At 38.8% G+C, this 123,328-nt stretch overlaps 1 protein-coding gene across 1 annotated transcript; it reads left to right on the top strand.

The window, feature by feature from the left end:
• Positions 1 to 44,456: 44,456 nt before the first annotated feature.
• On the top strand, positions 44,457 to 107,971 carry LOC120780112 (carnitine O-palmitoyltransferase 2, mitochondrial). The gene is made up of 4 exons (XM_040112395.1): positions 44,457 to 44,847; positions 106,169 to 106,903; positions 106,969 to 107,760; positions 107,825 to 107,971. Exons 1-4 carry the CDS (start codon positions 44,465 to 44,467, stop codon positions 107,958 to 107,960), a joined length of 2,046 nt encoding a protein of 681 aa, XP_039968329.1. The 5' UTR covers positions 44,457 to 44,464; the 3' UTR covers positions 107,961 to 107,971.
• The last annotated feature ends 15,357 nt before the right edge of the window (positions 107,972 to 123,328 follow it).

Genomic DNA, 123,328 nt, shown 5'->3' with positions numbered 1-123,328 from the left:
ATTATTTCGCAACTAACCTGCTACGACAGGCCGTCCGGCGCATGTTTTGAGCTCTTGCACTCCTTAAATCTTTTATGTGGAAAACAAAAAGGATAAAGATCCTTTTGTTTACAAATGTATTTCTGGGAAAAATAAAATAATAACAAAGCATAAAGATCCTCTTTTTACAAATGTATTTCTGGGAGAAATAAAATAATAACAAAGGCTAAAGATCCTTTTTTTTACAAATGTATTTCTGGGAAAAATAAGAAATCATATTTTCGGACTACTATATAATAATTGTGGAATGCATTTTATATACCAATTAAAAAAATAAATAGAAAACGAGCAATGATATTTTGATTTTTGCTATTATAAGTATATTAAATTTAAGATTTCGCTTATTCCCAACCCAATTTGCATAATTTTTCTGTAAATTAACAATATTAAACTAAATATTAATTTTTTTGGAAAAATGATATTTTGAAAATGTACTTTATTTTTATTACCGTCAGTAATTTGAATTTGTGTAGAAGAACATTGTCTGACCAAAGTCGTTATCAGTTTCTTGGCACAATTCCGATTTCTTTGGCGCCGCGATTTGAAGGTACCGTTGGAAAGAGGAAGTCCTCCTGATTAAAAAATATACAGAGTTATAGGTACCGCAATCGCTTAGTTTACGAGATATTCGACCTTAAAGTTCAAAAATTCCCACAATTCGAACATTTCAACAAGCTATTTTACCACATTAAACACACTTTACTCACATTTTTCATTTCAAATTAATTAAATTAAACTCTAAACTTTTAAATAAATCCACATTTTACACTTTTAACAGTCTTTTTACCGAAGAAATCTGTATTTTAAAAATTACATTTTACACTCGTAGTGAACATCATGTGTGAGCGCTGCCATGTGATAATAAGGAAATTCGCTGAAATGCCTTTTTTCCTAAAAATTCCTCTATTCATTCATGTGGATATGTTCTTTATTTAATTCAATAAACAAATAAGTAATATTATACAGTAATATTATATAATAATCTATATATATAAAAAGAAGTTACATTTCCTTGGTAATCTTATAACTCAAGAACCGCCAAATCGATTGACACAAAAATTTTAGAGTTCGTTCCTACTTATAAGGAGGTGGTTTGTGTAAAGTTTGTGTTTGGAATCAGTGTAAAGCCGTTCCTGAGTTTGACATTTGTGAGTAAATACACTGTACCAAAATCAAATTATTTTGCAATACGATTTATCAATTTTACATCGTGCTCTCATTGCGAACAGAATATTAATTTGCTGTCATTGGAATTCCAGTTGACAGTTTTCTTATGTGCTTTGAGTTCTTTTATATCTTGCTCTCATTTTGAACAAGCATACTTTTGGTGAGTGTTAACCATGTGTTTCTTTTTTAATTGTATTTTAATTGCTTCATTTTTATATATATAGTTCAATTACCAAGCCTTACTTAATTTCACAATTTTAATTTGATCTAATTTTCCGGTGAGTGTTTTCTTTATTTGCACAATTGAGGTTATGTCCAGTGTGAGTGTATGTGAATTCATATTTCCACGCACACACATTGAAGTTCGAATTAAATGTATAATTTTTTCTAGAAATAATTTTCAATGTATTGATTTTACATTCAATTAGTCATACACTGTACTGAAAGAATGTCACGTTCAAGACGTTGGCAGACGTTCACGTCAATCAAATGCTACAGCGTTAAATCGAAGATCACAAAGTGAAGAAGATCGTGTTCGACGAAATGAAATGGAAACACAACGACACAGACGGAGAACTCACTTTGGATAATGGTGAAGCACCAAAAACCGTCGTGAGCGTACGTCCGTTTTATGATATACGTCAAATGCGAACAAGCGGCTTTCAATTACGATGCCACCATTGATTACAGCATGTATGCCTACATTGGCCAGATGAATATAGAATGTATACATTGCAAAGCATTTAAATTTATAAACGAAACGCCTGGCATGTGTTGTGCTGGTGGGAAAGTCAAATTACCGGTGCTAGAACTTCCGCCAGAACCTTTGCATTCATTGGTTTTTGGTAATTCGCCAACGTCAAAGCATTTCCTCTTAAATATTCAAAAATACAATTCATGCTTTCAAATGACATCTTTTGGAGCTACAAATATTATAAAAGATGGATTTATGCCGACGTTTAAGGTGATTTCTTCGTGTGAATTAGCAATATCATTTTTAATTTATGTGCCGTCCCTGTGTTCGATGTTTTTAGAAATTAAGATCCGTTATCATCTATATATATTTTTCGACCGTTACAGATTCAAGGTCAAATATACCATAGAGCTGGGTCTTTGCTACCATTCCCCAGATGGTGATCATAAATTTTTGCAAATATATTTCATTGATGGTGAGAATCGAGAATTAAATAAGCGCTGTGCAATTTCGACGAATACGAGAAGATCAATCGTGAATGAATTACAACATTTTTTTCATCAACACAATGAATTGGTGAAATTGTTTTAAAAGTGGCCGCTCGAACGGATGCCCTCCGATGGCCACAAAATCATAATAAAAGCCGATAAAACACCAATTGGAAGCACACCAGACGATTCAATGCACCAACGATTGATGAAGTAGCCATTGTTGTGGTTGGCGAACAGTTTCAGTCACGAGACATTGTTTTGTATCGTAGAAATGAGAATTTACAACGTATTTCAGAACTCCATCGCTGTTATGATGCATTGCAATACCCCATTTTTTTTTGGAGAGGGGACGATGGCTATCACATCGACATACCAATGATAAATCCAACAACTGGTACATATACATTTTATTTTGTTTAACACGTTCGCGTTCATTTGAATTTAGCGGGTGGCTGCCAAATAATCACTTAATTTTTCCATACAAAATTGAAGAGCGGGAATTCTCGCTTTTTTTCTGCAGGTTAATTTTTTTAAATAGTCTGAACAAATTAGGGAATTCCCGCCATTACCACATGTATTTCCTATGCACTTTTGTCGGGATTTCCCGCATTTCGTTTTATTGAAACTTCCCCTCAACAAACCATAAATGACTGGCACGTTAACTTTGAACGGGGATTCCCCAAATTAAATTTGTTTGAATTGCGGTTGGCCTGTCAGGGATGGTAGTTCACGACTTTACCAACACTAAAAATGTGCAGCGGTAGAAAAAGCCTATTCAAATAGCGCGGGAATTCCCGCAATTGTTTTATTGAAGGAAACATGAATGACGGGAATTCCGCAATTTACGCGAATGTGGTAAATATGATTTATAAATCATTTCATTCGCTAATTAATTTTTGCAATACAGGTCAATAATCAACAAAAAAGTCAGTGCGATGAATTTTTTTAATCGTACCGATTTTCCAAAGCAATTGATTGCTGAAACAATTACAGGAGGTGATGGATATCCACAGTATCGTCGACGATCAACTGAAGACAACGGTAAATCAACTGTAATTAAAATTAAAAATCAAGATGTTGAAATCGATAACCGGTGGATAGTTCCGTACTCACCGATGCTGTCAAAAATGTTCAACGCTCACATCAATGTAGAATATTGCAGTTCTGTAAAATCAACAAGGCACACCTGTTGATGGTTATCCAGGTATTTTTCGAACAGATGCTTTGGGACGCATTTATACAGTTAGTCAGCTAATGTTGAATGTTTTTACTTGCGACTTTTGTTGGTGAATGTACATGGACCTCAAATCATTCCAACATTTACGAACTGTTAATGATTCAATTGTGCGCAACATACCGTGAAGCATGTCAACACTTGCATTTGCTGTAAGATGATACGCATTGGGATGCTACGCTTCGTGATGCATCAATTGTTTCTCCACCAATTCAAATTCGTATGTTATTTGCGATCATAATATCAACATGTTTTCCATCAAATCCACTGGAATTGTGGAATAGATACAAAGAAGTTCATGGCTGAAGACATTTTGATTCGACTTCGACATCGTTCCAATGATCCTGCATTGCTGCTGACATTGGAAATGTATAATGAAGCCTTGATAATGATCGAAGATTTGTGCCTTACGATTGCAAATAAGGCATTAGGGCAATTAGGGCAATCCACCAAGTCGTTTGATGCATGATTTATTTGAACGATTCGATCGTAATGAATTGCGTGCGTTCGTACAAACGTATACTCCACAATTAAATGATCAACAAAAGTATGTATATGACACAGTGATGCAAGCTGACAATGACAACACTGGTGGATTGTATTTTTTGGATGCACCTGGCGGCACTGGAAAAGCATTTTTGATTTCATTAATACTGGCAACGATTCGGTCGGAACAAAAAATCGCATTGGCACTTGCTTCTTCCGGAATTGCAGCTACATTACTTGATGGCGGCCGGCTGCACATTCCGCCTTGAAATTGCCATTGAACATGCAAGCAATTGAAACACCAGCATGCAATATTTCAAGGAGTTCTGGAATGGCTAAAGTCTTGCAACAAACATCCATTATTTTATGGGACGAATGTCCAATGGCCCATAAAAAATCTTTGGAAGCCTTAAATTGAACATTACAAGATTTGAGACAGAGTTTACAGCTGTTTGGCGGTGCATCAATATTGTTATCTGGTGATTTTCGTCAAACGTTGCTTGTTATTTCGAGATCAATACCAGCTGATGAAATTAATGCATGTTTGAAAAGTTCATTTTTGTGGGCACACGTACAAATGTCTTTCGTTGACGACCAATATGCGTGTGCGTCTTCAAATGATTCTTCAGCGTGAGTTTTCAAAGCAATTGCTGAAGATTGGCGATGGAAAAATGGCAAGTGATCAAAATGGGTTTATCACGTTACCGAATAATTTTTCAATAATTGTATCATCAAAAGAAGAACTCATTGATCGCGTTTTTCCAAATATTGCTCAAAATTATAAGAACCATGATTGGTTGCGAGAACGTGCAATTTTAGCACCAAAAATGTCAATGTCAATGAATTCAATTTCCACATCCAGGAAAAATTGCCAGGTAATTCGGAAACGTATAAATCCATTGATACTGCTATGAATGATGAAGACGCAGTCAATTATCCGGTTGAATTTTAAATTCTTTGGAACCACCAGGCATGCCACCGCATAATTTGAATTTGAAAGTTGGTTCATCGATTATACTTCTTTACTTCTTCGAAATCTTAATGCACCGAAACTTTGTAATGGGACGAGACTTTCAGTGAAGAAATTGATGCCAAATTTAATTCAAGCAACAATTCTCACTGGCAAAGCAAAAGGTGAAATTGTACTAATACCGCGCATCCCATTAATACCAACGGACATGCCATTCGAATTTAAACGTCTTCAATTTCCTGTTCGGCTATCTTTTGCTATGACCGTCAACAAAGCCCAAGGGCAAACGCTTCAGGTGTGTGGAGTTAATTTAGAGGAAGCTTGCTTTTCTCACGGTCAACTGTACGTTGCATGTTCGAGAGTTGGAGCCACGAAAAATTTGTTTATTTATGCACCACAAAATAAAACAAAAAATTGTGTATACAGTTGTATTAAATTGAACATTGCTTTTCTTTTTCATTATTGAAATCAAATCTTTTAAGCAATCAATTTTTTGCGTAGAGAAACGCGCCGGGTAACGCTAGTATTTTATAATAATATTATATACATATGTATATTGTCACCTAATATACAAAAAAAACGTATTATCAAAAATAAATGGAAAGCGCTGACAGATATAATAACCAAAATTTAACCATTTTATAACGAAACTCAATATATATTTTTTTATTTTAACGCAGAAAGGAGAACTATGCCAAAGTAAAGGCTTGTTTTCCTCATAATTGTAAACAATCTAACCTTTTCAACGATGAGTGCGCTAAGTGATTTTGAAATTAATAAATTTAGGTAAAATATACCAAAATAAATGTGAACTCATTTCAATGTTTAGAGTGTATATTTAAATATAAAAAGTGAAAAACGTGAAAAAATTTAGTGAAACATAGAGAAATACCATGTGTTATTAGTGCAAATTTTTGAACTTTTAATCGTGAATATTTTAAAAAATAAAAGTTATTTTTATATTATTTTTGGATATTTCTTCTCTGGAGAAGCTCCCCTATCCGCACATACCCCATTTATACGAAAATTCGGTTTTTTACCCCTCCGCCAAAGTAATCGGAATCGTGCCAGTTTCTTCAACATTCAGAAATTACCTTCTTATTACTTCCAAATATCGTTACCTCGTTTACCGATTCCAAAATTAAAGTTAACAGCTTCTCGGTTTCTTTCTGCTGTGCAGCCTCTTTTGGATCAGAAAGAAAATGATCGCACCGTTCGAATTTTATCAGATTTTGTAATATGTGTTCTGCGTTCTCGTTATTGTTACCACAGAAACTGCAAGCTACTCCTTCCTCGTGGCCGTACTTATGTAAGTACTCCCTGAAGCATCCATTCCCTGTTAGGAACTGCGTCATGTAATGATCTACCTCCCCGTGTTTTCGTTCCATCCATGCTTGTATGTTACCGATTAAGCGGTATGTCCATCTCCCCTTGTTTGATGTATCCCAGCGTGTTTGCCATTCGTTTAAGCTGGCTTGTCTTTCTACTCTACAACAAATAGCTCGGTGTTTTTTCGAGCACTAATGCACGCATTATATGGGGCCAATGGGCCGAGTTAAACACGTTTCTCAAATCAAATGTGACGACCTCACAATATTCTTTGTTCCCGTACATCCAACTGTTTCCTTCAATAGCCTTTTCTGCTATACCTGCAACTTTCTTGATTGCATCAAAGTTGAACGCTTTCTACGAAAACCATATTGGTTATCATCCATCTTCTCTCCTTCTCCTTCTAAATGATTTTCTAGACGGGTACAGATTATTCGCTCCAGGATTTTGCCCATCGTATCGATCATACAGAGCGGTCGATAGGAACTTGGTTCTCCTGCCGGTTTGTTTGGCTTCTGTAGTAGTACCAGCCGTTGTACTTTCCAAACTTTTGGAACACTCCTTCACGAAGGCAACGTGTGTATAAATCCGAAAATGGCTGTGGATGATAGCTGATCGCAATTTTAAGAGCCTATTCGGAATACCATCTAATTCTGGTGCTTTGCTATTTTCAAAGCGCTCAGCAGCTTGAACAACTTCCTGCTCGGTGATTTCTGGCGCATCTGAGACTTCTTCGCGATAACAATTTCCTTCTTCTTGATTTTGTTGTGGGAATAGGGTCTCTACAACATTTTTCAGTAATGAAGGGCATGTAGGCGCTTGACATTTGCTACCTTTAATCCTTGACATTACAATCCTATACGCTGCTCCCCACGGATTTTCGTCCACTTTTTCACATAATTCATTAAAACATGTCATTTTGCTCTTTTTAATCGCCTTTTTTAGGTCGTTTCGTTTTTTTTTTTTTGAATGCTTCTCGCAGGCTGTAACAATCTAAGCTGCCTATGTTTCGTTGGCTGGTTACTGATTCAGATCGTGGCTGACACTTCGGCAGAGCTGATCACATCACCCTCTCCACACCACCAGTGTAAACAGCTGGTGATGCTCCTAGGGACTCCTATTGCGCCCCGGTATGGACCGGTCTTATTTACAGCCACACCTAACATGGTGAACAGACGCTGACCAGGAAGCCGCTCACTTTGAGTCCATCGCGCCTGGATTTTGGTCGGTCACCTATATTAGAGAGGCGGCAACTGTTCGCCTCTGTCGCAGGAGTTTCATCGGCTTGGCAGGCTTTTATACCGCATCCTCCACTCCTGCCGCTCATCGTAGGGGGTTGCTTATTCGTTTTAAATTATTTCGCAACTAACCTGCTACGACAGGCCGTCCGGCTATCCGCGACCTTCCGACCCCCCGGGTAGCTTAGAGGGATGCCTGATCCCGTAGGATCTGAGACCTACCAACGGGTTTGAGACCTACCAACACCGATTACCAAATCTGTATATGGGCATTTGTTATCATAACATAATCATTTGCGCAAAGGCGTAACGGCGCTTCTCGACGAGATAAAATCTATATCTTACTAACTCTCAAATCTATTGCTATTGCCATTGCCAAATCTGTATGTGGACATTTGTTATCATAACATAATCATTTGCGCAAAGGCGTTGGGTAGGTAGGTTCGAGCTGATGTAGCGCATGCTTTGAGCTCTTGAAAATTTTATTTTATCACATTGCGAAATGCCGTCGGGTGGGTAGCTGATGTAGCGCACGTTTTGAGCTCTTGCACTCCTTAAATCTTTTATGTGGAAAACAAAAAAGGATAAAGATCCTTTTGTTTACAAATGTATTTCTGGGAAAAATAAAATAATAACAAAGCATAAAGATCCTTTTTTTACAAATTTATTTCTGGGAGAAATAAAATAATAACAAAGAATAAAGATCCTTTTTTTTACAAATGTATTTCTGGGAAAAATAAGAAATCATATTTTCGGACTACTATATAATAATTGTGGAATGCATTTTATATACCAATTAAAAAAATAAATAGAAAACGAGCAATGATATTTTGATTTTTGCTATTATAAGTATATTAAATTTAAGATTTCGCTTATTCCCAACCCAATTTGCATAATTCTTCTGTAAATTAACAATATTAAACTAAATATTAATTTTTTAGAAAAATGATATTTTGAAAATGTACTTTATTTTTATTATATAACACAACCGTCTTGATAGTCGCTCTTCTAATTTTCATATTACCGAAATGAAAATGCCGTCGGCATATGTGCAAATGGGATATGTTGCCTCTTCGAAATTTTCATAGAAATGAAAACTGCGCTGTCAAACTGCTGAAGTGACAGCTTATAGCTTACGATGTACGGCATACTAATTAGTTTGCCAGATATTGTAAGCTCCACAGGCAATAGGCACGGCAATACAGTAAGTATGACATACATTTTATCCTGTCGAGATGCCCCGTAATGATTTGGCAATGGCAATAGCAATGGATTTGACAGTTAGTATGCCATAAATTTTTGACTGTCGAGATGCCCCGTTATGTTCAGTTTTATGTTGCTGCAAAGTATTTAACTATGATAGCATTAAATTTACCTCGGCACAGTCCATTGATCAGTAATTTGAATTTGTGTAGAAGAACATTGTCTGACCAAAGTCGTTATCAGTTTCTTGGCACAATTCCGATTTCTTTGGCGCCGCGATTTGAAGGTACCGTTGGAAAGAGGAAGTCCTCCTGATTAAAAAATAGGTACCGCAAACGCTTAGTTTACGAGATATTCGACCTTAAAGTTAAAAAATTCCCACAATTCGAACTATATAAAACTTACCACTTGGTTTTAATACCCACTGCTTTTGGGACGCAATATATATATAAGTATGAGGTTGTTCACTTCACGTTAACAATTTTATTAAAGAAACAGAAAGGTTATAATAAAAATCTCCTGGTCGGATACCAGTGAAGGTGGCAATGTATATAGAAAAATGGATTATGTATGATAGATGTATTGAATTAGTGGACTCCCTGGTCGGGTACCAGTGGAGGTGTATATGTTCTTATAAAACGATGTGGTGATGATGTGTTGGTTCAGCTGCTGCGCGTACATGATCTCCAGATGAATAACAAATGATATTTTAGATGCATCGAATAACGCCGGATGAAATAGAAAATGATGTTTTAAATGCGTGCGGAATATCGCCGGATGAATAGAAAATGATGTTTTAGATGCGTCGAATAACGCCAGATGAATAGAAACTGATGTTTTTGATGCGTCGAATAACGCCGGATGAAATAGAAAATGATGTTTTAAATGCGTGCGGAATATCGCTGGATGAATAGAAACTGATGTAAAAAAGTGTTTTTAACCGCGTGCCGAATATGCAACTAGTATAACGTCCGAAAACAAGTGATCGAAGAAACCACGCTGCTTTCAGGACGAGCCCTTTTTTGCTCGTTGGGCTGTGGAGAGTTATGGTGGGTTGATGTACGGCGTGTATTGGTGTGTGTGTGTGGGTGTAGACTGCGGCTTCCAACGATGTTGACGATGAGTGCGGTCTCCAGGTGTGGAGAGTGTGCCAGTGTTGCTTTTTGCGTGTGACAGAGTTGCTTTATGAGTGGTGTGTGGTGTGGTGTAGGGGGGTATGAGGGCGGAAAGCTAACTCATTTAGCCATCCCGGCCCCCCTAGGCGAATGTTCAGCCTAGCAGTCGCTGAAGCTGCTGCAACGTTGCCACAACGTTGCTGAGCCCGGATGTACTTCGATGGGGCGGCCTTTGATGGCGCCTTGTCGATGCTGCATTGCGCTGACGCCATAGACGGGACTCCTGAGGAGGTGCCGGTCTTCGCCGACGTGCCACACGACTAGTTTGCTGCGGTGTGGTTGTGCCGCGGCTATGCGGTGCAGGTGACCGACCAACCTCACGTTTCCGGGTGCGGTGGAGCAGCGTGTGATGCTGCCTGCCACAGATGTGGCACAAAGCCTCTGAGTCACAGTCGTGAGTTGCGTGCGTGGGTACCAGACAATTGTGGCAATGCCCATGCGCCTGTACTATCTGCTGGCGTTGAATTGGTGACAACCTCTTGAAGAGCTCACAGTATTGCAGTCGGTGGGGGCGGCGACAAAGGGGGCATCGTAAACGAAGGGGCTTCGCTGGTGATGACGGTGTTGTTGTTGGTGCTCGTACGATGCTACGAGCGGGAAGTGACGGTGTTGTTGCAGTGGTTGTCCGAGGCGCCGGTGTTGGGGCAACCCCCGGACGGGGCACACTGATGGCCGATCGCAATGTTGGCGTTGGAGCTGCCATGCTTTCTGCATCCATGCTTGCCTGTATGGAGACAAAGTTGTGGTTAGTTGCAACTCATTTCTATATATTATGCAATTGTGCGATTTGTAACCAATTTTATTTGGTTTGTCAGAATTTAGTAATCTACCCATTGTTTTGTAGCATCTTTATGACTTATCATATGTGCGATTGATTTTGGTTTTAGTTATTAGACGGATTTTTCAATTTCTGCGTGTCGGTATTATTGTACGGATTGTTTATTATGTGCGTTTTCGTTATTATCTGCGGTTGGTAAGAAGCATAGTTTAACGAGCGGTCTCGTTAGAGTTCCATTTTGGGTACGGAGATCAACTACTCGGATATGACCGTCGGAGCCGTGATGAAGCTTCTCTATGCGACCAAGCCGCCATTCTGTAGGGGGGAGACAATCATCGTGTATTAGGACAAAGTCTCCAAGCTTTGGCGCCTTTTCGGGAGTTTTCCAGCGGTACCTTTTGTGAAGGTCCTTTATATACTCCTCCTTCCATCGGCGGCTGAAATCATGATGGAGAATTTTAATTCTTTCCCATCTATTTAGTAAGGAAAGCGACTCCACGCCTGGCTCAGGTATGGCCAGAATGGGTGCTCCTTTGAGAAAGTGCCCTGGTGTAAGGGCTGTTAGATCTGAGGGATCTTGCGAGAGTGTCGTCAATGGCCGTGAATTGAGAACGGCTTCAATACGAATTAATAATGTTGTGAATTCTTCAAAGTTAAATTTGTAGTTTCCAGCTACTTTTTAAAGTGGGATTTAAAGCTTTTTACCGCTGATTCCCATAAACCACCCATATGAGGAGCGCTTGGAGGGATGAACTGCCAGTTAATGCCTTGGGGAGCGTACTTTTGTACAATCTCAGGTGACACTTGTTTGATAAAGTCCACGAACTGTTTTTCAATGGCTCTTGGAGCTCCTATAAATGTTTTGCCACTATCGCTCATGAGTTTTGAGGGAAAACCACGTCGTCCGACGAAGCGAGTAAATGCCGCGAGAAAAGCCTCTTTGGTCAGATTAGTACATAGCTCGAGGTGTACTGCTTTTGTCGTAAAACATACAAAAACAGCCACGTAGCCTTTCATTAGTGTGGGAGACCTTAGCATGGATGCCTTTACTTGAAAAGGCCCAGCAAAATCGACACCTGTGATTGTGAAGGGCAGAGCAAAGTTGCAGCGTTCCGGTGGAAGTGCTGCTATAATCTGTGTTCGCATCTTTTGTTTATGCATAGTGCAGATCTTGCACGAAAAAATGCATTTCTTTATCTGTGGCTTGAGTCTTGGGATATAAAACTCTTGGCGGACTATTTGTTGCATGAGGCGGTGGTCTGAATGTAATAATAGTACGTGGACATAATTGAGATATAATGTGGCAAATTGCGATCTCTCTGGTATAACAATGGGATGGCGTTCGTTATAAGTTAGGCTTGAATTGACAAGCCGCCCATTTGCACGAAGTAGACCCTTCGTATCTATGAATGGGTTTAGTACTAAGAGTGAGCTCTTTTTGTCAATTGGCTTCGATTCTCTTAGTAATCCCAGGTCGCGGCTGAAGTAGCGCGCTTGGGCTGATGCGATAAGAGCGACTTTTGCCTTTTGTAAGTGTTGGTGCGTCAATGTATCGCATTGGGGGCAAGTTGCTCCCTTTACCTTAAGTTTGAGTCACTCTGCGAATTTGAGAATATAGGCGACTACTCTGAGTGCTCGGGGGAACGATGAAAATCGTTCAAGGATATCATTATCATCCAATATTGTGTGGTAGGTGTCGATTTTTCGACCTTCGGGGGCAATTATGTTGCGCATTGGCGATTGTGGCCAAGAATCGGGAGATTCTGTCAACCATCGGGGGCCATTCCACCAGAGGGTGGTGGTGGCAAGGTGCAGAGGTTTGCACCCTCTTGTACCTAGATCAGCAGGATTGGCAGCACTGGCTACGTGTCGCCAAGTGGCTGATCCCACTAGGTCAAGAATTTGAGACGTTCGATTGGAGATGTACGTCTTCCATGCATGTGGTGGTTTTTCCAACCAAGCTAATACAATCTCGGAATCGGACCAGAGATATAATTTATTTTTCGCCATATTCAGTTGCGTTTGCACTATGGATGCTAGTTTGGCAAGCAGTAATGCACCACATAGTTCTAGTCGTGGTAGACTTATGGTTTTTAGAGGAGCCACTTTTGCTTTTGCAACTATTAAGTGGCTTGTAGTCACTTCGTCACTTTGTGTGCGAACATATATAGTGGCGCAATACGCCTTTTCAGAGGCGTCACAAAAGCCGTGTAGTTCGACTTTGTGCTCTGGGACATAATTTACCCATCGTGGGATTTGTATTTGTGTAATATCTTTGAGATTGCTCGCGAACAGAGACCACTTTTCTAAACGAAGTGGTTTTACTTGCTCGTCCCAGTCGGTACCATCTAGCCATAATTCTTGTATCAGGATTTTGGCTTGTATCATAATTGGCGATAGCCATCCTGTGAGGTCAAAAAGTTTTGCCACAGAGGGGAGAATTTGGCGTTTCATAATGGCGGACTCAGTCGTGTATGAAAACTGGTCCGATATCGCATTCCATTGGATGCCCAGAGTTTTTGTTGTACTTTCCTTTTCGAAAATAAGGAAATTAGTGTCCAACAAATTTTCTTTTGGTATATTTTTTAATATAGCTGGGTGATTTGCCGTAATCTTTTTTAATGGAAACCCTGCGGATTTGAGGGCTTGGATTACTTGTGATAGTGATTCGTATGCTTGTGGAAGACTGTGACTTCCAGACAGAATATCGTCTACATACGTTTGTGATTTTAACACCTGGGTCGCCAGTGGAAATTCTGACTTGGTGTTTTCAACCAATTCATGGAGTGTTCGAATGGCTAAGTATGGGGCACAGTTAACGCCAAAGGTCACTGTTTTTAGCTTGAAGTCGCGTAGTGGACTATTGAGTGATTTTCGGAAAATAATTCGCTGAAAATCTTAATCGTCTTTAAGTACGGCTATTTGTCTATACATTTTTTCGACGTCCCCGTTAAATACGTATTTGAATATACGCCAGTTTAGAATAAGCAGCATTAAATCAGGTTGGAGCGTGGGTCCCGTAAACAGGATATCGTTTAGGGAATTCCCCGAGCTAGTGGATCTTGAGGCGTTGAAGACAACTCTTACTTTAGTTGTTTTTTTATCTGGCTTTACTACTGCATGATGTGGCAAGTAAAATGAGTAGTATTTGCCATTGATGATTTTTTCGCATGGACTTATTTCCTCCATGTGATCTAAATGGAGGTATTCTTTCAACACACCATCATATTCTGGTTTCAGTGCACTTTTTTTAAGTAGGTTTCTTTCCATACTTTGAAACTGCTGTATTGCAGAGGTGCGAGAGTGACCTAAGGCAATTGTGTTGGGAAATTGCTGTTTTAGTGGTAGTCGTACGACATACCGACCATTATCTGATCTAGTAGTTGTGGCTTTGTAAAAGTCTTCACAAAACTGATCTTCTGGGGTTTTGATTGAAATGGGGGGGAGTTCTTCTATTTCCCAAAATTTTCTCAATTGTGAATTGAGGTACTCATTCGAGATTTCCTCAACTTGAGTTGTCATTGTTGTGACTGGTTCCGTGACTAGTCCACTAAGGATCCAACCGAAAATTGTCTTTTGTGCCAAAAGTGTGTTTGAAGTTTTCTCAAAGCCTTTGAGTATTATTTGTGGTATCAGATCGTTGCCTAATAGAAGGTCTATTGGAGTGGGGGTGTTGCAGTTGGAATCTGCTTACTTAAGGTGTGAAACCTTTTCCCAATGCTTGCTATTTATATGATAGCTTGGTAACATATTGGTTAGTTGCGGTAAGACTATAGCTTCTGCTTGTATTCTTATATCCGCTTGGGGGAAAATAGGGTAATGGGGCAGATTTTATTAGAGTTTTGAACTACTCTTCCGCCCATTCCCGTAATTTCAAAGTTGGCTTGTCTTGTTGGCAGATTTAGCCTATTTTGTGCCCTAGACGCTATGAAAGATCGTTGTGATCCTTGGTCTATTAGGGCTCTTAGCTTAAACAGTTCTCCTCGATGTTCGATGGAGACGACTGCTGTGGGTAGTAGTACCCTACTTTGATTTTCGCTGTGTAGCGTTTGAGTTGTTAATGCCTTTGAGCAGCATGGTGCTTCTTGGCAATTTTGAGAATTTGGCACTTCGGGACTTGTTGTTGCAACTAAACCCGCGGCTCTTTTGATATTTGCGCTGTTTGGGGGTAAGCTGGAAAAATTATTAATATGAAGCATCGAATGGAGTCGTTTATGACAATAGACGCAGTTAAATTTGCTTTCGCATTCTTTGAGTGTATGCGCATGTGACAGACAGTTTGTACAAAGTCTTTTAGTTTTTACGAAATTGTTGCGGTCGATAATATTCAATTTTTTAAATCTCTCGCAAGATTTGAGCTTATGCTCTCCTGTACATAGTTCGCATGATCAATATTTGTTCTGTTCAGATGAGAACGATTGCGTTTTGAAGAAGCTTCTATTTAAATTGTTGTTGCTATTGGCTTGGGGCTTGTGGAAGCTTCTATTTTTTTGTCTACCCTTTCTGCGATTTCGTACTGGGTAGTAAGAAAATCTTTCATTTGTTGCCACGTTGGGCATTTTTTACGTGATGAGAGCGATTGCTCCCACACTAATAAAGACTTTTCTGGTAATGCTGCTGTGCATATATTTACCAGTATAGGGTCCCAGTTGTCTGTGGGAATATTTTGGGTCGATAAAATCGACAAACAATTGGAAACAGTGGATTGAAGTTTGATAAATTCTTCACTGGTTTCCATTTGAATTTTTGGCAAGTTCATCAGAATTGTTATCTGCTTATCGACCAATATTCGTTCATTCTCGTATCTTGATTTTAAAGCTTCCCAAGCCATATTAAAATTGTCGTCAGTTAATGTGAACTGTTTTACTATGACGCCAGCTTGACCTTTCGTTTTGTATCGGAGGTGATACAATTTTTGTGCATTAGATAATTTTGGGTGGTTTATGTAAACGGCTGTGAACATGTCTCGGAAGGATGGCCATTGTTCATAACCCCCTTGAAAAATTGCTGTGTCACATGCGGGCACCTTGAGATGGATGCCTGAACTTGCCTCTTGACTTTGTACTTGTGGCATCTCTACTCGCGGAAGTGAAGTAGGTGCAATTGCTTTAATTAGTTTCAATTGATCTGTAATCATTGCTTTCGTTTCTTCAAATTGGTCTAAGCAATTTTCATATTTGGCGTAAGCCGAGGACTTGAAATTTTCTGGTAGATCTGAATCATCAGATTCTACTATTGCGTCATAAGAAGCTTGGAGACGTATCCAAAAATTGTCCAGATTTTCTTTTTTGATTTCTAATGCCGATTCAGAATTATCTTGAATCGGCGAAGATGAAAATCGAGTGCAGTATTTAATAAAACTGTCACTCTTAGCAATAAATTTACTGTATATAATGTCTTTCCCCCTTTTTTGTTTCGTAACACCTTGCTTTGAGCGTGTAGCTTCTGCAGGTGTACATGGACTTTTTTCGTCCGAAACCATTTTTGGAACTTTCAGTAGTTGTGAAGATTTAGATTCTTTGGAATCTGTGTCCATTTAGAACAAATAAATTAACGAAATAAATTTTATTTTCTTTCAGTGTAAACTGATTGAGTTCGAATGAAATTGCTGATTGCAAAGCGAATTTTTTGTAAATTGGTAAAATTGTAAAATTGTTTGTTTTATTTTATTTTATTGATCGGATTTAATTAAATAACGCGTTCGTTTTAATTAATTTGAAAAGCATAAAAGTATTAACGAATTTATTTATTATTATTTAATTGCTAAAAATGCAATATTTATTTTATTAATTTGTTTAGAGTTTGTATATCTTATAGGGTATACCTATAGACGAATCCGTTTGTATGTATGTACTTGCAACTGAGTGCTCGTATAAGAGATCAGTGTTTTTGTACATACATATACGCAATACTGCTTGTTTTTGCTTATAAAGCACAAGTGGTATTGCCGAAATGTGCCAATTTGGACTTTGAATATGTAAGTTAAGTTGTTCGTAATATTTAATTATTTGTTTATTTATGTAAATATATATTTTAATACTTTATGCTTTTTCTACCGAACCGTTTTATAAGCATATAATATTTTTATGTACCCTCGTATTGTACTATTGACGTTACGTATATACGTATGTGTGAGTGTATATGCAAACGTGCATACATTGTTTCCTAGAGGAACGAGCGGAATTGAGAAACGAAAAAAAGTATGTGCACTTCGGCTTGTAACTGTGCACTCTCTGTATATCCCGTAAATATGTACATGTACGAATTTATGTGAGTACAGTCTATTGACATTTACTCAAATGCTCTCAAACGGTTGAGTTTATAATATAAATGTACGTATGCTCAAATTGGTGCATATACATGTGTATGTAAATGAAATTTTTTTTCCTATTCGGTTTTCTTTAACTTTTTCTTGTTTTTCTGCATATATATATGTATATATAATTGTTTTTTGTTTTGCCTTTCGTTTTGCTTACTTATTTGAGGCAATCCTGCTTATGCTTTATCGAGCATAAGGGGTATCACCGGACATACTTATGTGCAAGTAAAAACTTGAATTTTTCCTTTTTTTTATGTTTGTGGATATTTTGTGTTTTGAAACACGAAGGTAAGCATTAGCGGCCAACAAACAATCTTTATATATTATATTTGGATATATATATACAGTATATAAATATATATGTGTATAGATACATATGTACATAAATATATATGTACATATATAAATATTTTCATATACATATATTATCTGTTATGCCAAACCGTTTTATTTTCCGTATTCCGTTTTAACCAAAGGTTACTTATAACAGCTTGGCAACCGCTGTTTTTGCAAAAACAGTAAAATGAAATGAGAATAACTTTATGAGTTATTCTATGCAAAGTAATTTTTCCCAAATTAAATAACCGAAATGAGAATAACTGGATGAGTTATTCTATGCAAATATATTAAATTTTACGCAAAGAATTTTTTCTTGTAATGATACATATGTATGTACATATACATATGTATGTATGTACATGTATGCAAAAATTGAAATAAAATATGCAATACTAAAGGGAATCGATATGACTCACCTTATTATCCGTCATGGGATTTTGGGGATTACTCTAGGCCAATGGATAACAGTTCCTATTCCAAATCCTGCTGCGATGGCTTCCTGGTGGTTGTTGTTTTTTGTTGGTTTTATTCGCGCCCGTTTTAAATTAATCTGTATTTGGTTTTATGTACATATAGTTTTATATTCGCGCCCGTTTTTTGTGTCTTTTTTTTGTAGTAGTAACTGCTTATTATTATTATTTTTTTTTCGCACTTGTATGTACATTTATGTATGTATGTGTGTTCTATTTGATTTTACTTAATTTTGTAATCTATTTTCCGTTTGGGGCACTGTATGTTTTTTTTTTTACTGCAATGTCACTGCATATATTTGCACTTTTGCACTCTTATTTTTCTAAAACACTTTTTTTTTAATTTTATTTTCTTCTTTTTATTTCTTCGTCACTATGTTTGTGTGTATGTAATTTCACTGTTTCACTGCACTTGTACTTGTACTTGTGCACTTTTTCATTTTATTTTGTCACCTTAACTTAATACTTTTAGCTTTTTTTTCCACTTTTGCCTGTATAATTTTGTTTCAAATTTTCGTTATTTTATTCTTATTATTATTATTTTTTTTCTTTGCTTCACAATAGTGCCATTCAGAATGGCTCGAAGGACCATATATAAAGCTTACCACTTGGTTTTAATACCCACTGCTTTTGGGACGCAATATATGTATATATAAGTATGAGGTTGTTCACTTCACGTTAACAATTTTATTAAAGAAACAGAAAGGTTATAATAAAAGTCTCCTGATCGGATACCAGTGAAGGTGGCAATGTATATAGAAAAATGGATTATATATGATAGATGTATTGAATTAGTGGACTCCCTGGTCGGGTACCAGTGGAGGTGTATATGTTCTTATAAAACGATGTGGTGATGATGTGTTGGTTCAGCTGCTGCGCGTACAGGATCTCCAGATGAATAACAAATGATGTTTTAGATGCGTCGAATAACGCCGGATGAAATAGAAAATGATGTTTTAAATGCGTGCGGAATATCGCCGGATGAATAGAAAATGATGTTTTAGATGCGTCGAATAACGCCGGATGAAATAGAAAATGATGTTTTAAATGCGTGCGGAATATCGCCGGATGAATAGAAAATGATGTTTTAGATGCGTCGAATAACGCCGGATGAATAGAAACTGATGTTTTTGATGCGTCGAATAACGCCGGATGAAATAGAAAATGATGTTTTAAATGCGTGCGGAATATATCCGGATGAATAGAAACTGATGTAAAAAAGTGTTTTTAACCGCGTGCCGAATATGCAACTAGTATAACGTCCGCCGATGTGTACGTCTCGAAAACAAGTGATCGAAAAAACCACGCTGCTTTCAGGACGAGCCCTTTTTTGCTCGTTGGGCTGTGGAGAGTTATGGTGGGTTGATGTACGGCGTGTATTGGTGTGTGTGTGTGGGTGTAGACTGCGGCATCCAACGATGTTGACGATGAGTGCGGTTTCCAAGTGTGGAGAGTGTGCCAGTGTTGCTTTTTGCGTGTGACAGAGTTGCTTTATGAGTGGTGTGTGGTGTGGTGTAGGGAGGTATGAGGGCGGAAAGCTAACTCATTTAGCCACGAACATTTCAACAAGCTATTTTCACATTAAACACACTTTACTCACATTTTTCATTTCAAATTAATTAAATTAAACTATAAACTTTTAAATAAATCCACATTTTACACTTTTACCAGTCTTTTTACCGAAGAAATCTTTATTTTAAAAATTACATTTTACACTCGTAGTGAACATCATGTGTGAGCGCTGCCATGTGATAATAAGGAAATTCGCTGAAATGCCTTTTTTCCTAAAAATTCCTCTATTCATTCATGTGGATATGTTCTTTATTTAATTCAATAAACAAATAAGTAATATTATACAGTAATATTATATAATAATCTATATATATAAAAGAAGTTACATTTCCTTGGTAATCTTATAACTCAAGAACCGCCAAATCGATTGACACAAAAATTTTAGAGTTCGTTCCTACTTATAAGGAGGTGGTTTGTGTAAAGTTTGTTTGGAATCGGTGCAGCCGTTCCTGAGTTTGACATTTTTTGTGAGTAAATACACTGTACCAAAATCAAGTATTTGCAATACGATTTATCAATTTTACATCGTGCTCTCATTGCGAACAGAATATTAATTTGCTGTCATTGGAATTCAGTTGACAGTTTTCTTATGTGCTTTGAGTTCTTTTATATCTTGCTCTCATTTTGAACAAGCATACTTTTGGTGAGTGTTAACCATGTGTTTCTTTTTTAATTGTATTTTAATTGCTTCATTTTTATATATATAGTTCAATTACCAAGCGTTACTTAATTTCACAATTTTAATTTGATCTAATTTTCCGGTGAGTGTTTTCTTTATTTGCACAATTGAGGTTATGTCCAGTGTGAGTGTATGTGAATTCATATTTCCACGCACACACATTGAAGTTCGAATTAAATGTATAATTTTTCTAGAAATAATTTTCAATGTATTGATTTTACATTCAATTAGTCATACACTGTACTGAAAGAATGTCACGTTCAAGACGTTGGCAGACGTTCACGTCAATCAAATGCTACAGCGTTAAATCGAAGATCACAAAGTGAAGAAGATCGTGTTCGACGAAATGAAATGGAAACACAACGACACAGACGGAGAACTCACTTGGATAATAGTGAAGCACCAAGAAACCGTCGTGGGCGTACGTCCGTTTATGATATACGTCAAATGGAACAAGCGGCTTTCAATTACGATGCCACCATTGATTACAGCATGTATGCCTACATTGGCCAGATGAATATAGAATGTATACATTGCAAAGCATTTAAATTTATAAACGAAACGCCTGGCATGTGTTGTGCTGGTGGGAAAGTCAAACTTCCGCCAGAACCTTTGCATTCATTGGTTTTTGGTAATTCGCCAACGTCAAAGCATTTCCTCTTAAATATTCAAAAATACAACTCATGCTTTCAAATGACATCTTTTGGAGCTACAAATATTATAAAAGATGGATTTATGCCGACGTTTAAGGTGATTTCTTCGTGTGAATTAGCAATATCATTTTTAATTTATGTGCCGTCCCTGTGTTCGATGTTTTTAGAAATTAAGATCCGTTATCATCTATATATATTTCTTGACCGTTACAGATTCAAGGTCAAATATACCATAGAGCTGGGTCTTTGCTACCATTCCCAGATGGTGATCATAAATTTTATATAATAAATATATTTCATTGATGGTGAGAATCGAGAATTAAATAAGCGCTGTGCAATTTCGACGAATACGAGAAATTCCATCGTGAATGAATTGCAAACATTTTTTCATCAACACAATGAATTGGTGAAATTGTTTAAAGTGGCACCCGAACGGATGCCCTCCGATGGCCACAAAATCATAATAAAAGCCGATAAAACACCAATTGGGGAGCACACCAGACGATTCAATGCACCAACGATTGATGAAGTAGCCATTGTTGTGGTTGGCGAACAGTTTCAGTCACGAGACATTGTTTTGTATCGTAGAAATGAGAATTTACAACGTATTTCAGAACTCCATCGCTGTTATGATGCATTGCAATACCCCCTATTTTGTTTTGAAGAGGGGACGATGGCTATCACATCAACATACCAATGATAAATCCAACAACTGGTACATATACATTTTATTTTGTTTAACACGTTCGCGTTCATTTGAATTTAGCGGGTGGCTGCCAAATAATCACTTAATTTTTCCATACAAAATTGAAGAGCGGGAATTCTCGCTTTTTTTCTACAGGTTAATTTTTTTAAATAGTCTGAACAAATTAGGGAATTCCCGCCATTACCACATGTATTTCCTATGCACTTTTGTCGGGATTTCCGCATTTCGTTTTATTGAAACTTCCTCAACAAACCATAAATGACTGGCACGTTAACTTTGAACGGGGATTCCCCAAATTAAATTTGTTTGAATTGCGGTTGGCCTGTCAGGGATGGTAGTTCACGACTTTACCAACACTAAAAATGTGCAGCGGTAGAAAAGCCCTATTCAAATAGCGCGGGAATTCCCGCAATTGTTTTATTGAAGGAAACATGAATGACGGGAATTCCCGCAATTTACGCGAATGTGGTAAATATGATTTATAAATCATTTTCATTCGCTAATTAATTTTTGCAATACAGGTCAATAATCAACAAAAAAAGTCAGTGCGATGAATTTTTAATTGATGAATTTTTAATCGTACCGATTTCCAAAGCAATTGATTGCTGAAACAATTACAGGAGGTGATGGATATCCACAGTATCGTCGACGATCAACTGAAGACAACGGTAAATCAACTGTAATTAAATTTAAAAATCAAGATGTTGAAATCGATAACCGGTGGATAGTTCCGTACTCACCGATGCTGTCAAAAATGTTCAACGCTCACATCAATGTAGAATATTGCAGTTCTGTAAAATCAACAAGGCACACCTGTTGATGGTTATCCAGGTATTTTTCGAACAGATGCTTTGGGACGCATTTATACAGTTAGTCCAGCTAATGTTGAATGTTTTTACTTGCGACTTTTGTTGGTGAACGTACATGGACCTCAATCATTCCAACATTTACGAACTGTTAATGGTCAATTGTGCGCAACATACCGTGAAGCATGTCAACACTTGCATTTGCTGTAAGATGATACGCATTGGGATGCTACGCTTCGTGATGCATCAATTGTTTCTCCACCAATTCAAATTCGTATGTTATTTGCGATCATAATATCAACATGTTTTCCATCAAATCCACTGGAATTGTGGAATAGATACAAAGAGTTCATGGCTGAAGACATTTTGATTCGACTTCGACATCGTTCCAATGATCCTGCATTGCTGCTGACATTGGAAATGTATAATGAAGCCTTGATAATGATCGAAGATTTGTGCCTTACGATTGCAAATAAGGCATTAGGGCAATTAGGGCAATCCACCAAGTCGTTTGATGCATGATTTATTTGAACGATTCGATCGTAATGAATTGCGTGCGTTCGTACAAACGTATACTCCACAATTAAATGATCAACAAAGTATGTATATGACACAGTGATGCAAGCTGTAAATGACAACACTGGTGGATTGTATTTTTTGGATACACCTGGCGGCACTGGAAAAACATTTTTGATTTCATTAATACTGGCAACGATTCGGTCGGAACAAAAAATCGCATTGGCACTTGCTTCTTCCGGAATTGCAGCTACATTACTTGATGGCGGCTGCACAGTACATTCTGCCTTGAAATTGCCATTGAACATGCAAGCAATTGAAACACCAACATGCAATATTTCAAGGAGTTCTGGAATGGCTAAAGTCTTGCAACAAACATCCATTATTTTATGGGACGAATGTCTAATGGCCCATAAAAAATATTTGGAAGCCGTAAATAAATTTGTTTGGCGGTGCATTAATATTGTTATCTGGTGATTTTCGTCAAACGTTGCCTTTTATTCCGAGATCAACACCAGCTGATGAAATTAATGCATGTTTGAAAAGTTCATTTTTGTGGGCACACGTACAAATGCTTTCGTTGACGACCAATATGCGTGTGCGTCTTCAAAATGATTCTTCAGCACGTGAGTTTTCAAAGCAATTGCTGAAGATTGGCGATGGAAAAATGGCAAGTGATCAAAATGGGTTTATCACGTTACCGAATAATTTTTCAATAATTGTATCATCAAAAGAAGAACTCATTGATCGCGTTTTTCCAAATATTGCTCCAAAAATTATAAGAACCATGATTGGTTACGAGAACGTGCAATTTTAGCACCAAAAAATGTCAATGTCAATGAATTCAATTTCCACATCCAGGAAAAAATTGCCAGGTAATTCGGAAACGTATAAATCCATTGATACTGCTATGAATGATGAAGACGCAGTCAATTATCCGGTTGAATTTTTAAATTCTTTGGAACCACCAGGCATGCCACCGCATAATTTGAATTTGAAAGTTGGTTCATCGATTATACTTCTTTACTTCTTCGAAATCTAATGCACCGAAACTTTGTAATGGGACGAGACTTTCAGTGAAGAAATTGATGCCAAATTTAATTCAAGCAACAATTCTCACTGGCAAAGCAAAAGGTGAAATTGTACTAATACCGCGCATCCCATTAATACCAACGGACATGCCATTCGAATTTAAACGTCTTCAATTTCCTGTTCGGCTATCTTTTGCTATGACCGTTAACAAAGCCCAAGGGCAAACGCTTCAGGTGTGTGGAGTTAATTTAGAGGAAGCTTGCTTTTCTCACGGTCAACTGTACGTTGCATGTTCGAGAGTTGGAGCCACGAAAAATTTGTTTATTTATGCACTACAAAATAAAACAAAAAATTGTGTATACAGTTGTATTAAATTGAACATTGCTTTTCTTTTTCATTATTGAAATCAAATCTTTTAAGCAATCAATTTTTTGCGTAGAGAAATGCGCCGGGTAACGCTAGTATTATATAATAATATTATATACATATGTATATTGTCACCTAATATACAAAAAAACGTATTATCAAAAATAAATGGAAAGCGCTGACATAATAACCAAAATTTAACCATTTTATAACGAAACTCAATATATATTTTTTTATTTTAACGCAGAAAGGAGAACTATGCCAAAGTAAAGGCTTGTTTTCCTCATAATTGTAAACAATCTAACCTTTTCAACGATGAGTGCGCTAAGTGATTTTGAAATTAATAAATTTAGGTAAAATATACCAAAATAAATGTGAACTCATTTCAATGTTTAGAGTGTATATTTAAACATAAAAAGTGAAAAAAGTGAAAAAATTTAGTGAAACATAGAGAAATACCATGTGTTATTAGTGCAAATTTTTGAACTTTTAATCGTGAATATTTTAAAAAATAAAAGCTATTTTTATATTATTTTTGGATATTTCTTCTCTGGAGAAGCTCCCCTATCCGCACATACCCCATTTATACGAAAATTCGGTTTTTTACCCCTCCGCCAAAGTAATCGGAATCGTGCCAGTTTCTTCAACATTCGAAATTACCTTCTTATTACTTCCAAATATCGTTACCTCGTTTACCGATTCCAAAATTAAAGTTAACAGCTTCTCGGTTTCTTTCTGCTGTGCAGCCTCTTTTGGATCAGAAAGAAAATGATCGCACCGTTCGAATTTTATCAGATTTTGTAATATGTGTTCTGCGTTCTCGTTATTGTTACCACAGAAACTGCAAGCTACTCCTTCCTCGTGGCCGTACTTATGTAAGTACTCCCTGAAGCATCCATGCCCTGTTAGGAACTGCGTCATGTAATGATCTACCTCCCCGTGTTTTCGTTCCATCCATGCTTGTATGTTACCGATTAAGCGGTATGTCCTCACCCTTGTTTGATGTATCCCAGCGTGTTTGCCACTCGTTTAAGCTGGCTTGTTTTTCTATTCTACAACAAATAGCTCGGTGTTTTTTCGAGCACTAATGCACGCATTATATGGGGCCAATGGGCCGAGTTAAACGCGTTTCTCAAATCAAATGTGACGACCTCACAATATTCTTTGTTCCCGTACATCCAACTGTTTCCTTCAATAGCCTTTTCTGCTATACCTGCAACTTTCTTGATTGCATCAAAGTTGAACGCTTTCTACGAAAACCATATTGGTTATCATCCATCTCCTCTCCTTCTCCTTCTAAATGATTTTCTAGACGGGTACAGATTATTCGCTCCAGGATTTTGCCCATCGTATCGATCATACAGAGCGGTCGATAGGAACTTGGTTCTCCTGCCGGTTTGTTTGGCTTCTGTAGTAGTACCAGCCGTTGTACTTTCCAAACTTTTGGAACACTCCTTCACGAAGGCAACGTGTGTATAAATCCGAAAATGGCTGTGGATGATAGCTGATCGCAATTTTAAGAGCCCTATTCGGAATACCATCTAATTCTGGTGCTTTGCTATTTTCAAAGCGCTCAGCAGCTTGAACAACTTCCTGCTCGGTGATTTCTGGGGCATCTGAGACTTCTTCGCGATAACAATTTCCTTCTTCTTGATTTTGTTGTGGGAATAGGGTCTCTACAACATTTTTCAGTAATGAAGGGCATGTAGGCGCTTGACATTTGCTACCTTTAATCCTTGACATTACAATCCTATACGCTGCTCCCCACGGATTTTCGTCCACTTTTTCACATAATTCATTAAAACATGTCATTTTGCTCTTTTTAATTGCCTTTTTTAGGTCGTTTCGTTTTTTTTTTTTTGAATGCTTCTCGCAGGCTGTAACAATCTAAGCTGCCTATGTTTCGTTGAAAACGGCGCCTCGCTTTGTGACTTTCATTTCTTAGAGATTCGATTTCTCGATTCCACCAATAAGCAGACTTTCTCTGTGCGTCTGTCCTCTTTTTATTCATAGCGGCATCACAGGCTTTGCTAATGAGTTGTACCAACAATTTAGTCTGTTGGTCTATGTCATCAGTTCCGTTTACGTTTTCATCTAGCATTAACTTATAAAGCTCCTCATCTAGGGTTTCAATTCTCCACCCCTTGGACTGCACCTTTTGGTGCCAAACATTTCGCTGTTGCATATTCTTGCTTATACTTAACATTATAGCTAAATGGTCACTTTGAGAATATATGTCACATATCCGCCAGTCTATATATCGATATAGCACCCTGCTGGCAAAAGATATATCTATAATAGAGCCACGCCCATTCTTCTCGAAGGTGTTTTGTATTCCTGTGTTAAGCAGTACTACGTCTAGAACACCAAATGCTTTAAGTAATGCGCTACCTCTCAGATTTGTATTTTTGCTGCCCCATTCTAGCGCCCAGGCATTAAAGTCACCTGCAATTATATTAGGTGTAGTTGTCATCGCATCCTTTACCAAGTCGTCAAGTATTTTTTCATATTCAGCATATGGTATACTTGGCGGTATATAGCAGCTGTAGAAATAAATCCCCCATATTTTGGATCTTGTATAATATGCCTTGCCAATTAGTGGTTTGTCTTGCATCGTCTTATCTCCGCATGCCCATATTGCAGCCTTTTTTGTGGTATCGGAAATCCACTTGTCAGACTCTTTATTTTTATACTGTTCACAGATTAATGCAACGTCTATTTTTGGCTAAATGAGCCTTAGTCGCCTGCCCCACACCACACCTACACCCATCATTAACACGCACACTCACCACACTCACCTCGACATCACCACACTTCACATCAACACCACGCACACGCGCGAGCGCAGGATCCACACACTAAAACACACACCACATCACTCCATGGAAAAAGGGACCGCTTTCACTCAAATCAGTTAAGATTCGATCGCCTTGGCATCAACTACGCTTTCCCGCCACCGCTACGCAGCGTCCCATTGTGAAATATTAAAATTTTATCCTACATTGTAAAAGAAAAAGAAACCCCCACTAATCGAGTGTTCAACTCATATTGTTAAAAATTATATTGCGTGAATTAATATTATAAAAGAAAAATAAACTCAACCAATCGAGTGTGCCCTTTATATTATAAAACCGAAATATACCAGTTTTATTTTCAAACACCTAAATCCCACAAGTGGTAAGTAAAGCGGGCAGTGAATCTAACATTGGTCCTTCGAGCCGCAAAGAACGGCACTATTGAAAAAAAAAAAACAAAGAAAATCAACTTCTGTGACATAAAACGTATTAAAAACTTGCAAATTTTGTGCACAAGTGAAAGGCGACATATACATACACATATACAAATATACAAAATTAAGTGCAATATACATATGTATATACAAAGTGTTTATTGCAAGTGAAATTAAAAAGAAGTGACAAACACATACATACATCCAAAAAAAAAGAAGTTGAAAACGGAAAACACAAAACGGTTTCCTACCGTTACAAAAAAAATCAAAAAATTTTTAATCAAAATCAAAAAAAAAAAAAAAAATTTATGCTAATACGAAAAATTTTAAAACGCGTTTGAGACATATAAATACATATTAATTTCCTACATACAACATTGTGCTGAACAACTAAACAAAAACAAGCCGGGCGCGTAAATTAATTTATTCTAAACGGGCGCGAAGTGTACAACCAAACAAGAAAGAAAAACAATAAACCCAAAGTGCAATAAATTTCAAACAAATAATAATAAAATTACTACTGGTGGAAATAAAATACATCTGTACATACCAAACAACCACAGGAAGAGCTCAAAAGGAAAGGGATATAGCGACCAACCCTAACAACATCAACATCAGCAGCAACAGGAAACAAATAGGATACAACTGGGACGGCGACAAATGCAAACAACCCAAAACCCTCAAATACCGCATACTAAAGCCCTCAAATACCCTTGAAGCGACTCAAAGTGAGTGTATCGACTCCATTTATTCATATAAAATTCTTATATAGTGGCATATATGTATGGTGAAAGTTACAGTTCATTTTTCTAACAACTGTACATATACTTTAATAAAACGGTTGCTACCAAACTGTTTGAACTTACGGTTGACATACGGGAAACCGAAAACAGTTTGGTGCATTACATATGTACATACAATATATGTATGAACAGTATATAGTATGATATATAATTATATATATACTGGCATATACATATCTGTTAAAAGCCTAGTTATGCTTACACTTGTGTTCACAAGCACACAAAGTTTATAAAAAAAAAAAAAAACATTTTCAAGTATTCACTTGACAACATTTTCCGGCAATACCCCTTATACTCAAAACAGTATAAGCAGGATTGCGCTAAGTAAGCTAAGGCAATTTCGAAAATTAAAATAAAAGGAATAATATCAACCATACATATATGCACAATATTAACAACGTATATACATTCATATACATTACATATACATTATACATATTACCACAATTGGCAACAAGATAAATTAGCATACACACATATGCTAGTAACAACAAAGTAAAAGTTATAACTTCCACAAATTTGCATTTGCGCTAAAAGAGCATACCTGCATTTTGCCATTTTCTCTTCCCGCGTTATTCGTACCGCAAAATAATATACACGGCATACAATTTGCTTATGCCGATATAGATATATAACGTATGTACATAGGGTACATAATTAAATAAAATCTTAATTTACAATTTAAATATTTCGGAAAAAAAAAAATCGGTGCGGTAAATGCAACCGTTTAGTAAGGATAAATTACATTCTGTCGATTAAAAAAAAAAAAATTTTACAAATATATACGGCATATTAACATTTCATTTTATATTATATATCCAAAGGCCAAATCGGCATATTTCAAGCAATACCTCTTGTTCTTGCTAAAGCATAAGCAAGCAGGATTGCAAACGGGAAAAATCTTTTATATACAAAGGTCATTAACCCTTTTCTCTTTCCTTATTATCGCCCGTATACGCAATTATAAACGAACGAGTGCGAAGCAATAAATAAAATCGAAAAAACAAGAACAAACAAGAACAAACTAATAGCACAACTATTAGGGATAACGAAAACGAAACACTCGCTCGTTAGTTCGGCCATTGCGTATACGGATACAACAAATATACAATTTTATAATAAGGAAAACGAAATACGCGTTCGTTATTAGATAGTTGTGTATACAACAACCATACAAACCGCGTATCTTAAAGATTCAAACGTATTTATTAACACCATAAATACACTGTGAGAAGTTTTTTCTGTCTCATATTTTCAATTTTTACCTATTATCTAAATGAACGGAGATTCTAAGGAATCTAAATCGATTCAATATCTAAAAGTACAAAAAATGATTTCTGAAGAAAAGAGCCCATGTACACCTGCTGAAGCTACACGCTCAAAGCAAGGTGCTACAAAGCAAAAAAAAATTAAAGACATTTCATATACTAAGTTTATCGCTGAGAGTGACAGTTTAATTCGATACTGCACTCGATCTTCATCTTTACCGATTCAGGACAATTCTGAATCGGTACTAGAAATCAAAAAAGAAAATCTAGGCAATTTCTGTACACGTCTCCAAGCTGCGTATGACGCAATTCTAGAATCTGACGAATCAGATCTTCCGGAAAATTTTAAATCCTCGGCTTGCTCCAAATACGAAAACGGTTTAGACCAGTACGAGGAAACGAGAGCTATGATCTCTGATCAATTGAGATTAATAAAAGCAATTGCACCTACTCCACAATCGAGAGTAGAGCTGCCTCCAATTCAAAGCCAAGAGGCGAGTTCCGGCATTCACCTTAAAGTGCCAGCATGCGATACAGAAATATTTCATGGAGGTTATGAACAATGGCCGTCCTTCCGGGACTTGTTTACGGCCGTGTACATAAACCATCCTAAATTATCTCAAGCGCAAAAATTGTATCACCTCCGATACAAAACAAAAGGCCAAGCAGGAGCAATAGTAAAGCAGTTCACTCTTAATGACGAAAATTTCAATTATGCTTGGGAAGCTTTAAAAGCTCGCTACGAGAACGAAAGAATATTAGTCGACAAACAAGTCACAATATTAATGAATTTACCAAAAATTCAGAAAGAAACAAGTGAAGAATTTATAAAACTTCAATCCACTGTTTCAAATTGCTTGTCGGTTCTAGCGACACAGAATATTCCCACAGACAATTGGGACCCCATACTGGTAAATATATGCTCCGCGGCATTACCGGAAAAATCTTTGCTTCTGTGGGAGAAATCGCTCTCATCACGAAGAAAATGCCCAACGTGGCAACAAATGAATGATTTCTTAACTACCCAGTATGAAATTGCGGAAAGGGTAGATAAAAAACGGTCAGAACTAAAAACGTTCAACACGACCTAAATCGAAGTTTTATTAGACCCCAAGCTAATAACAACCACAATTTAAACAGAAGCTTCTTTATAAACCAATCGTTCACATCCGAACAATATAAACAAACGTCATGCGAACTGTGTAAAGGAGGGCACAAGCTGAAAGCTTGCGAAAAGTTTAAAAAACTTAATATCAATGAAAGGAACAACTTTGTCAGAGCAAAAAGACTATGTACAAACTGCTTGTCCCACTCACATAATCTCAATAATTGCGAAAGCAAATTCAATTGCGTATATTGCCACAAGAGGCATCATTCAATGTTGTATTTCAATAATTTTCCTAGCACACCCCAAAGTAGCGCTATCTCCAAAAGAGCCACGGGTTTAGTTGCAACCGCAACTCCCGAAACACCTAAAATCCCAGAAATTTGCCAAGAAGACACCATGCTGCTCAAAGGCTTTAAAAACACAAACGCTTCACAGCGAGAATCAAGTAGAGATACTACTACCCACTGCAGTTATCTCCATCGAACACCGAGGAGAACTTTTCAAATTGAGAGCCTAATAGACCAAGGATCACAACGATCATTCATAGCGTCTAGGGCACAAAATAGGCTAAAACTACCAACAAAACAAGCCAATTATGAAATTACGGGAATGGGCGGAAGAGTAGTACAAAACTCAAATAAAATCTGCCCCATTACCCTGATTTCCCCCCAAGCGGATAAGCGCATTCAAGCAGAAGCTATAGTCTTACCGAAACTTACGAACATGCTTCCAAGCTATCATATAAATAGCAAGCATTGGCAAAAGGTTACACACCTAAAGCTAGCAGATCCTAACTGCAACACCCCCGCTCAAATAGATCTTCTATTAGGCAGCGACCTTATACCTCAAATGATTCTAGAAGGGGTTGAAAAAATTTCAAACGCCCTTCTAGCTCAAAATACTATATTCGGTTGGATACTAAGTGGACTAGTGACAGAATCAGTTACCACCATGACAACTCAAGTGGAAGAAATGAATTTCTTAATTCTCAATTAAGGAAATTTTGGGAGTTAGAAGAACTCCCCCCCATTTCAATTACAACGCCAGAAGATCAGTATTATGAAGACTTTTACAAAGCCACAACAACTAGATCAGGAAATGGTCGGTATATCGTACGACTACCATTTAAACAACAATTTCCAGATACACTCGCCATAGGTCACTCTCGCACCTCTGCAATACAGCAGTTTCTAAGTATGGAGAAAAACCTGCTTAGAAAAGGTGAATTCAAACAACATTATGATGGAGCCTTAGAAGAATACCTCCATTTAGATCACATGGAGGAAGTAAGCCCGTGCGAAAAAATCATAAAAGGCAAATATCACTCATTCTACTTGCCACATCATGCAGTAGTAAAGCTTGACAAAAAAACCACTAAGGTTAGAGTTGTCTTCAATGCCTCGAGATCCACTAGCTCGGGGAATTCCCTAAATGATATTCTATTTACGGGACCCACACTCCAACCAGACTTGATGCTCCTCATATTAAATTGGCGTATATACAAATACGTTTTCAATGGGGATGTCGAAAAAATGTATCGACAAATAATGGTACATAAGGATGATCAAGATTTTCAACGAACTATTTTTCGAAAATCTCCCAATAGTCCAATAAGCGACTTTAAATTAAAAACAGTTACCTTTGGCGTAAACTGTGCCCCATACCTCGCCATTCGTACACTCCACGAACTGGCAGAAGACACAAAGTCAGAGTTTCCTCTGGCAACACAAGTCTTAAAAACACATACGTATGTAGACGACATCCTGTCTGGAAGCCACAGCCTCTCACAAGCATACGAGTCCTTATCACAAGTGATAAAGGCCCTCAACACCGCAGGGTTTCCCCTAAAAAAGATCACAGCTAATCACCCAAGTATCTTAAAAAATATACCAAACGATAACAAGTTGGATACTGATTACCTTATATTCGAAAGGGAAAGTATAACAAAAACACTGGGCATCCAATGGGATGCGATATCGGACCAGTTCTCATACACGACAGAGTCCATAACCGCATTATCCGCCATAATAAAGAGGCAAATTTTATCCTCAATTGCAAAGCTTTTGACCCCGCAGGATGGCTTGCGCCAATTATGATACAAGCGAAAATCCTGATTCAAGAATTATGGCTAGACGGAACTGACTGGGACGAACAAGTGAAACCTCTTCGCTTAGAAAAATGGTCCCAGTTCGCTAATAATCTGACCGATATTTCGCAGATACAAATTCCACGGTGGGTAAACTATTCCCCCAAATACAAAGTGGAGCTACACGGCTTCTGCGACGCCTATGAAAAGGCATATTGTGCCACTATATATGTGCGCACACAAAGCGATATTGCAACTACAAGCCACCTACTAGTGGCAAAAGCAAAAGTTGCGCCTCTAAAAACCATAAGTCTACCACGACTTGAACTCTGTGGCGCTCTGCTATTAGCCAAGCTAGTCTCCATGGTGCAGACTCACTTGAACATGGCAAAATACAAGTTATATCTATGGTCCGATTCCGAAATAGTTCTAGCCTGGTTGGAAAAACCACCACACGCGTGGAAAACATATATTTCCAACAGAACTTCTCAAATACTTGACCTAGTAGGATCAGCCACTTGGCGACACGTAGCCAGTGCTGACAATCCTGCTGATCTAGGTACAGAGGATGCAAACCTCTGCATCGCGCCACCTCCACCTTCTGGTGGAATGGCCCCCGATGGTTAACAGAATCTCCCGATTCTTGGCCACAATCGCCGATGCGCAACATAATTGCCCCCGAAAGTCGAAAAATCGACACCTACCACACAATATTGGATGATAATGACATCCTTGAACGATTTTCATCGTTCCCCCGAGCACTCAGAGTAGGCGCCTATATTCTCAAATTCGCAGAGCGACTCAAACTTAAAGTAAAGGGAGCAACTTGCCCCCAATGCAATACATTGACGCACGAAGACTTACAAAAAGCAAAGGTCGCGCTTATCGCCTCAACGCAAACGCGCTACTTCAGTCGCGACATATCGTTACTAAGAGAATCGAAGCCAATTGACAAAAAGAGCTCACTCTTAGTACTAAACCCATTTCTTGACACGAAAGGTCTGCTTCGTGCCAATGGTCGGCTCGCTAATGCAAGCCTGACTTACAACGAACGCCACCCCATCATAATACCTGAGAAGTCTCCTTTTGCCACATTAACTCCTGAATTACATCCATATATTAATGTTGCACGCAGAGCAGCGCCTCATGCAACATATGGTACGCCAAGAGTATTATATTCCCCGTCTTAAGCCCCAGATCAAGAAATGCATTTTCATGTGCAAGATCTGCACTATGCATAAGCAGAAAATGCGAACTCAGATTATGGCAGCACTTCCACCTGAACGCTGCAATTTCGCTCCGCCTTTCACGACTACCGGTGTCGATTTTGCTGGGCCTTTTCAAATAAAGGCGTCCATGCTAAGATCTGCCACTCTCATGAAAGGCTATGTGGCTGTCTTTGTATGTTTCACGACAAAGGCAGTACACCTTGAGCTGTGTACTAATCTGACGACGGAGGCTTTTCTCGCGGCATTTGCTCGTTTCATCGCTCGACGTGGCTTCCCCTCCAAAATCATGAGCGATAATGGCAAAACATTCATAGGAGCCCAACGAGCCACAGAAAAACAGTTTGTGGATTTCTTAAAACAAGTGTCCCCTGATATCGTACAAAAGTACGCCCCTCAAGGTATCAATTGGCAATTTATACCTCCAAGCGCTTCTCATATGGGTGGTTTATGGGAATCAGCTGTAAAGAGCTTCAAATCTCATTTCAAGAAGCTAGCCGGCAGCTATAAATTTAACTATGAAGAATTCACGACGTTATTAGCTAAAATTGAAGCCGTTCTCAACTCACGGCCGCTCACAGCATTATCGCAAGATCCCTCCGACTTCACAGCCCTAACTCCAGGGCATTTCTTAAAAGGAGCACCCATTCTGGCCACACCTGAGCCGGGCGTGGAGTCGCTTTCCTTATTAAATAGATGGGAAAGAATTAAAATTCTCCATCATAATTTCAGTAGCCGATGGAAAGAAGACTATATAAAGGACCTCCACAAGAGGTACCGGTGGAAAAATACAGAAAATGCGCCAAAAGTTGGAGATTGTGTCCTGATTCACGACGATTGCCTGCCACCTACCGGATGGCGGCTGGGCCGCATAGAGAAGCTTTATCCAGGCTCCGACGGTCATATTCGCGTAGTCGATCTCCGTACGCAATCCGGAAAGCTAACAAGACCGCTCGTCAAATTATGCTTCTTGCCGATCGCCAATCACCGCGAAACAAAAACCGATAAACCGCTAAAATAAACCGAATATAAAAACAAATAAAATAAAAATTTATATAAATACGTATACATATATATATATTTAAGATACCACACAAATGTAGTCGATTAATCTAACGACCCACACATGCCGCATAACGTGGCAGCCATGCTCATATGTCTTATATGTAACCAAATCCTAATTGAAATTACACTCTTTCAAACAGGTCAATGTGGATGCAGACATGCCAGAAGCCCTGACACCAATCACTCGTTCGGCTGTCAATGTGCCATGCCAAGTGGATGCCCCAGTTGCGGCTCCCCAGTTGCAGCGCCTCGAACAACCACCCCAACGGCGCCTCGGAATGGAAGGGTAGCATTGCCGCCAACACCCGCGTTTGTCGTCGACCCACAACGCCGTAGATGTCCTCTATGTCGTCGACCCCACCGGCTGCCACAATGCGTCATCTTTAAGGGACTGCCACCTCCACAACGCCAGTTGGTCGTGCAGGCGCACGGCCATTGTCTGAATTGCCTGACTCCTGTCTACCAAACGCACTAGTGTACTTCGGGCAATCTGTGCCAAATTTGTATGCGGCCGCATCACACCATGTTGCACCGACTCACTCGGAATGACACCCGTCAACAACCTTCCGGCCGCAACCGCGGCGCAATACGACGACCTCCAGTAAGCCGGGATGCGCGGCCCCGTCGAACAAGTGGGCCATCATCACCCCGTGCCCGACGGCCACACAATGGGGCATCAACACGACGCCAGCAACCACGACCGCGTCCACGCCGCGCCTCAGGCCTTAGCAGCGTCGTAGCCACACTCCAGCAGCTTCAAAGCATTCTAGGCTGAAATATTCGCCTAGGGGGGCCGGGATGGCTAAATGAGCCTTAGTCGCCTGCCCCACACCACACCTACACCCATCATTAACACGCACACTCACCACACTCACCTCGACATCACCACACTTCACATCAACACCACCCACACGCGCGAGCGCAGGATCCACACACTAAAACACACACCACATCACTCCATGGAAAAAGGGTCCGCTTTCACTCAAATCAGTTAAGATTCGATCGCCTTGGCATCAACTACGCTTTCCCGGCACCGCTACGTAGCGTCCCATTGTGAAATATTAAAATTTTATCCTACATTGTAAAAGAAAAAGAAACCCCCACTAATCGAGTGTTCAACTCATATTGTTAAAAATTATATTGCGTGAATTAATATTATAAAAGAAATATAAACTCAACCAATCGAGTGTGCCCTTTATATTATAAAACCGAAATATACCAGTTTTATTTTCAAACACCTAAATCGCACAAGTGGTAAGTAAAGCGGGCAGTGAATCCAACAATTTTATTTTCGTATATGTTTTGCGTCAAGAGATCCTGGGCCGCTTCGCAGTGGTTCAGGTTTATTTGTAATATTTTCATTTTCTAGGTTTTTTGAGCGCTGCTGTATATATGGATCATTTCCGGCTTCCTATCTGATGGTCTATGTTTGTGCTTCCACTGTGTTTCCATGCCTTGCAGGAAGGACTGTTAACACAATCTTTGGCGAAATGACCCTCCCCTCCGCATTTAATACAGCACTTGCTCCTGTCTTCTGGGTTTCTGCATGCTTTCGCCACATGTCCATACTCTAAACATCTGAAACATTTCTTCAGTTGCGCTTTTTCCCTGATTCTGCAGATTGACCAGGTGATTTTTATCTTTTGTGCTGCCAGTAGGTGCTTTGCTTCCTGTGCATGAAGGCTTGTGATAGCTTTTTGCGTGTCTGCATATGCATATCTGATGCTTTTAAAGCTTTCTACGCTCTTTGAAGTTGGTCGCCTTGTCGTGGCGAAGGGGCTTAAGAAAGAGTAAAGTGTGCATCCCAAAGGAAACGCACTCTAATCTTACGAACTGAGAGGGACACCCCATAATTCCCACAATAGTGAAATGGATGAATAAACCCTAGGTTTTACGCCCATCTCCTATTGTATAAGTATGAGGATACCCGCACCAACACCACCCTAAGCCAAGGTGTCGAGCTACCCGTGCCGAGGGCTGAATGGTCAGCGGGGGTAATAAATAGCTGATCGCGAACGGTCCCCTCCGATGCCCGGGCAAGGTCGGAGGTATAAAAGCCTTCTCTCTGCATACCGGCTCTGCGGACGAGTGACCAACCCTTTCCGGCTTACTCGTGAGACCAACAAATGAACGGAAACAACAAAACAACAACAACTACAACAACCAATTTGACGACAACAGCGACGACTAAGGAAATGAATTACAGGATTCCCATTACGGAATCCGACGAAGACGAATTACTCGTCTCCAGCCAGGAGACGAGTAAAGGTACTGCCGGACATACCAACCTAAGTATACCGGCAGATACAGCAGTGATAACAGCGAACGTAAGGGAGGAAGCGTCCACCTCCAAAGCTGCCATGAGCACCAACCAAAGTGCACTGGCGGCCAACGGGGAAATCAAAAAGAAGCGCAAAAAATCCCAGAATCAGCTGAGGAAAAACCGGTACCAGAGGGCAGTCTTCATTCTAGGGAAGATAGTCAAAGACCAGGCAGCCGACACCCCAGTTTATGAGGCAGAAACAAAGCGCCTCAAAGCAATAGTGGAGGAATATGAAAGCTACCTGAAAAGGAAGCAATCAGAAATTCTAGTAGAGAACAAACAGGAGAGCACTTCACAAAAAAGGAATCGCTCTACGACAGAAACACCCGAAACTCTGCCTAAAAAACCGAGGCGGAGTGAAAGCGAACAGAGCAGCGGCAAGGCATTTCTGCGATGTAGCCAGAGATAGCCTGCAAGTGGCCATCATAGATGGGAATTCTTCCTCACCGAGCACGGTACAGGAAAGATGGGTGGAGATCGACGTCAGATTGTCGAGTATGGTGCTAAGCTATGTACTCGACAATCCAGCGGGTCCTCACCCGGAGTTTGACTCCTCTTAGACCCTCAGGGGCTACGGGGTCATCAAGTGCGCGGACCAGGCCTCCCTGGATTTCCTGACGGGTAGTGTTGCTAAAATCGGCAACGACTTTGTGGGCCTCCAATTGAGGCTTATACCCGCCAGGGACATTCCAAAGAGACCTCATGCTCGCATTTGGTTACCCCCACTAGAGGCGCCAGGCGAAAAACTCCTGAGGTGTATCAAGCTGCAGAACAAATCTATACCTGGTATAGATGAGTGGCAGCTGATAAAGGAGGAAAAACCAAATAAAGCCAGCAGACCAATACTAGTGGTCATTTGCGATGAGTCCATTGAGGCTCTCAAGAAGACTGACTACAAAATCAGCTTCGGTATTCGCAAGGCCAGGTTGAAAATCTTCCAAAGCGACAAAGCGGCTGACGAAGACGACACGGAAGAGGTCGACGACGCCAGCCAGTTGCTAAGGAATGTGTGCATCGAAGAAACCCGAGATGCCCAATAACAACCTTAGATGCGTACAGATAAACCTGCAGCACTCGAAGAGTGCTACAGCGAATCTGATAACCCTTATGAACGAGGGGAGCATCGACATCAGCCTAATACAGGAGCTCTGGGTCAAAGAAGACAACATTAAAGGGCTAAACAGCAGCAACTATAACCTGTTTTACACACGGAACAAAGGTAAACCTAGGGCAAGCATTCTTATCAATAAAAGTATAAATGCATATCTTTGTCCTAATTACAGTACAGCAGATATCACAGTGGTAAAGGTGGAACAGGAGGAAAAGCCCTTCTTCTTGGTCTCGGCCTACTTGGCCCATGGCGAAGACATACCACCGACCCCGCTCACCAGACTAGTAGAGGAGAACAGGAAAGAAGATGTCTAATAGGGTGTGATGCAAACGCAAGGCACACTGTATCGTAGGTGAGTCACTCTTGCAGTATATTCTAAATAGTAATCTAAGTACATGCAACAAGGGCGATAAGCCAACTTTTATTTTTCCAAGCTCTGATAGGTTTCCAGGGTGGGAGGAAGTGCTTGACCTCACGCTATCAACGGACACAGACAGTCTCGTTGTGAATAACTGGAGGGTATCCGATGAGCCTTCCATTTCGGATCACTCCTGCATACTCTTGAGCATCCGCGGGAGGTACAGTGCTCCTCTCACATACCGGAACCCTAGAAGAACAGCATGGGAAAAATATACCAGAATAGCAACAAAATGCCTCGAAAAGGGAGGCAATAAGAGTATCAGAAATCTTCAAGAACTAGATTCAGAAGTAGAGAAGTTGGAAAAAATCTTAACCACAACTTTCAATAAATCTACTCCGCTAACAGTTTTGAAAAAGAGAAAGTCTCTCCCTTGGTGGAACAGTGAACTCAAGAATTTGAGAACAAAACTAAGGAAAGCTTTCAATGAGAGTTTTAGAACCAAAATATGGCAGCCATATAAAGATATTATGAAAAGATACAAAAAGGCAGTCAGGAAAGCAAAAAAACCACTCTTGGCAATCTTTCTGCACATCGATAGAAAGTTGCAGAGAAACCGCTAGGCTGAGCAAAATGCTATCCAAAGATCATATTAACACTACCTACATGGTTCAATCAGAACCACCGTTGAACGCAGCTGATTATCAAAGCCAAATAATAGACAAAGGCAAAATCAAGTATGCCATAAATAGTTTTGCACCATTTAAAGCGGCAGGTCCCGACGGGATTATGCCCATAATGTTGCAAAAACTGGTAGAACCAATGGTTCAAAGACTTGAAAATATATACAAAGCTAGCATTCTATTATCCTACATCCCAAGAAGTTGAAAAAGAAGTAAAGTTGTGTTCCTTCCAAAACCTGGCAGAAGAACACACGAAAATGCCAAGGACTTTAGACCTATAAGCCTTACCTCCTTTATGCTGAAGGTACTGGAAAGGCTAATAGATCTACACGTAAGAACGGAAAAGTTATCGAAGTCCCAACATGCGTACATAAAGGGCCGATCAACCGAAACTGCCCTTCACGAGGTGATAAGTGTAATTGAAAAATCACTACACCACAAACAACACACCATGGGTGCTTTTCTAGACATAGAGGTCGCCTTCAATAACATAGAAGTAAATGCGATAATTAACTTTCTGGCACATGGTGGCATAGATGACACTGTGTGCAGATGGATACTATCGATGCTTGAGAATAGGACGATTATAGCTTCAAACGGCGCTGCAGCACAAACAAGATATGTGAGTAGAGGGACGCCTCAAGGAGGGGGAAATACTCCTCCAACTAAACGGTGAAGGAGTGAAAGCAGTGGCGTATGCAGACGATATAGTGTTGTTGGTATCAGGCATGTTTCCTTCAACAGTCAGCGAGATTAAGGAAAGAGCACTTCGAAGGTTAAACCTATGAGCTAAAAACAATGGACTAGGAGTTAACCCGAACAAAACAGAACTGATGCTATTCACAAGCAGAACCAAAATACCTCAGTTTCAACTTCCGGTACTAAACGGTACAACACTCACTCTATCCCCCACAGCTAAATACTTGGGGGTGGAGATTGACACCAAATTGTCCTGGAAGATAAATATAGAAAAAAGAATCAACAAAGCATACATGGCTTACTATACTTGTAAGAGAATCGTCAACACGAATTGGGGCCTCAAACCAAGTATAGTCATGTGGATGTATACGGCGGTCATTAGACCTATACTTACATATGGAGCTCTGGTATGGTGGCCAGCGCTAAACAAACAATACAACATTAGAAAAATTAAATGGTATACAAAGAGCAACATGTGCGGGTGTTACTGGGGCAATCAGGTCATGTCCGACTGTTGCGCTCAACGTGATCCTGCATCAACTACCAATGGACATTTTTATTCAAAAAACAGCAGCTATTGCGGCGACAAGAATAAAAGAATTGGGAGGTTGGAACCAGCAGAACTATGGACATAGTGTAATTCTGAACAAGCTCACCATTAATAAATCAGACTACATTCTCCCAAAGCTGGACTTCAATAGACACTTCCAGGTAGGGATACCATCTAGACGAGAATGGAGAAGTGGCTCAATAGAAGAGGATGATACCATTTCAGTCTATACCGACGGGTCCAAAATGGACTGCGGAGTAGGCACGGGGGTATTCTCCACTGATCTTGGCATATCTCTCTCTATACGTCTACCGAACTCGGCTAGCATCTTCCAAGCAGAAGTACTATGCATAGAAAAAGCCTGCGAAGCTCTATTGGAAAACCACGGGAATATAAATAAAGCAACTATATTTATGGATAGCCAGGCGGCGCTCCTGGCCTTGTCTTCACCCATGACAAACTCCAGCACAGTACACAACTGCAAGAGAGCACTAAGCGCAATAAAAGACAAGCTCCAACTAAACTTAATCTGGGCTGCCGGCCCCAGGAACATTTTCGGTAACGAAAAAGCAGACGAGTTGGCAAAGGCAGAAGCTTTCCTCAATGAATCCGGGGCGGAGATAATACCAAGTCCGCTAGGATCAATCAAAGGAGAGATCAATAGACAATTTCAACAAATTGCAAATAACAGGTGGAAAAACCTCACAAAATGCGTCATAACTAAACAATTATGGCCAACATATGACAGGAAAAGAACCAACGACTTACTAAATAGGTCAAGGAAAAGTATTTATAGAGTAACAGCTACCACAACAGGGCACTGGCCATTTGGGGAACACGCATCCAAAATGATTATGCCCTACAACGACATCTGCCGTGGCTGCGGAGTAGCAGGGAACAAGGAAACAATCTTCCACTTTCTCTGTGAATGCCCAGCTCTAGCACAGATCCGACACAAAACACTTGGAATCCATCTAGCACCAAACCTTGAATGGGTTTCCACTAAAAGCATATCGGACGTAAGTAGTTTCATCGAAACCTCAAAATGGTTTGAAAGAGAAGGTGAAACGTAATAGCAGATACAGGAGGTTCTACGAAGAGTGCATCAAAATGGCACATCAAGTGTTAATTGAGCCCGATAGGGCTGCACTCCTACCTACCTACCTATCTACCTACCTACACTAAATAGACGCAGCTCTTCAAATTCTGAACGAATTGCCTGTGCTATATCCGCTTTCATCGTTATATCGTCCAAGTCTCGCACTTCCACTGTAATTTCTTGTGTTAGAGATCTTATTTGTGCCTGAACTCCTAGTATCTTCACTATTTCCTCTCTATATTCCTTAGTACTTCCTGTCTGCGCTTTCTTGAGCTCCAACAGTATCTCACCTTTAGCTGTCTTTTTAATTCGTGAGACATTTTCCCCACGCACTTGCAGGTTTTCATTCTGCTTAACCGCCCGAAGTATGTCTGCGTAAGACATGTCACCGGTTTTTGCGATAACTATTGCTTCTGGTCGAAGGCGTGGTACGGCGTTTTCCTTCCTCTTGTTTTTATTTTTTTTGAGATTTACTTAGTATCGTGATCCAGGTTTCTTCCCTTGTCGCGTCCTTTTCTCCTCCCCCGAGATTTCTGCTTTCTCCTGCTTTCACAATTGGTTCGTCATGCGTTGTTTTAGTTCTTTTTGGAGGGGTTCGTCGCTTTATCTGCTTGTCACGTGGTCTTTTCGGTGTGACTTCAACAGTCGTCTGTTCCATAGCTACTCTTCTTCCTAAGTTCGCTTCCCGTTGTCGAATATGGTCATCTTGTGCACGGGTGTAGAGCTTCGATATTTCGCTAAGCAGTTCCCTCATGGGATTGTTGATAGTGCGCTGTGGCGGATGCATCATATCCGTTAGCTTTTGTATCATATCTCTAAGTTTATACATATGATCACGTTGCGACTGTGCTTTTTCCAATATCGGGGTGTTTTTCTGAAGCGTTGGGGGTGATGATTTCGACCTCACTGGTCTTTGTGCGGAGAGCACCTTCACTGGCGATCTAGCCAAATGCGAGGCTTTTTTAAAGGGGTCTACTCCTGACATCGTCAATTGACTGGTGACACCGCTGAGCTTGTTGCTACTATTGTTATTGTTGTGTGTTTTTTCATTTATTGTCTCCATTTATCAGTTTAACCAGCGCATCGTGTGCAGGGGGGCGGGCCGAAATAGACAGGAACGGGTATACCCTCGGGGGTATGCCTCTACCTCAGTTCCCTGAGGCCTGTCCTACGCTTTACCGGTTCCGGTAAACTCGGACGAACCGGCGCTTGCCCGGAGCAACGCAGTCTACTAGTTCTGCGCCCAATGTACACTTCCTGACCAGGGCCCGAAGGGGCTGGTTACTGATTCACATCGTGGCTGACACTTCGGCAGAGCTGATCACATCACCCTCTCCACACCACCAGTGTAAACAGCTGGTGATGCTTCTAGGGACTCCCATTGCGCCCCGGTATGGACCGGTCTTATTTACAGCCGCACCTATCATGGTGAACAGACGCTGACCAGGAAGCCGCTCACTTTGAGTCCATCGCGCCTGGATTTTGGTCGGTCACCTATATTAGAGAGGCGGCAACTGTTCGCCTCTGTCGCAGGAGTTTCATCGGCCTGGCAGGCTTTTATACCGCATCCTCCACTCCTGCCGCTCATCGTCGGGGGTTGCTTATTCGTTTTAAATTATTTCGCAACTAACCTGCTAACGGCATCTCGACAAGATTAATTCTATGTCTTACTAACTCTCAAGTCTATTGCTAATGCCATTACCAAATCTGTAAGTGGGCATTTGTTATCATAACATAATCATTTGCGCAAAGGCGTTGGGTAGGTAGGTTCGAGCTGATGTAGCGCTTGCTTTGAGCTCTTGAAAATTTTATTTTATCACATTGCGGAATGCCGTCGGGTGGGTAGCTGATGTAGCGCACGTTTTGAGCTCTTGCACTCCTTAAATCTTTTATGTGGAAAACAAAAACAGGATAAAGATCCTTTTGTTTACAAATGTATTTCTGGGAAAAATAAAATAATAACAAAGGATAAAGATCCTTTTTTTTACAAATGTATTTCTGGGAAAAATAAGAAATCATATTTTTGGACTACTATATAATAATTGTGGAATGCATTTTATATACCAATTAAAATAATAAATTGAAAGCGAGCAATGATATTTTTGCTATTATAAGTATATTAAATTTAAGATTTCGCTTATTCCCAACCCAATTTGCATAATTTTTCTGTAAATTAACAATATTAAACTAAATATTAATTTTTTAGAAAAATGATATTTTGAAAATGTACTCTATTTTTATAAGATAACACAACAGTCTTGATAGTCGCTCTTCTAATTTTCATATTACCGAAATGAAAATGCCGTCGGCATATGTGCAAATGGGATATGTTGCCTCTTCGAAATTTTCATAGAAATGAAAACTGCGCTGTCAAACTGCTGAAGTGACAGCTTATAGCTTACGATGTACTGCATACTAATTAGTTTGCCATATATTGTAAGCTATAAGCAATGTGGAGTCTGCACAGGCAATAGGCACGGCAATACAGTAAGTATGACATACATTCTATCCTGTCGAGATGCCCCGTAATGATTTGGCAATGGCAATAGCAATAGATTTGACAGTTAGTATGCCATAAATTTTTGACTGTCGAGATGCCCCGTTATGTTCAGTTTTATGTTGCTGCAAAGTATTTAACTATGATAGCATTAAATTTACCTCGGCACAGTCCATTGATCAGTAATTTAAATTTGTGTAGAAGAACATTGTCTGACCAAAGTCGTTATCAGTTTCTTCAACATTCGAAATTACCTACCTATTACTTTCAAAAATCGTTACCTCGTTTACCGATTCCAAAATTAAAGTTAACAGCTTCTCGGTTTCTTTCTGCTGTGCAGCCTCTTTTGGATCAGAAAGAATATGATCGCACCGTTCGAATTTTATCAGATTTTATAACGGGTGACGGAATCGAATTGCAGGCATTACTTCAAAACTACGACAATTTAAATAAACATACAAGCTACATATCAGAGCCATGGTAAGAACTTTTGTGTGTGAGTGTGCTTCTGCTTTATGGCCTTCCAAATTAATAAATTCAATAGGTTTGTATTCGTAATGGCCAAAGTTCATCTATTAATTATCTTGCGAATTTTAGATTAATATAAAAATGTGCCGATAGAGAAGGCGATTACGATTCTTTTGGCGCCGCGATCTGAAGGTATGGGCGGTTAGAGGAAGTCCTCAGGATTAAAAAAAATGTATAAACATTTATATAGGCTGCGATTTAGAATAGCAACCCCCGATTTCGGGGTTAGAATCGGTATGTACGGATAGAGGAGGTCCTCCAGATCAATAATATATATATATATATATGTACGTACATATATAGTTGCCGCTGACTTATGGTTTTTGAGATATTTGCATTTACACTTACATTTTTAACTTTTATATCCGCTAACACTTCACTAATTTGTTTCTAATCATTTATTTTATAATAAATAGTGCAAAAATAACATTAATTCCATATCAAACTTTAGTTAAAATCCATTTATTCATAAAATAAGAAAATGGTTGTAAACAAGCAAAAAAGTCTTCCTAATTGGCGTAGACACCGCTTACGAGATTATAGCCGAGTTAAACATAGCGCGCTAGTCGTTTCTTCTTTTCGCTACGTGGCGCCAATTGGATATTCCAAGCGAAGCCAGGTCCTTCTCCACCTGGTCCTTCCAACGGAGTGGAGGTCTTCCTCTTCCTCTGCTTCCCCCGGCGGGTACAGCGTCGAATACTTTCAGAGCTGGAGTGTTTTCATCCATCCGGACAACATGACCAAGCCAGCGTAGCCGCTGTCTTTTAATTCGCTGGGGGAAACTTTAGTTTACCATCCCACGATTTCAGGGTTAAAAATGGTATGGTTGGATAGAACTGATGCTCCTGATTAAGAATATATACAATTATTGCCGCCGCAAACTTATAGTTTTCGAGATATTTGCATTTAAAGTTGAAAATTTTGCAAATTTTATCTTGCAATTTCTCGATTTCTCTTAATTATTTATTTCATATAATGCACTTACACTTCACTACATTGTTTCTACGTATTTTTTTTGGGAAATTATTTAGTTATTTGCTTAAAATAAGCATTTTATATTTTACACATTTTTCATTCCATGCACAATAACAAAAGTATGCCTTGTTGACAGATAATAAGTGTTGCCATAATTACACATTTATCAAACGAATAAAAATGCAGGAAACAAATACCATCTGAAATAAATTTTCCATTGTATTAAGTTTTTAGGCTTATATGTGTATTTAATTGCGTCTAATAATTTTATAAAAGGATCATTATGATTATTTGCAATATTTTTTCTCCAAATATATTCAATACCATCGGCATACGCCAGCAGCTGTACACTAGGGGTATAACTTTTTTGCAACATAATATTTACATGGCCGTACATGATGAGCAATGGTGAAAAAATATTAACCGCGTTTTTACTTTTTTGTTTTCTTTCAAAAAGTTACCGCACCAACGCAATTGAATTTTTTTTTATTTTGATAAAAAAAAATTGCAAAAAACGCGTTTAAAGTTTTCAAATCCCATAAGCCTCACTGTAAAAATTTGCACTATTTTGTGGATATCTCAGAAACCATGCATGATATTGGCTATGTTCGTAAATGCAACATGACGCGCATCATGACGATTGCATAACAAACAGAACGTTCAGAAATGCAATATTGCAACACTGCAATAATCAAGCGTTCAAAGAAGCAACACTTCTATCAACTGCCATACATAATTTCTATCAAAAAATTGTTTACTGCATTTAACTACGATGTCTGACGAAATGTAAGTGCAAAACTGTTTTATTTTAATTTTTGTATTGGAATTTAGTTAAATTATGTTAATAATAATTGTATAAATTATTATTTTTAAATTTTTAGTGAAAATCTCAGTAATGCGGAGACGCAGTTATTGCTGAGAGTACGGTTGAATATGTCCTCGGGAAACGACTTTATTGTTTTAATAAATGATTTGTTTTTAGGTATTTTTCTTTTTAAAGACAAACATTTGTACCTACAAATATTTCTTTTTGACTTCAATACCCTTCTTTTTCTTAAATTTAAAGAAAATCTATCATTTCTTTGCTCACAAATTTCGTCTAGTGTTAGATTCAGCAAAATTTCCATTTTAGTACTATACGCGTTCAAAAATGCAAACAAATGTATCTGCAAATTGTCGAAAATTGTATAAGAAGTATCAAACGTCAAACTTGCAGTGTTGCTACTGTTGCTTATGCTGCAAGTCATGATGCATTTACGAACATAGCCATTGATATAAAATTTTGATACGATATAAAATCTACGTTTCGGCATCATTAACTCAAAAAAAAGTTTTTTTTGATTATTTTGCAACAAATATTATTTATTATTATTTATATCTAAGAAAAATATAGTTTTTGTTAATTCATTTTCTTTTTTTTTTTTTAATTAATTACACATATATTTTATTTAGAGTTAGAAGCAATAAACTTAAGATTTAAACTGCGCTTAGATTTACGTTTCGGATAAATGTCTTGTATCAATTTGATGGCTCGTTCTGCGCATATATTCGAGCGCTGTTGGTTTGCAATAAATGAGTCTTCCTTCACCCAGTGTTTTAAAAAACATTGGTGCGCTGCTTTAAAAGGCTTTACCGATGTTTCTAATTTTGTGAAGTCATTTACATGAAAACGGTGGTCGAAAAACCATACGTCATATCAAGCGCCGCATATCAATTGACAAATACGCAACAGTTTTGTTCGGTGTTTGGCAATGAGTATGAATGTCAAAATGCAGAGTATAGCCCTTGAGTTCCAACAGGCGTAGCCGTGGTAGAGTCTTAAATTTTATATAAGGAAAGATTTTATTTTTTTCATAATATTTGAACGCTTGTCCCAGCTCTCATACAAATACTGCATGTCATCGCGTCATTTGATGCATCTTACTTTCAATTTTTCTTTGCCTTGAGCGAAACTTTGTTTTAGATCATCGAAATTATTGATCATTTCTGAAAATATATCGTACGGAATATTTGGTGATATTGATTTTCCATCCAGTTACTCATCCATTACATGTCTTAAAATCAGATCTAAAATATGATGTTGACAGCCCACATATTGCGGTGAATGTAAACCTTTAGTTGAAAACTATTTTTGGAGTGAGATAACAACTCTATTTTTATGTCCTGTATTGACGGTTGTTGTATCACACACAATCATTTTGATGGAGCCCCACAGTTGAAAATTATCGAGAACTTCCTTGATGCCTTCAAATATGGTTGAACTTCTTCCATTATCAAGATCCAAGACCGCCAATCTTACTTTTCTGAACCCATTTTTTAGCACCACGGACTGTATTTCTCTTTTACCGAATTTCTTCCCAGCAAAATGACACCAAATGTTATTCTTGAGTGAAGTCTTATAATCTTCTTCCAAACGTTCTGCTGCTTTTTTTGCTGCTTTTAAAATTCCTGGTTGTGTTGGTGTTGTTATATTAACTCCTGATTTCGCCAATTCTTGGCACATTTTAGCAGCATTTTTGGTGGTCACATTGGCAGTTGTTACTATTTTCACTGCTGCCTTTGTTGAACAATTCGCTTGTTTAAGCCTTGAAGGTACTTCAAATTCTTCATAATTCGGGATGATATTGAAGATATTGATGACTTTAATATACTATTATTTTTGACGGAGGTATTTTCTTTCATTTTAAAAGCTATGTATGGGTGAAGCTTTACATCCTTAGTAGTTGTGTACCCAACTTCTCCGTTCGTTCTTATTTGGAGTTCATACAGCTCTTTATCTTCAGTACCAAGCCACATACCGTTTTTATTCGTTACATCAAATAATTTGTTAATGAGATTACCATGTTCCACTGCGTTTTTTAACGATTTATGGTATGTTTCTATGAGTTTTTGTATTTTACGTTCAAGGGATACTTTTGCTATGATTGGAAAATTAAGTTTTGACCACAAATCAATCAGTTCTTTTCCAATAATCTCTCACCTCTTCACTTTGCTTTTTTTAATTTTTGCCAATGCATTGTATCATCCAATTATAGCGGCCAGCTTAGAAATTTTGCACAATTCGGTTAAAATTTTTCAATATTTACTATTTCACGTCTTTTCGTTGTACTTTTTTTAAAAGCAACTAATGCCCCTATTGCGGTTTTCAACCCAATGCATTTCAGTCGAAGTTTAAAAATTCGGTATTGCCAACTTCAACTCAATCCGTCAAAAAAAATTGCGGTTGAAGTATGATCGAACTTCAACTTTTTTTTTGGTATTGCGATTTTCAACTCTGTGCAAGTGGGGTTGACTAGCATATAAATAAACTTCAACTGCTTAATAGCAGTTGAAGTTCAACGTTCGTGCAGTGAAATACAAAAAAATATTAAAGAAAAATGGAGGACGGGTAAAATAACTATTTTAATTAATGTTAAATTAATTTAATTAATATTTTGTATAAGTTTTTAGAAAAAATAAAGTTGCAACAAAAAAGCAATTCGAAAAATTGGTGGAGTTAATGGAGAAGTTTCCAGAAGTAGGAAGAGGAAAGCCACAATTTGGAGACAATAAGTTCAAATTGAGGTGCAGCGCCTCAAAATTGCTAAATTAAAATCTTCGCAAAGATTTTAATTTTTTTTGGTTATTTAAGACACAAAGTAATATTTTTTTTAATTTTATTTTTAATTATTCTGGAATAAAGTGATATTGTTATTTAATGAATTTATTTAAATAAAATTTAAATATATGCCTGAATAAATAGCACATTAGAAATAATAAATGAAATTTAATATTTTAATTATTTAGAGGAAAGTTTTTTTTTTTGGCAACACTGGGCATTTATTGGTTGTTTTATTTTCATAAATATCTAATTTTAACGATATTGCTTAACGATTTGTTAAGTGAGGTGAAAGTGATTGAAAGTAATCGAAGTGAACATTAAGTACGGTGATTATGCCTCGTAAAAAGTCAACCAGCAAATTTGCTTGCGGGGCTTGTCTTAATGTTATTCGTGAAGGTACCAGCAGCATTCAATGTGCTCAATGCAGCTACTGGCATCACGCTCGGTGTACCGGACTTAGCAGCGAAGAATTTAGGGCTACAGCTAATAAAGTATTAAAAAATAAATCAGTTTGGAAGTGCGACAAGTGTCTTTGCGAGGTTACTGTAAGGATATCAGATGCCCAGCAAGATTCTGAGTTAGTTGAGAAAGACAGTGACGTCACAGACGACGAGTCCCTCGATAAATATGAAAACTTACTCATCAAACTGTCGAAACAAAATTGAGTCAAAGTTCGATAAATTTAAGCAGTCTATTGAGGGTAACCTCTCAGATATAAGGAGTGAGATAAATAAACTAAACGAGGCTATGTCGAAAAAGTGCTCACATTTAGAAAAAAGAGTTGCGGAAATAGAAGACAAATTAAGTTCATTCTCTTCACTTCCTCCAGAGGAGGTCATTACGGAAATCAATGAGCGTAAGAAGCGGGAAGCCAATGTGATCGCATTTAATATTATCGAATCCGAGGCGGTAGATGGTAAAGTACGCCTAGAAGAAGATAGGGCACGGTTATCATCAGTCATTCCTGAAGAGCTCCATGACAATATGAAATCGTTCAAGCTACGCAGGATAGGGCGTCCAACACCCGATCGGTCTAGGCCTTTGCTGATTGAGACACAGTCTGTCACTTGTGCCAGAAGTATACTAAGATCCAAACCTGATCCTGACACACGAGTCTCTTTCAAGTCAGATCTTACTCCGGCTCAGCAGTCACATTTGCAATCACTGAGGGAAAAACTTAGATTGCTGAATGACAGTGGCGTGAAAAACAAAACCATTAAATACGTTAATGGCACGCCTAGAATTGTTAACACAAACTTTCGCCAAGTCGTCGAGGAAAGGAAACCTAACGCAGCTACAAGTATACTACCAGAATACGCGCGGTCTAAGGACAAAACTCAGCGAGTTCCTAACCTCATCAGCAAGTAGTTCGTACGACGTAATATGTATCACAGAGTCCTGGCTTCACTCATCTATTCAAAATAACGAATTCATCGACAGCTCCTATATCACACTAAGGAAGGACAGGGATACTTCGACAGGATGCGAAAGAGGAGGTGGTGTCCTGATCGCTTTTAAACGAATAATTAAAGCTGAGCTTATATCCATTGGGAACAATAACATAGAACAGATCTTCATAAGGATCAAAGGTGATAATACTTGTATCATCATTGGGTGCGTATATATACCACCACAATCTAATTATGAGATATACTATGCCCATACTGAAATATTAATACATTTGAGAGAAAAATTTCCGGATTCAAGGATCATGATAGTGGGAGACTACAATTTGAATAGCAGTACACCGCGCTTTGATTGTGAGAAGCTGCTGTACGATACCACGGCCCTTATTGAGTGTCAACAATTCAATAACATCTTAAATAAAAAAATAAACTGTTGGATTTATGTTTCAGTAATTTGGATCTCTCAATCAACGAAACTCTTGCTTTCACGACTGTCGATAAATATCACCCGCCTCTGGAGATCTCCTTGGATTTTCAGCCTAGCCTAATACCAAATTATCCTCCTTCTTATTCGTTTAAGAAAGCCGACTATGTGAGTCTTAATGCTTTCTTTTTAAGATCTAACTGGATTGAGCTATACAAAATAAAAGAAGTAACCTTATGGTTTTATAATAAAGTACAAGAAGGTATTTCTGAGTTCGTCCCTGTATATTCGAGGAAACCAAGTAAATTTCCCTGCTGGTTCTCTAAAGAACTTATAAATAAAATTAAATTGAAGAAATCTGCACATATCAGATATAGGAGGAATAAAAATAAGTCAAATTATAGATGTTTTAGCCAACTGAGACTCGAATGCAAGAAATTAAGTGCAATATGCTACAAGTCATACATTAATAAAGTGGAAAATCTAGTCTCTTCAGACAAAAATGAATTCTGGAGGTTTGTCAAGAACAAAAGGGGTACCGACATGGGAGTTCCAGCTACCATGACATGGAATGACCTAACCGCTCATTCGGGTGCGGAGATTAGTAATATCTTCGCATCTTACTTCAAAGACACCTATACAATAAGCCCCAGCAGAATTGGTCATCATCAATCTGCTGACATTGTAGGAAATGTGGAGCTAAATGAATTTGATGCTAACTTCAACGAAGTTTTTAAGCAGCTATTGGCTCTGGATCTAAAAAAAGGAGCAAGACCTGATGGTCTGCCTAATATATTTCTACGCAACTGTGCTGTCGGGCTCTGTGAACCTATCACGCATATATTCAGTAAGTCTTTTTATCACGGAACCTTTCCATCGGCGTGGAAATCGTCGTTCATCAGTCCCATCCACAAAAACGGCCCAAGATCTGACGTTACCAATTATAGACCTGTATGTATCCAATCGGCATTAGCAAAATTGTTTGAGAAAATTGTCTTGCCTCAGTTGATATCATCAATCAGAAATATCATTTCTCCTAAGCAGCACGGATTTGTTGGTGGCAGATCCACTACAACAAACTTATATACCTATGTCAACTACATCTTGAAGGCCATGGACAGTGGTATTCCAGTTCATTCAATACATACGGACTTTAGCAAGGCATTCGACAAAGTGGACCATGAGACTCTTATGGTGAAGCTAAAAAATTATGGAGTGAATTGCAATGCATTACGCTGGATCAGATCGTACCTAACAGGAAGAAGGTTGCAAGTAAGAATCGATGGACACATTTCAGATGAGTATGATGTCACATCTGGTGTTCCCCAGGGATCCCACCTTGGACCCATACTCTTCAACATATTTGTGAATGACATTAGGAGGAAACTGCAGTCTGAGTACTTATTATACGCTGACGATTTAAAAATTTTTCGTAGAATTTTCACCGTTTCTGACAAAACGATATAGATGAGCTGTATAACTGGTGCAAGATAAATAAACTTGTTTTGAATGTGAAAAATGCGCAGTGATGTCCTTCACCCGTGCGCATACGCAGATACCTTTAACCTACACCTTGAACGACCAAAGACTCACGGAAGTTGAAGACATCAGAGACCTGGGTATAACTATTGACAGAAGACTAAATTTCAAGAAACACATCGATAAAATTACTTCGCAGGTATACAAAGTACTAGGGTTGATTAATCGGATGTGTAGGGAATTTGAGAACAATTGCTCGTTAACCTGCCTATTTTCTGCAATAGTGCTACCTATTCTAGAATATGGAACAGTGATTTGGTCCCCATTCACGGACTCAATGATCAACAGAAGAGAGAGAATCCAGCACAAGTTCTGCAAAGCGCTGCTATTTCATAACAGACACAGAAACGATATAAATTCAACTGAAGACGTCCGAAGAATACTGAAAATAAATGACCTGAAATCTCGACGGCAGGTAGCAGACCTCATCTTCTTATTCAAAATCCTCAATGGATTAATTGATGCCCCAGAAATCCTTGCAGACTTTGAAATCGTACCAAATGAGCTTAACCTTAGACAGATGAGGATTCTAAAAACTTGCAGATCGAACAAAAATTATGTAATCAATGGCCCAAAGGAAAGAATCTGTAGATTGGTAAACTCTTTGCACGGTGACATCAACTTCTTCAGCGGGTCTCTACAGAACCTGAGAAAGATCGTTAAAAAAGCTTTATTAAAATACTAGTTTTATATGTTTAAGCCTGTTGTCTTATTTAGAATTATAATTGTTATTAGATGTATAGTGCCGATTGGCGTTAAATAAATAAATAATATTATTGCGAATTATTCGAGCCGTATCCTCTTCTTCTCTTTCTATGTCCAAAATATCATTGGTCATTGTAGTATGTGAAGTAGATGGTAATTCTTCCGAAGAATCCCCCTGAAAGTGTTTGCAAATATTGTGCAATGCGCAACAAGCATTTACAAATTGCGTAGCCTTTTCGGGAGTGTAATGTAAACCTCGTACAGATAAAAGACATCGAAATCTACTCTTGAGTACACCAATTGTCCGCTCTACAATATTCCGGGCCTTTGAGTGTACTGTATTGTAGCGTGCTTGGGGTGAAGAAGCTTCCGCTAAGCGATAAGGCGTCATTAAAAATTTTTGCAGAGGATAGCCAGCGTCCCCTAAGATATTACATTACTCTAATTATTTAGCAATAAATACGATAAAGTCTTACCCAAGATCCAAGTGTTATTCTGTATGTTGTTCTGTAAATGCACTTTCAAATCACTAACATTGAAAACAAAAGAGTCATAATTTGCGCCTGCATGCCTAGCATCCACATACCGAATAGACATTTTATAATCACAAAGCTAAAAATTTTAAGAAATTATACCATTTTGTTTCTAATATAATTCAGATTTTATACATACAATCATCACGTTTAAACAGTAGTAGCCCTTTCTGTTAAGATAAAGATGTTGCACTTTTTTTCTTGGTGAAATTATGGGAACATGAGTCCCGTCGATGCAACCAACTACTCCCGGGAAAGCACTTTTTGAATAAAATGAAACTTTTGAAGCGTTTTGCTCCTCCTCAGTCATTTGAATTTTAATCCATTGGGCACAAATACGTTGTTCAATTATATTTAGAACCTCTTTAATTACTAGTATTTCGTCATTGTAATATAAATCAAAACTTATATGCATTTTTTATTTATTGTTTATTATATATGTTTATTCACTTTTTCGCGAGCGACAACTGAATTCAATTGTTTAAATATGTCGTTTACAAAATTTTAGCTGTTTCACTATCTGTCAAATTTCCCTTTCTTAGGTTGGCAACGCCAATCATATTTCGACTGAACTTAGTTGAAGTTCGCAATACCGAAAAAGAGTTTGGTTGATCTGAAGTTGAGTTGTCTTAACTTCAATTCGACCAAGTCGGGTTGAAAACCGCAATAGGGGCATAAATTATTTGTCCACACTTTTGAATTTTTAAGAACATCTTTTTCACTCTTATTAAAAGACATTATGTTTTTGATGTTAAATAGTTATTTGTCCACATTCAATAGCTTGGCACGATTCCGATAACTTTGGCGGAGGGGTAAAAAAAACCGAATTTCCGTATAAATGGGGTATGTACGGATAGGGGAGCTTCTCCAGAGGAGGAATATCCAAAAATAATGTCAAAATAATTAATATTTTTTAAAATATTCACGATTAAAAGTTAAAAAATTTGCACTAAGAAAACATGTTATTTCTCTATGATTCACAAAATTTTTTTCACATTTTTTACTTTGTATATTTAAATACACACTCTAAGCTTTGAAATAAGCTTACATTTCACTTTTATTTTGCTATATTTTACCTAAATTTATTAATTTAAAAATCACTTAGCACACTCATCGTTGAAAAGGTTAGATTGTTTACAATTATGAGGAAAACGAGCCTTGCCACATCTGAAACAGTAAATAATAAATTTAACAATTTTTCTTTGTTTGTTTTATCGCGTGATTCTTTTTTCTATATTAACTATAAAAAAGTACTTTCTACATATGTACATATATGTGTAATACGTAATTTATGTGACTAAAGTACTTTCGCGAAGTACTCCTTTCTGCGTTGTGGGCCTTCGGCCGCGCTCTAAAAAAATAACTCTGACCGAGTGAATACCCGGGGTGACTGAAGTACTTTCGCGTAGTACTCCTTTCTGCGTTAAAAATAAAAAAGTATATTGACTTTTTGTTATAAAGTGGTGAAAGGTGTTATATTCTTTGGTTATTATGCACTCATATTCAAACAAAATTTAAGTTTTCGGTATAAAATTGATAAATTTTGATTATTATTTCTGTCAGCGATTTCCATTTACATTTTGTATAAACTGGTTATATTTTACGGTTATCATTGATTGATTGATTAATATGAGGAATGCACTGCGACCTTTGGTCTATTGTGCCCTCTCCTAACTTACATAGACTCACCTAGCCCCAGCGCATCGATGAAGTTCAGTAGCCTTCTGGGCGCTAGTGAGGTTATGCTATCCCTATCCGGAAGCACTGCTCCGAGGGCCTTAGTCCTGCGTCTACAGACTGCTGCGCAGTCAATCAGCAGGTGCTCCGGGGTTTCAGGCTCCAGGTCGCAGAACCGGCAGTTAATGCAAGAGGATAGGCCCATGTTATACAGGTGCCTATTCAGCTTACAGTGGCCGGTATACCATGCGACCAGCAGCCTGAGTTTGTTCCTTGGAAGGTTAATTATAACCTTGAACCTGCTTAGATTGTATCCTCTCATTAGCAGTTTGGCATGTCTCATACCACGCGTTTGCCGCCAATGCTCCTCTCTGCCCACTCCTTCTTCCCTGCGAAGTAGCTCCTTTATGGTGTGTGGACCTACCCCAATAAAGGGTTCCGGTCCCACCATCTTGGTGGAGGCTGCGGAGCGGGCTAGCTCATCCGCCAGTTCATTGCCGGCTATACCTCTGTGACCGGGCACCCAGATTAGGTGTACCTGGTTACGTTCTGCAAGGCTATTCAGCCTCTCCCTGCACTCCTGCACTAATAGCGATTTGATTTCGTAGGAAGTGATCGCTTTTAGCGCCGCTTGGCTATCACTGAGAATGGCTATTCTCTCATTGCGATAGTTGCGGTGGAGGTTTATTTCTATACACCGACTTCATGGCATAAACTTCTGCCTGGAAAATGCTCGGGAACTCTCCCCATGGGTATGGAGAGCTTAGTGCGTGGGTCAGCAATCCCCGCACCGATCCTCCGGCATTTTTGATCCGTCGGTGTACCACCTTAAGCGTACTATTCCTCAGCATCAGTTCGAGGTTGGAATCATTCCACTCATCCTTGCTGCCGAGGGTGACCTTAAACTTTCTCTTAAAGTTAACTATTTTGGTAGTGCTGTCCCTCGGGAGGAGGGCTGATGGTACATCGCCACTTATCTTTTCCATCCTCTGGGACGAGATTACTCTACCTTTGCCCCACCCCTCTGCCGTTAATTGCAGAATTGTGTGCTTGGCTACCTGACCGATAACCAAGTGAAGCGGAGTAAGCTCCGTCAGAGCCTCCAGTGCTGCCGTTGGACAGGTGCGCATTGCGCCCGTCATGCAGACACAGGCTAGCCGTTGCAGCTTCGATAGCTTGGTCCTAACCGAAGTCTGCGACGCTATTGAGACGGTTATCATGCACCATATTGAAATAAAATTTGAGTTTTCGTACTGTACTGTAACCTTACACTTTATTACCTAACATTATTATATAATATTACTCATAGGTATTTATATATAATATTATTATATAATATTACTAATACATGTATATAATATTACTTATTTGCTTAATAAATTTAAAAAAGAAAATATCCATATGCATGAATAGAGGAATTTTTGCGAAAAAGAGGAATTTCAGCGAAATGCCTTGTCATCACATGGCAGCGCTCCATTTCTTCGTAATTTTTGGTAAACAAATGAGGTTCAAACGAGTATAAAATGTAATTTTTAAAATAAAGATTTTTTAAATAAAAAACATGCTAAAGTAAAATGTGGATTTATTTAAAAGATTATAGTGTAATTTAATTAATTTGAAGAGAAAAATGTGAATAAAGTGGGTTTAACGTGGTGAAATAGCCCTATATATTTTTTAATCAGGAGGACTTCCTTTTTCCAACGGTACCTTCAAATCGCGGCGCCAAAGAAATCGGAATTGTGCCAATAGCTTTCGCGATGCTGGCTAAACCCAGACTGGCAAAGAGTAGCAATATAAAGACAATGAATACAAAACGAATTGAATTAATTGTAAAATGTTACAGTTAGTCGACGCTTATCGCATATTTACGTTACGGGGCATCTCAACAGGATAAAATCTATGTCTTACTAACTGTATTGCCGTGCCTATTGCGTGTGGAGACTCCAAATTGCTTATAGCTTACAATATATGGCAAACTAATTAGTATGCCATATATCGTAAGCCATAAGCTGTCAGCAGTTTGAAAACGCAGTTTTCATTTCTATGAAAATTTCGATGAGGCAACATATCCCATTTCATTTCGGTAATATGAAAATTAGAAGATCGAGTATTAAGACGGTTGTGTTATATTATAAAAATAAAGTACATTTTTAAAATAACATTTTTTCAAAAAATTAATATTTAGTTTAATATTTTTAATTTACAGAAAAATTATGCGAATTGAGTTGGGAATAAGCGAAATCTTAAATTTAATAAACTTATGCTAGCAAAAATCAAAATATCAGTGCTCATTTTAAATTTATTATTTTATTTGGTATATAAATTTATGCCACAATTATTATATATTAGTCCCAAAAATATGAGTTCTTATTTTTCCCAGATATACATTTGTAAAAAAAAGGATCTTTTTCCTTTTCTTATTTTTCCCAGAAATACATTTGTAAACAAAAGGATAAATTTTGTTTTCCACATAAGAGATTTAAGGAGTTGAAGAGCTCAAAACGTGCGCTACATCAGCTACCTACCCGACGGCATTTCGCAATGTGATCAAATAAATTTTTCAAGAGCTCAATGCATGCGCTACATCAGCTCGAACCTACCTACCACACGCCTTTGCGTAAATGATTATGTTATGATAACAAATGCCCACATACAGATTTGGTAATGGCAATAGCAATAGATTTGACAGTTAGTAAGACATAGATTTTATCCTGTCGAGATGCCCCGTTACGTGAGGAAGAGAAGCAAGGACAAAGAATACAAAAGCAATTAAAGCGCTGAACACATAAAGAGCGACAGACTGCAAACTACATCTGTCAAATATTAAAATACACACGTTCTTATGGGCAGTGTTATTTTGACAGCTGCACGACTACACGACTGCAGGCCGACAGTTGTCGTTCTCGCTAACTTCAATATCCTATTTTTGCCAACGACAGTAGAGTTGACAGTAGAATGGAATAAATAAATGGATAATTTAAAACAGAAATATTTACCTATTTACTTATTTTTTGCATAAAAAATTTCATTTTGAACAAAATATTAAAATTTCATTGAAGTGAAAGGAATTAGTAAGGCCACAACGAAATTGTGTACATACAAAATGGACAACTGCGTTGTTTTGTGTGCATGCAGGCCATTGTGTTGTTGTTGCTTCTCAAAATGTACACGTAGAAAGATGCACAACGACGTTTTCAGTTCACTGTCGTGCTGCTGCAGTCTGTCGCAGTCATTGTGTTTACCACTTGAATTACTGGGAAAATATTACAGTTAGTCGACGCATATCGTAAAGTTTTGTTGTGTGGTTTTGCGTTCTTTTACGTATTATGTTCGGTGATGCTTTTTTCTATTTATGGGTGTATTATTCTTTTTCACAAAATGTAGAAATATTTCTTCTATTTGTGCGTTTTCTTATCGGAATATTGCTCCCAATAAAGAAATCATACCTACTAAAAAAAAAACGATTTTTGTGTTAATGATGCCGAAATGTAGATTTTATAGTGTTTTATATCGTATCAAAATTGTATATCAATATCATGGATGGTTTCAGAGATATCCACAAAATAGTGTAAATTTTTACATTGAGGCTTATGGGATTTGAAAACTTTAAACGCGTTTTTTGCAAATTTTTTTTTTATCAAAATAAAAAGAATTCAATTGCGTTGGTGCGGGAACTTTTTGAAAGAAAACTAAAAACTAAAAACGCAGTTAATATTTTTGCACCATTGCTCATCATGTATCGCCATGTAAATTTTTATTTTTGAAAAAATTGTTAAAAGTTATACCCCTACTGTACACTCTTATAGAAGATGGTACCTTCTTTATTTAGTTCTGCAGCTCGAACTATTTTGTCCAGAAGCAGGTTGAAGACGTCGCACGATAGGGAGTCGCCTTGTCTGAAACCTCGTTCGGTATCGAACGGCTTGGTGAGGTCCTTCCCGATCCTGACGGAGCTTTTGGTGTTACTCAACGTCAGTTTACACAGCTGTATTAGTTTTGCGGGGATACCAAATTCAGACATCGCGGCACAAAAGCAGCTCTTTTTTGTGCTGTCGAAAGCAGCTTTGAAATCGACAAAGAGGTGGTGTGTGTCGATTCTTCTTTCACGGGTTTTTTCCAAGATTTGGCGCATGGTTAATATCTGGTCGATTGTTGATTTTCCAGGTCTGAAGCCACACTGATAAGGTCCAATCAGTTTGTTGACGGTGGGCTTTAATCTTTCACACAATACGCTCGATAGAACCTTGCGATGTTGAGGAGGCTAATCCCATTATTGTGGGGTCACCTTTTTTATGGATTGGGCACAGCACACTCAAATTCCAATCGTTGGGCATGCTTTCGTCCGACCATATTTTACAATGAAGCTGATGCATGCTCCCTATCAGTTCTTCGCCACCGTGTTTGAATAGCTCGGCCGGCACTCCATCGGCCCCCGCCGCTTTGTTGTTCTTCTGGCGGGTAATTGCTATTCGAACTTCTTCATGGTCGGGCAATTGAACATCTGCTCCATCGTCATCGATTGGGGAATCGGGTTCGCCTTCTCCTGGTGTTGTGCGTTCACTGCCATTCAGCAGGCTGGAGAAGTGTTCCCTCCATAATTTAAGTATGCTTTGGGCATCGGTCACTAGATCACTTTTGGGGGTTCTACAAGTGTATGCTCCGGTCTTGAAACCTTCTGTAAGCCGCCGCATTTTTTCGTAGAATTTTCGAGCATTACCCCTGTCGGCCAGCTTATCAAGCTCTTCGTACTCACGCATTTCAGCCTCTTTATTTTTCTGTCTGCAAATGCGTCTCGCTTCACTTTTCAATTCTCGGTATCTATCCCATCCCGCACGTGTTGTGGTCGATCGTAACGTTGCGAGGTAGGCAGCCTGTTTTCTCTCCGCTGCGACACGGCACTCCTCGTCGTACCAGCTGTTCTTTTGCACTTTCCGAAAACCAATGGCTTCGGTTGCAGCTGTACGTAAGGAGTTTGAAATGCCGTCCCACAGTTCCCTTATACCGAGTTGTTGACGAGTGCTCTCAGAGAGCAGGAGTGCAAGCCGAGTAGAAAATCGTTCGGCTGTCTGTTGTGATTGCAGCTTCTCGACGTCGAACCTTCCTTGTGTTTGTTGGCGTGCGTTTTTTGCTGCACAGAGGCGAGTGCGAATCTTGGCTGCAACAAGATAGTGGTCCGAGTCAATGTTAGGACCTCGGAGCGCACGCAAATCTAAAACACTGTAGACGTGTCTTCGGTCTGTCACAACATGATCGATCTGGTTGGTAGTTCTTCGCTCCGGAGACAGCCAGGTAGCTTGATGAATCTTCTTATGCTGGAATCTAGTGCTACAGATAACCATATTTCGGGCCACGGCGAAGTCAATCAGCCTCAACCTATATGGGAATGTTTCGTCGTGGAGGCTGAATTTACCGGCGTTAAAGTCGCCAAGCACGATTTTGACATCGTGGCGGGGGCAGCACTCATAAGCGCGCTCCAAGCGCTCATAGAATACATCTTTGGTCACATCGACGTCCTTCTCTTCCGTCGGGGCGTGGGCGCAAATCGTCGATATGTCAAAGAACCTCGCTTTGATGCGGATTGTGGCTAGACGTTCATTCACTGGAGTGAATGATAGTTCTCGGCGACGGAGTCTCTCTCCCACCACGAATCCAACACCAAACTTGAGCTCCTTTATATGGCCACTGTAATAAATGTTACTCGTCTCTGTCCTTGTCCCGTCCATCGTATGTCTTGGACGGTGGTGATGTCAGCCTTTATTTTCGCGATGACATCAACCTGCTGGGCAGCGGCACCTTCCCAATTAAGGGACCGGACATGCCAGGTGCATGCCCTAATATCATTGTCCTTATTTCGTTTGCCATGGCCGTCATCAAAAGGGGGGTCGCTCATCCCAGGCTGTTTTGTCTTTTTCATTGGTACTGATTTTTACGTGGCGGTTCCCAAACCCAGCGCACAACCCTATGTAGGGGATGTTTCGCCTTCTCACTTTAGCTCGCCTTCGAACGGATGTTCTTAGGCTACCCAGAGGATACTTGGTCAAAGACCGGAAGTAGTGAGCTGCTTGAGCCATGTGTAAAAGAATCGTTTCTGGCATTTTAACCCCGAAATCGGGGGGATGCTATTCTAAAATTTACCCAAAATGGGTATGTGCGGATAGAGGAGGTCCTCCAGATTAGGAAGGTATATATAAGTAATACAATTCCTTTAGAATTTGTTTTTGGAAAATTTTATTTCCCTTGTTAATCCCAAGGGCAGCCGGTCTCAGCGGAAGAGTTGAAATAACTGACTACATAAGAGCGACGTTAGCGTCTAAATACCTACACTACTTTGCCTGAACTTTAGTTGCTGCACGTTATTGGCCGCGTGACTTCTTAGTTGCTTACACTAGCAACTGTTTACCCAATTCTTTGCTGTCTTGCGTTTATTTTGTTGTTGTCACGCGCAAGGCTAAAAATGTTCGATCGGCATAATGGCCGGATGCATACTTAATGCGGTATTGAGTTCTTATTAACGTGTAAAGTTGCTGACGCGCCGTCAGCAAATTCGGTGCAAGTGATATTTTTGCCGGATGTTTGGTTACCTGTGCTAACTTATTTATAGGCAGGTAGGTAGGAGTGCAGCCCTATCGGGCTCAATTAGCACTTGATGTGCCATTTTGATACACTATTCGTAGAACCACCTGTATCTGCTATTACGTTTCACCTTCTCTCTCAAACCATTTTGAGGTTTCGATGAAACTACTTATGTCCGATATGCTTTTGGTGGAAATCCATTCAAGATTTGGTGCTTGGTGGATTCCGAGTGTTTTGTGTCGGATCTGTGCTAGAGCTGGGCATTCACAGAGAAAGTGGAAGATTGTTTCCTTGTTCCCTGCTACTCCGCAGCCACGGCAGATGTCGTTGTAGGGCATAATCATTTTGGATGCGTGTTCCCCAAATGGCCAGTGCCCTGTTGTGGTAGCTGTTACTCTATAAATACTTTTCCTTGACTTATTTAGTAAGTCGTTGGTTCTTTTCCTGTCATATATTGGCCATAATTGTTTAGTTATGACGCATTTTGTAATGTTTTTCCACCTGTTGTTTGCAATTTGCTGAAATTGTCTATTGATCTCTCCTTTTATCGATCCTAGCGGGCTTGTTATTAGCTCCGCCTTGGATTCATTGAGGAAAGCTCCTGCCTTTGCCAACTCGTCTGCTTTTTCGTTACCGAAAATGTTCCTGTGACCGGGTACCCAGATCAAGTTTAGCTGGAGCTTGTCTTTTATTGCGCTTAGTGCTCTCTTGCAGTTGTGAACTATACTGGAATTTGTCATGGGTGAAGACAATGCCAGGAGGACCGCCTGGCTGTCCGTAAATATAGTTGCTTTATGTATATTTCCGTGGTTTTCTAATAGAACCTCGCAGGCTTTTTCTATGCCTAGTACTTCTGCTTGGAAGATGCTAGCCGAGTTCGGTAGACGTATAGAGAGAGATATGCCTAGATCAGCGGAGAATACCCCCGTGCCCACTCCGCAGCCCATTTTGGACCCGTCCGGTATAGACTGAGGTATGGTATCTTCCTCTTCTATTGAACCTCTTCTCCATTCTCGTCTAGATGGTATCCTCACCTGGAAGTGTCTACTGAAATCCAGCTTTGGGAGAATGTAGTCTGATTTGTTAATAGTGAACTTGTTTAGAATTACACTATGTCCGTAGTTCAGCTGTTTCCAGCCTCCCAATTCTTTTATTCTTATCGCCGCAATAGCTGCTGTTTTGTGAATAAAAATGTCCATTGGTAGTTGATGCAGGATCACATTGAGCGCATCAGTCGGACATGACCTGATTGCACCCGTAACACCCGCACATGCTGCTCTTTGTATTCCATTTAATTTTCTAATATTGTATTGTTTGTTTAGCGCTGGCCACCATACCAGAGCTCCATATGTAAATATAGGTCTTATGACAGCCGTATACATCCACATGATTATACTTGGTTTAAGGCCCCAATTCTTGCTGACGATTTTCTTACAAGTATAGTAGGCCATGTATGCTTTGTTTATTCTTTTTTCTATATTTATTTTCCAGGACAGTTTGGTGTCAATCTCCACCCCCAAGTATTTAGCTGTGGGGGATAGAGTGAGTGTTGTACCGTTTATTACCGGAAGTTGAAACTGAGGTATTTTGGTCCTGCTAGTGAATAGCATCAGTTCTGTTTTGTTCGGGTTAACTCCTAGACCATTGTTTTTAGCCCATAGGTTTAACCTACGAAGTGCTCTTTCCATAATCTCGCTGACTGTTGAAGGAAACATGCCTGAAACCAACAACACTATATCGTCTGCATACGCTACTGCTTTCACTCCTTCACCGTTTAGTTGGAGTAGTATTTCGTTCAGCGCTGCAACCCAAAGAATCGGAGAGAGGACCCCTCTTGAGGCGTTCCTCTACTCACATAGCTTGTTTGTGTTGCAGCGCCGTTTGAAGCTATAATCTTCCTATTCTCAAGCATCGATAGTATCCATCTGCACACAGTGTCGTCTATGCCACCATGTGCCAGAGAATTAATTATCGCATTTACTTCTATGTTGTTGAAGGCGCCCTCTATGTCTAGAAATGCAGCCATGGTGTATTGTTTGTGGTGTAGTGATTTTTCGATTACACTTATTTACAACTTATTTATAGTTGCCGCTGATTTATGGTTTTTGAGATATTTGCATTTAAAGCTCAAAAATTCAACTATTTAAAATGCGTATTACTCCCATTTATAATGAATTTTATAGTTATTTATATCTTTAACTTGTATATCCACTAACACTTCACTAATTCGTTTCTAACCATTTATTTTATATTTAAAGTGCAAAAATAACTTTTATTCAACATTTAACTTTTGTTCATACAATAACAAAAGGGTTGCATTCTAAGTAATAATCAGTTCTACCTTACGTTCGTATTTTACAGAAGCACCAAAAGAAATAAAGAAAACAAATAATACCCCAATGACAGGAAATATATAACCCATTAGTTTTTCGCATAGAATTTCTTTCTGCATTGGCGTCCTTCGGTCTGACCAACACCTAGGCATGCTCAGTTCTTTTGCGTTGAACTCCTTTTTGCATTGGCGGCCTTCGGCCGCGCTTCATAAAAAATTACCCTCGGTTCGAGCTTCTTACGTGGCGGGTCCCAAACCCAGCGCACAACCCTATGGGGATGTTTCGCCTTCTCACTTTAGCTCGCCTTCGAACGGATGTTCTTAGGCTACCCAGAGGATACTTGGTCAAAGACCGGAAGTCGTGAGCTGCTTGAGTCATATCTAAAAGAATCGTTTCTGGCCACTTGCGTGAACTTCTACACATGACTCCATCCTCCTTTAGTGGATATAAAGGTATAAATTATAAGTGTAAAATGCATTAGAAATTGGAGAAACACGCATTTTAAATAGTTGATTTTTTAAACTTTAAATGCAAATATCTCAAAAACCATAAGTCAGCGGCGACTATATGTATGCATATATATTCTTGATCTGGAAGGACCTCCTCTATCCGTTCATACCCATTTTAACCCCGGAATCCGGGAATGCTATTCTAAATCGTACCCCTTTTATATCCTTATTTTGGCGGTCGGGTAAAAAACACGAATTTCTATATGATATATGGGGTATGTACGGATAGTGGAGATTCTATAGAGAAGGAATATGCAAAAATAATGTTGCTAACTATTTTTCAAAATATTTCCGATTAAAAAAAAAATGTTGTAATAACACTTAGTATATCAGAATGTTTCACTAAATTTTTTTCCCATTTTTGACTTTGTATATTTAAATATACACTCTAAACATTGAAATAAGTTCATATTTCACTTTTCTTTTGTTATATTTTAGCTAAATTTATTCATTTAAAAATCACTTAGCACAGTCATCGTTGACAAGGATAGTTTATTTACAGTTATGAGGAAAACGAGCGTTGCCAAATCAAATATGTAGGATTTTCAACGATTTTTCTTGGTTTTATTTTCGCGTGATTCTTTTTTCTATATTAACTATAATAAAAATGCTTTTAAGCTATAATTGAGTTGTGAGCACTTTCCTTATAAATATGTAAGTGAATAATATGTGATTTATATTTAGTAAACAACAGTAAGTAAAACTATATGATAATATTATAAAATTTATCACATATTGGGGTGTTTTATTACGTAATATTATTATTCAATATTAAACTAAAGACAAAGATTGCTAAATAAAGAAAAAGGAATTATAACGAAAAAGAGAAATTTCGGCGAGCTGCTCATATTTGCTTATTATCATATGGAAGCGCTCTATTTCCTCATAATTGTTAACACATAAATCATGCTCACTACGAGTGTAAAGAGTAATCTTTAAAATATAAACTTACTTACAAAACCTGCAAAAACTAAATTTGTTTAAATGTTTACAGTTTAATTAAATGAATTAGAAGTGAAAAATGTTTGAAATGAAATGAAATGAAAATGTTTGAATTTTAATAACTTTCGAACTTTAAAGTCGAATATTTCGTAAACTAAGCGTTTTCGGTACTTATAACCCTATATATTTTTTAATCAGGAGGACTTCCTATTTTCAACGGTACCTTCAGATCGCGGCGCCAAAGAAATGGGAATTGTGCCCCGAACTTCTCTCTGCACTGGCGGTGTTGTTATAACGGTTTATTAATCCTCGTTAGGATGGTAAGGGTTATCCATTTTGTCGTCGACTTCATCTAGCGGGAGGCCCAGGAAACTTGCTGTTTCTACGGGGTGGGACCAAAGGGAAAGGGGTGTTCATGAGTAGGGTTGGCAGGGCAAGCAAAGAAGTGGTCAGTGTCATGCGGAGACACGTTGCATGCAGGACATATACGCGGTCGTATGGGGAGTGAAGGAGCATCGACTATCAAAAGTTGCACCGAAAATCTTAGGATTATTGACAGCCGGAATTTTTACGCCGTCGACTGCAATATTAAGCTCAAGTCTATACTCCTTCGTCCAGTTTGTAAATATGGTCGCTGTGGATTTGGTGGGGGAAAGTGTTAGATTTCGTGCAGTGAGGAAACGGGAAAGGTCGGAGAGTTAGCTGTTTACCTTCGAACACATGCCATGGATTCCATTGCCCGACGCCAATATCGTGCAGTCATCAGCGTATGAGGTTATGGAAACTCCCTCTTTAACCCTGGAGGGAGCGTAGTTTTTTCAATGTCAAATCGGTTGTCATGTCTCCTCGGGTTAGACAAAGCCTTGACAGTAGCCCAAAGCTTACTCACACCGGTGGAGAGGTTGCAGGACTTCAGGTGCTTTATCCATTTCGTCCGCTTATGATGGTTTACCTTTCGCCGAATCTTCAAATTAAGATACCTTATTCGGGGATCCCCGGGATCAGAATGGTGTAATATGTCGCGCTTATTAACTAAAACGGCTGGGAAATTGGGGCGGATTTCCGCTATTCTTCCAGCCGGGATGAAGCGAGAGGTAGCTGCTGCGATCACCCTGCGAAAACGACGTTCGCCAAAGGATAAGTCCGTAGGAATGGGTAGAGCGTTGAAGGTGCTCTCAATAAATTCGAAGTAGCCCACCTATATTCGAGTGATATCCTGTAGGGCAACATGTAACTGGGGGGAAGTATATATTAAATATTTCGAGCTAGACATAGCCTGACCGAATAGCTATACCCTGACATTCGAGGGTAGTACCCCTGCGGTCGATGTCTTCATCGATTAGACGATACTGCACGGTGTTTTGCAATATGAAGGCTAGGCCACCACCATTATCCCCGCGATCCTTTCGTAAAACTTTGAAACCGCCACAACTAAGAACATCTGAGGGGCTGTTTAGCTTGGTTTCTTGGACCGCAGCTATCGATACAGGTACCCGATTCATAAGTGCAACTATCTCCTCGATCTTGCTCTGGAGTCCCTTGCAGTTAAATTGAAGTAGCCGAGTTTGTCGCGGGTGTCCGTGGGTGATCCTGGGGGTGAGGGTGTGGCGTATAGGTGGTGTTTGTTGCAGCTGCAGAACCCGCAGGGGCGGTTGTCGCACTGTGGTGTTGGTTTGCCACGCCACCGTTGTGTGTTGTAGGGGCAGACTCCTTTTTTATTATTATTTTATTATACATTAGATATTCTTCTTGTTTGAAGAAATTTACAGAGGCGCCTTGAGTGTGCAGTTTCTGTGTGGCGGGCAAGACGCAGCGCAATTTTCATCTTAAACAAAAAAAAAAAAATTTAATTTTCAATAGTGTAATTCCTAGGGAACCACGAAAATTCAACAAAAAGTGAAATATCAAAAAATTTTCGCAGATTAAAAAAATGCATTTAAAAAAAAATTTACTTTAAATCGTTTAAAAACCAGATTAATATTAACTTTCTTAAGGTATTTTAGGTTCACCTAGAAGAGAAATTAATTCCAAATACAATGCATTTTTATTCGTTTCGATAGGACGTTTAGTTTTTTTTTTATCCTGCCCGCCAATTAAGAAAAATCGTAAAAATGAAAAACCGAGAAATCGCGCGTCAAAGTTTTCGCTTTCTGCCCAATCCCTCATATATCTGCTAGACACTCGGTCACTATTTCCCTTCTAGCTCCAAAAATATTTCGAATTCCCATCTAAAACTTTGGGGACATATTCTTAGATTATTTTTAAAAAGATTTAAGCAAATAAATATCTATTTTTTTAAGCTTCTTAAGCAGGCTCCCCCCTATAGGGGTCAGTAGGGTAATCTTGCCTGTGTTTTTTTTGTTTTTTTTTTTGTTTTTTATTGAAACGTAACAAAGATATGGTTTTACATTTCATATTTCATTCAAATTGCAACAAGTGACTTATGTGAACTAACAAGCAATATTTTTCATAATTTTTAAGATTCAACAATAAAAGCCCAAAATATTCAAAATTAAACTTTGTTTTAAAAACTAAAAATCATAATATTTGTTATATGCTTAAAAGGTCATGAAACGTTGTTCTTTTTAGTCTGCGCCTGCTATTGCCAGTCTCTCCCAATTGTCGGGCTTCAGCGTTTACGTGATTTTATAACCTTGTAGCATGTTTCGATGCCGTTTCGTGAATGACTTCTCGAACCATTTTTATACGGTGATCACGATGTTGATCTCAATTTCGTATGTACCACGGGGCATTTACAATTTTTCGCAGAACTTTGTTTTGGAATCTTTGCACCGCTTCGATGTATAACGGTGCAGTCCATCCGCATAGTTGAATTCCGTATGTCCAAATGGGTTTTAACGTTTGGTTGTAGACTAGGATTTTATTTGAGGTTGTTAATGGTGATTTTTTGCCGATTAACCAGTTTACATTTTAGTTTTAGTTCTGCAACTTTCCTTTGTATATGCTCCCTCCACTTTAATTTTGCATCCAATGTCAAACCAAGATATTTCGCTGAGGTGGAGTACGGGATTACTTCATTTCCAATATGTAAGGGGAAATACGTAGCACTTTTGTTAGTTGAGTTTATATGTATAGACTTCAACTCGTTTAGAGTAATGTTCCATTTTTGTGACCATTCTTCACTTTGGTTGATTGAAGATTGCATTCTGTTCGACGACTCAGATTGAGTATGTTCTGAAGTCTTCTTACAACTACAGCTTCAACTACTTTGGACAAAATCGGCAACAGTGAGGTTGGACGATATGACAAGGCCTCCTGGGTGCCGGGTTTTTGTACCATAATGATTTCAGATACCTTCCATGACAATGGGACACATCTGAGATCTAAACAAGCGTTTATTATCGATGAAAGTTCTTCTAATGCTTTTCGCATAGATTAGATTTTTTATTACATCACCAGTCAACAAGTCGGAGCCGGAGTTTTTTTTTGGCTTATTTCTAGTTTTAATGTTTCCACTTCTTTAATTGATGCTAGATGGATTTTTCCTACGTATTGCGATACTTCCAGCTGCGGTAAAGTTCCAAGGAACACAAAGGGACTAAACGTTTTAGTTAGTTTCTCTGAAAAAACTTCCGATTTTTTTTCGTCGCTTTTGGCCCAGGATCCGTTTGGCTTTCTGAGGGGTGTATTCGACAATATTGGTTTCTTAGCATTTTTTTACAGCTTTCCAAAAGGAATAATCGAAATGTTTGTTTGGCGTTAATTTCTCAATATAACACTGTGGAACATTTTTGGGATTATTGTCTGGGGGGTGAGAAATTCCAAGTCAGGGTGATGGTACTAGGTCAGTATAGTAAAACGCTCAAAGGGTTTGGCGTTCGTATGTGTCAGTTTTTTTATGACCTTTTAAATTTTTTCCTTATCTTGATGTTTTTTCGCTTAGTTGGAACATTTTGGCAAAAACGTAGTTTAAACATAACTCGCGAACCACTATTATCTATTTTTCCAATCCATTAGACGGTTGTAGCAGCTTTTACACACTATATTTGGTACACAATTTTCGTTCACTATAACATAAGAAAAAATTTAAAAGGTCATAAAAAAAACTGACACATACGAACTCACCCCCCAGATTAGCTGTGGTACTGTATAATTAGAAATATTTTGATTTGGAAATATCTTTATTTTAGTACTTTTAAAAATGTTCAATTCTGTTTTGTATTGAGGAAAACGCGTGATTTGCCATTTTTTACGTAGTTTTCTCTTTTTCTTTATGAGATCTAAAGAATATTTAGTATAAAAGTTTTTTGTTTACGAACAGGACTAATTTTCCAAGCCGATTCTTGAATAGTTTTCGTAAAAATATGAACTTCATCTTCTAAAATATCTTCAGTTGTTATATTTACTTTGGCGGTCCGAATTTAAGTCCAATCCATTTTCCATGGTAATGAAGGTCTTGGATATTTGTCGAGTGATGAAGAAGTCGATCCAAGTCGGCTTGCGAGTAGACATGAAGTCGCATCAAGTGGCCATAGCAGCTTTAAATAGCTCTCCCCCCTTCGGTGTCGTAACTCTTGAACCCCTTGGCAGTGTTTTGCGTTAAAATCACCACCCATGATGAATTTCCCGTGGTGTTTTAGTATAAGTTCTGTGTACAAGTCCATTTTAATATTGTGTCTACGTGGGCTATATATGTACTGCGGTAATACTTATTTTTCCGAAATTAGTTTCAACGGATATGGTCGTGGTTTGGAATTTTAGGATACTTATATTAATTTCTTCGTAGTGGGAAGTATAACCTCTGATAATTATGGCTCTCCCCCCTCTCGCATTGTTATTTGGGTGGTTCGAGCAATACGTCTTGTAGTTTTTGAATTTAACGAAAGTCTCATTTGTAAAATGGGTTTCTGATATAAGACAAATATCAATATTTTCAACATGGAGTAATGTTTCTAATTCTTTACTATGTTTGAGTAAGCCATTTGCATTCCATAACATAATGTTTACCGGTTTCATTTTTGCGCCTTATTTTCTTTTTGCTGTCGCTCTAGTTGAGTAAGTCGTTCGTGGGTAAGTTTGTTTTGCTCTTAAATTAACGATAAAGTATTGTTAATATCACTAATAGCATTAGAATTTGTTTGGTTTGCAGACATATGTTGGTGTATCTGATCAGTACCTTTAGTTATGCTGGCAAATGAGGGTTTTCCAGATTGCTGACTTACATTAGTAGCTTCCTTCTGAGGAGCAGTAGAAGCGGTTGTACTTAAGCGTTTTGGTTGTTGGTTATGCTCTTTAATTTTCTTGGTCCCGTTTCTAATTTTTTTAAGTTGTTTTGCCACTTCACATCCCCTATAGTTCGCAGGGTGACTTTGATTGCAGTTACAGAATTTTGGCGGCAGATCGGCAGGTTTTGTACAGTTTAGAGTTGAATGATTTCCGGCGCACTTTTGGTTTACAACAATAATTTCTGGTGTGACCGAATGCCTGGACTTACATTGCGGCGCAAGATTCGATGGCTTGATGGGCTCGAGTTTGACGACAGAGTTTAAAAAATGTTTAATTTCGTAAATTTTCTTGATGTTCTCTGTTGATTCGAAGCATACAATATACATACTCGTATTTAATGGATTTTTTGTTTTATATTGAAGTTTATTTATGACCTTCGAAACTTTAAAACCCTGCTTCTGAAGATCTGTGACAATGCTTTCAGGCTCACATGAGTGATGAAGGTCTTTTACCATTGCGCGTATATCACGCGATTGCTTGTCCTCGTACGAGTACCAAGAAATTTGCGATTCGTTTAATTTCCTTATGAGTATTCTATAGTCTGAACTATCTGAAAGGTTTATTTTAAATGAACTTGGGCCAGCGAGCTTAAGTGTGTAAGTATTTTTAACTTCCGCGTTTATCAAGGAACGCATCAAAGGTTAATTAAAATTCTCTAATATAATATTTGGCGGAGGGCGATGACTTATTTTTATACCTTTTTTAACTTCTGCTGTGTTTTCCGGACTCGGAGACTTCAGCGTTACATCTGGTGAAGAATCTACTTTGCGTTTTTTTACTTTCCCTACTTTTTTCTTCTTTAATAGCCATAGACCTTTTTTTTACATTTTTTTTAATAGAAATTTTTATTCTATAATAGAACTTTTTTCACATGTCATGAGGTACATATATCGTGGAGTGTATAAACAAATTTTTCCGGAATTTTTTTGATGACTTCTCTCAGAGAAATAGCTGGGTGAAAGAGATACCTTTTTTCACTGGCGGACACGATTTCTCATGTTTGGATCATCTGAAATACAAAAACCGAATTTATTCTTAAGAAGTACGTGAATGGTTATCGTCCCTACTAGAATCATGCAAAAATGTTGATAAATAAGAAAGTAATTAGCTTGTTTTTTTAATTTTTCCCCATGCCTTATTACATAAATTTTGTCATAGCATTTTCAAAAAATTATCAATCTAGTAGGGACGAATTAAGCAAATCGGATGAGTAGTTCGATCGGAATCATGTACGCTAGTTTTAAAAAGTGTGTGTTTGGAAAAAAGCGTTTAAACTGCTAGGTGTGCACTCCGAGCGCTCCGAACGTCGAGCGGTATTATTATTTTTGAAACCTTCCAATGATAAAGTGGGTATCTACATTAGTTCTATGGGTATAAGGGATTACCCTACTGACCCCTTCACAGAACTTACTGAGAGCACCTTCAACGCTCTACCCATTCCTACGGACGTATCTGTTGACGAACGTCGATGCCGCAAGGTGATCGTAGCGGAACTCCTTACGCCATGCCGATCCCGGGGATCCCCGAATAAGGGATCTCAATTTGCAGATTCGGCGTATGGTAAATCAACATAAGCGGACGAAATGGATAGAGCACCTGAAGTCCTGCAGCCTCTCCACCGGTGTGAGTAAGCATTGGGCTACTGCCAAAACATTGTCTAACCCGAAGAGACACGACGACCGAGTTGAGGTTCAATTCAATGGTCTTGCCTCTTCGGACCCGAAGAAATGCGCGAGCTATTTTAGCCGGCAGTTCACACTGCACCCTTCGGTAGACAAAGCTAAACGATGTGTTAACCGACGGCTGCTCAAAATGCCAAACGACGGCGCGCCACTTACTTTCACCGATGAGGAGGTTCAGGGTGTCATCAACAAAGCGAAATCATCCAAATCCATTGGCACTGATGGAATCAACATGCTAATGCTAAAGCATCTTAGGCTCGACGGGAGTAAGGATATCTCACCAAGGTCCTCAATCTGTCACTGACCACTCTTCAAATACCTGCAGTGTGGAAAGTCGGAAGAGTGCTCCCACTACTGAAACCTGGAAACCCGCCAACAAAGGGGAATCTTATCGACCGATAACTCTCCTCTCCCCAGTAGTAGAAGACACTTGAGGCCTTGCTACCTGACCAGGACCTTCCCCCTCACCTCCCTGACCTTCACTTCCTCCCCTCCCTCCCCCAACCACTACCAGGAGTTTGGCATGGATTCCGAAAAGTGCACAGCACCACCACAGCACTTAGCGTCATAAACGCCCAGATAGTTCGTGGCCTCAACCAGAAACCACCCTGCGAAAGAACGATCCTCGTAGCGTTGGACCTGTCAAAAGCTTTTGACACGGTCAATCACAACGCTACTGCAGGACATCGAAACAACTACGCTCTCCTCCAGGGCCTAAAGAGGTGGACCATAAGAACCATCATCAGTAGTCATCAATCATCCGTACTATTTCGAGGTAAAACATTCAAAACTTGAGAAGTAATTAAACCAGGGGGTTCCTCAGGGGTGGTGTCACTCTCCCCACTGCTGTTTAACTTCTACATCTCGAAACTCCACAACCACCAGAAGGAGTTTCCATAACCTCGTACGCTGATGACGGCACGATATTGGCGTCGGGCAATGGGATCGATGGTACATGTTCGAAGGTAAACAGCTACCTCTCCGACCTTTTTCGTTTCCTCGCTGCACGAAAATCGTACACTTTCCCCACCAAATCCACAGCGACCATATTCACAAACTGGACGAAGGGAGTATAGACTTGAGCTTAACCTTGCTGTCGACGGCGCCAAAGTTCCGACTGTCAACAATCCTAAGATTTTAGGGTGTGGAACTTTCTGACAGTCTATGCTCCTTCTCTCCTCATACGACCGCGATTATCGCCAAAGTACAGAGCCGCAACAAAATCCTCAAGTCGCTAGCCGGTAGCACATGGGGAAAAGACAAAGAAACGTTGTTGGCAACATACAAGGCAATCGGCCGCAGCCCCCATATGGTCGCCTGGATGCAGTGGTACGCAGATGAGGAAACTACAGACCTGTCAAAACACTGCACTCCGGACCACTACAGGATGTCTTTTGATGTCTTCCATTGAACACCTCCACAGTGAGACGCTTATGCTCCCAGTTAAGGAGCATAATGAACTTCTCTTCAAGCAGTTCCTGCCGGGATGCTTTCTCAGAAATCACCCCTGCTGCCATCTGCTTGGAGCGGAACCGCCTCCTAGGAGCATTAAGAGTCTTCCTTCGACGACATCGAACAGTATGCCGACTTGACTTTGAACTTCGCAATTAATTTCCGACAGGTACTGGCCGCCATTCACAGTGGAGCTATCAACAACTTCACCGACTCCCTTCCGTGAATGTCGTTCTTGAAGTCAAACCACCACCCATCACAGATGAAAAGCTCGATTTGCCGCCAGAAACGCGAGTGACCCTAGCGCAGCTTCGTTCTGGATATTGTAGCAGGTTAAACTCCTACTTAACCAGTATAGACGCAGACGTACCCAATATATGTCTTGCATGCAACGAATCTCCGCTTGACACTGGCCACCTCATTGCATGTCCTACCTACCCCACTCATCTAACACCCTCTTTCCCTTTGTAGTCCGACCCCGGCGAAGCAAAGCTCGTTGCTCTGGGCCTCCCGTTAGATGACGTTTATTACAACATTGTGATAATCCTAGAATCGGGAATTGATAACTGTTAAAACAATAACAGGGAATTGAGAGCAACGGTATTTTCCTACTCTTTGTTTAAAAATGTACGAGAGCGGTTATATATGATATGGGCAGTTGTAATTCTGTGGGTAACAATTGTAAAATTGCCAAACAATTCTAAGTTTCTTTATAATTACCATGAGTTTATAAAATGTAAGACAAATAATACCAAACGGTAAAATAAATATTTCTGGAAGATGTTCTATGGTTAAAGTTCCAGCTGATTCCAAAATGCATTATTTAATGAAATCTCCATCGAAAAATGAGTGGTTACTAAAACCTTTTTAAGTGCAATCGTATAATTACCATGGATTGCATCGTTACTATCAACAGAACACTCCTCAAAGTACGATATTCCAGATAATACCATATTTGGAACAACTTAATGACTTTATATTGCCCTTTAATGTTGTTATAAGTTCATGAAAAAATCGGTACTGGATTCACCTGTATACCGATCATATTCTTCGTGTTGCGCTTCATAATGCCTTTGAATATTGTATTTCTTCATATGAACATGTTTTTTACATAGCAGACATTATATGATGCCAGAGCTTTCTGACATAAATACTTTTTCTTCCCCATTCCAGATTAAATGAGTAAATTTTTTCCTTTTAATTTTTGTTACTGTTTTCACACGTTGATAACATTTTTGCACATTTAAATTATAGTAACTTCAGTTTATGAACCACTGTTTCTTCAAACACATATTTACAAATGACCGGTCAGCACATACCTATTAGCGTTTGTATACTATTTGTGTGCTTAGCCAATTTCAATTAATAATGCCATACCGCGTAAATATATTTTTACTTGATTATTTTTTATTTTTTTTAAAATATTTGTTCGCTTTCTGAAGTGCGTATTATTATTTGAATACATATCCAGAGGATATTGAATACATTTGATCTTTAAAATTTAATAAAACAATTATAGAAGAAAACCTCAATTCTCCATTCCCACGACAGCCGGTTCTACGCACCGGAATTAACTCCGGATTTCATCCGACCAAGGGCTGTTATTTCGGCGATCTTTTCAACCTCTGTTTGGACCGATAAGCAGTTAATTTGTGTTTGTCGTCACTAGTGAGCAATGCCTTTGCAGCAGGGTTGCTCCGTATCCTCCTGACTCGCGCTGGTATTGAGTCCAACCCGGGCCTGGAGGAATTTTTCTGCTGCGTATGCGCAAAAACGGCTCCATCCAAACTCCACCCTTTGGTCAGGCGTAACACATGCAATGGATGGAGCCATCTTAAGACCTGCTCAGGCCTGGCAAGAGTCATAGGGAGTGTACCACGCATTACGTGGCCCCATGTTGCCTGCGTGCAGTACTGCGACCCAAGCTCACGGCTGTGCAATCCGCACATAGTTCGCAAAGCTGCCGCGCCGCCTCTCAATCCGAGTGGCCAACAGAGGACTCCTACGGTCAACCCAGTAGAGCTCAACCAGGCAACATAGCTCCCCCTCTGACTTGTACCCACTCCCCACCCCAACCTTCATCCCGCTCCAATCCTCGTGCGAGAACCAACCAGCAGCTCTTGGTCCCTCGCACAGTCTGTTCCGTGTGTCAGGCCGTCATACGTCGGAATGTGACATCCGTCAAGTGCAATTCCTGTACTGGCTGGTGTCACTTTTCGGCGTGTTCCGGTCTGCACCACACGTGAGTGGAGTGATTCGTTACGTTGCCCCATGCTGCAGGAGTCCTGCCCCTCGCAACACACAACAGTGGCGTCGCCTTCCAACACCCCAGTGGGACAACCCGCCCCTGCGGTTCTACAGCTGCAACAACTACCACCCACACGTCACTCCCTCACCCCCAGGATCACCCACGGACACCCTCGACAAACCCGGCTACTTCAACTTAACTGCAACGGACTCCAGAGCAAGATCGAGGAGATAGTTGCACTCATGAATCGGGAAACAGCCGCTCAGATCTTCTGAGTTGTGCCGGTTTCAACGTTATACGTAAAAATCGCGAGCGAGATAATGGTGGTGACCTAGCCTTTATATTGCACAACACCGTTCAGTATCGCCTAATCGATGAAGACATCGACCCCAGAGATACTACCCTAGAATGTCAGGGTATAGCTATCCGGTCAGGCGATGTCGAGCTCGAAATATTTAATATATACATCCCCCCCGTTACATGTTGCCCAACAGGATATCACCCGAATATAGGTGCGCTACTTCGTGGTGAAAACCGTTTGGTACTAGGCGACTTTAACGCGCACCGCGATCTTTGGCATTCCTGCCTGTCAAACCATCGTAGGGGGATGGAGCTGGCGGAACAGATTGACGATTCGACATTCTGCACAATGAATGACGAAGCCCCCACCAGAGTTATGGGCACCTGTAATAGCTCGCCGGATATTACCATTGCTAGCGGTGGTCTGATAAACAGCATAACCTGGCGACCTATGCTTACTCTCGCATCAGATCATCTGCCCATAATTATTTCGATCGAGAAGCCTCCTGATTTTGTTTCTGTGGACAACCGCACCTACTTTAACTTTAACAAAGCTAATTGGGTCGGCTTCACAGAATTTACTGGGAGCACCTTCAACGCTCTACCTATTCCTATAGACGTATGCGTTGGCGAACGTCAATTCCGCAAGGTGATCGCAGCAGCTACCGCTCGCTTCATCCCGGCTGGAAGAATAGCGGAAATCCGCCCCAATTTCCCAGCCGAAGCAGCCGTTTTAGCTAATGAGCGCGACACCTTACGCCATGCCGATCCCGGGGATCCCCGAATAAGGGATCTCAATTTGGAGATTCGGCGTATGGTAAACCAACATAAGCGGACGAAATGGATAGAGCACCTGAAGTCCTGTAACCTCTCCACCGGTGTGAGTAAGCTTTGGGCTACTGTCAAAGATCTGTCTCACCCGAAGAGACATGACGACCGAGTTGAAGTTTAATTCAATGGTCATGCCTCTTCGGACCCGAAGAAGTGCGCGAGCTATTTTAGCCGGCAATTTCCACTGCACCCTTCGGTAGACAAAATCAAGCGATGTGTTAACCGACGGCTGCGCAAAATGCAAAACGACTGCGCGCCACTTACTTCCACCCATGCGGAGGTTCAGAATGTCATCAACAAAGCGAAATCTTCCAAATCCATTGGCCCTGATGGAATCAACATGCTTGTGCTAAAGCATCTAGGCTCGACGGGAGTAAGCTACCTTACCAAAGTCCTCAACCTGTCGCTGACCACTCTTCAATACCTGCAGTGTGAAAAGTCGGAAGAGTGGTCCCACTATTGAAACCTAGGAAACCCGCCAACAAAGTGGAGCCTTATCGCCCGATAACTCTCCTCTGCCCAGTAGTGAAGACACTTGAGGATTTGCTACTCCCGACCTTCACTAACCACCTGAGGATTCCGAAAAGTGCACAGTGCCACCACAACACTTAGCACCATAAACGCCCAGATAGTTCGTGGTTTTAACCAGAAACCACCATGTGAGAGAACGATCCTCGTAGCGTTTAACTTTTCAAAGGCCAGTCAGTCATACAACGCTACTGCATAAAATTCATCAACCAATCCGAACTATTTCGAGGAAAAACTTCAAAATTGAGAAGAAATTGAACCGCTATTGTTTAATTTCTACATCTCGAAACTCCCACAATAACCAGAGGGAGCTTCCATAACCTCGTACGCTGATGATTACCCGATATTGACGGAGGGCAATGGAATCGATGTCATATGTTCAAAGGTATACAGCTATCTCTTCGACCTTTATCGCTTCTACGTTGCATGAAACTTAACACTAATCCTACCAGTACCGGTCATTGACTGTTTTCAAACTTTTGTAAAATTTATACATATTTAGTCCTTATAATACCGTTATCAAACTATATGACAATTCCTGTTCTTCTATTTTCTTCATTCTTTAGTTTTAGTTATTTTTTTCTATATTTTCCAAGAAAAATTTGTTATGTGACCTACCTAACGCGGTCGGTCGATATGACCATTGTCGCAGAGTAAAATGTTTCATAATTATCTAAGCGCCGGTTGCAATGGAAATGACAATACTAGTATTGATTACAGTGTTGTTGTTGTAGCGGCAGAATTATGCTGACAGTCCTTGTCCAGACAAAAGAGAGATCAATGGACAATTTCAACAAATTGCAAATAACAGATGGAAAAACATTACAAAATGCAAAACAATTATGGCCAACATATGACAGGAAAAGAACCAACGACTTATTAAATAGGTCAAGGAAAAGTATCTACAGAGTAACAGCTACCACAACAGGGCGCTGGCCATTTGGGGAACATGCGGCCTACAATAACATCTGCCGAGGCTGCGGAATAGCAGGGAACAAGGAAACAATTTTCCACTTTCTCTGTGAATGCCCAGAACTAGCACAGATACGAGACAAAACACTTGAAATCCATCAAGCACCAAACCTTGAATGGATTTCTACTAAAACATATCAGATATAAGTAGTTTCAACGAAACCAAAATGGCACATCAAGTGCTAATTAAGCCCGATAGACAACAGGGCTGCACTCCTACCTACCTACCTACCTTGGCCTGTAAAAATCCGGTTCTGTTCCGGTTACGTATACCGACTGCCGTGGGAACGGCATTTCAGTGTCAAGTAGTCTAAAGAGTTTCTTATTTTTTTTACAATTGTTTATTTGAAGAAAATACTTGAATGTAAATTTTTTATTCCTTACATAGGGTAAAAATTTGTAGTTTTTTTTTCGAAAACAATGAGCCGTTTACTAAAATTATCAAGTTTATATGATTTGATAAGAAGAGCGAAGAAGTCAGCGTTTACAAACCAATAAATTTGCCATGATATCTACAATATGGGATCGATTTATTGAAAGTTCACAAAATTGTTATAAACCTGATGCATATATTGCTGTTGATGGGCAGTTGTTTCCGGCGTCAATTACCTGTCAATAATCCTAGAATTTTAGGTGTAACTTTTGATAGTCTTATGCTTCATCATTCATACGACCGCTTGTATCGGCAAAGTACAGAGACGTAACAAGATCCTCAGGTCGCTAGCCAGCAGCACTTGGGAAAAGGACAAAGAAAAGTTTTGGTAACTTAAACGGCAGTCGCCCGGGTGTTCCTCAACTACGCCGCACCAATATGGTTGCTGGATACAGTGGAACGCAGACGAAGAAGCTTCAGACCTGTCAGAATACTGCACTCCGGACTACAACAGGATGCCTCTTGATGTCTCCCATCCCACCTACATTGTGAGACGCTTATGCTCCCAGTTAAGGAGCATAATGAACTCCCCTGGCAGTTCCTGCTGGCATGCTTTCGCAGAAATCACCTCGTTGCTGCGAGAAACGTGAGTGACCCTTGCGCAGCTTCGTTCTGGATACTTTAGCATGTTAAACTCCAACTTATCCAGAATAGACACCGATATATGTTCTGCGTGCAATGAGTCTCCGCATGACACCGGCTACCTCTTTACATGCCCCACCAATCCCACTTATCTGACATCCCTCTCCCTCTTTTCGGACCCCGTCGAAACAGCACGTTTCTTGGACCTGCCGTTAGATGACGTCGGCGACAACTTAGCTAATCCTCACCATTCAATTGGGGACTAAGTATCTCCTCCTAGGAACTTCAAGGAGGCGAATCCGCTTTAAGCAGGCGACTGCTGGCTTTCTACAAAAACACCTCAGCAGAAACTGCTTGGAGAGGAGTCCATTATGTTACCTGACCGGAAGTATACGGGCTTCAATGCAGGTGTTCGAAAAGAGACATCAAGAGGCATTCCGTTATAGTGCAGGGTGCAGTGTTCTGCATTGTATGATGCTTCTTCGTGTGCGTTTCACTGCACCTAGGCGACCACATTGATGTAGCGTAGTTAAGAACCGGCCGGCCGAATGCCTCGTTCTTCGTTTTTCGTTATTTTTTTTTTTTATTTGGCAATAACCGCGGTCGTATGAGGAGTGAAGGAGCACAGGCTGTCTAGTGTCACACCTAAAGTCGTTGGATTATTGACATATTATTTAACGTCAACTATTATATTAAGGGCTAGTTGGTACTCCTTCGTTCAGCTTGTGAATATGGTATTTAAAAGGGGAGAGTATTAAGCTTCTTGCAGCGAAGAAGCGAGGAAGATCGGAAAGATAACCTTTTACTTATTAATATATTTCGAAATTATTCGTCCGATTGAAGAGTAATGAATTTTACAGAAATCTCTTTTTGAGTAGTTCCGTTATTAAAATCACCAATAACACGTGCTCGCTACAACAAATTTAAAATAAAAACTTGATTTAGCAAAAAATTCAAAGCAAATATTCCGTTATGCAAAATGCAAAAATAAATTACCCTACATTTTCAAAAATGTGATCAATAATGTACAAAAGGTCGGAATAAAATTACGCAATTCATATTATAGAAATAAATTCTCAAAAAAAAGTAATTTTTTTTACCATGAAACCGCACTGATGAATTTTTAGTTGAAACGGAACCTCTGCTGTCGGATAAATTTATAGGATATATCCGTCATTAACGGTGATAATGAGTCTCCATCCGGCATCCTCAACGCTGCTCCCGATTACCCTCCACGCAAAGGTATCGATGTCCTCGTTTTGGTTTTTGATCAAACCAAACGCGAATTCATAGGGTTTACCTACGCTCCGGGGAAGAAATGCTGTGATGCTATGTAAGGGCGGTATCTCTTCACCACTCTTCGCGCATAGGACTGGGCATTTCCAACCCTCCAGCTTCGAAGCGATAATGGCAGGTGGACGTCCTCTCATCCTTACAGTCGACTAGGAGCAGACTTGACCTAAAATAGACTCCACGGAATGAGCCAGTGTATCTACACCCCCTGAAAATCTCATCCATGGAGCTATTCTGTAGTGGTGTTAGCTCTTCTGACCTCAAGGCCTCAGCCTGATAGTTGAAGGCCAGCACCGCCATCCGAATGCCTTTTAAGACCTCCGAGTATTTGTGTTGATCCGCCATCACCGGAGGGGGATTTGGAGCGGAGCGTTTTCCTCTGACCGCCTGTGGCTGTTTCACCTTTAGCCTCTCACAACTGGGATGTTTTTGAGGCATTATCTGCCCGTTCTTCTGCTTCGCTGTCTTTGGTAGTGCAGTCCTTTTACTACCACGCATCTTCGATGCGTTGACCAGACGACGCCTCCGATTCCCGTGTCGAGCAGCGGACACGGAGTTGGCTCCTGCGCGTATTTTGGTGGTAAGAGAAGGGTTGCTGCCTCTGCACCTGCTGATGGACTGTCTCTTGCGACTTTCCTCAACTACCACTTGAGAGTGGCATCGCTCCTGCCCGCCTTGCGAGTATCGTCAGTGGCACCGGGGCGTCCAGCTTCTAGACGGACGCCTTTTTTTGAGTGCCACTACAGGAGGGAACATCATCATCCTATGCATGCCCCTCGAAGAATGCGCGTTCCTCTGACGGAAGAGCGTCCAGGAAGCTAAGCTTACATGTTTCCACTGAGCAGCTTTTACCTGCAGTTGGCATGTTGCAGTCGGTTGTTGTTGTGTTCGATTCTAAATTCGCTCATCTGGTTCGTACGACCATCAGCCCAGCGAGGTAAGCCTACTGGTCTTTTCTTTACGTGGAAAACACAAGCACAGATTCCCTAGACGCAGCGTCCCAGAGAAAAGGGAACACTGGTTCGTACGACCATCAGCCCAGCGAGGTAAGCCTACTGGTCTTTTCTTTACGTGGAAAACACAAGCACAGAGTCCCTAGACGCAGCGTCCCAGAGAAAGGGGAACACAGACGGTCATATAAATTCTTTACCAGAACGTGAGAGGACTACGAACCAACAGCGATAGCTACGGCGATCAGCAGCATTGATGCCTTATGCATCAAAGAGTCAGGGCTTCACCCAACTATCCATGAAGGGGAAATAATAGACGACTCTTCTCTATGAAAGATTCTTTTTAATGGAAAGCCGACAATTAGGTTGTGTTCAAATCGGCAATAATAACTTTCTTGATCTTGAATCGGACTCCATCTATAAGAAAAACAATAGCAGACTGAATTATGTAAAGTTTAGCTTAGTCAAAGTCGAACGCAGGTCCAGGATGACGCAAATGTATTTTGGAAATTTGTCAAACACATAGGAAGGTACAATAGTGATATTCCGTTCTCTATGTCCAAGAAAAATCGAACGGCAGACTCGGGAATCGAGATTAGCGATATGTTTGCATCCTTCTGCAAGAGTGTGTACAATCAAGATTCTCGTCAGTGCTCAGCATTAATCAAAAATCAAATTGCATTGATTGCTGTCATTAACGTGCCCTAATTTCTCAGTCGAAGCAGATGTTTTAGCTAATGAGCGAGTTAATTTATTTACTCGGGTTAGGAATAAAAAAAATATATATTTTTAAGTCAGCCAATGAGATTGGTACTGACTGATCCTTTATTCGTATAATAATTCACAGTATAGACAAATACTATAATTTTGAATATATTAAACTTAAAACTGTACTTTTACAAAAGGTATAGAGAACTTGTTACTCGGCAGTCGATAATGATAAAGTGACCAAGAGGCTATGCTTTTCGCTGCTCAAGGCTGTTATCATAATTCTATTAATACATTGTTTTGATGATTTCATTGTTTAGGCATTTTATCATGCATCCGGCACATGTTGTGGTGATGTCGTGCTATACTTGTGGTTAGATGTTGCTATGCTGAGTTGAGCAAAGGCGTGGTTAAATGTTAAAGTATTAACTCTCCCCTCTCTTGTAAAAAATAGATCTCCTGATCTATACTTGAGTCTTGAGTAGATGAGTCATTCCTACACGTTCTATGGTAGCGTTGTAGTTTCTTAGATATGCAGTTTTTTGATAAATTATATATAGTTTGAATATTACAAATATACTTAATCCTAGGACTACAAGTACTCCTATAGTTATGAACATATTCTTGATTGGGTGTTCTTCAAATGGTATTAAAATTTGTTTAATTTTTTAATGTTGTCAAATTGATATTCGTTTTCTGATTTCAATATTTCAAGAATGTGAATTCTTTCGTTTCCATTAGCTATAATATAATCTTTAATTTCTTGTTCCTGGTTGTGGAATACTTCTGAGTCAATAATAATTGTTTCATTAAATTGTATTAAATTCGATCCTTCAATTGATTTTCCGTTTAAAATATGTTTTCCTTGTAATACGACATTACCATGTCCTAAATCTATAATAGGTGCGTTATTTTCTTGGATAACATTACAATGGGCTTCGTAACCTTTGATCATTGGTATTGTACAATTGTCATTAGGTTCTTGTTTACAAATATATTTACTTAAATTACTTTTACATTTAGATGCTAATATTATTTTATCTCCACATTTACTTACGATTTTATTCATATCCAAAATGCCTTGACGATAGGATAATGGAGTATCTTTGTATGTTGTGCATTTCTTTTCAATGACTGGATATTTATAAATTACAATGAAAGTGTCGTCTAATCTACCTACATGCGTGTCTGCATATTCGAGTATGTCAATAACCGGTATACTAGTTTGTCCCTTTCCTAATATCCTTTCAATCTCGTCCGTATTTATTGCTGCTGAATAAAAATTTCCGTTGTTCGCGAAATTAATTATCATAGTTAAGTCAAATAACTCCTTGTATAATTCCTGCAATACAACTTTTTGTTTAATTGTCTTAATATTAAATGTTTTCATCATTATTTCAAAGTTGGAATTAATTTGTCTTTGTTTGTTATTATTTTCAATTATGTCGTTGAGTATTGTTTTAATTTCAATCAGGTCGACGTGGTCTGGGACTCCTTTGATAAATTTCAAAATCGATCCTAAGAAATCAAGTGATCGTCTTAAGCGTCTGGCTCGTCCATTATTCAGTAGTTTTCTGAGGATTTCTATTCTGTTGAACAATACTATTTCTGTTGCGTCTTCACTAGGCATCTCTCCTTTATGTTCGGCGATCTTGTAGTATGGTTTCAGTATTTTGCTCGTCATATGGAATAGGTATTAAGGTTCTTGATACAAAAATGATGGGTTAGTCTCGGTTAGCACGTACTTGCGATCTTGTGAGTCGGTTATTTGCTGAGGTAAGGATGTTGCTAAGATTAATGTTAGCGTTATCTTCATCATGGTTTCTGAGGTTGTCCTTGTGTATGATCTTCCCCTCCGTTGTAATAATTGTGTCCTCACGATTCTCTTGTACTGTTTTCTTCAAATAGCGTGGATTTGTTTTATTTCGTCGGTTTTGTTTCACATAAACTGTTTGTCCTGCTTTATATTCCTTTTGTGTTCGTTTTCTATTGGGGTATGATAGCATATACTCCTGCTTGTTTTCAATCACTTCTTTTATTCCTTCAGTCTGCTCCTTTCAAAAAATAATTCAATAGGTTTCCTTTTTGTGACGGAATGTATTGTCCTATTGTATTTCTTAACTGCGTTGAATAGTTCTTTAGTCGCGGTTGCTTTATTTTGTTTAATGCGAATTCTAGAAATTTCCAGAATGGTTGAATGCAGCCGTTCAATTTGAGCGTTAGATGTTAAATGGTTTGATGCGGTCATTGAATGTTCAATACATAGCCGTTGGAATAGAGCTTTTGCTGCTATGCTATTAATTATAGTCTCGTTATCTGTCGTTAGTTAGTTTATTACAAAATGGGAATATTTGTGTGAGTATTTTGTAGAATTCTCTTTTGTCGTTTCATTTTCTCATATATGCGTATTTTGAGTATCTATCTATGCATGAGAGATACATGGTTCCATCGATTTCAAATATGTCCATTTATATATATGCCTATACCTTCGGGTATGGGTGTTTTTGCATAAACTTGTTTTGTCGGGTGGCGTTCGTATTTGTTCTCTTTACAAATGCTACAATTTCTAGTTAGTCGGATTACATAATTTTTTATATTTGGCCAATAGCAAGTTTCTAGTATCTCTAACGTATTATTTTTTGCGTTTCCCTGTGCTCTTTTATGCGTATGTCTAATTATATTTTCTCTGTCTTTTTCACTCGTAATGTCTTTTAATAGATTTTGACAAAAAACCTTTTTCTCTATATTAAATGAAAAGTTTATAATACCATGAATTTCTAGTGTACGAGTAGTGTGAAATGCGGTCGTGATATTAGGTTTGAAAATATTTGTTAGTGTATCTATCAAGTCTTGTGGTGTGACGTAATTAACATAAAATCTCTCGTGTTTTGCAAAAATTGTTGCTCTTTCTAGTGCAGTTTGTTTACATTTTTTTTTATCACAATTTGTGTTTTAAATTGGTTTAGTGGAGCGCTGACATCTTTAATTCTGATTGGCGAGGATGATTCCTGCGAGTGTATTGACTCGTTCGTGGTTCCGTTTACTTGACGGCTGAGTGCGTCGGCTACTACATTTAAATCTCCCTTAATATGTTTAATTTTTGCTCCGTATTCTTCTATAAAATTTTTCCATCTATTTAATTTTGAATTAGGATTGTCCTCTTATATTGAAAAAATTAGGGATTGATGATCGGTGTAAATAGAAGTATTACTAGTGAGACCATACAGATAATTCCTAAGTTTCTTGAGTGTCCACACGATTGCTAACATTTCTTTTTCGTTTGTTGAGTAATTTTGTTCAGTTCGCGTTAAGGGGGGAGCCTGCTTTAGAGGCTTCAAAAAATCCATATTTTCAAGGATTTTTTTGGAAAGGAAAGAAATGTCTGATCGAAATGAAACTTTTAGGATTTATTCTAATATATTTGAAAAGTCTTCTCAAATTTTTTTATTATTATACATTAGATATTTTTCATGTTTGAAGAAATTTACGGAGGCGCATCGAGTGTGCAATTTCTGTGTGGCGGGCAAGATGCAGGTCCCAATTTTCATCTGAAACAAAAAAACAAAAGAAATTTTTAATTTTCAATAGTGTAATTCCTAGGTGAACCAAGAAAATTCAACAAAAAGTGAAAAATTCAACAATGTTTCGCAGATTAAAAACAAATGCATTAAAAAAAATTTACTTTAAATCGTTTAAAAACCGAATTAATGTTAACTTTCTTACGTTTTTTTAGGTTCACCTAGACGAGAATTTAATTCCAAATACAACGCATTTTGATTCGTTTCGATAGGACGTTTACTTTTTTTTTTATCCTGCCTGCCAATTAAGAAAAATCGTAAAAATGGACAACCGAGAAATCCCGCGTCAAAGTTTTCGCTTTCTGCCCAATCGCTCATACATATATGTATCTGCTAGACGCTCGGTCACTATTTCCCTTTTAGCTCCGAAAATATTTCGAATTCCCTTCTAAAACTTTGGGGACATATTCTTAGATTATTTTTAAAGAGATTTAAGCAAAAAAAAATAATCGATTTTTCGAAACTTCTAAAGCACGCTCCCCCCTTAATGTACGTGAAATGAATGCTATAGGTTTCTTGCCTTGTGACAATACAGCTCCAATCGCATCATTGCTTGCGTCTGTAGTCAAATCAAATCTTTTTCCAAAATTTGGTTGGAATAATTCTATTTGTTCTTTTAGTTTATTTTTTTAGTGTTTCAACTGCTTTAAGCGCTTCGTCATCTAATTTTACATGTACTGAGTTACTTTTATTCTTTGAAATATTACCATTCTCACTTCGTGGGTAGAGTGTTAATGGTTTCGTTATGGATGCAAATCCTTTTATAAATTTTCTATAATATGAGGTCATTCCCAAGAAAGATCTTAAGTCCTTAAAATTTGTAGGGGCTCTGTACCTATCTGTAGCTTATATTTTTCCTGAATCTACTGTAATTCTACCGTTTTTAATTATATGTCCTAAAAATTCTGTGTCTTTGAAAAAATTTTGACTTTTCATCCGAGATTTTCATGTTGGCTGCGTGTTAAGTGTGTATTATATTGGTGATATCTTTCATATGTTGTTCAGGGTTAGCTGAATATATTAGAACATCATCTATATATACGTATGCGCATACTCCTATGAATGGTCTGAGGATGTCGTCAACGCTTCTTCGAAAGATCGACGGTGAGTTTTTCAGTTCAAATGGTAGTCGTAGAAATTCATATTTAGCATTATTTATTGAAAATGCTGTTTTTTCTCTGTGTTCTTTTTTTCTTTTAATTTGATGAAATCCTGATTCCAAATCTAACGTCGTGAAGTATCTAATACTATTTTTATTTCAGTTTCTACAAATGCTCTATCCACTTAGGGGTATGGATACTGTCTGACCTAAATAGGATTATTTGTTTCTGTTTTGATTTCTGCCTCTACTGTAGTTATGTAGGGTAATGTTTTACTCTGCTCGTTTCTTTTCATTAATTCATTTATTTCTTTTTTATACATTTCTTCTCCTATCATATAATTTATTCTTTTTCACAATTAATACATTTCTTTCGGTATCTATCATTGCTTCATTTGCTTCAAACCTTTAATTCCCATCAAGAAATCGAAATCTTGTAATGTATCGAGTTCTAAAAATTCCATACTGAATCCTATTATATTCACTTATTGATTAGCCGTGTAAAGTATCGGCTTGTTTTTTACTTTCTACTTCTATCCCTTTTGTGTGAGGGAATTTTGGATTTACACCACTATCAATTAGAATATACACTGAGTTACCTTCTTCTGTGGTCCTTACAAGCGTTGGGATAAGGATATTTTTCCTGTTCATATTCTGTATTTGATTGTTGATCGTGTGTTATTTGGTTGATCCGTTGATTCTTCGGTTCTATATTAGCATGACTTGTATTATCTCGTTCTCGTTTGCATCCCAATGCTCCTGCTACTTTCTTAAATGGATTTTGATAATTCTGTTGAGGCTGCGGATTTCGTGGTGGTTGTTGCTGATTCTCGTTGTAACCTTGTCTCGTTGGTCTACGGAACTTGGTGGATGAATCGATATCCATAGATATCCTGATGTTGATTGCTGAAATTATGATTCTAATGATGGTTGTATCGTGGAATGTACTCGAGGTTCTGATTGCATGAATCATGTTGCATTGTACAGGCGATACAGTAGGCATCTGCTAATGTTGTGCAGGCTCGTGCATAGATGGCGTTCTTGATGGCTACACTTCTCAAACCAGTGACGAATGTTCTGATTGCCTTAGCTTGGATTTCTTTTGTCAACACTTGGACTATTCCTTCTTCCTTGTGTGTCATCTCAATCTTGGATAGCATTACATTTAATGCTTGGTTCAGATTGTCATAATATACATGCAGTGGTAGTTCTTTCTGTTGTATTTTCATGATATCTTCCGCCAGAACGTATATTGGTCGTTCGATGATGTCTTGGAAGTTTCTCTTTAGGTTGTGGTTGATCAGGATCTGTGCTGCTTTGCCAATAATTTTTCCTCTGATCATTATTAATGCTTGGGCATATATATTATGTCCTTCGAATTGTCGTATGTCTTCCATTAATGTGGTTGCTACTTTTCTCCAATTTCTGTATTCGTTGTAATCACTATTAAACTGTGTTATTGATTTAAACACATTCAGATCCACTTTTTCTGGTCTGGTGTAGGAACATATTTCTTCTGTTCGTTGTGGAATGATTGCACTTCTTCCTAATTGTAGTTCGTAAACTTTCGTTGCAGATCGGCGTCTGCGTTGGTTAACGCAATTAAATTTGCTGGTTCAGTCATCTTGTTGATTTATTTTATTAAAGATCGGTCTCCAGTTGTATTCTTGGAGCGCTACTTGATATGATATTCTTTTTATGAAAGCGTGTCGTTTGCCAAGGATGGTATATTGATCCTTTACTTGCAATTTGTTGCCGTATTAGGGTTTTTATGTGAATCCCTTTTGATTGACGTTGTGTGGGATGATGCACTGGTAAACTTCTTGGATGGTTTAAATGAATTTTTTATTTGTTTCCAGGGACTAGGTTCTTACCTTTCAGGCAGACTGACTAAGGATATTAATGATGATCCTTTTTTTGTTGCTCCCCCACGTTGGGCGGCAGTTAATTTATTCACTCGGGTAGTTCCAGTGGTTTATATAGGCTATGTTTATCGCTGCTCAAGGCTGTTATCATAATTCTATTAAAACATTGTTTTGATGATTTCATTGTTTAGGCATTTTATTATGCATCCGGCACATGTTGTGGTGATGTCATGCTATACTTGTGGTTTGCTGTTGCTATGCTCAGTTGAGCAAAGGCGTGGTTAAATGTTTAAGTATTAACCAGCGCGATACCTTACATCACGCCGTTCCCGGTAATCTCCGAATAAGGGATCCCAATTTGGAAATTCGGCAAATGGAAATGGATAGAGCACTTGAAATTCTCTAACCTCTCCATCAGTGTGAGTAAGCTTTGGTCTACTGTCAAGTTCAAAGAGATATGATGACCGAGTTGAAGTTCAATTCAACCCGAAGAAGTGCACGAGCTATTTTAGCCTTCAATTTACACTGCACACTTCGGTAGACAAAACCAAACTTTTACTGATGAGAATGAAAGTAAAATCATCCTTATGCAGAGGTGGGCATATTAACACTCAGTGGCATTTTGCACCGTTCGGGCACGCGTGCGCATTTTGAGGGCTAGATGAGGGAATCATCTCGGACAAACATGAGGAGGGAATTGAGAGCAACGTATTTTACCACTCCCTGTTTACAAATGAGACCGTGGTATATACTTATGGGCAGTTGCACTGTGGGTAAAAATTGTAAAATTGCCTAACAAATTTAAGTTTCTTTATAACTACCGTAAATTTCTAAAATGTAAGACAAATAATAAACAGTATAATAAATATTTCGGAAGATGTTCTTTGGTTAAAGTTCCAGCTGATTATTTAATGAAATCTCTATCGAAAAATGAGTGGTTACCCAAAACCTTTTTAAGTGTAATCGTATAGTTAACATGGATTGCGCCGTTACTATCAACAGAACACTCTTCAAAGTACAGTATTCCAGATAATACCATATTTGGGGCAATTTAATGACTTACAAACCTCTGCTTTAATGTTGTCATAAGTTCATAAAAAATCGGTACTGGATTCACCTGTATACCGATCATATTCTTCGTGTTGGGCTTCATAATGCCTTTGAATATTGTATTTCTTCATCTGAACATGTTTTTTACATAGCAGACATTATATGATGCCAGAGCTCTCCTGACATAAATACTTTTCTTCCCATTCCAGATTAAATGAGTAAATTTTTCCTTTTAAATTTTTGTTACTGTTTTCACACGTTGATAACATTTTTGCACATTTAAATTATAGTAACTTCAGTTTATGAACCACTGTTTCTTCAAACACATATTTACAAATGAGCGCTCAGCACATACCTATTATCGTTTGTATTCTATTTGTGTGCTTAGCCAATTTCAATTAATAATGCCATACCGCGTAAATATATTTTTACTTGATTATTTTTTATTTTTTTTAAAATATTTGTTCGCTTTCTGAAGTGCGTATTATTATTTGAATACATATCCAGAGGATATTGAATACATTTGATCTTTAAAATTTAATAAAACAATTATAGAAGAAAACCTCAATTCTCCATTCCCACGACAGCCGGTTCTACGCACCGGAATTAACTCGGATTTCATCCGACCAAGGGCTGTTATTTCGGCGATCTAACCCCGTTTGGATCGATAAGTGTTAATTTGTGTTTGTCGTCACTAGAGCAATGCCTTGCAGCAGGGTTGCTCCGTATCCTCCTGACTCGCGCTGGCATTGAGTCCAACCCGGGCCTGGAGGAATTTTTCTGCTGCGTATGCGCAAAACGGCTCCATCCAAACTCCACCTCGGTCAGGCGTAACACATGCAATGGATGGAGCCATCTTAAGACCTGCTCAGGCCTTAAGAGTCATAGGGAGTGTACCACGCATTACGTGGCCCCATGTTGCCTGCGCAGTACTGCGACCCAAGCCTCTACGGCTGTGCAATCCGCACATAGTTCGCGCGCCGCGCCGCCTCTCAATCCGAGTGGCCAACAGAGGACCTCTACGGTCCCCAGGAGCTCAACCAGGCAACATAGCTCCCCCTCTGACTTGTACCCACCCCCCACCCCAACCTTCATCCCGCTCCAATCCTCGTGCGAGAACCAACCAGCAGCTCTTGGTCCCTCGCACAGTCTGTTCCGTGTGTCAGGCCGTCATACGTCGGAATGTGACATCCGTCAAGTGCAATTCCTGTACTGGCTGGTGTCACTTTTCGGCGTGTTCCGGTCTGCGCACCACACGTGAGTGGAGTGATTCGTACGTTGCCCCATGCTGCAGGAGTCTGCCCCCGCAACACACAACAGTGGCGTCGCCTTCCAACACCCCAGTGGGACAACCGCCCCTGCGGTTCTACAGCTGCAACAACTACCACCCACACGTCACTCCCTCACCCCCAGGATCACCCACGGACACCCTCGACAAACCCGGCTACTTCAACTTAACTGCAACGGACTCCAGAGCAAGATCGAGGAGATAGTTGCACTCATGAATCGGGAAACAGCCGCTCAGATCTTCTGAGTTGTGCCGGTTTCAACGTTATACGTAAAAATCGCGAGCGAGATAATGGTGGTGACCTAGCCTTTATATTGCACAACACCGTTCAGTATCGCCTAATCGATGAAGACATCGACCCCAGAGATACTACCCTAGAATGTCAGGGTATAGCTATCCGGTCAGGCGATGTCGAGCTCGAAATATTTAATATATACATCCCCCGTTACATGTTGCCCAACAGGATATCACCCGAATATAGGTGCGCTACTTCGTGGTGAAAACCGTTTGGTACTAGGCGACTTTAACGCGCACCGCGATCTTTGGCATTCCTGCCTGTCAAATGATCGTAGGGGATGGAGCTGGCGGAACAGATTGACGATTCGACATTCTGCACAATGAATGACGAAGCCCCCACCAGAGTTATGGGCACCTGTAATAGCTCGCCGGACATTACCATTGCTAGCGGTGGTCCGATAAACAGCATAACCTGGCGACCTACGCTAACTCTCGCATCAGATCATCTGCCCATAATTATTTCGATCGAGAAGCCTCCTGATTTAGTTTCTGTGGACAACCGCACCTACATTAACTTTGACAAAGCTAATTGGGTCGGCTTCACAGAATTTACTGAGAACACCTTCAACGCTCTACCTATTCCTATAGACGTATGCGTTGGCGAACGTCAATTCCGCAAGGTGATCGCAGCAGCTACCGCCCGCTTCATCCCGGCTGGAAGAATAGCGGAAATCCGCCCCAATTTCTGATTGGGCTGAAGCAGCCGTTTTAGCTAATGAGCGCGACACCTTACGCCATGCCGATCCCGGGGATCCCCGAATAAGGGATCTCAATTTGGAGATTCGGCGTATGGTAAACCAACATAAGCGGACGAAATGGATAGAGCACCTGAAGTCCTGTAACCTCTCCACCGGTGTGAGTAAGCTTTGGGCTACTGTCAAAGATCTGTCTCACCCGAAGAGACATGACGACCGAGTTGAAGTTTAATTCAATGGTCATGCCTCTTCGGACCCGAAGAAGTGCGCGAGCTATTTTAGCCGGCAGTTCACACTGCACCCTTCGGTAGACAAAGCTAAACGATGTGTTAACCGACGGCTGCTCAAAATGCCAAACGACGGCGCGCCACTTACTTTCACCGATGAGGAGGTTCAGGGTGTCATCAACAAAGCAAAATCATCCAAATCCATTGGCACTGATGGAATCAACATGCTAATGCTAAAGCATCTAGGCTCGACGGGAGTAGGATATCTCACCAAGGTCCTCAATCTGTCACTGACCACTCTTCAAATACCTGCAGTGTGGAAAGTCGGAAGAGTGCTCCCACTACTGAAACCTGGGAAACCCGCCAACAAAGGGGAATCTTATCGACCGATAACTCTCCTCTCCCCAGTAGTGAAGACACTTGAGGCCTTGCTACTCCCGACCTTCACTCACCACCTGAGCCTAGCCAGCCACCAGCATGGATTCCGAAAAGTGCACAGCACCACCACAGCACTTAGCGTCATAAACGCCCAGATAGTTCGTGGCCTCAACCAGAAACCACCCTGCGAAAGAACGATCCTCGTAGCGTTGGACCTGTCAAAAGCTTTTGACACGGTCAATCACACAACGCTACTGCAGGACATCGAAACAACTACGCTCTCTCCAGGGCTAAAGAGGTGGACCATGAACTATCTGAGTAGTCGCCAGTCATCCGTACTATTTCGAGGTAAAACATCTAAACTGAGAAGAATTAAACAGGGGGTTCCTCAGGGTGGTGTCCTCTCCCCACTACTGTTTAACTTCTACATCTCGAAACTCCCACAACCACCAGAAGGAGTTTCCATAACCTCGTACGCTGATGACGGCACGATATTGGCGTCGGGCAATGGGATCGATGGCATATGTTCGAAGGTAAACAGCTACCTCTCCGACCTTTTTCGTTTCCTCACTGCACGAAATCGCACACTTTCCCCCACCAAATCCACAGCGACCATATTCACAAACTGGACGAAGGAGTATAGACTTGAGCTTAACCTTGCAGTCGACGGCGTCAAAATACCGACTGTCAATAATCCCTAGATTGTAGGTGTGACACTCGACAGCCTAAGTTTCTTCACTCCTCACATGACCGCGATTATTGTCAGAGTACAGAGCCGCACCAAAATGCTCAAGTCGCTAGCCGGTAGCACATGGGAAAAAGACAAAGAAACGTTGTTGGCAACATACAAGGCAATCGGCCGCAGCCCCCATATGGTCGCCTGGATGCAGTGGTACGCAGATGAGGAAACTACAGACCTGTCAAAACACTGCACTCCGGACCACTACAGGATGTCTTTGATTGTCTTCCATTGAACACCTCCACAGTGAGACGCTTATGCTCCCAGTTAAGAGCATAATGAACTTCTCTTCAAGCAGTTCCTGCCGGGATGCTTTCTCAGAAATCACCCCTGCTGTCATCTGCTTGGAGCGGAACCGCCTCCTAGGAGCATCAAAAGGTCATTCCTGGATTACGTCGACGACGTCGTACAGTACTCCGACCGGACTTCGGACGCAACTATCTTCCGACTGGTACTCACCGCCATTCACAGTGGAGCTATCAACACCTTCACCGACTCCTTTCCGTGAATGTCGTTCTTGAAGTCAAACCACCACCCATCACAGATGAAAAGCTCGATTTGCCGCCAGAAACGCGAGTGACCCTAGCGCAGCTTCGTTCTGGATATTGTAGCAGGTTAAACTCCTACTTAACCAGTATAGACGCAGACGTACCCAATATATGTCTTGCATGCAACGAATCTCCGCTTGACACTGGCCACCTCATTGCATGTCCTACCTACCCCACTCATCTAACACCCTTTTCCCTTTGGTCCGACCCCGGCGAAGCAGCTCGTTTCCTGGGCCTCCCGTTAGATGACGTCGATGACAACACAGATAATCCTAACGGGAATTGATAACCGTTAAAACAATAACAGGGAATTGAGAGCAACGTATTTTCCCACTCCTTGTTTAAAAATGAGAGCGCGGTATATACATATGGGCAGTTGCACTGTGGGTAACAATTGTAAAATTGCCTAACAATTCTAAGTTTCTTTATAACTACCATGAGTTTATAAAATGTAAGACAAATAATAAACGGTAAAATAAATATTTCGGAAGATGTTCTATGGTTAAAGTTCCAGCTGATTCCAAAATGCATTATTTAATGAAATCTCCATCGAAAAATGAGTGGTTACCAAAACCTTTTTAAGTGCAATCGTATAATTAACATGGATTGCATCGTTACTATCAACAGAACACTCCTCAAAGTACGATATTCCAGATAATACCATATTTGGAACAACTTAATGACTTACATTGCCTTAATGTTGTTATAAGTTCATGAAAAATCGGTACTGGATTCACCTGTATACCGATCATATTCTTCGTGTTGCGCTTCATAATGCCTTTGAATATTGTATTTCTTCATATGAACATGTTTTTTACATAGCAGACATTATATGATGCCAGAGCTTTCCTGACATAAATACTTTTCTTCCCATTCCAGATTAAATGAGTAAATTTTTCCTTTTAAATTTTTGTTACTGTTTTCACACGTTGATAACATTTTTGCACATTTAAATTATAGTAACTTCAGTTTATGAACCACTGTTTCTTCAAACACATATTTACAAATGACCGGTCAGCACATACCTATTAGCGTTTGTATACTATTTGTGTGCTTAGCCACTCTCAATTAATAATGCCATACCGCGTAAATATATTTGTATTTAATTATTTTTTTTTTAAATATTTGTTCCCTTTCTGAAGTGCGTATTATTATTTGAATACATATCCAGAGGCAACTTAGATCTTTAAAATTTAATAAAACAATTATAGAAGAAATACGAAATATTTGGTAAAACTGAAAAAGATCATAAATCATATATTTACATAAGCATTTTCATTTAAAGTAACTGCATTGTTTAAAGAAAATATATATTATGGTCATAAGTATATTTACTTTTTTATATTAGTAAATATATAGAAAACTGCCTTGGATATGTACGTATAAGAGCCCACAACTTGAGAAAAGATTTCCCAATTGTAACTAATATTAATTTGTACTACTGGCATCATCACCATTAACAGTTTTATCACAAATACAGTTGTCCACAAAATAATAGGAGTGCCAATCTGAAAATGTGTTGGGCTGCATAACTTTTTTAAATCACATGTAAATGACGCGAAACAATAACGGTACACATAACGGGATACTAGCATTAAAATACAAAACAAATTTTTATTGTGATGATTGCTATTCTACTTCAGCTTTGCTAGTTCTGGAAGACACTTGTTATTGCTTTAATAGTAGGAGTGTTAGATATTTCGTTTTCAAAATAGTCCTTAACATAAAAAATTTTTCACAAAATTAGGAAAGTAAGTATAGTTCCATAATCTATCAGCAATTTAAATTAGTAATTAATTTATTTAATCATTGGATTTTTCTCCAGTGGGTAGAGAAAATCATTGTACAGAAAAAAAGCGGAAAACGAAAAAAATATTAAAAAAACTAGGAAAAACTTCTAAAGAGATCCAAGAAATCCTAAAAACTCGAGAGAGAAAACTCGATTTACGAGTAGAATCGGAATCGAGTTTACCATCCCTACTGGCAGCCATAGCGTGCACATATAATAACCTCCGTTCAATAACCACCACAAAAAAAGTACTTTTTTTCCATGTAATTTATATGGAAAACAGAAAATTTGAAAGAGGCACCTCTTAATATTAATATTAAGAGCTCATCTTTTGAGTGACTTTTTTTTACACATTTCGAAAGTTTTGAGCCTGTTTTTCAGTTGAAAAAAAAGGTTGCTTCAAAATGGCACACCCTAATATATATGTATGTATATATATACATATATAGTATATATATAATTACCTTCCGATGTTTTTTGGAAAATGAAACACTTTTTTTTAGAAATGGAAAACGTTGATTCTGCTTGTGGATTATTTTTATTTGGTTTTTTAAATTTTTTTACATCAAGTCGAGAATATGATATGTAAATGGCCGCCGCCACAATTGATTGTCATTTGAGCCCTTTTTATGGCATTTTCCATCACGTTGGCCAAAACTTCCGGCGATAGGTCCTCACATTCTTGACGGATATGTCTTTAAGAGCTGCAAGAGTCTGAGGCTTGTTGATATAAGCCCGCGACTTCAAAACGCCCCACAAAAAAAGTCTGGAGCGGTTAAATCAGGCGGTCTTGCTGGCCATTGTAAATCGCCAAAAACGGGAGATTAGGCGCCCGGGAAATGCATCCTTCAGCATATCGGTTGTGGCACGCGGTGTAGTGTACCATTGTTTATTTACGTGTATTTCGCATGTGTTCACTACACAAATGTCAAAACAGAACTGACATTAGAGGTCAATTGCAAAATGTATAGCATCGTCTGACTTTTGCACCACCCTGTATTTAAAAATTAAACCCTATGTCTATATTTATAACCCAAGAACGGCTGAACTGATTTGGCTGAAAATTGGTGATGAGGTAGTTTGAAACCTCGGGATCGTTTTATGTTAAAGGTCACAACAATTCATAAATAAAACAAATTATATATCAAAACATAAGCATGTGTTCAATATTCATGTGGGGGATTGTTTTTTTAAAAATGAAACGCTTTATTTTGTTTTATTATATAAAAAAGGATTTATTAATATACTTGTTGAAAAACGTAGATTTAAATGCTCAGTACAAAATTGGTTTGGTGACCAATGCGTCCGCACAGTATGGAGTTTCATAATCAAGTAAGTCTTTTTAACTGTCGCTGTCGGCGTTCATTGCTATTCGTTGAGTCCGTTCATTCAGGGTGTATGTTTAGGGTTGCATGCGTGCGCAGGTCAGGTCATTATTCGTAGAGTCTGTTCAGTCAGGGTGTACGTTTAGAGTTGCATGCGTGCGCAGGTCATGGTTGCAATCCCACATTCGGCCTTCCTGACCTATTCGTTCGCCCCGAACGAAGGTCTCCACCTCTTCATGAATTCGGCGATGGTGGTCGTGTAACCAGGACCCTCACCCTCGCCTACATTCTCGACCTCATACCTATCGCGTCCTAAAACCTTCGAAATCTTATATGGACCAAAATATTTAGGCCTTAACCTAAGCCCGCTCCCATACTGAGTTCGCTTAATGGCGACTAATTCGTCCAGACTGTACTTTGTTGATTCCTTCCTTTTTCTGCAATATTTTGTTTGGCCTGATCCCTCATCATTTGTCGGTCTGAATCTAATTCATTCAAGTCGGCGTTTTTATCAACTCATTTACTTCTGTCGTACCCGAAATCCTCATCTCTATGCCAGTTAAAATTTTAAATGGAGAAAACTTTGTACTACGCGTTGGTGTATTGTTAATAATTTGTTGTGCCCTACTTACGTGCCTATACCAATTCCCAGGCTCTTCTCGGCACATCTTAGAAATCATTGGTACTACGATTTGGTGTATTCGTTCAACTTGTCCATTGCCTCGAGGAACACCTGTAGCTATTACCAAATGCTCTATACCTTCCCTCGCACAATAATCTTTAAAGAGATTTCCTGTGAACGCAGCACCTCTATCAGTTATAATACGCTGTGGATTACCGAAAACAGGGGCTTGTTTCTCGAGTCGATCAACGACCGCCTCGGCTCCAGTGTTTTTAACCGGGTACAACCACACAAACTTTGAAAAAGCATCTACCGCAACAAGAATATAGTTATACGCCTTCTTTGTTTGTTCCATGGGACCACCATGATCTAAGTGAAAAGTGGTTAATGGCTGATCTTCCTTAGGTATTGGATTTAATAAACCTTCTCTCTTCCCTAGCTTTAAATCTGTCATGATGCATTCGATACAACTCTTTACAATTCTAATTACTTTTGGGCCTAACTGAGGAATAAAAAATGTCTTTTGAATTGCTAACTGCGTCTTATTTGCAGAGAAGTGTCCCTGTTTATGTGCCGTCCGAATTATTTCATCCTCCATCAGCGATGGAACTACTATAAGCTCTCTTATTGGATCCTTGTGTAGTAGCCCATGCTTCAAGTAGAAATCTTCGTATTCAGTCGCTTCCAAGACTTTGCACACTGCCCGAATCCATTCGTCCTGTTGCTGAGCTTGCCTCAGCCTATGCAGCAAAGAATCTTCCAACATAAGACACGCTACTCTGCTTAACGCATCGACGTGACGCATCTTGGAGCCATTTCGGTGTTCTATTTCATAGTCAAAATCTTGTAATAGCAACGCCCACCGAGACACTCTTAGCGGAATATCCTTCTTTTTCATGGTCATTGCGAACGCGTTGCAATCAGTAACGATTCTGAAATGCAACCCTAAAAGATATACTCTCCACTTTTTAAGTGCCTCAACAATCGCTAACACCTCTAACTCATACGAATGGTACTTTTCTTCTGCTGGCTTTGTCTTCCGACTCATGTACTGGACTGGGTGAAAATGTAAATCTTCGCTGTCCTTTTGTAAGAGTACACCACCATATCCATGTATCGAGGCATCCGTATGCACTTCAGTTAGAGCCTTCGGATTGTACAACCGTAACACTGGTGAACTAGCCAGAGCTGCCTTTAATTGCTGCAGCGAGGCTTGCTGTTCGATCCCAAACACAAAAGCTACATCCTTACGCAACAGGTCAGACAGTGGTTTAGCGACTACTGCATACCCTTCTATGAAACGGCGAAAATAAGAAGAGAGCCCTAAGAATCTTTGCACCGCTTTCTTATCCATAGGTATCGGAAAATTCCTTACTGCCTGCGTTTTCGCTTCTGGTGGCCTTATTGTACCACACTCTATAATATACCCCAGAAAATCAACAGTCGTCTTCAAGAACTGGCATTTCTCCCACTTAATCCTTATGTTATAAAATGCCGCCCTGTTCAACACAGCTTTCAACTTATGTATACCCTCGTCATAACTAATAGAAGCATTTATAAGATCATCTATGTAAGTTACCACGATGCCATCCTTCACTAAGTCTCAAAACAGTGCGAAGATGTATCGAGTGAACACTGCTGGGGAATTGGAAATACCAAAAGGAACGTAAATGAACTCGTATTGACCTTGATGGGTCACGAATGACATATATTTCCGCGAACCTGCCTCTATCGGCACCTGGAAAAACCCGTTCCATAAATCTAACGTTGTAAATACTTTTGCGCTTTGTAATCTCTCGATAACGTCATCTATGAGTGGCATTGGAAAATTATCCCTCATGATTTTTTCGCTCAAACGTCGGTAGTCGCATCACAGACGTTCACGCACAACATGGAAATTGATATCCACTTTGACTCCATCTACGCTAACTTTGATTATGAAACTGCCAATAGTTGTAAGTATACTATTTCCTATTCCACGAAGGTGATTTATATCATTGGACAAATCAATCCTTCCTAACTTCATCAACACATCGTAACGCATGAGGCATAGATCGCAACCAGTGTCCAGCAATGCTGAGAACGTAAACCCGTTAATAGTTAATTCTTTTTAAACTACACTGCCAAGGGACACCATACGCATCATTTCCAGCGTATTTACCCTTGCACCCTCGCTTTTTACCTCCGTTCTCTTCTTTGGGCACTCTGCAATACGATGCCCTGACTGATTACACCCAAAACTTTTTGATAATCGTTGCTATTTGCAGGTATTCGCCAAATGACCCGCTTCTCCACACCTATAACAAATTTTCCTATTGGGCCCATAATCTTTAGTGACAGAATTATTGTCTTCGCGCTTGTTTTGAAATGTACTCACATTGGGTTGACGCCCCGAGCGAACTTTTTCATAAACAAGGATCTGAACTTTTAATTCTTCTATCGACATAGCCTGATACAAGTTAGCTTTGTTTGGTCTGGAATCTGGCATTCCCTCTACAAAATATTCGATGACACTTCTTTCGTCTAGCTTTATTGGCCTATCTAAGTCCATAAGGCTATAAAGATACTCGCGATAATCTTCATTTGGGCGCTTTCGCCGATTCCTAAGTGCCCGATGCACTTGGATTGACGATGTTACTACTCCAAATTCTTTTTGCAAACATTGTTTAAGTGCACTCCAACTATTTATGTCCCGTTGACTACGAACGAAAATTTTCGCGGCACCCTTCAATAATTGTTTCCCGTATATAAACTTTTGTAAATCTCCCCAACGAACTGCCTGCATTTGATTCAAAATCATCGAGCCACTCCTCGACTGGGTGTTGCCCCGTACCACTAAAAGTTGTAAGAGATTCCTCGAGATCGCGTAGAGTAAAGACCGGAGACCCGGACCCCATCGCCGACATCATGTTGTTTTGCACCGAATTAGTTTCACTGTCTGAGCTATCCTTTTCAGGATCTACAGTCAGTCCAAAATGTTCACAAAGTCGGTCCTGTAATGTAGCTTTACGGCCATTTGTCGATAAACCCATTGCAAACAATTTTTCCTTCAAACCGTTCACTGTCAATAAAAAAATCTGTTGTCTGTCCATGTCAACTGTTATCAAATGTAATTGGTATATAATTCAAATTGGATATTTAATATATAATAAGTAAAAGTAAAAGTAAACCTTAAAATATACGTTCACAAATTGTGGCATTTATTATAACTTGAATTAAAATTCTTATTGGGTTTTTTTATATAAATGTAATAGTACAAATGGGTTATGTTTTCCAAAATATACAATATTAATTTCGGTATTTTTATGTTGACAAAATATTATATATTGCTCTGTACTTTATAAAACGCTTCTTTTTTGACAATTTTTAATACACATTCTTTCTTTAAATTGCTTAACTCATACCTGTCTTCTGCTTATGTATAAATATATTTATTCTTACTGCTACTGTACCCAATCGCTGAACGCTTCGACCACTGCTTCTCTGCTTACAATTTTCTCTGGACTGTCAATCAGGTATCAATAACACGCCGCTATTACGCTGCTACGCTGCTCTCAACCGCCACACTTAAATCACCATCAACGCATATACACTGCGCTAAACAACAGCATCAGTTTTTACCACTAACGCATCATCACTACGCTAGTCCGAATAACTTGTCAATAGTTATCATGCGCTGATCTTAAATCACCACCAGCGCATATACACAGCACTGTACTGTAAAATCAGCTTTGACCACTAACGCATCACCACAGCGCTAGTCCGCACAACTTCTCAATAGTTACCAACTGAACTCTTTGTTCTTTGTATGCTTCACAAATACAACTCAACACTATGTCGATATACTCTACTCGTTGTGAGAGTATATACTCGCTGCTCTCTTCAGCTACCGCACGACACCGTTTGACGACAGCGTCTTTCTTGAATTTACTGTTGATTTTCGTTAGCGTCCTAACGGATCTTGTAACGGGACTGAGTAGTGACGCCACTCCACACGTACAGTTTCTTTTCTTAAAACGTTATGTGCCACAAGAAATAGGCAATTTCACAGTTTTTTCACACCGCCTTACTGTAATCCAAATTTGCTGATACTACTTTATTTCAGTACTTAACTGCGTTTCACGAAATTTAACTCCTACGCAAAGTCACCTTTTGTTTGTAACTTTTACACTTTCAGCACTTTTGCTAGCCAACACTTCTGCCACGACACTTTTGCCAGTTTCTAGAACGTTTTGTTTGTTTGGAGGAAAAAACGGTAGAACCAAGATCGCTCCACGTCCACTCGAACAGTTTCTTCACAGTTTACACAAAGTTCAAATTTCGGATTACTCGGCACTTTTGCCACGACACTTCTGCCACTTTCCGACACTTTTGCCACTTTCCGGCACTTTTGCCACTTTATAGAACGTTTTCTTTCAAAAGTCACAATAATCTCGCTTCTTGTTCACCCGATCAATCTTTTACAGTTCGCAAAGTTCAAATTAATCGGCACTTTTGCCACGACACTTCTACCACTTTCCGACACTTTTGCCACTTTCCGGCACTTTTGCCACTTTCCGGCACTTTTACTGCTTTTCGACACTTTTGCCACTTCCACACGCGAAGGGATTTGCATCCCACTTCTGACACCACTTTGTGGTGAAACGCTTTATTTTGTTTTATTATATAAAAAAGGATTTATTAATACACTTGTTGAAAAACGTAGATTTAAATGCTCAGTACAAAATTGGTTTGGTGACCAATGCGTCCGCACAGTATGGAGTTTCAAAATCAAGTAAGTCTTTTTAACTGTTGCTGTCGGCGTTCATTGCTATTCGTTGAGTTCGTTCATTCAGGGTGTATGTTTAGGGTTGCATGCGTGCGCAGGTAGGTCATTATTCGTTGAGTCTGTTCAGTCAGGGGGTACGTTTGGAGTTGCATGCGTGCGCAGGTCACGGTTGCAATCCCACATTCATGTAAGAGTCATTTGAACATTTTTCTTCAAAAATACGGAATAAAATCACATAGCTACTGGCAGGGTACAGTAGTTTTTGTTTACATATACATGTGTACATATGTGTATGTATATGAATTATAGTGATAGTTGTAACTGAATAAGAAAAGGTTAAATCATAATTTGAGATAAGTGCAGAATAGCTGACAAATAGTCCTGAAGCATTGCACAGAACAATGCAATATTTAAAAGATACGATCAAGTCTGTGTTTTAGCCGTCGATTTTGCAATTACATTCGATGAATGTTGGTTAAAACATTACCATATGATTAGATATAGGGTGTGAGACGCGCCCTCTTCTGCTCTACTCCTGCACTGTTATTCACTATAGCAAAAAGCATACATATGTGTCACGATATACGATGCATATGCAGAGACTGTGATGATGTTGTTACATCATAGATATTTATGTATATACTATTCCTTAAAAAAAATAAAATCACACAGCTACTGACAGGGTACAGTAGTTTTTTTTACATACACAAATATATGAATTATAGTGATAGTTGTAACTGAACAAGGAAAAGTTTAATCATAATTTGAGATGAGTGCATAATAGCTGACAAATATTCCTGAAGCATTGCACAAAACAATGCAATATTTAAAAGGAACGATCATGTCCTTGTTTTCTTAAGTGTAGTATCTGGGTTTTATCCGTCGATTTTGCAATTGCATGCGATGAATGTTGGACAAAACATTACCATGTGATTAGATATAGAGTGTGAGACGCGCCATCTTCTGGTCTACTCCTGCACTGTTATTCACTATAACAAGAAGCATATATAGTATATGTGGAGCGATATATGATGCAGATTCAGAGACTGTGAAGATGTTACTTCATGTCAATAAAAAATGTAGATTGCCAATTTAACTTTTTCATTATATTGTTATCACGATAAATGATATCATTGACAACAAAGAACGAGCGGAGCCGCAGGTTTAGACTAGTAAGAAAATAAAAAAGCTTTCCAATTGACTGAATGTAAAAAAGAAGTAATACACTCAGCATGTTCCATTTTCTCAAGGCGCTCGATTGTGTCAACAGACTTGGAAGTGAATTTTTTTTATCTAAGAATTAATTTTTTTTATCTAAAAATTAAGAGATTACTTAATTTTTTTCAGCTACCTTAAATAGTTTTTCTTAATTTACCGTTGTTAAAAAAACTCCAGTTGCTCAGTTTTTCTGTCTGTCTGATTGTTCGATATATTTTCCCTCACTTATTGTATAAATTGTTAAATTTCACTCACTTGATAAAATAGCACATACATATGTACTCCTCTTCTCTCGTCTCGACTGAAATGGTGCCACAAATTTCACCAGCCAGCTGCGCTTGAGCAAAATCTAAAAACAAAGTAAAACGAACAGTCCGATGCATTCTAATGCATTGATGACGCGGAAACAAACAGCAATCGCAATTTTTTTTTCAATTTCACCTATGCCCTTCCCACAAAATATCTAAAAACAAATGCGATGTCTGACCGTCATTTTACTTTTACGATTTCATGCGTATTCATTTTTTCACCATATGGTTCGGCGTTCGCTTACCATAGGGTCACTTAAGTAAGTACCTACATATGTAGTAAGTAGCAGGGTAATCACTTACCGCGTGGCCAATCGCCACTTCCAGTATTGCAGGGTGTCTAAATTCTAATACAGATCCAATTTCCCTTTAATGCGAACAATTCAACAATTGAGTCCATGCCATGTCAAGGAAAGCCATCCCATATAATGATATTTCCACCTGCGTGTTTTACCATCATATTTGTGTCCGGACTGTGGCTCTATCTTAACTAATTGTAGTAGTTGTAGTGGCATAAAAATATGTTATTTGGGCGACGTCAAAATAATGCACTATTTTAACAAACTGATATAAAAACTGCGCGTTGAAAGGTAACGGAACTTACTTAACGGCACTTATGACTAGAAAGATTAAGTAAAAAAAATCGTCTTCAAAATAACTGTTTTCCTCAAAAACAGATTGCATATTTCACGAGTCACATTCTTTGTGCTATTTGCGTGATGTGTATGCATAATAATTTTACATTTTTCTCATTTTTACTAGTTCTTGTATCGGTACAACGAGTTATAAGCAGGTTTAAAAATATTTAAATTCAAACATTTGGGATTAAAAATTAGATTTTCAATATTAATTTTCAAAATTCGAAAAAATAAGTCGAAAGTTTAACACTTTGTTTCTATTTAATTGCTAATTTACTTATACATACATATATTGCAAAATATAATCTGGTAAGTGTCGATGTTGCTTTAACGCCATATGTATATTTCTCTTCATGCTATATATTTTGTTATTGCAATAATTTTATATACATATATAGGTTCGACATGTATTTACGTGATAGAAGTCCATTGCCTCTTAATTATAATCCCTTGCTTATTATGAAACACGACACAAAAGAGGCATATCAAGACCAATTGCTGCGCGCCACTAATTTAGTGATAAGTTCCATGAGATTTTGGCGTTCGTTACAAGCACACCTATTAGATCCTGAGATTTATCATCTGAATGCTAAGAAAAGCGATACGCAGGGATTTAAGAATATTATGTGTCTTATTCCTGAAAGAATAGCCACATATGCAGCTTATGCTTTCAAAGCTTTTCCTTTGGATATGAGCCAGTACAAACGACTTTTTGGAGTATCTAGAATACCAGGAAAAGGGAAAGATTCCTTAGTGCAAAATGAAAACTCAAAACATATATTAGTCATTCGTGGTGGCAATTTATATTCAGTAGATGTGTTGGACAAAGATGGAAATATAGAAAGACCAGAAGTAATTCTCGGGCGTTTGCATACGGTTTTAAATAAGGCTGATACTAACGGTAGTTCCACTGTACCCATTGGAACTTTGACTACTATTAATCGGGACGAATGGGCTAGTTTGCGCCAGTATTTAACCGATAATATAGGAGGGGAAAATAAGCGACTTCTTGAAACAGAAATTGATGCTGCTTTGTTTTGCCTTTGTTTAGACTCATCTAATTCCCCCAAATACAGTGAAGAAAATTTTGTACCATTGCTCAAGGACTTGTTAGCGGGTGACGGCATAAATCGGTGAGGAGGAAGTAAAATCTATCACAAACACTTTTTATGCACAAAAATTTTTTTTCTTTTTATAGTTGGTTTGATAAATCAGTATCATTAATAGTAACTGCAGATGGTACGGCCGCTGTAAATTTCGAACACTCGTGGGGCGACGGAATCGCCGTACTAAGATATTTTAATGAGATATACCAAGAAACTATAAAGAATCCTTTTGCAAAGCCTAGTATAATAGTTAATCATACTGAAAATATAAAGTGCATAAGAGCGATCAAACTAAAAACAGACGCATATGTAGAAAATGCAATACAAAAAACTATATTGAAAAACAAGCATATAATGCAGCAACTGAATGTAAATATTCTAAAATATCCGGAACTGAATAAAGATATATGCAAATCACTTGGTTTGAGCCCTGATGCAATAATGCAACTTTCATTTCAACTTGCATATAAAAGAGCTTTTAATGATTATGTTGGAACTTATGAATCTTGTAGTACGGCTGCATTTCGACACGGCCGCACCGAAACCGTACGTCCATGCACCATGGCGACAAAACACGTGTGTGAAAACTTGGGACGAAGTCTTGCAAAGCAGTCACATTTAAGTGAATTATATTCCTTAATCAAACAGAGTTCGTACGTGCACAATGAGCTAACGAAACAGGCTGCAATGGGACAAGGTTTCGACAGACATTTATTTGCTTTAAGACATCAAGCTAAACTGCATGGAAAAGAATTGCCTGCTGTATATGAAAGTGAGGCGTATGCTAAAATCAATCACAATATCATTAGCACTTCAACCTTATCATCCAACGCTTTGTTGGCTGGCTCTTTTGGTCCAGTGGTACGAGATGGTTTGGGAATAGCGTGAGTATGATATATTCATAAAAAGTGTGTATTCTTTATTATCATTGTTGTTTATATGAAACAGATATTCAATACAAAATGATTATTGTGGTGCAATAGTTTCTTCCTATGAAAATGAGCGCAACGGAAAAGAATTTGTCGACAGCTTACAAACAGCATTTCGTGATATATCCAGAGTTTTAAAACATCTAGTGAAATAAGCTATATAAAATAATGAAACATGATATATATTTTAATACGGAAAAATTTTATTTTAGCGATTTTTGAATAAAAATATATAACTGTTAATTCATTCGACAAAACTAAAAAACTAAAAGTGTTAGAATTTCATACATTTTTCGTACGAAATTTCTTTTAATTACTCAGTACAAACGAGAGATAGGGATTTAGTAACAAGTTTTTATAGAACGAAGAATGAAAAGACGAAAACTAAAAAACTGGAGGATTGTGCGGAATCATGGTAAACCGTTCGATCCCACAGAAGAAACATTAAAGGTTATATTCAGTGTCAAAAAGTGAGTATTAAGGTGCTAAATGTTATCTAACTTTTGTTTAAAAAACAGACTACCGACAGACAGACCAAAGCAACATCCTCCTGATCAATAAGGCGGCAGAGGATTTTCTGTACGTGGCTACTTCACTTGTCCTACAACAGGTGGAGGTGGAGAAAGAACACAGTCAGTAGTCTGATGGTCCAAAACCAAGGGCTTAGTGTACTTTAAGTGGACCTCCACAAATGTAAGATCGCTTCTACTGGGCCTTAGTCAAGGAACCATGAATTGCATCGGGAAACGTGGTCGCTGTGCAGAAGTTACAAAACTACACGACATACATCCCGAGCGTAATTAAAAATTTAACAAATCAACGATATTGGTGAAGAAAGGTCTGCTTTGCCATATTGATTCCAGTCTTTTAACAGATGATCTGACGGGGTCATTTTCTCAAGGCGCTCGATTGTGTCAACAGACTTGGAAGTGAATTTTTTTTATCTAAGAATTAATTTTTTTTATCTAAAAATTAAGAGATTACTTAATTTTTTTCAGCTTTCTTTGGTTTACCGAATTCGAAAAATGGTCAATTATTATTGCTTTCTTTGCGGGCCAGTTTCTATCTATTATTTTATAGACTGCTGCAAATTTTGTAAGCTTATCAATTATTGTGACAAATGACTGCTTTTTAAAATGAAAAATGTCCACATGTATTATTTTATTCTTATATGAATGTGCCTCTGTTATTTTAAACTTCGGCTTTATCGGTTCTCTGTCATATTAAATTTGCTTGCATTTTTCGCAATTACCTATAATTAGCTGTACATGTTCCCTTAATTTTGGATAGTATATTTTATCCTTAAGTGTATTGTAAGTCTCATTTATTCCGCTATGCATTGACTCCTTACTATGGTAAAGTGAAATTTGTTTATGCAGGTCTTCTTCTTGTATAATTCCTGTTGCTCTTGTACATTTTATGAATTGCAGCTTACTATTGCAAGAAAACATGCATATAAGTAATAGTTGAATTTTGTGATAATCGGCCTCCTCCACTTCGGAAGAAGTACCCACTTTGCCCTTGTCAATATGTCTTCGGAAAATATTTTTCAATATGTTCTCCGTATCAATAGGGTTAATCTCGATTACTTTTCTTCCATGTATTATTTGAACTTCCGTTTGGGGACTATATGTTATTATAATTTGGGTCCTATACTTATTGACAATTTTTTCTTTTATGAAGAAATGTTCTAACAGCTCCTCTTCTGCGGAATGTATTGTATCTGACATTTCTAAATTGGATTCCTTATCATTGCGTTCGTCGATTTTTGGAGAGTTTTCAATCCGTCTTAAAAAATCTGCTACTACATTATTTTTCCCTTTCTGATATTCCATTTCATAATTGAACTCTTGCAGTTTCAACAGCCACCTTTGGTGACGTTGTGAAAACTCCCTACCTTTATATTTAGTAAAACTGACGTTGCTCACACAACAAATTGCCCTGCCCCCCTAAACGACTGTTTAGCCCAAAAGGCGCTGCAGCTGTTGCAGCGTTGCCACAACGCTGCTCAGACCCGTAGATCGGCGAGGTGGTGGCCCAGGCTGTCGACGCCGCAACGCTGCGTCGCGCTGGTGTGCGCCACGAGTTGCGGGCTGGAGTCGGGGGCATGCGGCCGCGATGGAGGGATGACCGATTCACTTCGCGAGCCGCGCTACGATGTAGCAGCGTGTGATGCGGCCTGTGGCATATTTGGCACCGCCCTCGTGACTCACACTCCGGAGTCAGTTGTCTATGTGACAGGCAGTGGTGGCAGTGTCCGTGTGCCTGTGCAACTTGTTGCCGTTGCACGGGTCGCATACCCCTAAATATCCCACAATGATGCAGGCGATGTGGGCGCCGACAGATGGGACACCTTAGGGTCTCCGAAGTTCGTGCTACAGACGCGGTTGCCGGTACAGGTGCCGGCGTTATTGCCACCACAGTTCGGGGCGCTGGAGTAGGCCCGGTGCGTGGCGCATTAGTAGCCCGAGGTGTTGACGTGGTTGCGACTGGTGTATCAACATCCATGGTGATCTGTGTAGGGAAGATTATCGATTATAAATCTATCATACAATTAAATATGGACCATCGTGCCACGATATGTGGCATGAATGGGTCGTCGTAATGATTTACCGATTCGTGTTAGTTTTCTTCGTTCGACGGTTTGTAATTTGCGTACTTTCTCGCGTTTTATTGGTTTCATTTGGTTTGTTTATTGTGTAGCGATAATACCGGTTTATTTTTGATGTTTTCAGATTTGCGATCATCGGAAGTTGGCAGGAAGCATAGCTTCACGAGCGGTCTGGTTAGCGTTCCGTTTTGCGTACGGAGATCAACGATTCGTATGTGACCGTCGGAGCCGTAATTTAGCTTTTCTATGCGGCCAAGCCGCCACTCGGTGGGGGGTAGACAATCATCATGAATGAGGACACAGTCCCCAAGCTTTGGTGCTTGTTCAGGAGTCTTCCAACGGTATCGTTTGTGGAGATCCTTTATGTATTCGTCCTTCCATCGGCGGCTGAAATCATGATGGAGAATTTTAATTCGTTCCCATCGATTTAATAGGGTTAGCGACTCCACGCCTGGCGCAGGAATGGCCAGGATGGGTGCTCCTTTTAGAAAATGCCCTAGAGCTAAGGCGGTGAAATCTGAGGGGTCTAGCGATAGTACTGTGAGTGGCCGTGAATTGAGAACGGCTTCAATTCGATTTCGTAATTGAATTTATAATTTCCAGCTACCCGTTTGAAATGGGATTTAAAGCTTTTTACAGCTGATTCCCATAAACCGCCCATATGAGGAGCGCTTGGGGGTATAAATTGTCAATTTATACCTTGAGGAGCGTACTTTTGTACGATGTCGGGTGACACTTGTTTTAAAAAATCCACAAATTGCTTTTCTGTGGCTCGTTGAGCTTCGATAAAGGTTTTGCCATTATCGCTCACGATTTTTGATGGGTAGCCACGTCGAGCGACGAAGCGAGCAAATGCCGCGAGAAAAGCTTCCGTCGTCAGATTACTACATAGCTCAAGTTGTACTGCCTTTGTCGTGAAACATACAAAGACAGCCACATAGCCTTTCATGAGAGTGGGAGACCTTATCATGGATGCCTTTAACTGGAAAGGCCCAGCAAAATCAACACCTGTTGTGGTGAAAGGCAGAGCGAAATTGCAGCGTTCCGGTGGAAGTGCTGCCATAATCTGCGTTCGCATCTTCTGCTTGTGCATAGTGCAAATCTTGCACGTGAAGATGCACTTCTGGATTTGCGGCTTAAGACGGGGATATAATACTCCTGGCGTACCATCTGCTTGCATGAGACGATGTTCGGCGTGTAGCATTAAAATGTGGATGTAGTGGAGGAACAGTGCGTGGCAAATGGTGACCTCTGGGATTATTATGGATGGCGTTCGTTATATGTTAGGCCTCCGAATTAGCAAGCCGACCATTGGCACGAAGCAGTCCTTTCGTGTCCAGAAATGGGTTGAGTGACTAAGAGGAGCTCTTTTTATCAATCGGCTTCGATTCTCTTAGTAGCGATATATCGCGGCTGAAATAGCGCTTGTGTATATGTTATTAGTGCGACCTTTGCCTTTTGTAACTCTAGGTGCGTCACTGTGTTGCATGGGAAATTATGTGATCCCTTAACTTTGCTTTTGAGTTGTTCTATAAATTTGAACATATAAGCAACTACTTGAGAGCTCTGGAAACGATGAAAATCGTTCAATGATGTCGGTATCATCCAATAATGTGTGAAAGGTGGCGATTTTTCGACCTTCTGGGGCGATAATGTTGCGCATGGGGGATTGTGGCCAAGAATCAGGAGATTATATCAACCATCGGAGGCTATTCCACCAGAGGGTGGTAGTGGCAAGGTGCAGAGGCTTGCACCCTCTTGTACCTAGATCGGCAGGATTGTCAGCACTGGCTACGTGACGCCAAGTGGCTGATCCCACTATGACAAGAATTTGAGACGTTCGGTTAGAAATATACGTCTTCCATGCATGTGGTGGTTTTTCCAACCAGGCTAGTACAATTTCTGAATCGGACCACATATGTATATAGTTTGCATTTTGTCATATTTAAATGCGTTTGCACCATGGCTACTAATTTTGAAAGTAGTAGTGCGCCACATAACTCAAGTCGTGGGAGACTTATAGTTTTTAAAGGTGCCACCTTTGCTTTTGCTACTAATAAGTGGCTTGTGGTCGTGGTATCACTTTGCGTGCGCACATAGATTGTAGCGCAGTATGCCTTTTCTGAGGCGTCACAAAAGCCATGTAATTCAACTTTGTGATCGGGAGAGTAATTTACCCATCGTGGAATTTGAATCTGAGAAATGGCATTCAGATTGTTTGCGAACTGGGACCATTTTTCTAAGCGAAGAGGTTTCACTTGTTCGTCCCAGTCGGTTCCATCTAGCCATAATTCTTGTATTAAGATTTTCGCTTGGATCATAATTGGCGAAAGCCATCCTGCGGGGTCGAAAAGTTTTGCCACCGAGGATAAAATCTGTCTTTTCGTTATGGCTGATAATGCGGATATGGACTCTGTCGTGTATGAGAACTGGTCCGATATCGCATTCCATTGGATGCCTAATGTTTTTGTTGTACTTTCCTTTTCGAATATAAGGAAATTAGTGTCCAACAAATTTTCGTTTGGGATATTTTTGATTATATTTGGGTGATTTGCCGTAATCTTTTTTAATGGAAACCCTGCGGAATTGAGGGCTTTTATTACCTGTGATAAGGCCTTGTATGCTTGTGGAAGAGTGTGACTTCCAGACAGAATATCGTCTACATACGTTTGAGTTTTCAACACTTCAGTTGCCAGAGGAAATTCTGACTTTGTGTTGTCTGCCAATTCGTGGAGTGTTCGAATGGCTAGATATGGTGCACAGTTAACGCCAAATGTAACTGTTTTCAGTTTAAAGTCGCGTAAAGGACTGGTGGGGGATCTTCGGAACATAATACGTTGAAAATCTTGGTCGTCTTTATGTACGACTATTTTCCGATACATTTTTTCAACATCCCCATTGAATACGTATTTGAATATACGCCAGTTTAATGTCAGAAGCATTAAATCTGGTTGGAGTGTGGGTCCCGTAAATAGGATTTCATTTAGGGAATTCCCTGAACTAGTGGTTTTCGAGGCATTAAAAACCACTCTTACTTTTGTTGTTTTTTTGTCTGGCTTCACTACTGCGTGATGTGGCAGATAAAAGGATTAGTATTTGCCGTTGACGATTTTCTCCCCTGAGTTTACTTCCTCCATATGATCCAAATGGAGGTATCCTTCTAACACACCATCATATTCAGATTTGAGTTCGCCTTTTTTAAGTAGGTTTCTTTCCATACTTAGAAACTGCTGAATTGCAGAGGTGCGAGATTGACCTGAGGCAAGTGTGTTAGGAAATTGTTGCTTAAGTGGTAGTCGTACGACGTACCGACCGTTTCTTTCTACCGATCTAGTAGTTGTGGCTTTGTAAAAATCCTCACAATACTGATCTTCAGGGGTTGTGACTGATATGGGGGGGGGGGAGTTCTTCTAATTCCCAAAATTTTCTCAATTGTGAATTGAGGTACTCATTTGAGACTTCCTCAACTTGAGTTGTCAATGTTGCGACTGGTTCCGCAACTAGTCCACTTAGGACCCATCCGAAAATGGTATTTTACGCCAGAAGTGTATTAGTAATTTTCTCATAACCTTCGAGAATTATCTGTGGTATGAGATCGCTGCCTAATAGAAGATCTATTTGAGCGGGTGTGTTGCAGTTTGGGTCTGCTAGCTTTAGGTGTGAAACCTTTTGCCAATGCTTGCTATTTATATGATAAGCTTGGTAGCATGTTGGTTAATTGCGGTAAGACAATAGCTTCTGCTTGTATGCGCTTATCCGCTTTGGGGGAAAAGTGGGTAATGGGGCAGATTTTATTTGAGCTTTGAACAACTCTTCCGCCCATTCCCGTGATTTCAAAGTTGGCCAGTTTTGTTGGTAACTGTAGCCTGTTTTGTGCCCTAGACGCTATAAATGACCGTTGTGATCCTTGGTGTATTAAGGCTCTGAGTTTAAACAGTTCTCCTCGGTGTTCGATGGAGACAACTGCTGTGGGTAATAGTACCCTACTGTAATCTTCGCTATGTAGCGTTTGGGTTTTCATAGCCTTTGAGCAGCATGGTGCTTCTTGGCAGTTTTCAGAATTTGTTGTGGCAACTAATCCTGTTGCTCGGTTTACGTTTGCATTGTTTGGGGGTGAGCTGGAAAAATTGGTTATATGTAACATAGAGTGATGTCTTTTATGGCAAAAAACGCAATTAAATTTGCTTTCGCAATCTTTAAGCGTATGCGCATGTGACAGACAGTTGGTACATAATTTTTTCGTTCTTACGAAATTGTTTCGATCGCTAACATTAATTTTTCTGAATTTTTCGCATGATTTTAGTTTGTGACCTCCTCTACAAAGTTCGCATGACGTTTGCTTATATTGTTCAGAAGTGAACGATTGATTTTTAAAAAAGCTTCTATTTAAATTATTGTGACTACTTTTTTTTTGAACGTTTTTCGTTCTGACTAGTTTTTTATCTACCCTTTCTGCAATTTCATATTGGGTAGTAAGAAATTCTTTCATTTGCTGCCACGTTGGACACTTTCTTCGCGATGAGAGCGGTTGCTCCCACAAAAGTAACGATTTTTCTGGTAATGCAGCTGTGCATATATTTACCAGAATGGGTCCCAATTATCTGTGGGAATATTCTGTGTTGATAAAACATACAAACAATTTGAAACCGTGGATTGAAGCTTTATGAATTTTTCACTGGTTTCTTTCTGAATTTTTGGTAAATTCATTAGTATCGTCACTTGCTTGTCGACCAATATTCTCTCGTTTTCGTAACGTGCTTTAAGAGCTTCCCAAGCAAAATTGAAATTTTCGTCATTGAGAGCGAACTGTTTGACTATTACGCCTGCCTGACCTTTGGTTTTGTATCTGAGGTGATACAATTTCTGCGCTTGTGATAATTTAGGATGGTTTATGTACACAGCTGTAAACATGTCCCGGAAGGACGGCCACTGTTCATAACCACCATGAAATATATCTGTGTCGCATACTGGCACTTTAAGGTGAATGCCTGAACTTGCCTCTTGGGCTTGTCTTTGTGGCAGCTCTACCCTTGGTTGTGGAGTAGGTGCAATTGCTCTTAAAAGCTTTAGTTGATCAGAAATCATTGCTTTTGTGTCTTCGAACTGATCTAGGCAGTGTTCATACTTGGTGTATGCCGAGGATTTAAAATTTTCCGGTAGATCTGAGTCGTCAGATTCTACGATTGCGTCATATGCCGCTTGGAGACGTGTCCAGAAATTGTCTAAATTATCTTTTTTGATTTCTAAAACCGATTCAGAATTGTCTTGAATCGGTGAAGATGAGAATCGAGTGCAGTGTCGTATCAAACTGTCACTCTCAGCAATGAATTTTGTATAAGAAATATCTTTACCCCTCTTTAGTTTTGTAGCACCTTGCTTTGAGCGTGTAGCTTCAGCCGGTGTACACGGACTTTTTTCGTCTGAAATCATCTTTGGAACTTTTAGCAACTGAGTTGTTTTCGATTCCTTTGAGTCTGAGCTCATTTAAAAGATGTACAGAATGAATCAAAACGTCTTAGTGAAAACTAGACTTGTAGATCAAATGTCGAATAGAAGACTCTTTTGTATGTAAGAGTTTCCAACAAGTAAATAAAACCAATGATTTTTTGATAAGCCGAGATTTTTAAAAAATATTTTCGTATATATCTGTATTTATGTATATGATTAGACGAGAACTCTTTTAGGTAAATAAGAGTTTTGAACGAAATTGATATAAAAATACCGCTTTACGTATTTGATAATATGCGTAATCACGAACTCTTTTACGTTAATAAGAGTTTTCAAATGAAATAAATAATTAATCGCTTAAATTTGATTTAATTATATATTAACGACGGAAATATTTTATGTATTTTGATTTTCTATGTGTATTTCTTTTATATGTATATGCTTTATGTTCAAATGTCCTATAGGGTATACCTATAGGTGGATATTTTGTTTGTTATGTGCTAATGAGCGCTCGTTGTAGAGATAAATTCACTTTGTACATATGCATGTATGTACATATGTATTACGCTTTTGATTTTTTACACAATCCTGCTTGTTTTTGTTGATCAAAAATCAAGGGGTATTGCGGGAATATGCCAATATGGACTTTGAAGCAAGCGTATCTACATATGTGACAATACACTTATGTACAACTTTGTATTTTATAAATTATAATTATTTTTATTTAATTTGTACCCAATGTCGATTGGGTATTTCTTCCAGTATATTGAATATATATGTATATTTATATGCGCCCGTATGTGCATATATATGTACGCATGTATATATGTATAAGTTTTCTTACGAAGGAACCCCGAAAAGAGAATTAACCGACGGTGATTTTCGCAAATTCACTTGTTAGTAAGTACTCGTATGTATGTACATAATTTGTATAACTGCGCCGCATATACAGAAGTTTGTATATATGTACGCAGTGAGAAGAGGCCGCGAAAAGAAAATAGAATGATATTCTGATTTTAGAATATATGTATGTATGTATTAAATGTAGATATTTTGAAATATGTATATATGCATATGATTTGAGTAGTAAACGAGCCGGTTATGCTCTTTATATGTTTTTAGAAATATGTATATATACGTGAAATATATGAATATATGTATGTATGGTATTAAATTTAATTTCCAAATACGCTTTTGTTTGTCGTTTCTTTTTTTTCCTTTTTTCCGATTGCCGTAGCTTATTTTAAGCAATCCTGCTTATACTTGGTGAAGTATAAGTCTTGCCGGAAATTTCGCAAGTAAATACTTGAAGTTTTATATATATTTTTTCGAAGTTGGTTTGTGTTATGACACAACGGTAAGCATTTACCGGCAATCACCAATCCGTTATATACTGTACCAAACTGCTTTGATAGCGGTTTTCGGTTTTAACCGGAAAATAAACCGAACACCTAACAGTTTGGTAACGGTTTCCACTTATTTTTCGACCGGGATTTTGGTCTGAACCGTAAACTTTATGTTTTATAGTTTAAACCATACATATGAAAATGATATATTAAAAATTGAAAGGAGACGATACTACTCACTTTGATTTCCGCCAGGGGCTTTTGGGGACAATTTGAGTGTATGTGTCTATGTGTATTTGCCTGTGTCTACGCTTGTGCCTGTGCTTGTGGAGTGCTTCTCCTATCCTTGTGCTGGTTGCTGCTGAGGTGATTCTCTGGTTGCTTTGTGTTTTTTTTTTGTCTTGTTTTTTCTTGTTTGTGCGTTATTTCACCCAATACTTCACTTTTATTTTCACAGCACACTTATTTATTTAATTTTTTTTTCCACCTCACTTGTACGGTTTAGAACCTCTTTTTCTTGTTGTTGTGTTTTATTTGTCCTTTGATTTTCGTCACTTTAATCACAGCGTTACAACTTTTCACTTATATGTATGTATGTATGTATAAACCACTGTACTTGTCTTATTTTTGTTTTTTTTTTTGTTTTTGCCACCGCACGTTTGTTCACTTTTTATTTGTTAATTTGTTATGTATATATACATATGTATATGGCAAAAATTTCTCCTTTTTTTTTTTTGTTTGTTTCGAATTTTGTCACCACCGTAACTTTTTAACTTTTGCCAAATTTTGTCACCAATTTTTTTTTTTTTTTAACTTTTTACATATGTTGTTTTCACACTGCACTTTCGACAACTTTTTTTTTGTTTTTTTTTTTTGTTTTTTCCACTCACCACAGGTTTTACTTAGGTTTTATTTAAAATTTTTTGTCACTCCCAGTGCAAATTTTTGTCACTACCGGTTTTTAGTTGTCCAAGTTTTGTCACTAACGGGATTTTTTTTTTTTTTTACATTATCGCTACTGTTTTTTGTAAAGTTTTCACTCCAGTTTTTTTTTGTAATTAATTTAGATTGTTAGCGCGTCGCCGCGTCACCGAGATTAGTTATATTTTATTTTATGTATTTTTAAATTTATTTCGCCACTAGTGCCGTCCGGTACGGCTCGAAGGACCAATAGTAAAACTGACGTTGCTCACACAACAAATTACCGGCACTCACCTTGATTTAAGCGTTGAACGTTTGGTTAGCAGATACGTGTAGGCGCACGGATTGATCGAGAAAGAGACCGGCGCCTAGTCCGTCGGTCCCTTTTGTTATTTTTTGTGCGGTGTCCTCATGTGTGTTGAATTCGTGATGCGTTGGTGTGTGTGGGATGAAATGATGACGTGTGGAGTTGCTGTGTGTGCGATGAGAGAATGATGTGTTGAGTATGGTGTGTATGCGATGAGAGGATGATGTGTTGAGTATGGTGTGTATTGTGAGAGGTGTAGATGTATTATTTAGAGAGGGGGTCAGGTGCTCATTTAGCCAATATTTATTATTTATAAAGACTATTGGGCTATGATCAGTTATAATTTTAAATTTTGTGCCATATATGTACGGCCTGAAATAGGTTATTGAATATATAATGGCTAGAAATTCTTTATCTGTTGTAGCGTATTTCTGTTCATGGTTATTTAACGTTCTGCTAATGTAGCACACTGGCTTATCTTGTTGAAAAAGCCTTTTGCATAATCACTTGCATCCGTTGTAATAGTAAACTCGTTATCATATTCAAGGAATTTTAAAATGGGATCTGATGAAATTAATGTTTTCAAATTTTCAAAACTAGCTATGTACTGCGGATCTCTTGAATTTATTTTATAACCTTTTTTAAATATTTAATCATTGGATAGGCAACTTTCGAATAGTCTTTAATAAATTTCCTATAATAACCAGTGGCTCCCAAGAAACTTTTTAATTGTTTTTCAGTTCTAGGTATTTTCAAATTTTGTATTGCTGTTATCTTGTCCTGATTTGGCTTAAACCCCTCTTTTGTTAAGGTATGCCCCAAAAATTTTCTTTTCATCTTTAGAAAACTACATTTATCGACTTGAATTTTTAAATTATGTTTCTTTAAATTTGAAAAAATTTTCTCTAATGAGTTTAAATGTTCCTCTAATGACGCTGAAAAGATTAATACGTCGTCCAAATAAACGCCACATATCTTATTTATGTATTCTCTTAATATGTCATTCATTAATCGTTGAAAGGTAGCCGGAGCATGTTTTAGTCCGAAGGGCATTTTTATATATTCGTATAATCCCACCGGGGATACAAAAGCTGTCTTTTCAATATCCTTTTTATCCATTAAAATTTGATGGTAACTTTTGGCTAGATCAAGAGTGCTAAAGTACTGCGCCTTGCCCAACTTGTCTAAGATTCCATTAATGTTTGGCAAAGAATATTTATCATCGACAGTTATTTGATTTCGTCTACGGTAATCAATTACTAACCGAAATTTTTTATATGCCACGCTATCACATTTTTTTGGTGCTATGATAATAGGTGAACTATATTTACTCCTACTTTTCCGAATTATACCTTGTTTTTCCAGCTCCTTAATTTGCCTTATGGCTTCTTCCTCATGTTTCGGAGGTAACCTTTATATTTTTGAATTGATTTGCTGGTTTGTGGTGGTTATTATTTCGTGGACCACCGTTTTGTGTTTCTCAAGGCATCTTCTTCTTTATACATTAATTTTTCATACTTCTTTAGCAATTTTCAACCTTTTTTCGTTCATTTGATTTTAAATGATCCAATTGAATGTTTTGCATTTTACTTTCTTCCAATGCATATACTTGCTCTTGGATAGTTTTTATGTTGAATGGAAGATTCGCACCATTTTTTAAAATTATTGTCATATTTTCGACATCAATTGTTTTTACATTTATAAAAATGAAATCATTTCCTATCAGTAAATCATATGGTTTATTAAAATCCATTAATAACCATCTCATTCTGGCGTTTTCCGGATATTTGAATTCTTTTGGACAAGGGCTCTTCACCTTAATATGTATTTGGTGATTCAATTATTCCGTTTAAAGTATGTATTTATCATAGTGCTTTCACTTTCAAGCACTGGCAATTTAAATTTTTCAAAACTAGATTTTTTCATTATGCTTATGGTTGAGTCGGAGTCAACCAGAGCATAAAATTGTTTTCCAAAAATCGTTAATACAATTATAATTTTAAAATTTGTAAAAAACTCTTCGTTCGTATTGGATTCTTGTAGATCACCTCTTCTACTCATTCCGTCCACGTCCATGGGTTCAGGTCCCCTTCTTTGAAATTGTTGTCGACTATTTTGCGAGCATCTTTGCTGTCTCGAGTAATTAAAATAGTTTTGGTTAGCTTGAGTTTGCCTTGAAAAATTTTGATGACTTTTCCCCGATGGCTGCCTTGCATGATTATTTTGTTGTTCAAAGGAACTCATTTGATGTTGTCCAGATTGTGGAGGATACTTATGACCTGAGGAATTTTGGTTTTGTGAACGATAACGTCCTGAGAAGCTTTGATTTTGTTGTAAGCGATATTGCCCCGAAAGTGGTCTGTTTTGATAAGTGGTATGTTCCCTTTGTCCCGAACGAAAATTTTTATTGTTAATACTATTTATTTATTTACAACAGTTTACACAGCAATAAATTACAGCATAAACTTTAAAATTACACTAGCTGCAAGGCTTTCAGTCAGTTAATACTATTATTTCTGGTATTAACCAAATTTAAATTTATAAATTTCATTTGTTATGTCAGTCAATGATGTGATTGGTTGCACTGTATATGCAAATGTCCCTGCTGCTAATTGTTTTATTCGCCGAATTAGCATTCCCGAAAAAATTTCTTTCATAGTGTCACCACTTAGTGCACTATAATCTGTTATATTATCTATTATTTCTTTTATTCTTCTACTTAATTCCGCTATGCTGTGTACTCTAAGTTCCGAAATTTCTTTCGTGATCGTCATTTGATCTTTTGTGGGTCTGTAATGCTGCCTTAGCTTAGCTTTACAACTAACCCAATCTTGAGGTGGGTTTGTTTGCAAAAAATTTTTTGCTGAATCACCGATTTTTAGACCATAGATCACCCTAAAAAATATTTCTTCCTGACCTACATAGTCTCTCCGTACTCCGTCAATTGCCTCAATGAAGGATGGCAATTTTTTTACATTCCCTTCAAAGGAAGCTAAATATTGTAAATCTTTTTCTATTCTTTGCCTAATTGACAATTGGTTATTGGCTAATTAAAGATGCTAAGCATCGAGCTAATAATTCTATTTGTTCTGCCATTATACTTGGCGTGTTTTTAAATTTAATTTAATTCAGATTAATATTAATTATTATTATTTTTTTTTTTCAAACTTATAAAATAACTGCTTTTGGCAAAATACTTTTGTATAATTGTATATTCTGAAGTTAATTAGTTTAAGCGAGTATAGGTGTACATACTTTTAAATTTTAATATTTTAATATCTAGAGTGTAATATGTATTAGTGTTTTTGTACCTTACTGTTGTTGCTGCTGTTACTGTTATTGTTACTTTTGCTGCTGCTCCTGTTGTTGCTATTGTTGTCTTTGCTGCTACTTCCGTTGTTGTTCTTGTTGTCTTTGCTGCCACTCCTGTTGTTGTTATTCTTTTCTTTGCTGCTACTCCTGTTGTTGTTATTCTTGCCTTTGCTGCAATTTTTATTTTATTTTATTTTTTTTTTTCAAATTTTTAACCTGATTTCTGTGGCGTTTTTCCTTTCTCTTGTTTTACGCAAAATTCTTGTTTATTTTTTAATTAATGCATTGTTTTTTCTATTGTTTTAATGCTTTATTAATATTTCCATTTGCTTTCTGTGGCGTTTTTCTTTTCTTTTGTTTTAAGCAAAATTCTTGCTTATTTTTAAAATTCATGCAATGTTTTTTCTATTGTTTTAATGCTTTATTCATATTTTTATTTGCTGAAGAAGAGTTGTTTCACCTTTCAATTTGATCACAGTAGGTTATTACTACTTCTTTATTTATTTATTACTTTTTTCGGTTTTCGGTCGCGGTATTTAATTGAAACAAGAACTGGGTTCTTTACGAAATCCGACTGCGCCAGTTACGTTTTCTGTTGACGGAACAGAAAATGTTTTTTTTTAATAAAAAACCTTGATTCCCCGTACTGTGCGGTTTGCCGTCAGGTTCTTTATTAAATTGTCATTTCATTCTTAAACTATGCTTAGCGTAATTTACTTAGAGCCGTTGTGCTGATTCGACATTTTATTATTACTGTCAACGGCTCGGCATAACTCAAGTAATCAATTTAATATTTAGGTAATACGATACCAAGAACGTTTATTCATGTATATGTATACATATATACACGATCATGGTACCGTATTTGGTTATGCTATTTTGCAACTTTTGTATATATATACATAAGTTGTCAAAAAAGTCTTGCGGTATTTTCGCTAGTTGGCGCTGAAAGCGCGTAGTTCTAGTTTTATTCGTCGCATCGGGTCATGCTATACCTTTTTGGAAAGCTCATTTCACGCGAATTACGATATAATAAAACTCCGGTTTACCGTACTGAGCGGCTTGCCGTCCAGTTTATTAATAATAATTTTATTCTTTACAAAAATCTTATTTCCTAAATTTACCTGAAGCCGTTGTGCTGACTTCACATATTCTTTATAAAAATCTTACTTGCTAAATTTACCTGAAGCCGTTGTGCTGACTTGACATTCCTCAGCATCAACGACCCGGCATATCTTATATATGTACATATGTATGTAGTTGAATCTGAAGATTCAACTTACATTTCAGAGAAATAAAAATATTTAAAAAATACTTGTCTTTTTGTGTGTCGACGAGTTTGACAGTGGTGGAGTCGTTTGACGACGCAACTCCCCAGCGTTACTGTTTGAACTCTCCTGAGTTCTTGTATTTACAATTTTTACCATTGTTGTTCATTTTCTTTAATATTATTACTAGGATTGCTACTACTACCATTGCAATAAATTTATCAATGAGTATATTAATACCATATGATACATTTTTATGGTATTTTAATTCTACCTACTGCGTTGCTTTTTATGTTTTCTATATTTTATT

Source organism: Bactrocera tryoni, unplaced genomic scaffold (assembly GCF_016617805.1).
Source record: "Bactrocera tryoni isolate S06 unplaced genomic scaffold, CSIRO_BtryS06_freeze2 scaffold_162, whole genome shotgun sequence".
Classification (NCBI taxonomy): Eukaryota; Metazoa; Arthropoda; class Insecta; order Diptera; family Tephritidae; genus Bactrocera; species Bactrocera tryoni.
This window is presented reverse-complemented; position numbering and strand designations above follow the sequence as displayed.

Coding starts and splice junctions, on each gene's coding strand:
- LOC120780112 (XM_040112395.1), top strand. CDS start 44,465: ATGCCCCGTTATGTTCAGTTTTATGTTGCTGCAAAGTATTTAACTATG. Junction 106,904..106,968: donor GCGGGTGACGGCATAAATCG/GTGAGGAGGAAG, acceptor TTCTTTTTATAG/TTGGTTTGATAAATCAGTAT. Junction 107,761..107,824: donor CGAGATGGTTTGGGAATAGC/GTGAGTATGATA, acceptor TATATGAAACAG/ATATTCAATACAAAATGATT.